This window comes from Candoia aspera, chromosome 4 (genome assembly GCF_035149785.1).
Source record: "Candoia aspera isolate rCanAsp1 chromosome 4, rCanAsp1.hap2, whole genome shotgun sequence".
Lineage (NCBI taxonomy): Eukaryota > Metazoa > Chordata > Lepidosauria > Squamata > Boidae > Candoia > Candoia aspera.
In genome coordinates this window covers 99,462,795-99,600,757 of record NC_086156.1, presented here as the reverse complement: position 1 = coordinate 99,600,757, position 137,963 = coordinate 99,462,795, and the positions used below count along the sequence as shown (strand labels likewise).

Genomic DNA, 137,963 nt, shown 5'->3' with positions numbered 1-137,963 from the left:
ACCTGTATTACCATCGTGAAGGGAAGGAAGTATTGGGCAGGTGCCTTGCCAGTCTCCCCAGGAGGGCATGATGAAACTAGGACAAAAGGGGGAAGGTGGCAAAGGCCCAGGACTTAAAATGCAGCCAAGAGGACTGAGTCCAAGATAGCAAAATGCAAAGGGAGAAACAGGAGACCAGGATGGGGACTTAAGAGCTTCACAAGACACAACAACAAAGATACAAGTAAGTGGTACTCTGAACCCTGGAGGTTTCTAGACCAAAGGACAGAATATGGGAAATAAACAGGAAGAACCAGAGGTCCGAATCCAGGAAGGCAAAGATAATATGACAGGCATCACTGAAACTTGGTGGGATGATACTCATATTTGGCACACAGCACTGGAATTTATTCAACAGGAACAAACCCAGTAGAAAGGGGAGGGGTGTTGCACTGCACGTAAATAAAAAATATACTTGCACAGAAAATCAGGAACTGGAAATCCTACTGACAGTAGTTGGTTAAAAAAAAAGGGAAGAGAAATAAAAGTGAGACCATTATGAGGGTTTATTTTAGACTACCTGGGCAGACGAATGATACAGATGAGGCCTTTCTGCATCAGATGGACAGTCTTTCAAATAGGCACAATGTGAGGTTTTAATTATCTGACGTCTGCTGGGAATCTAACTCTCCCAAGAGTCAGAGGTTCAACAAATTCTTGTTCTTTCTTGCTGACATCATTTGTCAATAGGTAGAAGAAAGAACAAGATGATCTACCCTGGACCTAATTCTCACTAACACTGAGAAATTGGTTGAAGAAATAAGAAACTGGTTGCTGGAAAATAATCTTGTTATCCTTGAATGTGCAATATCCAGAGGAGGAGGAAATGAGAAGAGTCTAACTTGGATTTGAGAAGTGTGGACTTTTGATGAACTCCAGGGAAAGGTAGGTTGGATTGAATGGCTTGAAATTCTGAAAGAGTAAAGTATCCAGGAAAGATTGGAAATTCTACAAAGCAGGATAGTAAAGACATAATCACATATAATCCCCAGAAGAAGACAAAATGGGAAGAATCTTAAAGGCCAAATGAGGGAACTGCAGCTTAAGATAGACAAGGAGAAGGTCAAGAAACAACTTAACTAGTTTAAATAAATTCAAGTCTCCAGGGCCAGGTAGATTACATCCCAGAAAGAACTAGTGGAGGTGATTGCAGGACCAATCTCAGTAACCTCTTAGAATTTCTAGTGAGGTCCCAGAAGACCAGTGAACAGCAAATGTCAGCTCTGTTTCACTGTAATTTTAATTAAAGGAAAATGAAATGAAACTTAGTTTGTAAATTGGCTGCTGCCCGTTACATTTGGGGGCACAGTCCCCAGCATGCCATTCAAAGGCCAGGTATGATCCTCAGCTGGAGAAAAGTTGGGCTTTCATGATTTAGAGCAGTGTTTCTCAACCTTGGCAACTTTAAGGTGTGTGGACTTCAACTCCCAGAATTCCCCAGCCAGCAAGAAGTTAGTAGTAGGAGGAGGCTTGGGAGTTCTGGGAGTTGAAGTCCACACACCCTAAAGTTGCCAAGGTCGAGAAACACTGATTTAGAGTGATGCGTGGACAATGATTGAGCCATTTACCTGGCTATAAGTCCCTTCAAACATGATGGGACTCAGTTCTGAACAGAGTAAGGATTGCTATAAATCTGACACTTTATAATTAAAGTTCATTAATCATGGTTTGTGGCTCCACTGTTGCTCCATTTATTTTAAGTTCTGTGGGGGCAGTGCTTACTGACCAGCAATATAAATTTCAGTACCCTCATATTTTTACATTGCCATGCCCCATTTCTGCACCCCAATTTAAGTGCAAGAGCCTATAGGAGAATCTACCTGCTATGTACACATGGATCTTCACTGTGGATATGCTCCTTGTCTTCATCTTTAAAATTCCTTTAATTGGAAATGAATTTTTAAAACAGCAGAGCAATGTGGGAGTGGGGGGACTCTCCTCCCACAAAAAAGCTAGGTAAAACCTTCCAAATCCTCTAAAATGGTACTAAGCTTGAATGAATCATGGAAATATTTTAGTCTGGGACCAAAGAGATTTCAGGAAGTCTAGCTGAGGAAAATATTCTGTAATTAAGACCGAAGACCGATCAGTCCTGGACATCAGACATCCAACTGTGCTCACTCAAATTCAGTCATGTTTTTATCAACAGGCCCAAACTTCGAGTGAATGCTCAAGCTTCTGACTCTGGACATTACTATTATCTCTGATTTGGGGGAGGAGATTGCAAAACTATTCTTCTGACAGATTAGGCCAACCTATCCTGATCTAGTACCCTTTCAAGGCATGATAGCTGAGAATGGTAACAGTTATAGTCCAACACTTATGGATAAAACTCCAGATTGGAGGCAGCTCCACTATCTTCTCTTCTACTCACTTCTTTCAAACTAATATCTACTTGATAAACGAGTAGATATAAAGCTGAAGAAGCTGTTTTCTGCTTTCAGCCTATGAGGTGCTACCCTTCCCAGTGATACTGAGGCCTGGTCTTTAATCAGGCTTTATACGGTTCATTCCAGAAATATGTGGTGAAGGAAAAGGGATGTTAACTTGACAACCTCATGATGGAGACAAGTTCAGAAACTCAAGTGTAATTGAGTCTGGTGGGGTAGAATTTGTCCCTTGGGGGAGCCAGCTTGTGTTGGGCATGTGGGGAGAGGGGTTAGATGAAAATAGGAGTCAGCTGGCTTTACAGTTGATACGGCATCTTCAACGTTCACAAGAAGCAATTCAGCAACATGCAGGATGGCGAAGGTTGTTTGCTGGGACATCCAGTTTAAAACCAGTACTCTTGTCTGAAGACCTGCCAGTGCCAAGAAACTATGATCAAGGTCCTGAAGATTTTCATCTTGTCCTTCCTTAAACAAACCCTTTAGAGCAGTTTTTCTAACTTGGTGCCCTTCAGATGGGATGGGACTCCAGCTCCCAGTGTTTATCACTTAGAAGGTCACCACCATGTTGGGGCAGGCCCCTTCTGAAGATGTGAAATGACGACATATTGCCAAATATATACAGAGAGCATGACCCACTGACTAGCAACAGAAGCCACCGTAGAAAAAAGCAGTTGCCAAAAAACTCCAAACGGGCTGGCTCAAAGCTCTCCTGTCCACAATATCATGCAAGATCTCATTTGCTCCTAGGCTTTGTTGAGGTTCATCATTCCCTGTGCCTGGTCCTACCTTGTTCCCGTTCCGTCTCAGAGGAGGAAACCCAGATGCCATTCTGAAGGAGCTCTGGAAAGTCACCATTTGGATGGAAGATCAGGGGAGAAGCAGAGGGCAGCATCAGATAACACTGAACTCAGCACCGCAGCACAAAGTGCTGAATAGCTTTCTTTCTGCTTCTCCTCTAATAGCTTTCTGTTTCCTTTTGCTCAGCTGTCGTTGTTCACGTCTCCTTCAAAGGCTCCACTTTGAGACACATTATTTATTGAGCAGACAATTTGGTGCTGATGGAAGGAATGGAGAGGGGGCAGGAGGCAGGCAGAGGGAGAGATGAGTATAGTCCCAGTTCGGCAGAAAACTCTCAGTCTTTGCACCCCATATGCAAAGGGTAGCTCTGGCCTTCCAGCACTTGCAAGCTGGACTGACAGCTTACCGAGATGCCCCTAATCCATGCTATGTTTGGGATTTTCAGTGTTTCTCCCATGCTTCATATTTGCCAGTGTAGGAACAAATAAAAGGCCTTTCTCCATGATCTCTAAATCGACAGGTAATGTACTGTACAAGGAAACCACGGTTATGAATCAGGGCACATATCAGAATATTCCTGAAGGGGGAAGGGACCAGTCAGCACTTTAAAAGACCTTACAGGGAACAAAGTGCTTTTGTATGTGCAAAAAATGAAAACTCTAACCAAAAGCGTAATTAAACCAATGAGACATGGGCAATGTGGTATGCAGGGTTATAAGATTTGTAACAGTTGAAATGCTGGTATCTGTTCCTAGGGGACTGATCCAACCATCATTGCAGAATAAGCTTTTCTTTTTTCCTCTCGGCTGCCTCTACTCGTTGGGTGCAGAATTCTTATCCCACAACATCAGGAATAATGTTCAGGGGATGCCAGTCTGCCCTTATTCTGCAGTGTGGACCAACCCCAATGCCAGGGCCAGTCCAGGATGTTTTGCTCCCTAAGGCAAAACTGCAAATACCACAAACTGGCCCCAAAATGCATTGTTTCTAAGAGCGGTCAATTTATTTTGGTACTCAAGGTTAAAAACCCATAAATACATCTTTCCTAGGACTAAAATAACCATGATGTTTATTTATGTTATTTGTCATATTTCTCTACTGCTCATCTTGCATACGACAACTCTGGGTGACTTACAGATAACAAAAATTACAAATTGCTAAAAAACAGTACTGTATAAATATAAAATATAAATACAGATAAATACAGATACAAATATAAAAATACAAAATATAAAATATATATTTTTTATATATTGTTGTTCCTAGTGTTTGCCCCACTCGCTTTGCACTGTGCTCACTTCAGTTCATGTAGTGAAGTTTTAACACAAGATGCAACAAGAACCTGGGATTGATAAGGGCTGGGAGGGACTGGCCCCAGGTCAGCCAGCTGGCATCCATGCCAAGGGGAGAACTACAACATCCATGTCCTAGTGTAGCACCTTAACCACTATACTGTGCTGGGTCTCGTTAAAAGGACAATGATAATACACAAAATAATTTCTTCTTATCCTGCTTCAGATGGCCACATCACTGCATCTAATGGTAAACCCTGATGTTGCCATCAGCTCTTCCTGTCTCTATTATCTAATGCCTATTCTTGAAAAATCACTGCCCTGACTTGGCATCTGTTGTTAGCTCTGGCAAATCCCTTGTTAAAAAGTTTGTTAGTCCAAGCAACCGGCTTGGAAAGTTCTTTGCTCTTTAGCAGTCTTGTTTCCCCATGGCAAATGGCTGTATCACGCCTTTTTGCAAACATGCACAGCTATGCCTGCATGTGAACATCAAGGCATCATGCTGTGGACAGCTTGCCATGTCATGAGGCTCATCAGGAATAGAGGGCAACAGATGGTAGGACAATTGGAATTTTTTAACACGACTTTTGCCTAAACAATGCCAGGACTTAGTAAACAGTGTTAGAGCAGTGCTCTCTAGGCATTTATCAGGAGAGCCTAAAACATTTCGCTGTTTAGTTTAGGGAGAAAAAGAAATGTGAATAAGAAAGGGACTGAGGTATGTCAACCAAATATGGCATGAAGAAAACAGATGGAGAGATGTTCACCATCTCAGAATGCTAATGGAGCTGAATGGTGGAAAATTCTCATCAGATGAACAGGCACAGAATTCAGATCCTCAAGAACTGACAGTAAAAGCCAGCAACGTAGATGAGAGTAATATTAGACAGAGTTGTCTAAAATTCCTCTTCCTAATATTATCTCTTTTCCCAGGATTTAAGGAATGCTTCTGCCCTTGTTGTTTCTGTAATAGATTCTGAATATTTCCCTCAAGGCCATCTCCATGGCTCTCTATGCTGCATTTTCTCTGTTTCTTGCAATCTTAAGCATTCCTTGCCCATTATGTCCTCATTCTTTGCAGCTATAGTTTTCTCTTTATGCACAGATGTTGTGATTGTAGTTCCTTTGCCAGTTCAGACATTCCCAATATATGACCTCTCAGACAGAATGCAGACTTGGAATCAACTCCTTCACAAGGAAGAGATGCTGTCTGTCACAGAGGGACAGAGATTCCCTCAACCCCTTCCTCTCTTAGGGATAGAAAAAAGTGTTTGTTTCTTTTAAAGGGGGATGGAGGCTGGCAATATGGTGCACCCTTTCCCAAACAGCCCTTGATGCATGGCTGGAAATTGCAGGAGAGGGCAAATTGAAATGCAAAGGGAATATTGTTTAAAAAGTTTTTACTTCTATGGAAACAGATAACAGGTCTAGAAAGGATTGTATATTAGGATTTTGATTTCTGTTCCTTTAGCTTGTGCTAAATCTAAGATTCTTTCGTTCTCTGTATAAATTAGAACGTGGGTTTTTAATGTAAGCCTTGAATCATACTTCAGGCATATACCAGAGGTATGAAAATATTTGTCTTCTCTTAAACACCTTGTGGTGATAGTGCTGGTGGTGCAGATGATGAGTCTTGTTTCTTTACTGGGACTTTGGAATGGTAAAATCCTAGGTGTAGCGCCACCTTGTGGCATGTCCAAAGCACTATGTTGTCTTTTCAGATTTTCTTTTTTTACACAGCAAAATGTATCTCCTTCAACCTGGAATGTTTACAGATTGGATATTTAAAGTTAAAAAAATGATTTTTTTTTTAAAAAATCTTTTTTTAAAATAAAGTTTTATTTTGTTTATCTCATGTGAGACTAGTTACATTCCAAGATACGGATGAACACTCTAGTCTTATAGCTACATGGGCAGGATATTGTATTATGGAAATTATTTCTTTTTTTAAAAAAGCCTTTTAATCACCAGAAAGGCAACATGAGTTGTGAGAACCCTATCTCTCTTACATACTGAAGTTAGGAGGAAGATGTCAGGTGAGGTGCCCCCTGGTATTGGGAATGACCACACCACTACAGGTTGTCCTCGCTTACTGACTGCATTGTTTAGCAACTGTTCAAAATTACGACTGTGTAAAAAAAACACAGCTTCATGACCAGTCCTAGCATTTATGACTGTCTCAGTGTCCCGTGGTCACATGATTGCCATTTGCATGCTTCCCAACCGGCTTCCAACAAGCAGAGTTAATAGAGATGGTGGAAGTAAAATTGTAAGTTGCAGTCATGTGATGTTTTGCTTAACAACTATGGTGACTCACTTAATGACCAAATGGGAAGTGATATCATAAGTCTGTCATGGTCACATGATTTTCCACATAGTGACTGAGGGTCTTAGTGATGGAGTTGCCGGTCCCAATTGTGGTTGCTAAGCGAGGACTACCTGTAATCCAAAACAGAAAGTAGGACCAGGGTGTGAAGATCCAGAGAGCTTCTGGAAGAGGATGCTGAGACTGCCATCATTCCACCCTAACATCTCAGCTAGTCTGCTGTAACAAGATGCAATAATCTTCTCTCAACCAAATTTTTTGCAGCTATCCTTCTCTTGCACACAATTTTTCCTCATCCACAGCCTCTTTTCCTTCCAAAGATCCTTTTTATGCTTTCCAACCCATCAGAATTTGGAAAGAAATTATGTAAAGTGGCTCAGGACTCTGCTTATCCACCTCTCTAGCAGTTTGCCTAGCCTTTTGTCAGTATCAGAATAATAGCTCTCCAAAATCCTAACAGAAGGGACCACATTTCATATGGTGGGAAAAGACGACAAAATAAATATGGTTTAAAAATGGCCTGCATCCATTTGGGGGGCTGTGGAGAAAACATTCCAGAAAAAAATTCCTCCATGCATCCCTCTGGGATGTGGAATGTTGTTAATTGTTCTATTCGAAGGCCCCCCCCCACTTCCTGGTCACATGACCCCCGAACTGGAGCATACACAGCCTATCCAGGGCCTCTCAGCACTCACAGACAAACACATACAGCTGCAACACCAGGGGAGAGCAGACTTATATGCACACGTGTGTACATACAATGATTAACACATACACATATAGAGGCAACATGCATGTACGCACAATTTGTCCCTGGGGGAAAAGTGCATGCATGTACACTAACAGACATTTTGTTACATAGAAAAAAAATAGAAATGCCTCCTCTGGCCTTTGCTGGTAAAGAGGTTGGAAAGAGTTCCAGTAGCCATGGTCTGCAGGCTTTCCCGCCTTTTTTACACTGCCCTTTACTGTAACTCCACATATTTCTATGCTACCCAAAAGCACAACCAACAATCACATTTTGGTTTAGCGCAGGCTCCATGCAGAGGAAAAGCTTCCTTCCTTCCTGCCTTCCTTCCTTCCTCATAATAGACTTGCAGTCTAGATTGGTCCCTTCACCTTGAATTAGGTTAGGGTTCCAGTAAACTGCTGGGGGCCTTTAGCAGAATCTCTCTCTTATACCCACACACATTGGTTGGGTTTGTACAACACACTGCACCTGGTGGTGGTGTCATGGTTAATTTTTGATTCCACGTATAATGCAAATCCAGGCAGTTGGATTAATTCATTGAACCACGTTCAGTTAATTGTGGTTGAGCATCTTGTGTGAACTTAGCCTCATGCAATAGCAAACTCTGCACAAGAGTCTGCCAGCAACTCTACTGTATATGATTATTCAAGAAAAAGGTAGAGAAAAAACAAACAAACAAAAAAAGAAAAACATAAAATGCCATATTGGAAAAAAAAAAAAGCACAGATCCAAGCTAGTGCCTTTTTTAAAAAAATAATCTTCATACTTCTTTGGAATATGACCTATTTATACACTTTAATTTTTCTTCATTGTCAGGCCTATAGAATTACATAAGGGCCTACTTGGATAATTTATTGCTGATTATTAAATCACCTTTTAATTATTCTCTCCTACTTGCAAAATGGGAAATGGACACTGGGAGTTTAGATTTTTTTCCCCCTCACCCAGTCTGTGATCAACTATGAGTAAAATGGGGTATTTTAGCGAACTTTCATAATTACCTAAAAAAATATCGTAATGCCTTGAAAACTAACAAAAATTATGATCCCATAAACTTTCATGGATCACAATCCACTTCATCAGATCTATATAACAGATGAGATGGACTATGATCCATCAAAGCATTTCTGATAATAAATGCATCAGTTGTTATGGTGCTATAAAATTCTATTGTTTTATATAATAGAGCACCCTTTCTCAACCTTTTGACCCTGGAGGAACCCCTGAAATATTTTTCTGGCCTCCGGGAACCCCTGCCCATTCAGGCTCAAATATAGGCCAGAAGTTAGCAAATTATTATATTCGTTTCATGGGTAGGCCTGTATAGATGCATTAACAGTGTTCTTAAACTAAAAATAAAGAAACTTACCTCTTTAATGTGAAGTTGCCTGAATTTGAAATAATTTTTACAATAAATCTCCCAGGGAACCCCTAGTGACCTCTCGCGGAACCCTAGGGCTCCACAGAACCCCAGTTGAGAAACCCTGTAATAGATCATCAGAAAAGTAGAAACAAATGAAATATCAGTTCGGTTTACTTTATGCCTTCATGACCCAAGTGCCTTCTGGACTAGAACTCCCAAAATTTTCAGCCAGCATGGCCAATGGAAGTTGTAGTCTCAAAAGATTTAAAAGCCACCAGGTTGGGGGAACTGTCCTCTGCTAAGTCAGCCAATTGTTCCATCCAGCATAGAGGAGCTGACTGTTCAGATTGGTGAAAACTGCGCCCTCTGCTGATGAAACGTTGGACGTTGAGGCTCTTTCCCACCACTCTGTACAAATTCTTTTCAAACTGGTGAGACTGAGAATTGAAACTTTCTGACATGCAGGGCAGAGGCTCAAAAACAATGGGAATGAAAAACACAGGACGGAGGAAGCTTCCCGATCACCGATCCAGCCTAGCTCAGAACTCTCCATGAGGCACAGCAAAGGCTCTTTAGGATCTGAGGCAAAGATCTATCCCTCAATGAACATTTCATCTGAACAATATTTATTCTTATTACTTCTATGGAAAATCCAGGAGCAGATGGCCACTGGAGCATTTTAGTGCTGGCTTCCAAGCCATGAGGACAGTCTTCCTTCGCCATCTGGTGGCTGTGTCCTACTGGCATTAGGATGGTATGCCTTTGTCTCCGTTTATTAGACACCCTGCCATGCTGTGATCATTTTGAAGGCCAGATGGGCTCATGGAAAACATTCAGTTCAAACAAGCCTATATACCCAGGCTTTTAGCTGCCTGTGCCCATGGGGAGTTTAACAACAACCAAGGTGCTCGTTTCCCTCTGCTGATGTCCTGATAGCTGGGAGGAATAGGTCTTTCTCTAGGGCAGTGTTTTTCAACATTGGGAACTTTAAGTTGTGTGGACTTCAAGCATTGCTGGCTGGGGAATGTTGGCAGATTGCTAGGAAAGCCTTTAGCCCAGGAGAGATCAGAAAAGTCACACACCAGGCATTTCTATAAAAATAATTTTATTTACAGAAAGCAAAACATCTTTAAAGGCTTCTGCATTCTTGCAGGCTCTCAGTGAGAGCTGCTAAAACTCTCTACATGCCTACACAGAAGGGAAACAGAAACTAAAACAAGACCAGGCAAGTTGTTCCCCCCAGGTGCAAAAAAATTAACATCCGAAAAGGGGAGAGTTGAATTCAACCTCTTCACCCGGCCAAAGTGATTAGTTACCATAGTAACTTTGATCTGTAGTAGAAAACATTAACAGGGAATTCTGGGAGCTGAAGTCCACACAGCTTAAAGTTCCCAAGGTTGAGAAACACTGCTCTAGGGATCCCTTTTGTCGTGTATTAATGTGCTCAGCTGAGACATAATTCAGAGAAGTGAGCTTGGAAACAACCTCAGTGTATTTGGTAATAGACTTTTCCCCTGCCAACTCCCCCAGTATTTCTAAAAATGTAAATGTGCAATAAAAGTCAGATACAGATGCAGCTGTCCTTACAAAACAGGAAGATATTGTCTTGGATTTTATATTTATTATTGTATTTTATAATAATTGTGATATCGTTTTTATGAGATTTTAATGTTTATATTTGGAGCCTGATTTTATTGTTAACCGCCCAGAGTCCCTCTTTTGGGGTAGATGGGCGGTAACTAAATTTGAATAATAAATAATAAATAAATAAGATAGGTGTCTACATGTGTTTTGCAACCAGTTGTATATCTATAACTATTTCTGTTTGAAGAAAATGAAGCAAAGGAAGAAAATGAAGAGATAAATGAGCAAAGGAAGAAGCCTCTTCCTCATATTTGTCATTGGCTTGCTGACTTGTATTCCTCGGTAAATAAAGAAAATACAATGAAGATACATACAGTATTTCCAGTGTGATCTGATCCATCAGAAACCGAAGCCTGAGTTTTGGGACCAACTTGGTACATTACCTACTTCAGTCTGCTGCCTCTCTTGACTAGGCCTCAGGGATTCAAGAGGAGAACCATGGAGGAGGCAACCAGCACACTCTTTCCTTCTTCAGATGCAGTGGTCTTCCCTCACTGATTTCCTTGGTACTGAGATGTCCTATCTCAGGGATCTGGATGTTGGGCGTTCCATTTTCCATCAGGATGGAAGGAGAACATGAAAGCAGCATTTGTTGGCCAAGAGGATGCAGCTGTTATTGTCAGCCTGACAAAGCAGACCAGACTAAGAAACCAATGCCGTATAGGTCAAGACAACTGTTATTGTTAACAGTTATAGCAACAAAATCTTGCAAATCTGAATGTGTTTTCCCCTCCATCACTTTTTTCTGTGTGTGAACTAGGTAGGGGCTTGTCTGAGATGTTTCCTTAAGTTATTTTCTTGGCCTGGGCTCAAGCCCCTCTTATCTGACTATTGCCTTGATAGCAGCTGTTCCTCCTGTCCTTCAAGGCCATTCCCTCTTCCCTCTATAGTTATGGATACCAGCATCAGCATGCATTTATAAACTCTTGTGATATAGATACTCCTACATTAGAAGGTATTGTACATCTTTTTACCTGGTATCTTTCTTGGACCTGACTAAATGACTTTAGGAAAGATTGTTCATGGCATGTTCTTGAAGGAAAGGGAACAATTCCTTATTTCCCGAAACGGACATAAATTGATATTGGGATATTAGATACGTTGCCATAGATCTCTCTCTCTCTCTCTCTCTCTCACACACACACACACACAAACACAAACTCACAAATGTATCAATTCATCAAGAATTGATTTTGGAGTACCAGCAGCCTATACAAATAGAGACCTGTTTTCCCTCTGGTTTAATTTAATTTTGTCCTCTAAAGAGGAAAACAACTTTCTGAGCGGTACTATACACAACAACATCAAAAATGATGAAATACTATCTCAGCTAACCCTATCTCTAAAAATGATTTCAGCATGTGTAAATAAACATTCCCCTTTTAAATCTTCCCTCGAATTTGGAATTTTAAATTTGGAAGATGGCTAATCTAGCCGCTACTCATGGAAGAGGGAACTGGATGGCATTGCAGCACCAAAAGCATTATCTTCTGCTTCAGAATGACATGAAATTTAAGACAGGTGACATCTAGAGGAAGGTAGGAAGTTTGTTCATCTCAAAACTGGAGCACCTAAGGGTTATGGGACACCTCCATAACTCAACTCAGCATTTCAGCAGGCCACCTATCCTTAAAATAACCTGTTGACCAACTGTCACCATTTACACTTTCCATAACGCATCTGCCATAGCTTCCTTCTAGCACATTATGGGAAATTAAGTTGGTAGCTTCAAGCCACTAATTGGAGCATGACTCCTTTGTAAAGTCACCCAGGTCCATTGTACCAAGTTCTCCTGATGGAGTTAATACAGACTTGACTGTAACCAAGTTGTCCTGATTTAAGAGATTAGAGAACCATAACTCCAAGCACAGACGACACATGTGGTGATCAATCAGAAGCACACATTGGAGCATATTCCTGACAGACTCAGGTTAGCTATTTGCTCTTTCCAACAGGAAATGCTCTAAAATGCTGACTGGTTCACCCACTGTGCTATGTTTGCTTAACCACCATTTATTGAGTAGACTGTAATTGGCTCAGTTCACATGCTAAATGCTGGAAATGGAATGAACTGGCTAGAGCTGGAGTTCAGCTGTGAGCAGCAGCAACAGCAATGCTGATCAGCTGTTAAGAAGTGATGCGGGATTACTTTGTATCATATGTGATGGGGGGAGGAGAGCAGTGGTGCTGACTTCATTGGACCTGAAGTTCCACTGAACGAGTGAGCAGAATTGCACCAAAGTTCTGGCAAGCAAGCTGGCTAGGCGGTGATTGGTTAAATCTGGATGTTGGATGGGGTCTTTGGATATGGGGGAGAGATGGCGGAGATCAGGGAGTTGGTTTGATGGGGGGGAAAGACGCAGGCAATAGCATCTCAGTGGTGATGGGCAGAGGGAGTTTTGGTGGGAGAAAACAGGCAGATTGCTCTCAAGGAAGGGGTACTTGGTATCTTGTATCAATTCCACCTTGCAGCCTGGTCATCAGATGCTCAGTGCCCCTGGGCCCAGGCTGCTACTGTCAGCCTGTAACAAGGCATTCCTTATCCAATATCCTACCATTAATGAGAGGCCCAACCTGGCATGTATTACTGAGACCTGGATGGCATGGGGAAGGGGGTCTCCCTCTCAGAAATGTGCCCACCTGGTTTCCACATGTGACACCAGCCATGACCCCAGGGCAGGGACAGGGCAATGGCTATTGTCACCAGTGGCCTTCCAGAGGTGGCTTGTGGCTCGTGTGGCTTTCAGAGGTGCTTCTCCACAGATAATTAGATATGAGACTTTCCTTGTGAAGCTGAGCTGTAAGGAATGATGCTATGATCCTGGCCTCCCTGCTGCATAGCTGCTTCCCTGCTGAATGCCATGGCTGGGGTGGAGGTGGAGTTCCCCACATCTGTGATACTGGGAGACTTCAAAGTGCCATCTCTGGATCTGGAGCTAAAATGGTTTTGGAGTTCATGGCAACCGTGGATCTGAGCCAAATCAAGGGCCCAAGACAAAGCACAGGTCATAAACTTAACCTGGTTTTTGCCTCAGGACAGTGGCCATGGGATTTGGAGTAGGGGGATGCTACTACAGGTAATTGTCATTTAGCGACAATTGTGACCGGCAACTTGGTCATTTAGCAGAGCAGTCACTAAGTGAAACCACAACTGTGCTTATGATTTTACTTCAGCTTTCCTTTGCTTTACAGTCCTGCAGAGGTCGTAAATGCGAGGATTGGTTGTAAAGTTACTTTTTCATCACCGTCGTAACTGCAAATGGTAGCTAAACAAGGCAGTCACTAAACAAAGACTACCTGTATTTGTCCCCTGTCATGGACAGATCACTTTTTCATTGCTTCTGATCTCTCCATACCTGCTTCCTGCTGCAGGGAGGTAGGTGTCAGCCCATCAACGTAGAAGAGGTCAGGAAACAGACTCCCCAAGAAATACTAGAGCTCTACATTCCTGATATAGCCTATAACAACAACAACAGAATATTGAAAGTCTGACAGCATTTCCCCTTCTTTTCCTCTTATGTCAAAGAAAATCAAGATGGAGCAATCTTGAGTTTCTTTCTCATACCTTCCCAGTTTCCCGGACTGAGTTCATGTTTTCCTAATGCTTGTGGTGTATCTTCTTCAAGGCCAACTCTGTACTCTTTTACAGTAGGACCCATTTTATTTATCTGCCTCGGGCACCAGATGGACCCTGTTGGGTTTTGGAGGACACCTGGGAAATTCTGGAGGATCTGGTTATAGTTCAACTGAGACCTTAATCGCCTTTTAGAATGAGAAGTTGGCAGTGGTTTTGGATCAGATTGCATCTGGGCTGCCTCCTTCTGCACACAGGTTCCAGAGGGTCCCCTGGTTCCTGGAGGAGAACCAAGAGGTAAAGCAGCAAAAGAGATGCACAGGGCACCAGTGGAAGAAGATGAAACCAGATCTGACTGAATACAGGTAACAGCCTTATTAAGGATTACACTGTCGCAATAAAAGCAACATAGCCTAGTTACTCTTTTACGGTTATTATGACCATAGATTGCCATCCAGTGGCCCTTTTAAGGTAAGCCAGTCTCTTTTAGGGAAGGATGTGTCAGAAGATCACTTGAAGAGACACAATGAGGATTGTTCATGGATGACATCACCCTGATTTGCTCCAAGCTGGATTCCAGCTGTACAGGTCCTGTTGAATTGGTTGAGGCAGAATCTGGTGTAGTTACCTGGGAAGAGTTTAAGCCTGTTGATTTTGAAGAAGTGAATTGGGTTTTCAGATCTGTGAGCTTGGCCAGGTGTTCATTTGAGCCATATCCTTCTTGGATGATTCAGGCAGGTGGGAGGTGACACATGGCTGGGTCCAAGCAGTGATGAATTCTTCCTTGAGGGAGGGGGTGGTTCTGCCTGCACTGAAGGAGGTAGTGTTGGACAATTTCTGACCCTTTGTCTGCAGCTTCAGAGGGCTCTGGAGGACATGGATTATTTAAATCCTTTCCTGCTGGGTTTCAAGCCTGGATACAGTACTGAGGCAACAGTGATCAGGCTTGTGGATGTCCTGTGGCATGACCACAATGGTGCATCCATCCTGCCCCTCCTTGGATTTCTTGGCAGCTTCAATACCAGCAATTATGATACCCTTCTGGACCAGCTCAGAGGGTTGGGAATGGGAGGCACAGTGCTGCAGTGGTTCTCCTCTTTCCTCCAGGGACAGTTCCAGCTGGTGTTGATGGAATGGGGAGGGAGAGATCTAGTCTTTGACTCCATGCTCAGGGTTTTTCTCTCTCTAGATTTAACATCTGCATGAGGCCTATCGGTGAGGTCATCTGTGGACCTAGGCTTAGCTAACATCAGCAGACTGAAATGAGAGAAAGACTGCCCCCACAGTGTTACCCTCTTAGACGTATAAAGATTGTCCTACAAGCCACCCACCAGCTTGAGGGCCTCCCTATGATTACATACTATATGATGTTGCCTAAAGACAATGGGAAGTGTGGCTTGGCACATCTGGATAAAAGCAAAGAATTCCATGTATTCTCTTTTGATATGGTGTTACACATTCCAGAATAAATCCATGAGGGTTCCCAAAAAGCTCCTGAGGCAACATCTCAAATCCATATTCAGTGTTAAAATAGGTGCAGATAGGAGAACTCTGCCTGGCTGTTTTGAGTTCTCAGCTTTACGTTTCCTACCCCCATGCACGCACACATGCACACAGTCCCTCTGCCATGCTTCTTCCAAAGCCCCAAGGATTGTGGCTACTTCTCCATGTGTCTATTGGCTGCCTAGCATTCCATCACGCACTCACTTCCCCCCAGTCACTGCTAGGAAACTGGTTCCTTTACCGGCAACTTCAGACCTGCCAGGAACAGCTTACAACCCTGACTGCACATGATTAGCTCATAAACACCACCCAAGCCAGGAAGAGAAAGACAGCAGAGTGCCAGGATGCCTGGCTAGGCAGGGGAAGAAGAAAGCCACGCTCTTGCAAGATACCAAGGCCCGTTGAAGATTTCTGATGCATCAGTAGCTTTCAGGGGTTGGGCATCTTGAATGAGTGAGCTGGGGCAGGACTGAGGATTAGTAAAATACAGAAACTCTATCCTCTTCCCACCCCATCTCTCCTCCTGTTTTCCTAATGGACACACTTACTCCCTCATTCTCTATTGCACATACAACTGCAGAGGTAAACACACTTAAACACACTTCAGAGAAATGACTGTAATTCTGCATTCAAAAGCAACACTCCATTGTATGCCCCTCATGTTTGTTTAACTGCACTAGAGACAAAACTACATTCATCCACTAAGCTTACCCTTCAGGTAAACATTTCAGACTGAAGCCAGATTCTTTAGTTATTAAAAATGCTTCACACATGGGAATCAAAAATGGTAATTTGAGACACACTGACCACAAACGTGCCAGTTCTCCACACATATTGTGCATTGTATGACATATAGACATATATATTTCCCTGCACCCATAACAATGCAGGCCATTACAAATATTTAGCTCACTAGAGAAAATGTTCACCGTACCATCGCTGTGGTACTCTTAAACATACTAACATAGGAGCCAGATGCATTATAATACCCCTGCATATTACTCACAGTTCAGATACGAAACGTCAAGTCTCCTCCGAGTGAGGTCAGGTCCAGCTTCTGCTGACTGCATGGATATGTTCATGTAATCTTCTGGTTGACAGTACAGAAGTGGTTCGCCATTAGCTTCTTCTAAGATGCTTTTTAAAACTTTCCAGTCCAGTGTACAGAGCTAGGATACCCTGGTGGTCTTCCATCCAAATGCCAACCTTTTCCAATCCTACTCAGTTTTACAATACACACACACACACACACACACACTGCATGGAAGTCCTTGTATGAATGGGTCTCTTTGATGTTCATACATAGACTGGATGATTTATTCAGAGTACACAAATGCATAAGGTATTGCTCTGAAGAAAACACGTATGAACCTGGCTTCTCCCAAGCACATCTTCATGACATATATTCTCTATACCAGGGTTCCTCAACCTTGGCAACTTTAAGATGGGTGGACTTCAATTCCCAGAATTCCCCAGCCAGAATTCTGGGAATTGAAGTCCACCCATCTTAAAGTTGCCAAGGTTGAGGAACCCTGCTCTTTACCCATACAAACCTTGTAGATACACACAAAGAAATATGCATAAGGGCAGGTATGCATTTTCTGGCATGCACCTACTCCAAACATACATACTGGCTTGATTTTACAAGGTGTGTTTTTTTAACATTTCAATACAGTTTTTACGACAGGTTTGACTGGACCCCAGACTGGGCTATTTGGAGTAAAAATAAAGTGTATTTGGGAGTGTTTGTGTGTGCACACCTTTGAGTCGGTCTTGACTCCCAGTGATTGCATAGAAACATTTCCTTAGCTATATTTCTGGAGGTGGTTTGACTTTGTTTTTTTCCCTCAGGCTGAGAGAATGGCTGATCAAAATTCACCTAGCCGACTTTCATGCCTAGGGCAAGGAAGAACTCAGGCCTCCCCACGCCTGGTCCAGCCCCTCAACCATTGGAATATACTGGCTATTCACAGCTAATACACAGACTCGTAATTATCAGAAAAAATGTTTACATTCTAGGTAGGCAGTTTCAATCCCAAACAGCCACTCTCCATAGGTCCCAAAGTGCAGAACGCCCCCCACTTTTTCCTGCAGGCAAGTTGATCAGCCATCTGTTGAGTGGTGGGCAAAGCTTTTAGTCCAGCAGCTGTTCCAAAATGATTTTCCCTTTTGTTTAATTTTGGTACTTTCAACTGCTCCTGGTCGAATATTGTCATCTTTATTTTGCTTCTGCTTTCAAGTGCACAGACATACTAATACACACAACTTTTCACATTCAAGTGCATCGATTTTAGCCTCTCTCTACTTTCCAAAGGCTCATTCGGTAGACTGAAATAGCCTAAAGCCATAAAAAAAAAGGCTGGTGCCCTATCGTGTGTGCGGTTGCAAATGGTTTATGATACTTTTCACACCTGTCTTTTAAGCAATTCAAGCTGGGCATATTTGGCCCTATCACCCTTTTCGCATGACATTGATGGACTGAGAAATCTCTGGGGGGTGGGGGGGGGTTGAACTCAGGTTACCAAGTGGTAGCCAAGCACTACACCATGTTGTGAAGATCATACATGTTCCTCTCTAGCTTCAGATATTTGAACACAAACTTCAGTCTAGCTCTCTAGCTACCATGCCACCTGTAAAGCAGTGTTTCTCAACCTTGGTGGCTTTAAGATGTGTGGACTTCAACTCCCAGAATTCCCCAGCCAGTCCACACATTTTGAAGCCACCAAGGTTGAGAAACACTGCTGTAAAGTAACAGTAATAATGGGAGTGATAGTAGTAATAATTCAGAACATTTGTATACACAAGTACTATTAAATATTCAAAGCACTTCATGTACAGCGTTATCCTAATCCTTACAGCATCTTCAGGGTAGAAAATCAATGTATCATCAAGATGGGGCAGACGGAGGCTAAGACGAAAATGGCTTGTCAAAAGCTACCTAATGATTAGTTTGCACAACACACTAGAGTAGTTCAAGGGGTGATCATCGGGTTATGAACCAGGCGATCCCATTAAGTTAAAACATGATTGATTTCTTTGGGCATGCTGTGGCACGTAAGCAATCCGGCTTCAGCCTGTTGTGTTAATCCGGCCGTTATGTCATGGAAGCGGCGGATCTCCGAATTGGGGACTTTCAGTTCTACAGCGCAGTCGCCTACCAACCGAAAAGCCGCTCCAATCAATGGAGCTCTCTCCACGGAGAAGCCACGCACGCAACGCGCTCCTTTTATTCACCGATCCAAGCTGCCCGCATTCACACCGTGCAAACGCGGCCTAGGGGGGCACGAGTTACACAAATGCACGCGCATACACATGCACACACGCACCCAATATAGACCTAGGCAACCCGCCCCCTTCGCTCTCATGTCTTTTCCAAGAGCGGGAGATTTAGGCGGAAAGAACGAATTGGGGCGGGGGGGCTAGAGAGGGCAGCTTGCAATTGGCCGCTTCCGCGACCTTTTTCACGCCCGCCCCCCCGCGCCTAGAGGGTTAAAAGGGAAGGTGCGCGGCTTCGGGCGAGTGGGGGATCTCCCTCTAAAGGCCCGATCACCTTACCCAACCCGTCTTCCACTGCAGAGATAGGCGGAGGCGGGAACCAACTCGCATTCCCCTCCTTCTTACCAACAGTCCTCACACTTCCAGGAATCACCCAGAGGAAAAAAAAAAAAGCAGCAGCAGCAAAAGGGGAGGGGGATGGGAGGGAGCGTGTTGGGGTTTATACAGCCACTTCCTGCCAATCAGAGCCCTGCCAGCTACCCCTCAGCGGCCAATGAAAGTTGCGACCATTCATAAAAATAAATACTCGGCCACGCTCCCCCCGCCCCAGCCACACACAGGCTCGAGGCAACCAGCCTCTCTCCGCGAAATGTACTTAGGAGCTTTTTTAAACACACACACACACACACACACACTATCCAATTCGAGCAGCCGAACTATTCTTGCAAACTCTTCTGCACTTTCCCCCTCCCCCCTTAAGGTTCCCCCCCCATGCCGACACACTGAGATTGTATTCGAAGTCGCCGGACTCCCCGCCCCCCCTCGCCTTCTCCGATTCCTCCGCTAACGGGAAAGGCGCTTCTCGCTTCAGAAACGCGCACGTACATTCACACGCATTTCCAGGAAGCCACAGAGGGGCCGCGATTCTTTGGCCAAAGGAAATAGATTGGCGCTGTTCTTCCATACTCCTCCTCCTCCACTTCACTCCCCCCACCCCACCCCGTAAACTTCCACCTCTTTCTGCTCTTCCTGCGTCCTGATCCGGGAGCGAAAAATTCACCCGTCCGAGCTCCCTCCGAGACTATCCCGGTGCGCGGTGCGCCTTCCCCGACCTCCATCCTGCTGCCGCCGCCGCCGCCGCCGCTTGAAAGATGGGGAAAAGGGGCGTTCGCGCCGGGCTCGGTTCCCGTAGCCCAGCCTGCAAAGCGGAGTCCGTGTTTTAAATCGATTTGCTTGCCCCCTTCTCCCGCGCTCTCCCTCTTCTCGGAGAAAGACAGGCACTTCTTTGCTTTCCTCGCCATCCAAGGTAAGTTTAGAAGCGGCGACGGCGAAACTCCGCGGGCTTTTCGAGCCAGTGCGAGGGACATTGTTTTCCAAGCCGGGGGAGGAGGGTGCGAAAGTTGGCAAGAAAAACCCGTCCCGGGCACCCTTAAGCAAGAGACGGTGCCTGGACACTTTGGGCCGCTCGCGGAGTATGGGAACTCTTTCGACGCTAGCTTATTTGTGGGTAGATCAGGGCGGGAAGCCCCACTCTGGTTTTGGCGCTTACTTTTTAGAGGGGGGGGGGGAGAATGGAAGACCATCTTTAGGCTGCATGATAATAATAATAATAATAATAATAATAATTCAAAAATCAGATACTGTATGAATTAGGCATCTGGCAAAATTCAGATTAACATTTTCGAATGCCCAAAATATCAAGCTCCGCCGAAGCTTAAGCTGTTTTCTAAGATTTCGAGGGTCACAATGCAAGCAACCAACTTTTCATATACCCTACTGTACTTGACATCCTCTCAACTTTTAAACCCAACAGCATGCATACCTAGCAATACTGGGATGTGTGTGTTTTGTGTATGTGTGTGTGTGTGAGAGAGAGAGAGAGAGAGAGAAATAAAAACCAGTGGGATTTTACAGAAAGAGGTGGAAGTTTACGGGGTGGGGTGGGGTGGGGGGAGTGAAGTGGAGGAGGAGTATGGAAGAACAGCGCCAATCTATTTCCTTTGGCCCAAGAATCGCGGCCCCTCTGTGGCTTCCTGGAAATGCCTGTGAATGTACATTTTACATTTCATGCAAATGTATTTTCTTCCAACACTAGATGAAAACTGTAATAAAGCTTTGTTTACCAGCCATGATTTCCCCATTTCTATGAACACGTAAATATATATTTTCATTACTCTATAACATATTCACTAGCAGCCTCCTCTTCCTTCGTGCCATTTCATGCTATTTCCCATCTGCGGTTATGAGAAAAGAATAGAAACCAACAGTAAAAATCATGAATTTGGTGGAACATCATTTGGCAGGGAGAAGTACTCAGTTTCTGTCCCAGGCAGCTGCAGGCTAAGTGAGAAAAATGGTCGAGAAAGCTGCTTTATTTATTTATTTATCTATAATATCAGAGAAGCACAATCTGAAGTGGAGGGTCACTTGTGCCTGCCTCAACCTTTCCCCAAATTATTATTTAACTGTCATTTTACATGTGCCTAAAAGGAGAAAATATTTCCTATGGAACTGGAGAATTAATCGTATCAACTCTATTTAAATAGAAAGGAAATGAAAGCAAATTCAGCTGGGTATGCTATTCTGTTTTTTGGAATATGTGCTCAAAGAGCACGTATGGCCCTTGGCCCAGAAAAAGTGTGCAATTTTTGTTTAGAGCCACAGTCCAGTCCAAGCTAGTACAGCAGGGTTTAAAATAATTAAGTGGAAACATAAAAGCATGACTCCTACTGTAGTCTCATTCTGCTGAAACGTAAGTGGGTTAAGAATTCTTTCTCAGTGGATGATGTTCTACTTTTCTTTGGGGGGCATTAAACCCTCTGTAACGACAAAACTGTTCCTCCCCCCATCATATAGAGACATACATCTAAATCAGGATGCTTTAAGGACACTAATAAATTTGTTGATTTGGTAGACTGAGCCGAGAAGATGGTTCTGTAGTTGTGTTGCTTTTTCTGCTTTCCCCAATGTGGTGCCCAATCAACTCCTGTAACCCTCCTCCATCACTCAGTCTCCTAACAGGTCCATGAATTGTGGCTTTGACCTCATCCCTGAGAATCAGCATTATAAAAGAAAGTGTGGGATGACCTAGAGTAAAGTTACTTGGAAGAGCTCAGGTGCCAGAAAGGTTCACAGAGGGATGTAGGGTTTGGGGAAGATGCTTAGCTACACAAAACTCATCTTGATTCAACAACAAGGAGGTATCTACTGTAGCTTCTCTGACTTAAGAATTACCCAGTTGCACCTAATGTAGAAATGAGGTGGATCTAAAGGTGATTGGGTGGGTGTTTAGCATGGATTCATACAAAAAGGGGACAAGACTACTCTGTTCAAGAGGAGTTAGTGATTCTATCTCAAACGGTGGAAATTTCCTCTTAACATCCAAAATGTAAGATAAAGTAGGATATATCTCCTGGAATTATTGGCAGGTAAGAACAGCGACTCATTTAGAGACATAAGAACAGTGTTTCTCAACCTTGGCAACTTTACGAGGTGTGGACTTCAATTCTCAGAATTCCCCAGCCAGCTTGCTTCAGTTGGGAGTTGAAGTCCACATCTTAAAGTTGCCAAGGTTGAGAACCGCTGCGAAAGAGTCTCTGTTTAGGGTGGGGTGCTCCAGGCTACAGGGACTGTCAGTAATTGCTTGTACATCAGTTCAAGCTATTGATTTATCTATCCCGTTAATGTCAGCTCTGGCTTCCTACTACTTGCTACTCAGTCCATTTCTAAATGGAGATGATAGGGACTGAAGCAGGACCACCTGTCTTTTATGTACTCAGCCCCCTTATTCTCTGTTGCACAACTGAACCATGCTGGAGGTACTTGACTTCTGTCCAGGATTTGTTCATCTGAGCAGAGGAAGGGTAATTGAGAGAATTTTGGAGCTGGGAGAGACAGTTGAGATGGATTGGAGTGGGTGGAGACTAGCAGAGAATCCATATCCCATGTGTTGTATCGACTGGACTGAGCTCCATTCTCTTTGCTCCTGCTGGAAGCTAAGCAGTTTCCTTCTAGGATGCAGATTGGGAATGACCTAAAGCTGACAAGTTTGAGTTCAGATGCTACTGCCCTTAAAACATGCCACATTTTCCTGTGAAGGCTACTTCAGGGGATGTTTTTGTTTTTTTAACCAAAAAAATAATTAAAAAAAAACCACATGGAAAGTATTTGCACAAAAGCTGTAACTCCCTTGGATTTTTCCGGAGGAATCTGTGAACAAGATATTAGAATCTTACTGCTCTGAGATTGTGAATTTTGAACTGTGCTAAATTCACTCTCTGCCCGGTAAAGTATTATTCACAGATTACTTAAAAATAGTTTTATGTTAAGTGCTTTACAGTTTTCAGTAACATCCTCTGCTCATTTTTTGGTGTAGTGGTTAAAACAGTGCTTCTCAACCTTGGCAACTTTAAGATGTGTGGACTTCAACTCCCAGAATTCCCCAGCCAGCATATGCTGGCTGGGGAATTCTGGAAGTTGAAGTCCACACATCTTGCTGTTGCCAAGGTTGAGAAACACTGGGTTAGAAATCGGAAGGCCGTGAGTTCTAGTCCTGCCTTAGGCACAAAGCCACCTGAAGAACTTTGGGGCACCTAGTCTCAGCCTAGGAAAGAAGCAATAGGAAAGACTTCGAAGAAATGTGGCCAAGAAAACTACAGGGTTTTGCCTAGGCAATTGCCAGGAATCTTGAAGGCACCTAAAAAGCAAAATCTCCCCATGCTTCCTCTGTACATAACTTTCTTCCTTAGTGGTCTTGCCTACAACATTTCATGGTTCTCTGGAGGCAACTAATGTATGCTGGAATTGATGTGGGCACCTCCCATGCGCATTGCAATGAAATTTTCTAGAACAATTATTTAGGGTAAATCTTTATGGCAGAGATTTTACAAGGCAGCCACAGGGAATTGTTTCCCACATGAAAAGGACTGTGTCCTCAAAACACCAATGTTAGGAGAAGAGACTCTAGATTTTTTTTTATAATATAATGCTATTAAAAGTTTTTAAAACAAGAGTAAAAATTAATGCAAACTAAAATAGAGTAAGAAGAAAAAAAGACAAAGGGAAGAAATAAAAGAGAAAGCTATAAGTGCAAAAAGAAAAAAAAAGGTAGAAGAAACATAGAAAAGAAAGAAAAAAGATATAAAGAAGTGGCTTCCGATCTTCTTCAAAGCCGTTGTAAGTACAACCGTAGATTTACCTTTTTCTAAAGTTGAAGAGACTCTAGATTTCTAAATGCAGGGAAAAATTGATGAAGTTGATGATTATGAGCTGTCAAATATGCCATCTTCAACCTACTGCTTTCTAGTGGTATAGTCCTCCAAAGATTTCCCCCCTTTATTCTTATGAATCTGAGATTAGTTTAAGAGCTGAAGTTGACCATACTCCTTTCTTTGTTGGTATCTTTGTTTGTAGGCAAATAGACAAAGAATTTTAATCTATCATACATTCTTCTTGCCAAAGATTTACTAAGGAAAATATGATAGCAACGGGATAAGCCTAATCCTTGTTTACTTGACTAGTTACGTGAGAATGTCTGGAGCGTGGTGCAGATAAAGCCTTCTATCCGGGTATGGAAGAAAGACTCAGGAGGAATAATTTAGGGTGGTATACTATTTATTATTAATTATAATCAATAATTTATTAATTATAGACTATTCCAGGATAAATAAAGAGCACTGATGATGTTGTTGGGTGAGGTAATGAAATGTCTACAAGGAGAATGCCAAGCTCAGTGATCACCCAGTAGCCCAACCCCGATTTATTAGATTCTCCATTATTGCAATGACTTTTATCAATATGTTTAGAGGAAATAAGTTCAATAACACACAACATGACAATATATTGCCCAAGGCCAGACATTTTCTCTAAGTCAAGCGCAGTTCCTGTTGATTTCATGGCCGTGGCCATTCAGTTTTCTTGGCAACGCTTAGTGGTGATTTTAGCCAGTTTCTTGGTGTTTTCACTTCCTGGTCTAGCTTTCAGCCACGATATTCCCTGGAAGACTGTCATCAAAATCCTGATCTCGACTGACCCTGCTTAGCTTTGAAGCCCAAATAAGGTTAGCCAGTTAGCTGCTACCCACTGAGACTCCCATGACCTTCAATAGGCAGCTTTTTAGAGGGTCTGGATGAAGACTTAGAGTAGGCTTCCTCAATCTGGTGGCCTCCACATTCATTGTACTACACCTCCCATTTTTCCCAGCTGGCCTGTAATGATGAGAAGTAACTCAATGCATCTGGAGGCCACCAGGTTGGGAATGCCAAGCGACTGAGTACTTACTTACAAATCAATAAGGGCAACAATTTGAAAGCAAGGTGACTTCAGTTAAACATACAATGTGTATTTTTTGCTCCCTGAAGATATTTGGCAGGAACTTCTATTGACTCTCCCTCAAAACTGCATTTCATTGTAGGTGACCACAGCTAGTAACCTCGGCTGATCTTGAAAAAAGTTAAGCAGGATTGAACCTGGTTAGTACTCGGATGGAAGACTGCTAGGAAACCAAGGGCTGGCTATAGGCTAGATGGGGAATTTGAGAAAACATTCCATCCTAGATGAAACTCATGGCAAACCATTTTGGTATTGTCAAGAAAGCAATGTGGATGTGTTGGCTAGGCAGTCATTAGACATGGAAGTCAACTGGAAAGGTCTTTGCCTTTGTTCCTGAAGCTGCATGCTAGTTATCTTTGCCATTCTTTGACTGGCTCCCTCCCCCAGTTCTGCCTTTCAGTGGTTGCTGAGTTAGACTTTTTCTCTTCAAGGACCAGTTAGCTCTTTCAACAAGCCCTCAGATTATGAAACAGAATCTTGCTTTCTCTGGCCTGAACATGTTCTGAGTTACGTAATGGTTTCAAAGCCATCTTGTATCTGAGATCGACGGTGAGATTAAACACTTTTTCAAGTTAAGTTTATCAGACAAGGAAGCTGTCATGGTTCGTTTCTTAGCAAGAGAAGCATCCAGCCTTGGTAGCAGAAAGAAGGAAAGGAGAAGCAAACGTTAGCAGTATTTCACACTGCAAGTGGAAGAGGCCACTTCTGAGAGTCTTCTTAAAAACTGCCATCAAATGAAAAACTAGCAACTCAAACCAGACGTTAGAATAACATTCACTTCCATGCTTTGCTTTCTGCTTCAGAGAAATGTTATTCTGGAAAATTTCAAACAGGATCCTCCGACTTCCATGCCTGATCTTCTGGTTAGAGAGATTGTCCACAAACGCTTTCTCTTGAATTGCTCCCTACAAGTAACCAGTTTTGGGGAAAAGGGAATTCCAGAACTAAAACAAAGCTGCAAGGCTGCATCAAGAATTCTTATATTTTCTTATATGATCTGTGGGGGGAACGATACTTAGCCACACTCACCCACCCCTCTGTTCTTCATAGCTTCCCTGAAGTACCATTCCAAAGGGAACCTATTGCTCCTCCAGTTTATCAATCAATTTAAGCCGCTAACAGTTTGGCTCATCTCTTCTATGGATTTTGCAGGGCTGTCTGGCTCTGTTGCAGGAATGAATCTGCATCTTGAGAAGGACAGCGTTGAGATATGACTGTAGGGGCAACAGTATAAAAATACATGGAATTAGCAAATCAAACCAGTCCTAGTCCTTATAGTCATAAAAGGTTAATGCCAAAGGCTCAACTGGCAGAAGCAGCTGGCATACAGGCCTTAAGCACCAAGATCAAGAATTTCTTATCCATCATGCTCCTCCTGGGAACCTTGGTCATGTATTTTACCTTCTATTTTTACTGGAAACACTGTAAATAATTTGTGGCAAAGAATATGGGAGAACATGGGCAATTCAGCTTTGTGCTGCTTCGTCTCATATTTACACTGAAAGGACATTTCAAAAATGACTAAGGAATCTATCTCTTGACTCTACTCTTTACCATCAGAAGTGGAAATTTATTTCTACCTACTTACAGTAATTCTTTTTCCTGAACACCAGGCTCAATAGAACCAGAATTCCTCATAAAATGTCGAACTCCATATTTTGGGACTATAACTCTTTAATCCCAGTCTTAAATTGGACAACTCAGTTCAGGCTCTTTGCAAAAAATAAAGTGCCTTGTAGTGTGACATGCGTAGGCAAGCTCCATGCAATGAAGTATCAATAAAGTGTTAAGAATGTGTGGAACTTGGCTACTTTAGGCAGTCCTGGCTATTTTCCCAATACATTTTGCTAAACCTGCTGAGCTGGATAAGGCTTATTAAGATTTTTTAAGTACACCTTGTCAGAAATACATGAACTGAGAAAGAAATACCGTGGGTGATCTAATCTCCATTTGAGAGTCAGTTTGGTGTAACAGTTAAAGACGCCAGGCTAGAAACCGGAGAACACCAGTTCTAGTCCCGCCTGAGGCACAAAGCCAGCTGGAGACCTTGGGCCAGTCCTCCTCTCTCAGCCCTAGGAAGGAGGCAGTGGCAAACCACTTTCAAAAATGCTAGCAAGAAAATTGCTGGTTCGTGTTCAGGCAGTGGCCTGGAGTCAACCCCCCCGCAACCCCCACAACCATTTGATGTAAATATTGAAGCTTAAGTGGCTTTCTAAGCTCAGCCAATGAAGCATTTGAGATCAAGAGAAAAGCCTTAAGTTTGAAATGTAAAAAAGAGTGGGTCAAGGGTGGGCCACCTTTAGCTTCCAAGCTGCATCCAGCTCTACACTGAGGTGCAGCCGTAGAATACCTCCAACTTCTAATCCCAAAAATGTTTCACTTTTTGTTCATTGCATTTATATCATTATCTTTAATTAGGAGCTTAAAGTAAGGTAAGCAGTACTCTCCTCTACCTTATCTTCATAAAAAGACTCTGTGGAGTAGGTTTGACGAGACATTGCTGGCCCAAGCTCAGCTAGTGGAGTTCCATGGCGGAGTTTGAGCTGGGACCTCCATTTCCTTGGTCCTTGTCCACTACACCACACTACTTCTCTCCGAAAGGGGAAAAATATCAAATGCATGAAGTGGACTCACTGCACTTTCTCCCTATCTTGGCCCGTTTTTTCACTGTACGCCCTCTTTCTGCCTACTATTCAAATACCAAATGTCTACCTCCAGCCAAAACCAGGTGAGCACTCTTGATACAAGTGTTCATGTGCTTCTCGTGAATTGACTTTACCTTCCTTTTCAGATGCAGCTCCGGTAAATGATCAAGCTGTCCTCTAGTCAATTGGTGGCGCGATGGTCCCCCTGTGCTGCTGCTGCCCGCCGGCATCTGCACCAGTCGTGGTGGCCATGACAGGCCCTGCTGTCCCTTCCTACCATTTCAAGAGTTTCTGTGGAGAGTTTGAGCGGGTGGAAAGTGCATTGGAACGACTGGAGGCCAGTGGCTTCTACTGGGGCAGCCTGTCAGGGGCTGAAGCCAAGCGACTCTTGACTTCCCAGCCTCCTGGTGTCTTCCTGGTGAGAGATTCCTCCGACCACCATCACCTCTTCACCTTGAGTGTCCGCACCAGGACAGGCATCACCAACTTACGTATTCAGCAGCAGGACTCAGCTTTCCACCTGGAGGCCTTGCCAGGGGCTGGCCATCCCCCAGCCTTCAGTTGTGTGGTCCAGTTAGTTGAATATTATCTCTGCCTTGGGGCTGTAGAAGGGGGTCCCTGCTACTTGGAGAGCGAGGGTCAGCCCCCAGTGCCTTTGGCCCTCTCACAGCCACTCCGCTGCAAGGTGCCCACCTTGCAGGAGCTGTGTCAGCGGGCTGTGCGAGCCAGCGTGCGGGGCAGAGGTGACACCAGGGCTCAGCTGCAGGGGCTGCCAGTCCCTCGGGCATTATTGAACTCAATCTGCAGCTAAAAGGAAGAACTGGGGCACCAGTTTCAAGACCTTATAATGAGTGCAGAGTTGGGGCCTTCCTTGTTAGAACTGATGGAACAGAGCTGGTTGTAGATAGTGTTTTGCTGATGCCCCACTATTTTCTTGGAATAAACCATCTGACAAATAAGCCAACTATTTTATTGCGGAGCTATTTAATTAGCCTCCCCAAAGCTGCTGAAAATCACCTGAAACAAGGATAGGGGAGAGTAGTTTAGTGAAGGATCTGGGGATGGGTATCCTATATGACTATCCCTACCCTTCCACATTTTCAAGCTAACCACTTCCCACGTCTCAAAAGCTTGTGTGCAGGTAGAAATACAGCAGAATTCCATCTACAGGCAGAGCTGCCCTAGCATCTTCCAATTCTATTTTCATCTTCATCTTCAGCTGAAAGTTGTTGAAAGGTACACAGGTTTGTGTGAAATGGTTCCATGACAAATGAAGGATCTCTGCTACCTGCACAAGGAGCATCTATGAGGTCTACAGCAACACTGCCCAGTAGTAACATCATCAATTACTGTACATCTCAAAAGTATTTCAACTTTTAAAAATGCTAGGGTTCGTATTTAGTTGCAACTATCGTGCATCCTTCTCTATAAACTCTCAGGTGGACAAGACTGTGGATATCAGTAACAAGGAGAATGTTTGAATCTACAATCAAGAGCGTTCTTTAGTTTCTTCCTATAGAATATAGATAATCCCAAGGCCAGACTGACAGATTTTCAGCAATAAGCCACATTGCATCAAATCCACAGCAGCCCTCCCCTCCTCCGTTTTCACTGACCACTGTATGATCCTGACCTCTCCCTCCTCCACTTCCAGTCACCGCCGTTAGTAAAGGTCATTACTGTAATTTGACAGCTTTCAAGAAATGAAATGCTGACTCAGAAACCAGTTACGAGAAAAAAAAAGTTCAGTGACTTGTTTTTATACACAGCCTAGGAAACACAGATAGGCCACCAAAAGGTGAAGCACACAGACACCAGTCTATGAGAAAACAGGGCTTCACAGCAAAGGGACAATTCCTAGGAGAAATTTTAAAAAAAACTTTGCAGCACCTTAAATAATAGTAAATGTGTTTTGTTGCAGATGCCAATTTTGTGCATTTTCTGCAAAAACTGTCATTAAGATAGCACAGTTCAACGATACTCCACCTCTAAGAGCAATCCATTTCTTAGTCCTAAATTTCAAGTTTCTAAGGAACTTAAACCTGCTCTCAAATAAACTTTGATCATCTGCAAACTGACTGATTCTTTTGTTTTTGGGTTGAAGATGTATGGTTTCTTCCTGGCAGTCCAGACCACTTCCTGGAGCCTACTGGGAAGCCCTGCCAATTCCTCTCCAACAACAGGTTAACAGTATGCATTATCAGAGGCCAGTTTGCTTTCCAGCTTCCTGAGTGAAAATAAGGAAGATGCTTAGGAGGGATAAAGTTAGTAGCGAAGTTTATCTGCCCCTAGACCCACCTTTGGGACAGAGCCTGATTAACTGTTCACTTTTGCACTATTTTTATCTGGAAGACCTTATCAATAACATCTTGAAGGAAAAGGACCAGTGTGTGCGTGCGCACCCATTCCAGAAATAATTCCATTTGGGACTGAACAGCAAAGTAAGGGGAAGTGGTATTGAGGGGGCACGGAACAATGACCAAAATCAGAATCAGAAATGGCCTCTCCCCAGTTCAGTTTAAATTTGGCAAGACAGAGACAAGAATGAGGTGAAAGGGAAGAACCCAACCCACTGAAACTGAACCTTGGGGTGTATCGTTGAGTTGGGGCTAGAGCACTATATGAAAGGAACTGTGCCCACCTAACATTCTCAAACAGCCAGGCCTGTTACCTCTTCTCCCAGCTCGTTTGCATCATCCACCTTCATCTCTGCTTCCTTCTCCTATTTCATTCCCTTTTGTGTAAGAAATAAACATCTCAATCTGGGAAGTGTGAAGCCAACACTCCATTCACAGAGCTCTCATTGCTTGGTGAGCACAGGCAGGAAAGCCCATGTTCAAGTTACCACCTACGTTCATAATTCCCTTGACGCCATGAACTACAGTATTTTATCCACAAATACTTTTTATTGGATAACGCTGCAGTAAGATAGGCTCAATGCCCCACCAGTCTGTGTGGCAGGAAAGCCGTCCTCCACACCTTAATCTTCCTCCTCATCATCTCCGCCACCAGCACCGCCCTGGCCCTTCTTGGCGTTCTTCCTCTTGACCCGGCCTGGTCGGCCACCACCGTAAGGCGAACGGAGGGAGAAGTCAATGTGCTTTTGGGAGTCTAGCCGAACAATGAAGGAAGGGATATTCACCACTTGCTTCCTTACACTAAAGGGGAGAGAGGAAATGATTAGACTAGTGAATAAATAATGCTCATGGGAAATATATGACAACACGTATAAGCATTACACTGCCCAAAGGTTTCCTGAACACACAGCCTACTCTCAACTTGCCGAAGTCAAAGCCCCAACTGCCACTAGCTTTAGGGTTACGTGCAGAGTGACTGCCAAAGAGGCTTCCTGATTCATTCAGAACCTAATTTCACTCTTTAAAGGAGCAATCATTACTACTAGCAATGAATTATACAGCAATCAGACCTGTGTTACTGCTGACTGGACGGGAACCCATTCGCCCAAGAAACCAGCTTTGCTATCACAAATTATCATGCTTTGTAATTTTAATCTCATTTTATCCCCCAACACCCAGCCCACCTCCAAACCTTTTAAAATTGCCTTGCCAATGCAAGCAAGGTAAGCATTCAGCGCTGGAAAGGAAGCAAAGGACCAGTTGCGACTTGCAAACATCAGAGCCTATCATGGCCTTGTTACCTCCCCACAAATATGCACTTCACTAGAATCCTATACTAATTCACTCAGAAACCAATGCTGCTATTCAATCAAGCTTACTCATTAATAAGTGCCTTTACTGAATGTGTTGTGATTTCGATCACACAAAACACATATGGAACAACATTCCAGAACTGTTCAACACACCGGCATACCATGGGAGAAATTTACATGTGAAATTTACTGTTGCTGCCTGTGTTACGTAAAACCTAACTAATGCCAGTAGTAAAATATATGTTTAATAAAGGGAATGGGCAACTTGTGGCCCACCTGAAACTGTCAAACTACAACCCCTGGCAACTTTGACTGGAGCTGCTTTCTGTAATTCAGCAACCGAAGGTGGCATAATTTTCCCCAACCCCCCGTTGCAAAAGCTGCCAATTTACGAGTCCAAAATGATCACACCAGGCTGCTGCTGCACTTGCTAAGTAGGAGCAGTACTAGGCGTTACCTCGGCCACCCACGTGGCAGACCTTCACAAGGTGTACGGCCAAGCCGCAGTGAACCTTGCCGAAATCTTTGAGAGTTGTTTTGACACTATTCTATCGAGCTATCCAAGGTTTCGATCCACAAAAGGATGGTGGGTTATAAAGGCCTGAGCCAGGGCCACAGTCATTGCTGCATAGGCTACACATAAAAGACATGGCAAATGTTACTTCAGAGGAGGTGTTCTGGTGCTGACACCCAATGCCAGTCCACAGTTATCTTAAACTTCACCCTCCCCCACACTCTGGCTCTCAGCAGCATACCGGATGTGTCTCTGGCGGATGAGCACTCGGGCGTGATGGATGGACTTGGCCAGGCCCAGTTTGAAGACCTGGGTCTGGAGACGCCGCTCCAGGAAATCCTCAATTTTCAGACCCAGGATGTAATCCAGTTTCATCTTGCCCTCATCCAGCACCCCGATTCTGACCAAACGGCGCAGCAAGGCATTGCCTGAGAGAGATTTGAGAGACATCAGCAAACTGATGGGGTCTTTCTATGTGATGTTAAAAGAGACAGTGTTCAGATTAATGTATTTATGGATGCAGAATTCAAAAAGATATAATTGCAGTAAAACTGGCTATGCAAACTAATACAGATTAAACAATCCCAGGATACAGAAATGGTGCTGGGACAGGAAAAGCAATGTGGTAGATTGTGGACAGTATAGTGAATAACTTTGCATGTTTCCAACCGAGACCTTGAGATTAAAGTTCAAATCACACCTCAACATCAATTGCGTTCCCAGAACATATTTAGTCCAATCAGTCATTAACAGGTGGTTCTGCCAATTCTCAATCACCTTAACTGGCCCAAAAACTGAGACTACAGAATCCCTACCCATTTATTTCAGAAATAGTACAGTATCCTATCAAGCCCTCGCACAAGGTGAGTACTAACAAGGTTTCATCACTAACCCCTTTCTCATTACTCAGGCTGGTACGCTGCTTTGGCCACGGTAGCCCATCTGTTTCTGGCTAGTATTTTCTCACCTTTCAGACATTGGCAGTGAATTCTTTAATAGACAGGCGCTCTCTTTATTTTTTAAAAGAAGGATGAGGTATGCAACCTGGACAGGATGGAGTTACTTTAACCCTGTACATAACCTAGGTCTGTTTACAACTAAATTGTACCACCAGTATCAGTGTTAACTGACTGGCTCAATTAATCTCTTTTTTGGTGTTTCCATAACACATGAACTCTCCTCCCCTGATCCCATTTAACATGTTGCAGAAACCAGGCCTTCATATAATCTTGTAACACAGACTACCTATCTTAAAATCAGATTAGCGATTTACAAAGCTGGTATGAGGAGAAAAAAAAAAAGTTAAGCACGTCAAGGTACTCAGCAGGCTTCTTCAAGTGAGCTGAAGTAAGTGATAGGCCCCGAAAGGAACAGTGCCACCAAAGCTGTTGTGCAGGACCTAGTTTTGGTGTGACATTACCTTCAAAAAGGCGCCGCTGATCTTTCTCATCCAGGGTGAGCAACTCACGGGCAGCTTTGCGGATCTTGGCCAAAGTGAACTTCACTCGCCATACCTCACGCTTGTTCCGCAGCCCATATTCACCTAGTAAAATAATTGTAAGGTTTTAAATGCAGTTACTTAAGGGCCATAGCTGTTCAGTCGAGAACAGATCCTTTCCCCAACTGGTACAGCTTTCTCAGGATTAGCCCCATCCCTCTGGAAAAACTTGCTCTTGAGGTTAGTGCATCTCTACCCTTGTGGCATTTTGGAAGTTGACAAAAAATGGAAAACAGCATTTGGACTTATTTGACAGCAGCTACGGACTGATTTATAGTTCTTAATAGTTTTGTTGTTCATTGGTTTTGCAGATAGACGTTTTACCTCACGTGGCTTAAGCTGCCCAGAATTGGAAGATAAAGAGACAAATAAATTCTGGCAAATAAACGAATAAATAAATCTTACCAATAAGTTTCAGCTCCTGATCAAGGCGTGATTTTTCAAAAGGCCGCCTGGGGGTGACATAAGTCTTCCGACATACCCAACTCCTGGCAACAGGCATTCTGGCCTAAAGAGACAGAGGCCAGGCCTGTAGACAAACAATACAACAATTTAAACAGATGCAAACAGTGTAACAGATTGAAATCGTTGGAGAGAACATTACTATTTATATGTCCACCCACATTTGTGACAGTCAACTGATAAACAACCTCAGTTCTAAATGGCAGTCTCATCCAGTATCAATTAACACTACCTAGTTATCTGCATGACTATTTCATAACCAAACTCATCCTTCAATTCATGCTAATTCTTGAATGAGAATATCATTCTAAACAACAGTGAACTGCACCAGCCTTTTATAAACCTGTCTTATCTCAGCAACTCATTCTCCCCGGCTTCAAGCCAGAAACATTAATCTCCCTCTTCCCCTTTATTTGACTAGCTAGACATCACTTCAGAGGAAGGTGGGAAAAATATTTCCACAAACACACCAAACCAAGGAAAAGAAAATTTCCCAAAACAGAGATGGCTTAGACTTGCATGTATGACAGTAATTGCTGCAACATCTGGATAAACATGGTGATGCCCTATTTCCAAATTAGGGCAGGATAGGATCTCAAAGGGATGGAAAAGACCCCCATACAGCAGGTGCAGAAAGTAAAAAAGACAATGAAAAGAGCTTTACTGATACAAGCATTTTTAAAGCATACTGGGGGGAGATGGGTGGTAATAGAAATTTGAATAAATAAATAATAATACTGTAAATCAGTAGGAGGTAAAACATCCTAGTTAATGGAAAGGAATGGGATACATGTAGATTTCACAAACAGGGGCAGCCTCCTCCCACCATTTTCATACCTAGGTTTATTTCACACCACTTCACCCCCATTTTTTAACTACATTCAGTATTCATTTAACCTGTGCTGTTTTCTTAAATGTCCTCAAGGGAGGAAAATTGTATTTTAATATATTAACAGTTCAAAATACCAGCAGCTTGTCCTGTATGGTTAAGGCCTTAGCTCTCTATACCAGTGTTTCTCAACTTCGGTAACTTTTAAGATGTGTCGACTTCAAGTCCCAGAATTCCCCATACAGCCATGCTGTCTGGGGAATTCTGGGACAACATCCACACATCTTAAAGTTGCTGAAATTGAGGAACACTGCTTTTACAGAATGCCAACCAGCATCCAGCCACTCGCCAAATGACGCTGGATACAGGAAGAATCATTAGGCTAACTCACATTGACAAGGATTTCAGTAAGCATTCTGATGCATTCCCTTTCACGATCTTGTTTTTGTTTAATTGTGTTTAAGTGGTCTTGTAGAAGGTTTTAATAGTTGGTTTTATTGTACTGCCCTGAGTTACTTTGTGTGAGAGGGCAGGCCATATACATTTGACACAGTACAAATAAATTATCTCCCACCTCCCCCAAACGTCAGAGATGTCTCAGAAATAGGGTTTTTTTTAACCCTGTTATCTTTAGCAAGATGGGGGACGGTAAATTCAAATCCTTTCCCAAAGTAGAGTTCCCCATTTAGAAACGAACAAGTTACATGGATCAAAAGAGAAGCCACTAATTCCAGAAATGGACAGCAATAAAGGCGCGTTAACTAATTAATTAACCTTCAGACCACCTAACGAAAAGACCAGGCCCGGGAAGGGGAACATGCTGCTAACTCCTATTATCTCTCATTCTCAGCTATGCTGGAGGCAGCGGCTGAAAGCTACCATCCAGCAACTGCAGATGGGCAGGACGGCCACGATCCCGGCGCGGGAAGTCCCTGCCGAGCTCGCAGGCAGAATGAACGGGCCCCGCTTCTGCGGCCGACGCACGTGCAGGACGCGGGGATGGGTAGAAAATGGAGGCTCGAGCGCCAAGCTTCTCAGGCGCATGCGCTCCACCACTTGCCGGCGCAGGCCCCGAGAGCCGTCTCTTATCGATCTCTTTTCGATCACAGGCCGCCGCCGCCCGCTTACCCGGTTCGATTCGCCAACGCCAGTCCCAGTCGGACCTCTAAGCAAATCTCCCTTACCTCCCACCACAAACGCCGGCAACAACCAGGAAAAAAAGGAAGAGAATAGCCCGAGGAGGCTGCTTTTATAGGGCTGTGAGCGGCTCCTCCTTCTCTCCCCACCAACCAATAGTAACAAGAAACTTTTCACGCCTGGCCTATTGGCGGCGGGGAGCTCCAAAGAATAACAGCCAATGAGCGTTGGATGTTTGTACGCTAGAGGAACTGGCGAAAGGGCCAATGACGAAAGTACCACGCGGCGTTACGTTTCCTTCGTCTTTAATGGCTGCGGAAGGAGAACTCGCGGTTAGCTCCTCCCGGCGAGGGAATGACGTCATCGCTGGGGATGCATGACATTCTAAGAGGATTCTGTCTTCTGTTGAAAGGGTTTTCTCGTTTTCTAGCCAACATCTCAAAATCGTCCCCCAGCGCTGGGTTCTCGAAATAGGCTGGACTTCAGCTCCCATAATTCTCAGTCGGCGCCATTCTGGTGGAGCAATTACGGAAAGTGTCGTTTTAACAAGGCTACCTGTGCAGGTTCATCTAATCCCCAGGAGTCAGTCACGACTCGCGAGTCTTTACTAGCGCAAAACATCTGGACCTGCGTGGAAAACTTCCCCCTTCCAACAACGTGCGGCGTGTAAAATGGGTGATATGCATAGTGTGTGTCTGTGTGTGTGTGTGTGTGTACACATACATACATAGAATTATGCATACCAAATCATTCACTTTAGGTTAAAATGATCAGGCTTGTCATGGATTTACAGTGATGAAAATGCCTAAACATTTCCTGTATTGATTCTTTTCACTCTTCCCCCATTCACTTCAATATTTCTTTTGAGGGTTTTTTTTCTGTAATAGTAAAGTTGTAGGACAGAATGTTTTGATACATCAGCATCTTAATAGTCACTGTATTATCACAAAAACACAAAACAATATATTTAATTAACATGCAAGTAATGTATTACGTTATTATTACACAATGAACATTATTTTCTGAGGGATCATCTTACATCTTTCATTGAACCAATATTAATGCAAAACATTAATAAGCCCAAACTGGACAAATTCATAGAGGATCCAGCTATCAATTAAAATGGTACCAAAAATCCACATCGCTCCCCTTGTTTATTTCTGTCATTCCTGGTCATCTGGATTTCTGCAGCCCAGATATTGTAGATGCTCTGTCTTTCTTTCTTCTTTTACAGTCAAGCCTTAAACCCTGGTATATTTCTCACTTGGCTCTGGTTCTTGGGAATAGTCTTCCACCAGGATAATGCTTGGAATCAGATCATTTAAAGTCCAAAACAGCATTAAAACACTTACTTTCCATGGGCAGCTGTAAAATTGCTTTAACATTCTCACCCATCACATTGAATGTATAGAGCAGGGGTTCCTAAAAACTTTTTTGCCATCATACTTCCCTTTAGTGCAGTGTTCCTCAACCTTGGCCACTTGAAGATGTGCGGACTTCAACTCCCAGAATTCCTCAGCCAACATTGAGTTGAAGTCCACCAATCTTCACATGGCCAAAGGTTGAGAAACACTGATATAGGTTGATGGTAGTTCCATGTTGCACTTCAGTGAATGGTGATAATGGAAAAAACAGATGAAAACTTGTGCAATGTTCTGAATGAATGCAATACAAGGGAAAAACATACTGTAGATATCATGAATGAATGGGTGAGAACAAGACAAGAGAATACAGAACAAGTAAGAAGACTATATACAAACCCAAGAATGAATGAGAATGGTGACTATTTGGTTAGTACATGCAAAGAAAAAGATCTGTTTGCTTTGAATACATGGTTTAATTTTTGCATACCTACACATGGCAAAGGAATGAATATACATTTAAAAGCATGAGAGATCTGACTGTTGAAAGGTTTGTGAAGGATGAAAGGGTGATGGGAGATTCTGAATATGGGACAAGGCATTATTTGGAAGTATTGCTGGTGGATTTTGGAAAAATATGGACATGGAGGAAAAGCAGGTAAAGTGAAAGTAAAATGACTGCAGGAAGAGAAAGTACAAATCCTATATGAAAAAGTCTTAGAAGATAGAATGATTAGAGAATGGACGTGAGGAAAGAGAATGCGGAAGCTGCTTAGGAGAAAATGAAAAGAATTACAGTGCCAGAGGAGTGTGTAGACATGCCCATGGTGTGCATAAAAACATACTGTATACTTGATGGAATGAGTTTATTGATGAGAAATGACAAGTTGCTATGGACGAATGAAAGGCTGTGAACAGAGAATGAATGGCGGCTGAGTGAATGTGGCTTGAGTACAGAAGTGAGCAATCCATCTGAAAGAAGTACATTGAGTCGTACGGAGAGAATGAATAAAATACTTAAAAGAAGAGTGAATAGGTCAAGAGGAAGGGGAAAACTAAGAAAATTGTTGTGAGATCCTTAAAAGGAAAGATGGCAAAAGGCAATGTATGGGCATGTTGGAAGCAAGGATGATTTGCATGAATAGAAAGGTATGGAGAGGTGTAGTGAATAGTGCTAGTGTAAAATAAATTTAATTATATTTCTTTTCCTTATCTGATGTCGTAAGGTATTTGGCTTATTATTTCCCACTCTGTTTCTGTGGCATGCACAATGTTGCTTACCCCCAAAGGGAATAGCATGATGGAAAGACATACTGTGTGCATATGAAGAGAACATGTACTTGATCTCCTTGGTGGAAAGACGGCATATTTAAGTAATGAGTAAAATAAATGGTATCTAAAATGCCCACAGCGGTTTCTGCATGGAACCCTGGAGAAGCTCACTGCTGCTGCTACAGCTGATCCATGAAATGCATACTGTACCAGCATGGTGTAGTTTGTTACAAATTAGGAACAAGCAACTTTTCTGTCACGAGAAGCTGCTTTTTTTTTAAAGTGAATTGCATGCCTCTTTTAGCCTGCAAGGGCATATACCCAGGGTGAGGGCTGTCAAAAAAGTCAAGATGGTGGCTATGGCACACCACTGTTACATGCATGTAAAAAGTGGCAGGGTTTCAATCTGGCAGCCATAGCGACCAGCCATGGCCACCAGCTTGTCTTTTTTGACCTCCCACACAGATGTCCCTGCTCTTAGGTGTCTTCAACCTATCCGAAGCCTTAACATGGAATTTGATTTACTTGAAAGGTCAGTCCTAATCATGCCTCTGCCAAGGAAATTTGCTGCCTGCTTTCAGTGGCATAATTTCCAGAAACTTTGGAGGACTATTGAAAAAAGGTCCAGAAGACATAGGTGGGATAGAAGGTGGGCTCTCCGTATTAAAAATCATTAAGCTTTTCTTTGAACATCCAAGAGGCTGATTTTAGGGAAGACTAGGCCTAACATACAGTACATAGGCTGCCAAAGTCCAGATGAGCACTAGGTGGCAGCAGAGAGTTGGACTTTTCTGTATCTCATTGCTGCCATCTAGTGGTCATCTGAATTTTTACAGCCCCATTCTTGTAGCTCTACAGAAGATGCCACTGGTGCAACTGGGAGCTGGTATAATTCAACTGTTTTTGGTATTCATGTTTGGGTTGCAGTTTTAAAAGAGATTTGCAAAAAGAATTGCACCACATGTATTTTTAGGGAAACGTCCATGCTGGTCATTGGCTGATTTGCTGTCCCCTGCCAGATCCTTTCTAAAAATAGCTGGAGACCTTTATGTGTGCAATTAAAAAAAGATGCAGCTGGCGACAATCTTAGATTCGGTCTCATGGCTGCCTTGGTTTGGAAAGAAATAATATTCTGAAAAGCACTCATTATAGTTAAGGAAAAAAAAACCCTTGTTTGGGTTATATCTGCAGAGTTCTTTACCCACTCTGGACTAGATTGAGGCTGTTGTGCATTTGAATTTATTTATACTCTGATTATCATCTTTTTCTTTAAAATGCTCTTAATTATATAAAGATCAGCAGCCATAATCAAAACCTAACTAGCAAAAGAGTATTCTAACGATGCAATGTGTGCTACTAAAAGGAATGATTTCTGGATAAATATTTTTACGCTATTGAACATATGTGAGCAATGCAGCTCTACAGACATGTACATCTTATTATCCAAAGTGGTTAAAAACAGAAAATTAATTTTAAAAGAAAGTCATCTCCTTGTATATTTTTACTTTCCAGTTCTTTCCTGCAGAAGCTACCAACCTCTCTTTCTTGGTCCCCAGAGGCCCTTGACCATTTCTGGAAGAAACCAACAGCACTGATACATATCTTGGGATGAGTTTTGGATTAACGCCCCATCCACCAAGCTCCAGGTCCCAGCTCTTCATTTCACAAGACCATACATCAGCTCAGTTTCTCAGTTTTCGAATAAAAGAGAACAAGCCCTTGTAGACCCCAATGTATAAGACAAAATATATGGGTCCTAGGCTGCCCAATCATTTGCTGAGAAGGGAGCCTGCTCCTCCCCCTTCCTGCCCATCAAGTCACAGTGGTGATAGGCACTACATGAAAGATGTTAGCCACAGAGGTTGGGTCAGAGGAAATGCCTGGTCCATTTTGATGTCAGCTTTTGCACCACCTTCTGGAAAAAGATTATTGCCCAGAGAAATCCAGAATTTGAGTGGCTTAAGTAGGAGCAGGAGTTTATGATCTTGTAAGCAGAGGTGTTATTTAACACAGATCTCCTGCCACCACTACCACTGAAGTGTCTGTGTAAAAATTCAACCTGCCAATGGTAAATTCAACCATTTCCCCATAGTGCAGAGAAAGGCTAGCATATGGGGATGCTATTTCATGGTGGGTCTGATGACTGTTGTAAAATAATGTATTCTGGTCACATTCGGTGTGTTCTTTATATAGAAAAACTGAAAAAATAGATTAGGAAATGCTATATTTACTAATATTTTCTTTTTAAATTATACATAAAATGGTAGGCATGTTCTATATTTGGAAAAACATCCAATCAAGAATAAATTAACATGTGAAAGCATGGAAAATCTGTCTCAGTACTTCAAAGAAGTAGAAACTGGTGATTATAATAGTTCTTCAAATTCAGAAAATGAGACTGAATAGAGAAATTTTATGGGGCAAAAATGAATATTTTTGAGTCTTGTTTCCCTCCTTTTCGCAGCTTTTTCCCCCCCTGAAAATGAGTGCTTTTTGCATTTGCCACAGTAGAAGCCATAGACCAGAATAAAAAATGACTTTTTTTGTTTTACTTACAAAATAGCCTTTTCACAATACATTTTCACCTGTCAGCTTCTTTTAAAGAGACAGAAATGATGTTACATGCCTTAGTGTTCAATAACTTATATCTCCATTGCAACAAAAATTAAAAATTAGATTCAATGACTAAATTTATAAATACTGTTGGAATAAGTATAGTTTTCAGTTTTATACAATCAACATGCTGTTATGCATAAATCATCTATAAGGTCACAACATTTCTTTACATGCCCTTAAAATAATTACATTTATTTCAATTATTCTTAAATTATGTCTTTTTAAAAAAAATCCTCAATGTCCAAATTTCTGGAAATTGTGTATCTCTAGTGGTGGTGGTGAGGAGATTTAGACAATGATGTACTCATTATCACCTGAGATGAAATTCCATGGAATGCAATGATGCGTTTGCATAGCTATCTCAGTCGGATTGCTGCATCCAGTATTTAAAAAAAAAAGACTCATGCAGTCAATGGAACAATACAGATGGAGCAAATAGAAAACAATGGATTTGAATGTAATGCATCTAACCAACCTTGGCTGATGCCAAGAAAAACTAAGCTGAGATGGATCAGCTTAGTATCTGGATAGAAGTCTCATGGCTGTTGCTAGACCAGGAAGCTGAACAACATCCTGGAAGAAAGCAGTGGGAGACCTCTTCCATACTGCTGCCAAGAATTGACAGTAGTTATATAGTTAGTAGAAGCTGAGTTCAACTAGAAAGTGTTTTTGTTCTTTTCTAGTCCCGGATCAGAGTGTTCCAAAAGACTGCGATGACTGGAATACTCAACTTCCCATTAAATCCGACTCGTAAGCATTTACTTAGAATTCTCTTTAATGGTGTGTAGCATCCAGCACAAAGAAAAAGCTGCAAATGAAAAAGCCCGCGCTTTTCCCACATTATCTTCAGTGAATTCAAATCCCCCCCCCTCCCCATCTCAGGTATGCACCCCCTCCCCCTCGTGCCAGTTAGTGTAAGAATCTGCAGCTGTCTTCAATGGCTCCTCGCAAACGACCTTGGCATTGCAAGGTAGTCCAAACAAGATGATTTCACACTCCAACTATGTTCCCCCTCCTGTGCCTTTGACTTGCAGGAGTAATACACATGTTAACTAAACCATGCATGTGAGTCCAATCAAATGTTCTCGGAATGTTTGATCTGGGAGCATGACAAAGACTTACGTTTGCTATTAGGCGCTCACAGATTTTGACTGGGTTCATACCTGGTGCTAACACATAAGGTATTTCTTTTGTTTATTTGTGTTAACTCAATTATTTTGGTGTGTAAACCTCGGTTCATGGCCTAGTGTGGTATTTCTTAAAAGACCCCTTCCCACTTTCAAAAATTAGAGAGGAACCCAAAAGAGCTTTTGTTTGTATGGGTTATACTTATCAATATCTACTGTATTAAAAATTAAATTTAATGCATTTGCTGTCACTACCGCTTCTCACGATTGTTGAATGGGATTTTAATATTGTATAATTTTTCGGCATAGGCTGGCAAATAATTTTGATTTTGCAGACTCCTGAGAGGGTCTTGGGAGACCCTGGTGGTCCTCAGATAACTCTTTGAGAAACACTGGCCTAGTGTGTTGTGTGAACCCTGCCATTTGTAGTATATTCAGTAGAGTGTGGTTAAACAAACCATCAATGCAATCTCCAAACTAACTCATTTTATACACATCCATTTATTGGTATTACAGTAGTATCAAGATTCCATTAGGAAATAAAAAAGGAAAAATGTTTGTGAGGGTGTGATGTGAACAGGGGGAGGGAAATTTGTCCTTTCCTAACCCACTATTCTTCTATTCCAAATCCTCCTTTTCCCCCAGCTTTCCCCTTCTCCTGAATCCTGACTGTAGTTGCAAGAGTTGTAGTACATAGTAAACCAATAGTAAAATATCTATTTACCTTTTGATTGGAATGGTCACTTCTGATACAGTACTGTAGTTTCCTATTGTGGCTAAGTATTCCATTGAGCAAGTTCTCAAGTTTGCAGAACTTAAATTCTTAAGGTTATGGAGGCAAGCTAAACCACAGGAATTTGGTTTCAAACTGGACAAACCATGACCCATCACTGGGGCCATGATGAATGTTTGTGTTCTCCACCACACCATTTCTGGATAAAGACCGAGAATGACATGCCTTGAAAAAATCACTTCTATGGTTTGGGGAGAAACCAGAAATGGTGAGATACTGGCTTTGGATGCAGAAAGCCCCTGAGTAGTTAAGTTGAGGTAAAAGTGTTAAGTAGCAGATGAGGGAGAAGCCTCTGTGTTAGGCCTTGAATGACCTGTCAGTCAACAGGGAGAATGATGTAGATGGGCAAAACATCAGAAGATGGGCTTGCTAAGGGTTCCCCCATCAAGGTAATACCATCTTCAGAAAATCCTGGACTTGACCCTTCTCAGTGATGACCCCACCGTAGGAAACAGCCTACCCCCAGATTTCTAGACCACTCACTCTTTACTACATTTTCGGAGTAAAAACACGACTCTTCAGAAGGGCATTTAGGAACAAGTAAGGTCTTGGCTACCCTGAACAGAACATTGATGGACTTATGGGTTATCATTGTATTAACTGATTTTTGTTTTCATATTCTGCTTTCCAACCGTAAGCAACTCAGAATTTCCAGAAGTAATAAGAAAGTCGTAAGTAGTAAGAAATAAATAAATAAAATCTGACTCTGGTAAAAGATCATTTCCTGTCTGTTTGTTGAAAGAACATTACTGTAGGCTGAGTTCATTAACCTAAGCCATAAAACAAACAACCCACATTATGACTAGCTTTAACACAATGTGTCAACCCAAGTTAGGTATAACAGTCTTTCTTTGTATGAAATTTCTGTGCATGAAAGAAGATCAAATTGTATAAACTCTTCTGGGCTTAGACCAGAAGCTCATTTCCTTAGCAGTGTTCCTCAACCTTGGCAACTTTAAGATGTGTGGACTTCAATTCCCAGAATTCCCCAGTGAACTGCTGGGGAATTCTGGGAGTTGAAGTCCACACATCTTAAAGTTGCCAAGATTGAAAAAAAAAAACCCCACTACCTTAGCAGAAAGCAAGCTAGTTTTTGAAGAACTCACAAAAGGATGAAGGCAGCAATTTTCCTCAGCATCTGGTATCCAGAAGCCCACATCCATGGCATGAACATCTTTCCCATGCATGTGTCTAACCCAACTGTGCTGGGTAACTATAGCCTCCATTTTGTGTGAGTAAAATCCCATGCAAGTTTGGGTTGGTATTTGATGTGATATGTTGCATTTTTATCAGTACTGTATGAAAGTGACTCCATAGTATATTTATATATTCTAAGGCTGTTTTCTGGATGGAGGTGTGAAAAACATCACCACTTTGCCATTTATTTATCACTTTTACATTCTTCCTTGCCTCTCCAGGAGTTTAGTGAAGTGCATGGGTTGTCATCCCATTTTATCTTGACAAAAATTGTGGATGTGTGGACTTCAACTGAGGAATTCTGGGAGTTGAAGTCCATACATCTTAAAGTTGCCAAGGTTGAGAAACACTGAGCTAAACCATGGTGACTGACCCAAAGCTGAGGATGGATTTAAACCCTGAGCCTGTTCTATTTCTTTCATGGTATGATCAGAAAGCTCTGCTTCATTTACACCTGGGATAGGATTAGAGTAGGACCACACAAAAATGGGGTGGTGCTTCAGTTGCATAGTCCTGGCCACCATCTTGGCTTTTTTTGACCCCTTCACTGCAGACACCCTAATTATTCAAGAAACATACAAATGGGGAAAAGGATTAAGTCTGAAATTACCCTGGTCCAGGTGATGATGTCTGAGTTTTTAAATATTGCTAGTTAGATATTTGGTGTTAATGTGAAAGGGTGCATCCCCTTTCACAGTTATCCCATAGGATGGGCTGCTAGGGGGAGCATGACCAGCAGGAGGCTGCCCGAGGGAGGTGTGGCATTGGAGGTGAATTGCCACTTCCAGTCCACAAATTTGAACACATAGGCACCCCTCTTTTTTCTTACCCAAAGCTAGCACTCTCTGGCATGTGTGAAGCCATTTGAGTGAGGAAATCACTGGGTTCACACATTGCACTGAGGGTAAAGATGATTTGTTTGTGTTCTACAAACCCAACCATTATTATCAGTGTCTGACATACATAGGCAGCATTGGCTGCATGCCACTGTAAGAGTCAAGTCCATGTTGCCTCTGGCCACGAGCAGGTCCTTTTCAGTGGTGGCCTCTCAGCTGCAGAGTTTTCCATTGCCTCTTCTGTCTCTCTCTTTCATCGTGAATAGCTTATTTCTTACACTGGGCCACTTCTGCAAAGTATTACCACATTATTTTGGAGCTGTGGCATTGTTCTATTAGCTGATTTCCTTTTCCATAGTGTTGGCTTTAAATTAATTGTTTTTAACTGTCACCTTAGCGTTAATTTAAAAAGTGATTGTCATGTGCTGTAAATAAACAAATCAGTGTGAGAGGCTATTTCTACAGGCATGAAATATTGTGCATGACCTATTCTAAATGGGTGCGTGAGTGCATGTGCATGAGAGGAAAGATTTGATTCATGCACTGATGTTTGTGGATTGGTGATGTGGAGGATGGAGCGCCGTCTATACAAAGCACCCACCCTCTTTCTGCTGATTGTTGTCCTGAGACCCGTTTTTCATCACTTTCTCACTCCTGCACTGCCCAGTGCTGCTGCTGCTACCCAGGAACAGGTCTCCATGGTGACAACACCCCCCTCCATCCATTCCTGCATCCTCCTCCCTTTAGTGTATAAGTGGCAGGCCCCTTGTCCAATCAACCACCCCAGCTGGATGGGAGGGCTTTTCTCTCCATCAATTTCTCTGCTAGTGCTACCCAGAGAGCTGGATCTGAGGGGAGGGGGGAGGAAAACACCCAGCTGTCTTCCCCCTCATTTCTCTCTTCCCCTTTTTTTTCTCTCTTTCCTCCCTTCATCCTTTCAGTTGTCTTTTTAGGTTTTCTTCTTTACCTCTTCCCCACCCCTCCCTCTTCCCCACACATTTGCTTCCCTCTCTTCCCTCCTCCTCCCCATGTGAGATCACCTATTGTTACAATCCCCCCCCCCCAAATCCTCTCATTTGTTTCACCTTTGATATCCTTTGCCACCCTCCTAATTTATTTTCCATCCCTCGTTTTCCTCTGCGGGCAACGAAGTCCATGAAAATGAGAGGCAGGTAGCAGCCAGCCAAGCGGTAGCACATCAACTTAGGGATGCGGGCAACACAGCCTCCTGGGTGCTGCGACCATTGTTCCCGGCGCCTCCTGCTCCATTCTGTCAGTTCTGATGTCTGAAGCCCACTGTGCCTCTCCTCTCCACTCCCTGCTTTGCTGGGGCAGCCGATTTCTCGCCCAGCACCCCTGCACCTGCATCTTGAGACCTCTCCCTGCCTCTCTTCCCCTCCTTCCTGATCCATGATTCCAGACTACCCCTAAGATGCTAAGGCAAGGCCCTTTCCTTCTCCTGGCTGCGTCCATGTCGTATTTCAACCCGGAGAAAGCTTTGGCAGCGCCTTCGGAAAATGGTGAGTTTGGGCAGGTGGCAAGGGTTTTTTGGGCATCGTTGCCAGTGGCCACCCCCTCACCCGACTTGCTCTCGCTTGCGGTTGCCTCTCACCCAGCCATCTGTGGCCACCTGTTTGTGCAACTAGGTATCTGCCTGATGGACCTGATCCCCACCCGCTCCAGGGTGCCAAGTGGGGACAGTGGGTTCTTTCCAGACCTGGTGGGGAGGGGGCACCCGGGTTATAAATTCCATTCTCCAGGGACAGCTGGGATTCCTATACAGAGCAAACACATTGATGCTGGGATTTTGTCAGATGCCTTAAAGCAGCAGTGTCGTTCCATATCCTCTTCCCCTTACCCTCCCCTGTTGTTAATGATAATTGGAATTGGAGAAAATCAAAGCCACTCCCTAAGGCAGTAGAGGCAGGGCAGAAGTTATTTGGAAAGAGAGGGATATTTTTGTACATGATCCCTGAAGAGGGGTCCAGAGTCATTCCATGGTAAGGGAGATCTAGGATAAATATTTGCTTACAAAGAAAACAAAGTGATGGGGGGGAGGAATGTCTGAGAGGTGGGTGTGAGATTTATGCCTGACAGGTCAGTGACACCCAGAGATGCCATCTGTGTTTGGTCTGACAGTCATCAATGGAAAGTGGGAGACTCAGTTGGGATGCACCCTTGGCATTGGTGAAGAGGTATTATGTGGGGCTCATTGAGGGTTTTGTGTAAGGATGGAGTATGTCTGAGATGGAGAAGATGATGAAAGGTTTCATGATTGAGATGAAGAAAAGATGAAGGAATGTGTAAAGAGTATGTTGAAGAAGGAGCAAATGGGAGATTAGGTACAGAAACAAATTGATAGCTATGTGCTGATGGGAGGTTTAGAGAAGGCATGGGTTTGCTGGGCATGGTGTTCAAGGAGGCTTTGGCAGACTTGGGTCCAACCCTCAGATTCACCATGAATTTGGTGGATACCTTGTGGGAACTATCACTCTCAGGCTGTATAACATAGGTGCAATGAAGATTGTCCTGATAGGGTTGGTATCTAGTGTACATGCAATAATTAGGACTAGGAAATACCTGTGGGAAACAACTGCCTAGCTAGTGTCCAGAAAAATATGGTCCACTTGATGGATTTTGGGTCTGACCCACTGGTCCCTTACCTTCTCTGATATAGGACTAAACTCAAATATTAATACCCAAGAATAATGAGCCTCAAAATTCAAGAATTTTGAGGCATGGTTGGATTATTAAAGGATTGTGAAATTGCCAGTTGCTTCATTCTAGGAGATTGTACCATGTTTATTATTGCAACAAGCTGGAAAGGTTTTTCCCCCCCTATAATTTATAATCAAAGCTATCTCCACTCCCCCTTCTTGACAATTCAGTCTGCTCTGATGCATTATCCTTCTACTTCCCTACCTCTATCTGTCTGTCTTTCTATACATCTGGTGTCATAATGCAGGCTGGAAGTCCAGAAATGCCACACTAGTTACTATTGGCTTACTTGCTCTGATGTCAGAAAGGGCAGGCAGTCCTGGGCCAAGCATTAAGGATGGCTTCGTAGATTGTGCCTCTGATGTTGTCTTCAGGAAACAAAGGTTAATGACTCCCTCGGGAAATGAAAAGTGTGCTTTTCAAATCTCTGCAAATTACAGTCACTTAGCTTGTTAGAAGAAGCTGCAGCTCTGTGAACCTTCCCCAATCTGATGCCCTCCTTCTCCCATCATTTCCAGCCAGCAGTGCCTTTGAAGGTTGGAGCCCAACACATTTGTCCCATGACTATATGACTTGGTGGGATAGATGACACCTCGGCTTTACTAGCAAATATTCCTTGTGACTAGCTACCAAGCCTTCACATAAGCAATAGCAGGAAACCTGTAGCCTGCTACATTGTCCTACAGGAACAAGGTGAATTCCCATTTCTGGCATAACTTTGTCCATGCATAATGGAAAATCTGGTGTAAGCAGCCAGAGGCCTCAGAATACCAATTTTAATGTAATCAATAAAAAATAAATATATGCCTAGGGACCAGATCATGACAGGGAGGCTGGTCTCTAGAAATGTGACTGTGTGCCTAATTTTAGTACCATCCGATTAAATTGTCGTTTCTGTTTCCAAAGACATCTAAGCTTTCTGGGAGAGAGAGGATAACATTTCCCAAGAAAAATACAATTCTATAGATTCTTTGAGGGAGAAGGCAGGATCATGAAACAGTTTCTAATGCAATGCTTCTAATGTAGGTATGTACTGTTTTCATAATGCTTTAGCAAAATCTGAAAATCACATGTACGCAACTTGAAGTTGGTGCTTTTTGTTTGCATCATTTGATAGAAGGACTGTGAATGGTTGGAATAGGATGGATAAAGCAAAGGATGAAGAGATAAAAGCATACAGAGTGAACACATGAAAGTTGTCTGTTGAAAAGCACCTGCATGATGGGGCACAGGTTGTAGTCTACTGGGCTAGACGATGTAACCTCCTTTTAAAAATAATTTTGAATCTTCAGAGAGTTTTTTCATTGCACTTTGATAAGAAATGTTTGTGTGGAGCAGGGACTACCATCTTTATTACTTCAGAATATCTCCAAGGTTGAATTTGAACCCAAAAGCCTTCTGGGAAAATAAAGATGGTGGTGCATCTTACAGCCACCAAGCTCAGAGCTTCTCTGCTTTGCTGAGCATCTCCCTCTGCTGTGTACCATGGGTTGGTACATATCCAGGAAGAAGTAGGGACAAAGGTGTGGCATTCAGCCTGCTCCCAGGAGCAGAGCAGTGAGTGAAAAAACTGCATCAGTCACCACCATCTTTAATTGGTGGGGTAGAGGAGAGTGTGTTCAAGGCCCCTAAAACGTAGTGTTCATCTTATATTGGCAGCTGGAAGAATATAAGGTGATATAGGCTTAGCCCAAGACATTTTGTCACCTGAAGTGAAGGATAAAATGGCACCCCGCATTCAATTATTTATTTATTTCTTTGGGGGTTTTTTTGGTTACTGACATTTCCATGCCACTCCACTCCAAGTGACTCTGAGAGGCACACAACAGAAACAGAGATTAAAAAGAACAAAAAACAATGTAAACCATAATGGTGTACTCCAGCGGGGGCAAACTTAACATCCCCCAAATGCTCTCTCCCAGAGCCAGGTTTCACCTCTCTGCAGAAGCTCATCAGGGAAGTAGCAGGCCATAGATATGGGGGCACGTTATTCCACAGGAGGGGTGCCACCATGGATAAGACCCTACTGGGGGTCCTGCTGATGGAACTGCTTAGGGGACGGGACCCACAGCACTGCCTCTCTCCCAGATTTTTTGGGACAGAAGGTGATCGTGGCAGTAGGTGATGTTTGCTTTAATAATGGCAATGAGCACCATCTTCTGTCATGCCTGCCAACAAGCAGAGCTGGGAGTCTAGTCCCTATAGCTCTGTCTTGAGACACTTCACAGCATGAAGTGAGACAGCCTCCTCATATTGTCTAACAACAGGGCCATCCTAGGGGTGGAAGAACTGTTTGGCCGAAACCAAAAATGGGAAGAGCATGTTGGTCAGAAGACAAATACTAGCAGTTTGAGAAGAGGAGGGAAAGAAGTATTTGTGGCAATTCATGGAAGTATGGAGTTAGATTGGATCATCATCATCATCATCATCATCATCATCATCATCATCATCAATTTCTATCTTGCTTTTCTGCCTTTCTACAAGATAATATGAACCTGGAACAATAATCACTGAAGGGTAGTTCATGGAAAGAAAAAACTACAGCTCTTCCTTAACATTTGTCCTCCATCCTTTCATTAATCCATATCTCACCTTCACCGAGCGATTCCGAAAAACATGAACGCTCACTCAGAATATTTTAGATGGTCCTCATATTTCCTACTGTTTCCTACCAGGCGAACACAGCTAGCTATAAATGTTGTTTTAAGGTATGTGTCCTACTTTACTCTTTGTATCTTCTCTTCAGATGGATTGTCTCAGGGCCGGGCTCCCCTGGCCCCTCCCTATGCTGTGGTACTGATCTCCTGCTCAGGCTTGTTGGCCTTTATCTTCCTCCTCCTCACCTGCCTGTGCTGCAAGAGGGGTGATGTGGGTTTCAAGGTGAGCTAGATGGTGGGGATGGGAGGTGGGCATGATGTGTTTTCAAAAGGCAGATCTTTCAAAAATGCTTTGCATTCTGTTAAATATAGACAGGTATTATAACCTCCTGACTCAGGACTTGGGTCATACTAAACTCAAGGATGGCACAATGTAATATTATATAAGTCGTGGAGATGCTGTCAGACATCCTTTAAGTACCCTTCTTTTCATCTTGACATTTGCCTTTGTCTATTTGACAGGAATTTGAGAACCCTGATGGAGAAGAATATTCTGGAGAGTATACACCACCTGCAGAGGAGACTTCGTCCTCCCAGTCCATCCCAGATGTCTACATTCTGCCTCTTTCTGAGGTTTCGCTCCCATCTTCCAATCAACAGATGCCCAAAACAGGTACAGGGAAGGAGGTTATATGATTGTCTTCCTCTTTATTTGTGATACCTTCCATATTGCCCTTGCTTTCCCACCATCTGAATCTTGAAATGATGGGGAAGGCTGCTTTAGACTGTGGCACCTTTAGAATGAAAATACTATATACTTTGCATAAAAGTTGGAAAAGAGTAGAAAACCAGGGTTTGTATTTTTTTCATAGAACGGAAATGTCTCTGGTGATTTATCAGTTGAGTATTTGCTATGTCCTAATCTAGGGTTCTAGCTGGCTAGATTTGACCTTGTCTTCCTATTTTGGCCATAGATTGTTGCCTTTGTACTTCTCTCCTCTTGTGACACCTGCTGTTTCTTCTGTGTAATGTCCCTTGTATTGTCAGCCTGTCTGTCTGTCGGTCGGTCTGTCTTCTCTCCTGTCTTCCTGCTCTAGTCTATATGTATGTACACTGTTGACTTTCATGAGCCACTGGTTTATGCAGTGATCCATCCAGGTCTCCAGATCTCCTTCAACTTCACCTCATTTTCATTTTTGGAAACCCCAGGAATTCTGTTCCCAATTTACTTTTGCTTTAACTGAGACCATCTCACCCTCTTTCATCTCATGAGCACTTTCCCACAACCACTTCCACATACTCTGACTGCAATGGCTTCTTATAGACACACTGTCTGGAAGGCATCATACTGTGGAAGGCTATTCTAGCTTATCTCGCAACACCATTTTATTTTTGGTCTAATAGCTTTGGGGCATGGGAAGAGTCAAAACGCTTAGCCTGTGACCTCTGCGCTGCATCCTTGACTTCCATTATTGGAACACTATATTCCTCTTTCAGATCTAGTGAAACACTTGGGACTCAGTAGACAACACCTCAGTTATCTGCAGGAGATTGGAAATGGCTGGTTTGGAAAAGTGAGTAAGAAAATTTCAGTGTTTTGTGGATGTGATTTAAGAATGGAATTCAGGGAATTGGTTCCACATTTCCAGCAAGAGTTGACTTGAGTCCTGTGAATGGAATAGCAATGGGCAAATCACAGAATATATGGTGCACCACCAAATCATTCATTTATTGTGATTACTTTAAAACAACTTTATAACAATACCCTTCAGAAAAACTTCCAGAGTAGTTTGCAACAAAAGAACAAGATGCAAGGGCATTTTACACATCTGTGCAGTAAAACTCTAATAAGTTAAAAAACAGCAACCAAATAAACAAAAAAGCTCAACAAGTAATTGCAAATGGCAAAATTTAATGCAGAAAGTAAAATTGCTAGGTTACAGAAAATAGCCTACAACAAGCAAGAACTTCTTTCGTGGTTAGAGGTAACCCATCTTTTTGACAGACAAGGAACCTTGATTGCAAAAACTCTGTGCCCGGCCTTTACTTAACCAAGCTTATCCCACAGCACCCAGTGACATATTGGGGAATATAAACTGAGGTTCTGGATGGGAGATCGGATCTTCCAAAGCTGATCACACAGTTTTTGGCAGCTATGAACAATCAAAGGAGAAGAGCAGGGAAATAAAAACTCCTGGTTCCTACATTATTAAACCTAACATTCACTGACTTCAATCTAGAGCCATTTGACTTTCTAAGAAGTAGAAAAAGTCTACTTTCTCAAATTGCTCATGAAGAAAGAATTATTACCTATTCAAGAATATGTTGGACCTGAATACTTTCCGGCACTATTGAGATATTTCTACTTTGCCTTCCTGTGTCTTCCTTTTTTGCTTCTCTTACGATAAAAGTAATTTTTCAGCTGCCCCAGAACCAACTGTTTAGGATTGTATGGATAATTAAATTGTACCTGGAAATCGGTTAGCAGTCAATGAGCTCATTAATTACTTTAATGACAAATGAGATATGATCTATATAACCAAGTTATTACCAGGCACCAATGTTTCATGGTGGTTTCCATTTTTTTTTCTTATATAGGTTATTCTGGGTGAAATATTCTCAGATTTCACCCCTGCACAGGTGGTGGTAAAGGAGCTGCGTGTGAGTGCCGGGCCACTGGAACAGAGGAAGTTCTTGTCAGAGGCCCAGCCTTATCGGTAAGAAGCAGAAGAAACTGACATGAGGGGGCAAAGGTGTGGGGTAAGGAATCTCCATGTGAAATATTTGTGTCTATGTCAGGGATGCTGCAACTGCGCCAGGGGAAGGGCCCCAGTGATAAACTGTTTTCATCTCTACCTTGTTTTCTCAATTGTTTTTCTCTTCACTGTATTACTATGGATATTAAGCCCTATAATACTTCTGGGCAAGGTATTCTCAGATGAGGAAAACCCAGCCCATGGATTCACTACTGAAGCAGTTTGCAATCCCCAGGCTGGGAAGCAAGGGGCCTAGGGAAACCAAGTTTGGGGATACACCCGTAAAGGTTTCTACATCTCTGTCATGGCTCAGAAATCTCCTTTCTGGCATAAAATTGTACCAAAATTCTTAGCCTATTTAATCATACAATCTTTAACATATTCATCTTCTTTGTCCCTATTAAACCTTTAAAAAAATCAAACCAACTTTGAATTGTTAGGGAAAAATAGAATCATACGGCCTTGAAATCAATCCACATACTTATTCTTAATTTCTTATCCCACCTCATAACAAACCAGAACATTTATTTGAACAATTAATAATAAAAAAAAGGAAAAAGAAAAAAGAAATCTCCTTTCTGGCAACTGCAGAGCTGTTGGGAGTTTGGGGCTGCTACCAAATTGTAGGTTACAGCAGAGAATGTGGGGTTGCTGTCCAAGAAAGAAGCAGGGATTTCCCTATGTATGTCAAGACTCACTGAGATCCTTGTCTGGTCATCCAGAAGTGCTTATCCCTTTCTCCTGCCCTTTCTGTGTCTTTCCCGATGTCTCCCCCTTGCCTTCAAGAAGCCTCCAGCACCCAAACATACTACAATGCCTCGGCCTATGCACAGAGACCATCCCCTTCCTACTGATCATGGAATTCTGCCAACTGGTAAGTCAACTGGAACCCAAGTGAAAATCAGATCAGAGAATCACTGAAGCTCAATCCTGTGGTCATGACTGTGGAATGCCCCATGCCTCAATGCTCTGAAGTCTGCAGTAACCACCAGATCAGTGCTCTAGAATAATCTCTATCCCCTTGCCAGTGTGGCTGTAATGACCTTACCTTCTCTACAGCCATTCATTCAGAATTGCTTTGATCTATTGCCTGAGTGGAACCATGCATCAATGAAGTAGGGAGCCGGCTTTCCTTGTAGGCAACAGTTGTGTAGAATATTAACCTCATATTTTTCTTTCATTACAACTTACTTTTAAGACAGTGATAGCAATAACTGTGAGAAGTCCATATCCGACACAGCAACCCTGCTACCTGATGGCCATCACTGTGACCTGAAAGTGGCAGGGCAAACTGTAAAACAGACACTTAAGTCCTTAAAAATACAAAATGAAGTCTGAGTTGGTGTGCACTCATCAAATAGGTTGTGTGGCTTTATTAATATAGTTGAATAATACAGGTCTGAGTGAGGCCAGTGCTTGCTCCCTAACTTCCAAATAGGCTTTGTGATGTTATAACAATCAAATCTACCTGACCTTTTCATTAAATCAGTTTAGAACAGTGTTTCTCAACTTTGGCAACTTGAAGATGTGTGGACTTCAACTCCCAGAATTCCCCAGCCAGCATGGCTGGAGAATTCTGGGAGTTGAAGTCCACACATCTTCAAGTTGCCAGGGTTGAGAAACACTGGTTTAGAATGAAGGCAGGATGTATGGACAAAGGGAGCTTTGAATGACAATAAGCATATCTTGGGTTCTTCAAAAATGTCTGTGTACTTTTCCTGGATCGCAGAAAACTTGGGGCTAGATTTGCAAACTCAGTCACCTTCTTCTTCTCTCTTGGTGTCCCCCCAGGGAGATCTGAAACGTTACCTGCGAGCTCAACGCAAAGCAGATGGAATGACTCCTGACTTACTGACACGTGATCTCAGCACATTGCAGCGTATGGCCTATGAAATCACACTGGGAGTGCTACACTTGCATAAAAACAACTACATTCACAGGTAGGGATGACAGCTGGAAGTCTAAACTTTTGCAGCTTCGGGAAAGGAAGTGTGGACCAGGGTGCAAAAGGAACTGAGGAGAGTGTGAGATTTGGAATTGCATGCTGGCTGGGGAATTCTGGGAGTTGAAGTCCACACATCTTAATGTTGTCAAAGTTGAGAAACACTGTTCTAGTGTATGATCAGCTATACAAATCAGGCTTTTTTGGTATATTGCTCAGATCCAGTATTCTGCCTTTTTGTTTTGCAAGCCAGAATTTGTATACCAAGAATAGGCCTTCATTTACAATCCTGTATGTAAAGAATGCAACAAGCAAAGATGCTGGGTTTGGATGACCCTTTAAACAAAACACGTCTGGTTTATTTAGTCCAGGGCTTGGGAACCTGAAGCCCTCCAGATGTTATTGAGAATGATATCTCCCAGCATCCTTCACTATTGATAATGCTGGCTGGAGTAACTGGGAGCTCTATTCTAACAATATAAGGAGGGCCAAGCTTCTGGTTAGAGAGCCAGTTTGGTGTAGTGGTTAAGGCACTAGGTTAGAAACTGGGAGACTGTGAGTTCTAGTCCTGCCTTGGACACAAAGCCAGCTGGGTGACTTTGGGCCAGTCCCTCTCTCTCAGCCCTAAGAAGGAGGCAATGGCAAACCACTTCTGAAATCTTGCCTAGAAAACTACAGGGACTAGTCCAGGCAGTCACCAGGGGTCAATACTGACTTAAAGGTGCACTTGCACACGCACACGGCATACACACCCACGCATACACACATAGAGAAGTTCTGGTTGATCAGCCAGTCCTAGGAGGAGTTAAGAAAGTGAACAGGTCACACAGCAAGATTCTGCAGAATCCCATCTTACCATTCTAGGGCATCCCAACCTTTTTATCCTTGTAAGTTATTGTGAGGATAAAAAGGTATCCTCTGAGTTCTTGAAGAAAACATGGGTTACCGCCTAAAAAAAACCATAATAAAAAACTTTTATCCTCACTATGTATATTGGGAATGTTTATTATAAGAAAGGGTGAAAAATGGGACAGTCTCCCTTCTCATTTGTCTCAAAGTCATGCTAACTTAACTCTTGTCCTCCACAGTGATCTGGCACTTCGGAACTGCTTGCTGACCTCGGATCTCACAGTGAGGGTTGGGGATTATGGCCTGTCACACAACAACTACAAGGTATGGGGTGAAGGCACCACAAAGAATCTAAGGTGGGTTTCAAAGGAGTCTTAGGCAATGGGTAGATGTGGCAATTTATTCTTTGAAGAACATTTCAAAGTCTTCTCCCAACAGTACTAATTCATTGTGAGATTAAACCTTCCTTTCTTTCTTCAGGGAAATCATTATGAGCAGTTTAATTTGGAGCAAACTAGTATATGATATTGCATGGGGCTTAGAGAGGTTAGTGTTAGTTGAAAACCTCACAGGATCTATGAAATGTTGGAGGCTTGCAACTCAATTTCTGCCCTGTGCCATTTTTCATTTCTGTTTCATAGGAAGATTATTACATCACTCCAGACCGGCTCTGGATCCCCTTGCGTTGGGTTGCCCCAGAGCTGTTGGATGAGATGCACGGAAATCTCATGGTTGTGGATCAAACCAAGGAAAGCAATGTCTGGTGAGTCCCAAGGATGCCTCTTGGACTGGGGAAATTCAATTTGTATTCTTAAGCGGGATATACTGTACATTCCACCTGGGCTAAAGCTGAAACAAACATTTCCAAGTCCACAAAGAAATGCTCCTCGGTGTTTGCACACCTTCATCCAGGGCAGGCATCCTCAGTAAACCACTGTGATGCCACAGTGGCAACACATGTGCAGTGATGTCTACTGGGAGTCCTTGGTAAATTCAGCAACATACAAATGGAATGAATGAATGAATGATAATGCAAATGCTGCACTACTGTATACTGATGCAAATATGTAAGTTGTGGCATTTGTACGATCACACAAGTTTCATCATTTATTCCCCTTTGCCCCCTATTTTGAGCCCCCCACCCCAATACTCTTAGTTATGAATGTTCTTTTATTCAAGGATGTGATTTTCACTTTCCTCTTTCTTTCCTGTTCAGCCATAAACTAAAACATAATAGAGTTTAGTAACGAAAACCTTGTAAGTGGTTTGACTGCCATGATCCTTTACTCTAGAGTAGACCACCACCCCCATGTTTCTGGCCAAATGGACATATTTGGAATTATATTATGGGTGCTCCCCAAAAATGGCTAGGAGAGAGGAGTTGCCTATTTACCAGATTTACCAGATGGCTGACCTACCTGCCAAACCTCTTAGTCTCAACCCCCAAGCTCTGGACTGTCCATAGTTACAACTGTCCCTTTTCTGGGGCAGTGGCATCCTTCCAAAACAAAGGACTGTGCTGCGGTGCTAATCAAGATTAGTGGGCCCACTGAGAGTCAAAAAAGTCAGAAATCTTGCCAAAAGATGCCTGTGGACATACTGATGCCTTGAGGTACCAGCTCTAAGGCCTGGTTCACATAAGATTTATTTTAGGGTTCTTCCTCTTTACACATTGCTGCTGTCCTTTAGTCACCAGAAAAGTACGTTGATGTCAATTATGCTAGTCCCACAGCTTAAATGTGCCTCGGCAACAAGGCTGGGGAGTAGTGCTGTTCTTATAGATGTAAGTGTCATGCTCCCAGATCAAACGTTCCCAGAACAATTGATTGGATTCGCATGCATGTTTCAGTCAACATGTGTATCATTCCTGTGAGTCGAAGGCACGGGAGGGGAACATCATTGGAGTGTGAAATCATTTTGTTTGGACTATCTTGCAATGCCAAGGTTGTTTGTGAGGAGCCATTGAAGATAGCTGCAGATTCTTACACTAACTGGCACGAGAGGGAGGGGTGCATACCTGAGATGGGGAGTGGGGGGGGAATTTGAATTCACTGAAGATGTTTAATGGGAGAAAAGCACGGGTTTTTCCATTCGCAATTTTTTTCTTTGTGCTGAATGCTACACACCATTAAAGAGAATTCTAAGTAAATGCTTATGAGTTGGATTTAATGGGAAGTTGAGTATTCCAGTCATCACAGTAAGGCAGACCAGTTTCAAGGCAGTGATGGGTGGATTCCCTTCCCTCCTCACCTGTCAGTGCAAAAATCAGCCACCAATTGAGTTCATAATATGTGGCTGAAAGTGGATGGGGCCTCTGGAAATGTAAGGCAATGGTGGCTTAGCTGGGTGTGGAAAAAGCTGGTTTTCCACAAGAATGCTAGATATTCCTGTATCAAAATATATTCAAGATGACAGGTTGGTGGAGAAGAGTGGGAGTGAGCTTGTAGACCTATCACACAGGAAATACAGTGTCTGTCTGTCTGTCTTTCTATATCTGTCTGTCTGTCTGTCTGTCTATCTTTTGACATGGGAATGGCAGTCTTCTAGAAGATCGATAGGCCCATGTTTAGGCTAAGCCAGGGGGGAAAGGGGAAGCCTCAGAAGTCTTGTCAATTTTACTCCGTACTCTTGTATATCCCAAACTGATAAATACTATGTGATGACTGCAGCACTGGCACCAACCGGCATGACCCACAGCACCCATAAATATTCTACGTAGTACACAAAATAGCTGCACCCTCCGAAATAATCAGAGCAGTAAAAAGTGTGGTCACACAAAACTACTTGACCATGAAAGAAACTGAACATCTGTCGCGCTCTCCTTTGAGACTAAAGCAACGAGAAACTGCTGGCAGAGTTTGACTCTCTTTCCCAGATTAAATTGATCAGATTGTTACTATATTTTTGAAAGGTCTACCTCGTTTTCACAAGACTGTTAAACATGTGTTTAAAAAAGAGATGTACCACTCTTCTGGAATATTGGTAGTCCATGATCACTTGAAATGCCTAATCAGCACTTTCCAAACCGCGTTTGAGGCATTCGGGAGACGCATACTTCTGTTTGGTTGTGCAGCCAAAACTAAAGTGGCCAGAGAGGGCAGTGCCCACAACAGCCTCAAGCAGCTAGTAGGAGCTGGGATGATAACAGCCCTTGACTGCATCATTGCCAGCATTATAATCAAGACATCATTGTTTGTTCACACAGCAAGGTTTGGGTCAGGAGCCAGGGAACATAATTTACCATCAGAGATGATTTTAGGCTGCCTCTGCAGCAGGCTGGGGATAAGACAGCGGTGATATCATGAGGACAGGTCCCTGAAAAATGGTTAGTGAAGTGTCTTTGTGCAGTATTAGAGGGATGTAAAGATGACTCATTAGAATACTGTGTAAACTTAGCCAGAGTTTTTAGTAAACCATGGTTTATGGGTTGTATGTAACCAGCCAAAGGTTGTTGAACCATGGTTTAATAATGGTTAAACCAGGGTTATTCAAAGTGGTCAATATCTACCCTCAAGGGTTGATGGGACTATCCATTATTGTTGTTGTTATTATTACTATTATTTGTAGTGTGGGGGTGCCTTTAAGTCAGTGCTGACTCCTGGTGACTGCCTGGACAAGTCCCTGCAGTTTTCTTGGCAAGATTTTCGGAAGTGGTTTGCCATTGGATCTTTCCTAGGGCTGAGAGAGACTGACTGGCCCAAGGTCACCCAGCTGGCTTTGTGCCTAAGGTGGAATTAGAACTCAGGATCTCTTGGTTTCTAGCCTGATGTCTTAACCACTATCCTAAACTGGCTCTCATTATTCATAGTACTATGGTTAAAGTAGTATTTATTAAATTGTTTTCATATAATGAATGTTTGGGGATCAATGAACAATCTGAAACGCCATGAAGGGGTCAATGAGCTGAAGAGTTTGGGGACCCCTGGGTTCAACAGACCATGGCTTGGTTTGATGTTGGAATGCAAGTGATGTGTATGTGTCTGGGAGAGGAGGGCTAGTCTGGAGTTGCTCAGTGGTGAGCAAAATATTCCAAAATATACATGGTAAATATTCCTCTTTAATCTGGGCTGAGTTTTTGTTTCACAGGCTGAAATGAGCCAGGGTGTCTATAGGGTATAGTAAAAAAAATCAAGATGGAGGTCATGATGGAGCTTCAATCATGCCTTTGCAGCCACTATTTTGACTTTTTGACCACCCTCTGCGGACAACCCGGAAGAAAGAAAAAATAGACAAATTAAGCTGGAGTGGGGGTGGGACAGAAGATGTAACCACTGGACCTGGACCTCAAGGGCCAGGACTTTTCCCCTCTGTCTTGATCTCCCTCTGTTCTTCTCAGGTCAATGGGGGTGACCATCTGGGAACTGTTTGAATTCGGCTCCCAGCCTTACCGGCATCTTTCTGATGAGGAGGTACTGACCTTTGTCGTCAAGGAGCAGCAGATGAAACTGGCCAAACCTCGCCTTAAGCTTCCTTACTCAGACTATTGGTGAGTCCTTCCTCCAACAAATCCATCACCTACCAGCTGGGATGCCATCAGCCCAGGCCCCCTCCAGAGATGTCCAGTAGAAGCCACAATGATATCACAAGTGCCATTACATCATTGTGCAAATGATGTGCGTATGCATGATTTGCATGATTTGCATAATGACACCCTGGCACCCATGGCTTCCTTTGCCCCCCATCCTCCCCCTGCAGATGCCACGGTCCTCTCCTTCCTTGACAGACATCTGCTGTGGTTTCATGGATAGTTGATGGCCTGGGAAGTTGTCCCTGAACTTTATGATGCTTGTCTCAGCATTCTTATTTCTCCTAATGTTCTTCCATTCTCCCCTCTCTGTATTCCTCTGACTGTTCCTCTGTCCACCCATTTCTCTCTCTGCACTGTCGATCTGGCAGGGCTTTCTTCAACTGTGACCTCCCTTTCCATTTTTTTCTTTCCCTGTTCTTCCTAGCTCACATCAGCTAATTGATTGTCTACGGCTTTCTATTTCTGTCAGCAATTGTCCAAGCTGCTAATCTGGGCTGAGGATTTCCTTTCAGATGTTTTAAATATTTTTCTAGGAGCAGTATTACTATTATTAACAACAACAACAACATATGATGCAAACTTGCCAAAAAATCAGGAAAGGAAGAATGCAGTGAAACAGTATAAAAACAATGAGGTTTTTTAAATAGGTGTTCTTTCTGTGCCAAATATTATTTTTACACAAAAGCAGATCAATCTTTATTTGTGACACAGAGACCTATCTTGATATGGATAATGTGCTGAAATACAGTGCCTTACTGAGGACCCCGTAACCAGAAATCTGGTACTTAAGTAATTTATTTACAGGGCTTATAGGCTGCTCTAGTCAACCATATCTGGGTCAACATATCTAGTCAACCATATCTACTCCCCAAATTTGAAATGTGGATTAAAATGAATACATAATAACAACAAATTAAAGCCATGATCATACACTGTAAAATCACCTTATGCACCGGGAGTCAAACATTCCAAAAACACTATTAAAAATCTTTATTAATCCAGAGGGATAGTCATAGCAGCCCTGCATGCTCCCAAGATTTAGTGAAAAAGCCTTTTAAGCCATGTCCTTCAATTTAAAATTAAACATTTTTTAAGGATGAAATGCAACAGGACAGGGGAACCAATGTGGTCTATGCGATTATATATTGGACAAGGAAGATTGCTGTGGAATATGCAGTGTGCTTACTGCTTTCTCTGCCACAAATGGGCAAAAGGGGACAGAGAATCTGTGCATGGTGACATCATTATGGATATGCCACCGCTTTATTTTCTGGCATCAAGTTTTGGGAGGCAAGCATGTAAGGGCAGCATTTGCCTGGTGATGTCAGAGTGCGCAAGTTGTCATATGGTGTCCTCAGACTTTGCTGTAGACACCACTGATGCTGCTACCTCAAAAGGAATCCCTCTGGATGAGTGATTGAGCATTTGCTTTCCATGCAGACGTTCAGGCCCTGCCATCTGTAGGGAGGACTTCTGTCAGAAACCCTGAAGAGATTCTGTCATGCTTCACAACATGCTTAACCAGGTCAATAAAAGACAGAACAGCAATGTTTGTGCAACCTGCTAAGCTTAATTACAGTTAGCCTTGTCTAGGTTTCTGCTCTTTAAGGGCTTACATGTTATATGAACGCAGCCCAGCTAGTTTATGATTCAATGCATTTTGTCAATCCAGAAAAATGGATTGATTCAGTTGACCAGAAATGCATTGTGTGAATGCAACTCCTGTGCAGCACCTAGATGTGTTGAATTACAATATCCATCTTCTTGTGGCTTAGGAAGATGGACATCATATCCAACACATCTGTAAGATGCCAGTTTGAATTCTAGAATCCTTGAGTGTTAAGGGGGAAAGGGAACTTGGAGATCTAGTCCAACCGCCTGCTTGGTGTAGGAATCCACTACAACAGCCAGTGGTGTCTGCAGGTGAAAGCTCCTTTGGGGTTGGCATGTGACATCACATGTCGAATGTGTTGGGATGCTGCAGTGATGCTTGCATCACTTTGTCCTTCCTTCCCCCCCTCACTGCCCCCCCGCCCCCATGGATGCTATTGACTTCAGCATCCCCAACAGATGGCTGTCTACTCTCTGTTTATTTAGGCTGGGGCATGCTTCTCTTAATAAGATTAGATGGGCCAATAGTTTAATGCCATATAAGGTAGCTCTCCTATATTATACCAATTCTCCAAGATCTGCATTTCCAACTGATCTACTCCTCATCCATTTTGTTCTCCTGATGTCACAGCCACCCTCCTTCCATTCTTGTGACTGATTTTTCACGTCCTCTTGAACTCCTGCATGTCTGTGCCGTGGCTTCAGAATGGTGTTTTGGTCTGCTCTGCTTGACTTTTTACTGGTTGACTGTTCTTCCATACCTCCTCTCGTAGTATTCAAGCGCTTTCTACTTGGCATACCTGTTTCTACCTTTGCTTTTCCTTTGGCTAGTCTGTAGTGTTTCTAACTCTTCCTCTTTTCCAACTGTCCTTTTGCAACACTTTTTGGTTTTGTTTTAAATGTTCCCAATCCCCACTGCCCACCCTTAGCTGTCCTTTCAGGCTATCTCCCCACAACTGTGTTTTTTTCCTCCTATTTCTGCCTGTTTTTCCGACTGTTCCTCTATCCTCCCCCCAACCCTGCCCCGCTGCAGGTATGAGGTGATGCAATCATGCTGGCTCCCAGCTTTCCATCGCCCAACCATGGAAGAGCTGCATTTGCAGGTGAGCTACCTGTTGAATGAGCGCTCCAATGCTCAGGCAGAGGAGAGTTTTGAGTGGCGCTGGAGTGCCCTGAAACCCATGCGCTCCTCTTCCCCACCGCCAGCCTCCTCTTCTTCAGCACGCCATCGCTGCCCATCAGAAGAGATCTCAGCCTACCCACTCCTGGATGGATTCCATGGTGGGGACATGGATGACATCCTGACTGTGACTGAAAGCAGTGGAGGGCTGAACTTTGAGTATATGTGGGAGAAGGCCCGGCTGGGGCGATGGAAGGGCCCTGCCTCAGCACCACCTGAATACCCCTCCAGCAATGGTGGGCTAGCTGTGCCTGGCAGCAACCCTTTCTATGAACAGGCAGGGCACCGTGGGCACAGCCTGGAGACGCCCAGTGTTGTGCCCGTAATCAGCGCCCGCAGCCCTTCCGTCAGCAGTGAATATTACATTCGCCTGGAGGACCACGGTAGTGGCGAGGGGCCGGTCTGTGCCCCCAGCCCCGGCTCAGCACCACAGCCCCTCTTTCCCTCAGATTGGGATTGCCACAGTGCCCCCCTCCGGCCACCAGAGCAGCCTAATACTAACCCCTTCTTGACGGGGGGCAGCGGTGAAAGCAATCCTTTCCGTGTAGATGGTGAGATCCAGGAGACGTCGCTGACAGAGACACCAGCCACAGAGGGTGAGGCCTTCCTTGCAGAATCACTCCTCACTGTGTATCGTGAGTTGGAGGATCAGCAGCGTAGCTGGGATGCTGAGATGATGGAAGAACGAGGGGCAGGGGAGACTCTTGCTGGGGATCCCTCAGAGTTCCAGGGGTCACCCTCATGGGAGCAGGAACCTTCGCTGATGGAAGATCACAGTTCCGGCAGTAGCACTGATGATGGTGGGAGCAGCATTGGAGGAGGCCGGCGCAACCTTCTGCCATGTCCACTGTGCACTCGGGTGCGTTGCACATGTGCCATTCCTCGAGGGGATGTGGTAAGCAGTTGGAGCAACCACGGCCCACCTCTGAGGCGTCCTCACCGGGATAGCTATGGCACTGAGGATGACTCCTCGCTCAAAGTGGAGCGGGGCTCCCTATCTGACTGTTCTGTAGTACCCCCTAGAGACTGTGATGGAGGTGCTGGGGAGCACAGTGAATTTTATGACCCACTCATGGGCACAGCGGTGAAGACCTACGAACTTCAAGATTACCCAAAGCAGAGAGGTGGGGGAAACATCCGTCCACCCGGATCGCCCTTTCCAACTATGTCATCTGGGTGCTGCAACGTCATTGTCCCAGTAGAGATACCACCACTGTCCACTCTGGCTGAGAGTAACGATGAGGAGACGATTGCAATTCTCCCGGAAGCTATTGATGGCTTTTCAGCTGGCCCTGCGGCCCTGAGCCTCTCCCCAGCAGCCGCCGATCGACAAAGGGGAACGCTAGACTCTGTGGATTCCTTGGACATTCCCTCTAATACGAGTTCCTCAGATGTCTGCAGCCCAGCCTCCCACTACTCCTCTCCAGGACAAAAATTTGGGGACAGTGGTTATGAAACAGAGAGCACCTTTTCACCTGAGTTCATATTTAAAGAGGAATCACCTCTATCACCTTCTGGAGAAGAGGAAGAAATAGAAGCAGAAGATGATACTGGCAAACTCCCAGCAACACCCATCTCTCAGTCCACCAGTGACCTTACACTCTCGGTGAGTGAAGAAGGGACTGAACTTGAAGAAGAGGTAGGGAGGAGCTTGGGGCTCACAACCCCTCACCGTGATTCTGCCTACTTCTCCGATGGGGAGGCAGAATCCTCTGAGGCACCCGCTGTAACCAGAACTGAGGAGGAAAAGCCTTCAGAGAAGACAATTGTAGATGGAGGCTTTGTGGTTCAGGTGTGCAAAGAACAGCTGCTGGTCACATTGCAAGAGAATGTCACACGGAATCTACTTTGCAGCCAGAGGGTACCAAAATTGGGCTTTTCGCCAATTGCCCCCTTGAAAGACCAGACTGTTCTCAAGCTGTGGAACCTGGAGCCAGAGGAGGCACAGCAGACTGAGGAGGAAGAGAAGGAAAAAGAAGGAGGAGGAGGAGGAGGAGGAGAAGAAGAGGAAGGAAGAAGAAGAGAAGAAAAAGAAAAGGAAGAAGAGAAGGAGGAAAAAAGCCACTTTGAGGAAATGGTGCATTCCCAATGGTCAGAAAGTGTGGCAGATAAAGCAGAAGAAGAGGAGGAGGAGGAGGAAAAACAGCAGCAGCAGCAAAAGAAGGAAGTAAGTAGAGAATCTGGAGAGAAGCAGCTTGAATGGAAGGAAGAAGAAAGGAAAGAGGGAGAAAAATCTATCCATATTGAGATCCAAAGTGAACCCATGGCCAATGTGGAACAATCACAAGATGCTCAGGAAGACACTTATGTAGCAACTGACCAGCTCAAAAAGGAGCAGGAGCCTGGGGTCCCTGTGAACCAAACCAGTGAAGATATCAAAGGTAAAGTCCTGGTCTACAGTTGGGGGTGGCAGTAACAGGAAGGCAGGTTGTCCACGTAGCAAACAGAATGGAAAAATGTCCACACAGCTTAAAGTTACAGAAGCTGAGAAACACTGCTTTAATGGGAAAGAGGCAGTGGCCAAGCTTGTAGGGTGTGTGTATGTGTGAGGAATTCAAAATGGTGGCTGAAACCACATTATTGAAACCCCAACCCTTTTCAATATGTAGTTCAGTTAATTTTCAGCTGCCATTATGAATGATTTTACCGCTCCCTGTGGATGTCCCTGGAAGTGGTTCTCTGGAGCAGGTCCAATGTCCCATGAGGTCCTCTCCTTGGCTTCAAAATAAAGTCCTAAATGGAGGAAGGAAAGGGTTAATAAAGCCTTTCCCCAACTTATGGATTTCCCAGGGACACCAGATGAGATCATTTGATCCAGTGGGCCTGTTTCGAATTTGACTTCTTTTTTGTTATAAAGCTTCCCCCCGCCCCCCATAGACTACATGAACATGGCCCAAAATCTTGGCAAAAACCTTTTTTGGGTGGGGTGGGGGGCTGTTCTACTAATAAAAATATGCTTTTTGCAATGAAAAAAAAACCCTCTAATTTTGGAGATGGCGGATTTATAGGCAGTGTCACAAACAGTAAAAATGACCAATTCTGGGCCTGGATTCTTTTCGTTGGTTTGTTAATCTAACCACGATCAACATAGTTCCCCTAGTGTTAGGGGAAAAAAGTAATTAGTTGCAGGAACGATTGCAGATCTGTTCTTCTGCTGTGAGCTTTTCCATGGATACTAGTCTTCTGCAGGCCAAGGTCAGTTTTGTAATCAAACTAGAGTAAGCTATTCGTTCATCTTGGACTGATCTATGTGGCAGACCCATATCAGATTATATTTGAGCAAAAATACAAGGGATGTAGTTTTAGTGAAATAACACATTCTCTCTCTCTCTCTCTTTCATCCCAACCCTTTCATCCTTGGCTTGCTTCCATATTATTTGTCCTTCTTGACCTCTGACCGTTGGCTCTTCCATCACTCTCCCTTCTCCTGGAAATCTTCACCTTTGACTCCCGATCTTTGCCTCCAGCCAAGCTATCCCGTTTGTCTCTGTCTCTGCCACCACTGGCTTTGCAGACGTTCCCACCGCCTAGCGGAGCAAGGAAGGGACCATTTTGGGAAGGAACAGCTTTGGGGGAGGGCCCAGCTCTGGGAGGTAGAGAGGCTTCCCTAGGAGCAGAAGAGGAAGAGGAAGAGGATGCTGAAGAAGATGAGGAAGGAGGCTTGGCTGGAAGCGGAGGGAGGGGTGTCCCCATTGTGGTGAGTGAAAGTGATGATGCCCGCAACCTGCGTGGCCTCCTCAAGTCACCCCGCTCAGCTGAGGAGGCAGCGGCTGAGTTTGACCGCAAGCGGAAGATGGTCTCCTTCTTTGATGATGTCACTGTCTACCTCTTTGATCAGGTGAGCCGTGAGGAGGAGGAGGAGGGTGGAGGGTATGAAAGTTGGTTCACGGTAGCATCAGGAGAGGCTTGTTGAAGTCCCTTTTCCAAGCAGCTGCCCACACTGTCTTCCTGGGTCTCATCTCTCTCTTACCTCCTCCATCTCCTGGATTATTTCTTCCCACCCAATTGTCCACACTTTGGGTTCTCTGCCAATGTACACAACACGTACCTCCTCTTGGGTCTGGCTTAATCCCAGTCATGCTGACCTTTCATGCCTCCTTACAGAAACTGTTTGCCAATGTTCTGTGGATGATAGCTTTTTCCCCCAGCAGTTGGACGTCTTTGATATATTTCAATAGCTGAAAGGATACATACATACTTGTATAATGATGACATGCAATACGAAGGCTCTTTTCTCCCTTGTAGAGAGAGAGAGACCCTGACAACCCCAGTGTTTCCTCCTGTTCACATCTTGCTAGTCTTATCTCACCTCCCATCCCACAATTTAAACAGTCAATTGCTGAACCTTTGCATTCTGATAATTTTTCTTTTTTCTTTATTTAATTGAACTGTGCCTCAGTCCAGAGGGACTTTAGGTGGATAATTCAAAGGGACTTTAATGCCTGTCCTTGTTTATATGTAGGAGACACCAACCAATGAACTGAGTTCACAGGGAGCTCCTGATGGTGATGCCCCTTCTCCTGGCTCAGCAGCAGAACCAGGACTTGATGCTTTCCCACCAGCTGATGGCTTCAGTGAGTACTGGGGCAAATCAGAAATATCTCTATCTCTAGTGCCCTTAAATGTCAAGTGGGGAGTGGGCCAATCCAGCTACAGAGCCAGAGAGGAAGCAGGCTGAACTATCCAGGTGCTTTTGATATGCAAGTGGTGTGTGACATAAGTTGGAGTAATAGCTCAGGCTTCAGGAAGGATCAGGCTTGGGATCAAACTAATTGTCAGGTGTAGGAAGAGTAGACAGGTGAAGACTGGATACAATCCAAAAGAGGTTAAGTTGATTTTGAAGGAAGACTGGCCAAAGGGACCAGAGACAGCTGCAAAGACTCAGCTTGGCATGAGGCCCATTTCAAGAAGAGGCAAAGGAAGTTCGGAACTAGACAAATGCAGATGGGAATGAAGACTAAGGCAGAAAACCATCCGTCCATCCATCCATCCATCCATCCATCTCCCACCACAATCTGTGTTGCATCCAGGCAGCTAGAAGCAGATGCAAAGTTAGTCTAGCAGGATCATGTTCTTGAGTATCAGTCAAAACTAGTGAGCAAGAATGTTAGTAAAGTCTTCACACTGATGACCATTTGCTTCAACAGAAGAGCAAACTCAAATGATTAAAAATTTTAGGACAGGAGTAGACAATGTATGAGGTGCATTCTAGAAGGATGGAGGAGACCGTTCAGTGATGCTATGGTTTTACTGAAAGGGCAAGACTGTTTTTTGTTTGTTCGTTTGTTCTGGAGATGGGTTATTGTGAGAACAAGAATGGGTGGCTTCTGGGGAACACACTGCTCCCGTCCCCATTTTTAAATGACTCAGATGCCTAACCAAACAATCTGAAATGCCATTGCTGAAATTTGTGCCTTTCGCTGCTGAATGTTGGCAGTGCAAACTGGGGGTCGTGAGTGCCCACAGAAGGAATACTGGGGATGGGGGCTGCAGCTTGCCCACTTTTAAACTTATGTATGAACAGTGTCTCTTAGTGATTACTGTCTGGGGATTTCAGAAAGCTTGTAACATAACTAAGATGATGCTTTCAGGGAACCTTTCTCAACTTGGCAACTTCCAATATGGTGGAAATACCACTCTCTGGATTCCAAGCCATTTCATCTGTACAGTGCCAGGGTGGCAGTGCAGCCTGAAAACATATACTCAGACTTCTGTGCATGTAGGGAAAAAAGTGCAGGGCCCTGATGACAGAGAATCCTAGTTTGAGACTCTCCTTGCCACTGGCTTACCTGTGGTTAGCAAAACTCTGAAGTTGTTGATTTGGGTATGCAGAATCTAGAATAACTGCTGTTACTACACCTCCCATCTTCATCTCTGGGTATACAGCTTTGTTCACTGATATAGTGCCACCATCTCTCTCTGTGTGTTTTAATGTTGCAAATCATTTTGATGTTTTATCTGAGGTGGAAAAATGGCATTGGTGAATTTATGCTTGAAAGTGGGACAAGATTTCCAGGTATAAAATGATGGCCAGGCAAGACATAGTTCCCACTATTTCCTTCTGGTCAGATCCTATCTCAATTGTTGTATTCAGTTCTGGGCACCACACTTTGAGAAAATGGTTTCATAGAAGGGCAGTGAGGAAGACTGAAGGACAAGAAACTATGTTCTCTGAAAAGAGACTGATGAAACTGGAAGCTTTTAGCTCTGAGAAAAGAAGACAGAAGGCAGATAGTTGCGGTGGTGGTGGTGATAAAGTAGTACACTTGATCTTAGCCAAAAGGCCGAGAAGCGGTGGTGATAAAGTAAGAGAACATGGGTCCAGTGTCTGAAAGCATATCACACACAGGAGAAGAGGAAGAACTAATCTCTATAATTTCAGAGTGCAGAATTGGGAATAATGGATTTAAGTTATGGAAAGGTAGAGACTGGATGAGTGTTGGAGGAAAAAATCCCTTCCTAACCATAAGAGCCTCGTGTGGCGCAGAGTGGTGGGCGGCAGTATTGCAACTGAAACTCTCCCCATGACCTGAGCTCAATCCCAGCGGAAGCTGGATTCTCTCTCGGGTAGCTGGCTCAGCTCGACTCAGCCTTCCATCCTTCCAAGGTCGGTAAAATGAGCACCCAGCTTGCTGGGGAAGGTGACGACTGGGGAAGGCAATGGCAAACCACCCTGCTTTAGTCTGCCAAGAAAACGTCGCGAAAGCGGTGTCCCCCCAAAGGGTCAGACATGACTCGGTGCTTGCACAGGGGACCTTTCACCTTCACCAACCATAAGAGTTGGTGAACAACCAACCATGGAACCAATGATCCAGAGAGATTATGGTCTCCTCTTTGCTGGATGTGATCAAATGGAGGTTGGACAGCCATCTCTGTCAGACAGTGGTTCTCATAATCAGCTTGTTGAGGCACTTCGTTTTGCTACTGTTAGGTAGTAGGAACTGAGGAGACAGATACACTAAGATCTGTTCATAATTATACTGATGTATTTTTGACACACCAGCAGTATTTTAATTAATATTTTTATAGAATATCAGAAATAAACTGTGATTTCAACACAGTTTAAAGCAGGGCTGGACAACCTGTGGGGCCTTAAGCTCCTTTTTTGCAGAAGGTCTCCCCTGCCTGCAGTTGCTGAAAACTGGGGCAGAGTTCCTCAACGTCTGTGGGAGGAAATATGTATGAAACTCTAGTGTAAACCCTCCAATATACTTAACAGATTTTTTTTAAAATAAGAAAAACCAGGAGAACATGCAGAAACTCCTGGTGTGGCCCCTGTATCACATCTAGAGTGGCTCAGAACCCTTATAAAATGTTAAGTCCAGCCACCAAGACTTTGTCCATTCCTGAATTTAAGTGCATTCATACAGATAATGTTTTCCTCCCAATTTTTGCTGGGATGGATGGGTAACGTTTCTCTGTATCTTTCCTGGGTATGTTGGTTGGGAATGCTTGGTCGTCTTCAATACAAAGACAGAGTAGAATTGCCAACCCTCAGATGAGCCTTCCCTTTTATTTCTGCCTTGGTTTGTCTTCTTCTATGAAGGCTCATGCAGAAAACATGGTGAGGGGACCTCTCTGAAGACAGACATTATACTTTTACATTCCTCAGTCTAAACCCATTTCATGTGTGAGGGTAAATAAAGCAAGCTTTCTATCTTCTTAAAATAAAAATGTGCTTCAGTTATCAGAAATTTAGGAGACATTGCATAATAATTATGCTGACATTGGCTGGTTGTTTTTTAAAAAAAAATCTCCACATAGTTTATTTTTAGAATATAATTTTTATTGCCTCCATGGAAGCTCAGAATCTAAAATTGTCATGATAAGGCAGATGGTGGCACAGATTCCTCCTTGTTATTAAAAAACCAATTCTGCTTTGTGCTGTGGCAAGGGCCTGATGATGGATGTACACCCAATTTATAAAATTCCTTCCTATTTTAGGAAGTGTAATCTCCCCTATAGGTCTCAAGATACAATAATCTAAAAAATGAAATAAAAACAACAATTAAAAGGACAATAGATCACTAAAACAGCAGCCAAGAAGAATGTAAAATAACAGTCTCTATTGGAAAAATAGTGTCACAAGAGCTGAAAGTTAGATAAATTAAAGTTACAGATTATATATAACACTCTGCTTTCCAAAAAAAGAGAGGTGGCTGGCCAAGCTTCTTTTGAGAAGACATTTCACTGCCTGGGGGTGGTACCTAGAAGGTTCGTTCTTCTGTTGTTGTCAAGCATATCACCAAAACTTGGTATTACATAAAGAAGGGAAGACTCTGAAATTGAGCACAGAGTTTTAGCTGGTTAGCATGGGAAGAAGTAGTTCTTCTGTCAATCTAGTCCCTGATGTTTAGGGACATATGATTGACTGATGGATTGATTGACTGATTGATATCAAGTCGGGATTGACTCTTAGTGATCATATAGATTTTCTCCATGACGATCTGTCCCTAGCCTGGTCTTTCAGGTCTTCCAATGGTGCACCCATCACCACTGTAACTAAGTCCATCCACCTTGCTGCTGGTTGTCCTCCTCATCTCATTCCTTCCGCCTTTCCCAGCATTACAGCCTTCTCCAGAGAGCTGGGTCTTTGCATAATGTGTCCGAAGTAGGATAATTGGAACCTGGTCATTTGTGCCTTGAGTTAGGGACATACAGGCAACAACTAATACTTTATCTGAAAACAAACTGGAGATCAGCATAAGTCTAATATGTACTGGACCACTCTGGATGATGATGTTACACCTGCTGGAATTTCCAAACGTATTTCAAAAGCAGTCCCATACAGGTAGTCCTTGCTTAATGACTATTTGTTTAATGATGGGCCGAAGTTACGACAGCCTCGGAAAAAGCACTTTATGACCTGTACTCACACAACCATCGCAAAACATTGCACCACCTCCGCAGTCATGTGATTGCAATTTGGGCACTTGGCAGCCAGCTTGCATTTATGATCAGTTGCAGTGTCCAGCAGTCACATTATCACAATTTGTGATCTTTTTTGCCAGTCTGGCCAAAAATGTCCATTGGGGAAGTTGAATTCACTTAACACCCTGCGATTCGCTCAACGACTGTTGTAAAAATGGCTGTAAAATCAGGTCTGGTCATACAGTGACTCACTTAATGACTGTAACGTTTAACCTATTTAGCGGTCCCTATTGTCATTAAATGAGGACTACCTGTATAAAACACAGTAAAGTGGTCCACGCTAAATGTAAGTAGATGTGAGTGATAATGAGCAGATCTGGCAGGAAAAGGTGCAAGTGATATACGAGCCAGTGTTGAGCAAAGACTCTCATGGCCACAACAGTCTTACAGGCTTCCATAACAACGCCTGACCACTCCTGCACTTGCTCAGGGCCATTTGTTTAATCCATAGAATGACTAAGACTTCAGCCTGAACGCCTGCCATAGAATCCTCTGAAGCCTTCTGGAATCTTTCACAATCTATTAACTTCTGGATGCTGAGCATCCTAATCAGACTGCTAGTCCTCAAAAACAGATCAACTGAGTTCACATAACATGCTTCAGGATGTAGTAGCTGCATGTGCATAACACACGGACCTCAGCTCATTTTAATCTTCTGTTGTTATTACTGTTATTGCTGTTTCTTGAGGATTTGCTAAACTAAGCTAGGCAGCCCTTCTGGTTAGTATATATTCAGTGCATTGTGCTAGCCTGGTAATTAATTTAAGCATGTAATCTAAGCTCAGTTATAATTACTGCAATCCTAAATCTAAGTTGAAAACAGCCTGGCCACAAGAGATGTCCTACCTGTCTGTCCATCTGCCTTTCTCTCTCCCTCCTTCCCTCCAGACCACCATCCATAGAGAATTCAAGGGGGGATGACCAGCTGCTTGCATTGGGCCAATAATAATCCATTGACACAGTCGCTTATGAGATCTTGAGCTTCTCTAGACTTCATAGCTAAATGCCATTCATCATCCTATCCCTGAATTTGTCTGCTGTCTTTTGAAAGTCACATGCACCGGTAGCCTGTGCCACAAATTGTGACAAACAGTGTCATAAATTGTTAAATTCCTTACATGGAGTCGACCCCATTCTGGTGCTCTCCATGACTTACTAGTGGCTTTCCCAGCACCCAGGAGTGTTTCCCAGAGATTTGTTCAATGACGGAAAGAGAGGCAAAGGATTTATGGAGCTTCCAATATTCAGAACACACTTTGGCATCTGTCTTTACTGTCTGATAAGTTGTCTTTAGGGGCAGCTTGGCATTAATCCTGATTAATTTAAGAAGTACTTTAGGAAGCCTAGATACCCTGAGGTGACCTCCTTTGGACTATAAGGTCAAATATGGGGATCTGGAACCCCCATTCATTTTGGCAGAGTCTGCACAGCAAATCATTCCAGTGTCAATGAACTAACTGGGAAGGAGCTGCCAGGATTTTCCACTTCAAGTCCCCAAATGTCTTCCTATTGTAACAAAAGAAGGAGAAGCCAGAACCTGGAGATGATAGGAAGGTTTTTTTTTAATGGGGTGTTTTACAAAGCATGGGTACACCAGTAAAATTTATTTGGAGAAAGAACTTCATCTTGATGAAATTACATGTTCTGTCAGTGTGTGTGTGACAGCATAGTTTATTATCCAGGTATTTGTGAAGTGCATGTATGTCTGTGAAAATGCTAATTGATCTGAAGAACTGAAAGCAGTGAAAAAGTGATTATGCTCCCCTATTGAAATTAACTTCTTAAATGGGAGCTGCAGAGCAGAGGAACATGAGACAGAGTTGAGCAAAACAGAGAAATTAGGGAATAATAACAGGGAAAATCTATTCATTGCTATTTTTTTTCCTACGGATGCATCTAAGCACTACAAAAAAAAATTTCTGCAGCTGTCTAGTTCTTGTTCTGTCTCCTACTCAACAGTGTTTCAAAGCCTGGGTTCACACAACATGTGGAACCTAAACCTGGCTGAACAAAACACAGTCGCTTTGCTCATAAAAAGCAACATGCTCTGCCCAAACGAATAAACCAGATAACGGTTGAATATAATGGCCTGATCATACAACGTACTATTTCAGTCTAGTTTAGCATGTTGTGTGAACCCAACCAGATTAAGGCTTACACATGACCTCATGTCAGAGCTATTGATTATATTTTTATCTTCTTCTTTACACTTGGATTGGCTCCTATCTAGCCTCCTTCCTACCTTCCCTCTTCTTCCTTCTCAAATCAGGTGGCAGTTTTGAGTGGGATGATGATTTCCCTCTCATGGCTCAGAACCCATCCTACGTCTCCATGGTGTCAGACCCCAGCACAGCCCAGCCACACCCAGTCCTGTCCTCGCCGGTGCCCATGACACCTGCCTTGCTGCCATCTGCCAAGCGGGCTGAGTCCAGCCTTGTGGACACCCTGAGATTCTCTCGCTTCACTGTCTCTCCTGCCCTAGAGCCGCATTGGCCTCCATCCTGTGATTCTGAATTGGGACCTGCAGCTGGTAAGGGGCAGAGAGGCGTGCTGTTCTTATCCATTATCCTACATAGGGGAGGTTTATTGTGGGAGGTAGTAAGGAAGGAAAATACAGGCAGTCCTTGCTTAACAACCATTCGTTTAGTGACAGTTTGGACTTACAACGGTGCTGGAAAAAACTACTTATGACCGGTTCTCACACTTACAACCATCGCAGCGTCCCTGCAGTCACATGATCACAATTTGGGCTTTTGGCAACTGGTTCGCATTTATGACCATTGCAGCGTCACGTGGCCATGTGATCACAATTTTCTACCTTCCTGGCTGGCTTCTGGCAAGCAAAATCAGTGGGGAATTGTGTGATTCGATTAACAACCACATGGTTTGCTAATGCCCGCAGTGATTCACTTAATGCCCACTGCAAATAAGGTCATAAAATTGGGTTGGATTTGCTTAAATACCGCTTTACTTAGCAACCGAAATTCCAGCCCCAATTGTGGTCATTAAGTGAGGACTACCTGTACCATTTGGGATTTGTAGATGCCTGGAGTTTTGGTTCTAGACCCAGCTATAGGCAGGAGTAGGTGGTGGAGGAATGCCCCTTTACCTCTAAAAGAACCTCCCCAAATTTCATCTTATGATGTTGAATTTTCACACCCATAATTCCCAGCCAGCATATCCATGATTGGGAAATATGGACACTGTTGCCCAGGACTTCAGAAGAGCCTCAACTGAAGAAAGTTGCTCTAAGCCAGGGTTTCTCAATCTTGGCAACTTTAAGACGTGTAGATTTCAACTCCCAGAATTCCTCAACCAGCATATACTGGCTGGGGAATTCTGGGAGTTGAAGTCCATACGTCTTAAAGTTGCCAAGGTTGAGAAACACTTCTCTAAGCTAATGAAACTTTGTCCCAGAGGTAGCAGATAGCATCCATACAATCAAAAGAATCTTCCATTGAGTAATGGAGCTTTAGAGTAACTCATACATAGAAGAATAACTTGAGTTTCCTGGGGCCATAAAATTATTGCAATTGGCAAAGCTAGCCAAAAAGATGATAGGCCTGTGTATTTTGTCACAGAATAGACAGTCTGGGAAGAGTACTGTATGTGTGCATCTTCAATTCCCTAGCACTACCAATAAAAAAAGGTACCAGACCGCTGTTCTGCCTTTCTCTCCTGAATGAATTGGGAGAGGAGGGGTTAAAACAAAGAAGATTGACTGGGGAAATAGAGTAAGGATACCTATGGAAAACTAAGATGAAGTCTAGGTTCCCCGCATCAATCCCCAGGTCTGTGACTGAGAAAACTTTTCCATCAGCTTCCCCTCTCTGATCTTGAAAAAAACCTGTCTTCCTTTGGTATTTAATTAAGATGGAGGAAGTCTGAGGAATTGTGGAGTTTTGGAGAGCTGCATTCACAATAAAAGACAGGACATTCCCAAAGGCTTCTTGGTCATTTAGTTACTAGAGGAAGTGCAGGAATGCCCTGATCCACCCAGGTGAATTTCACCCAGATGTTCTCCTCTGGGGGGCAGGAGGATAAAAAAGCAAAAAGCAGTTCCTTACCCAATTGGGATTAAGTACATTTGGCTAAAAAACAAGTAAGAATTGTTCCATTTAGCAGTCTTTTAAAATCATTGCTGCAGATCAGGAGAGCATAACCAGATGTGCCAGAGCTGCACCTGGTCCCCGAAAGCCTTAGAGGCAGTCCCCTGAGGCTCTGAAAAAGTATTATCAAGTTGAATTTGTAGGGGAACACATTTAAATACAAGTCTGGAGAGTAATAATGTTCATTAGCTCATGTGCTTAGATGTAAATGGAATGAAATTAGAATTCTTTGCCTGCTGCATTCTGGAATGCAACCTCCAAGATAACATTCAAAGGCCAAATGCACTGTCAGCCTGAAAGAGTTGTCCCCCTCCTCTTCCTCCTCCTCCTCCTCCTCCTCCTCCTCCATCATCATCATCATCATCATCATCATCATCATCATCATCATCATCATCATCAAAAAAGTAGTGCAAGCTGTGCTGTGACAAGAAGTTTCTCTTTTTCCCCACTTTCCAGATGCGATTGAGAACTGAGGAGTGATAGAAATTGGTCAGCCCTGCCACCTGTCATCTCAACATTCAGGGACAGCACCAGTCATCCAGTTGACCTGCTGATACCAAGCTACCACACATCCGTTTCCTGCGGAGGATAGACTGGCAGATGGGTGTGCGTGTGCACCTGTGTATCTGCGTGCACAGCATGGGGCCATTATTGCTAACTAGAACCTGACCTGTGTGGACTTTTGCTCTCCTCCTGCTCACTGACACATCCCTGCCTGGGGAGGGGAGGGAAGCAGAACCTTTTGTACAAACAAACCATTAGGCCTCCATGTGATGAGGAAGATACCTCCGCAAGGCTAGAGGCCCCTGCTCCACACTGGCTTTTGAATGTATTACCCCCGTCCCCTTCCAGCCTCCCTTCCGCTCTCTGATATGTTCCTTATAAGGACCCTCTGTGCCAAAATGAGAGGGTGGGGGGTGGGGTGGGAGGGACCAATCTTCAGGAAGTTGCCTGCAACTGCTCATGAGCCCTTGTGCATCTCATCACCGGCAATCTTGTAATATGGAACATGGCTACCAATTCAAAAGTCCTTTTGTGCCAAATGAAACTGAACAGGGCTGGTGACCGTCTCCGTTTAACCAGCATTATATACATAAAAAGGACCACTATGTTAAACCTCAGACAGAATTACACGGGCAAGATGGAGTAATCAAAGGCTGTGAAGTTACCAGAGACTTTGGGGCTCAACAACTTGGGTGGTGAGATTTGGTGGGATGATGGGCGTCCTTTGTCTGAACCCAGGGGACTGTTCACCAGTACCATTTTGTGTATCAGCCAGCATCCATTCATTGATTCCTGAAGTGATAAGGAAAAACAGTAAATTGGTCACATCACTCATTTGTAGTGACCAGATAATTGATAGCCATCGATTCATTATGGGAACTCCCTCCATATTGTCTTGGCAGGCCAGTGAGTGCGCTGGAGTGGGAAAACCATTCCTAATTCATGCTGCGCATTGGAGATGGTTGGCTTTTATTGAGATTGGCCTGTTCTGACTTTCCCAGTCCCCCACTGGTTTATATTAGAGGTTAATAAAGGCTTCTGGGACCTACTGGGATACAGTTGAAATGATGACGACTTTCAAAGTCATTGGTTGTGCCAAAAACCACAGTATGAGGAGGAAATGGGTTGGACTGGAAAAGGAGCTCAAGAAATTCTTGGAGATAGCTACTCTGTGGGCATTTTGAGGTGAAGGACCTCTGCTCTTTATCTGCTGAACACTATAGCCAGATGGGAGATCAGAAGCACCAGTGAAGAGTGCTTAACGCTCATGAAGGAAGAAGTGGATGGGGAGATTAGGCTTAAGCGCCCAATTCTACTGGCTGATTTAACTGGGTATCTTCCAGGTGTGCGTTCAATGTATCTGGAAGGCACCAGTTGGAAAAGTAATGCCTGTGTTGGCCAAGAATAATGGAGGTTGTAATCCTAACACATCTGGGGTGCTTCTTGGTGGGAAGGTGGTTTTGACAATTCTTCAGCCTGCAAATGGCATCTTACAGGTTGGTTATGAGCCTATGTTAGAAGCAGCCAGGATTGCCCAAGCTGAATGAGTCCTTAGTGATTCTAAACCTTAATAACTAATTAAGGCAATAGGTTCACCTTTGGTTTAGCTTGTGGCAGAAAAATGTGGGCTTTCATAACTGCTCTCCTTAGCTTTAGCCATGATTAGCTGGGAAAACGGTGATGAAAGGGGAGTTGGCAATTTCCCAGGGGAATTTGCAACAGGAGCCAAGATGTTGGAGAGACATTTATCTGCAGTCTGGCGGTGGCTTGATTTATTAGCAGTGTTTCTCAACCTCAGCAACTTGAAGCTGGGTGGACTTCAACTCCCAGAATTCCCCAGCCAGCATGCTGGCTGGAGAATTCCGGGAGTTGAAGTCCACCCAGCTCAAAGTTGCTGAGATTGAGAAACACTGATTTATAGGGGTAAGCAGATTGCTGTTGTCCAATCTGGCCTGTGTTGAAATAATAGCTGCAGTACTGTCCTCTAGTTCTACGTAGTCGCTAAGCTTAGCAGGAAAACCACCAGTGGCTGGTTCCTCTGGCAAGCTGATGTGTTGACAAGAAGTTCTTTTAGTCTGGTCCCCAAAGTCTCCAGCCCTGGACTCTTGGTATTTTACATCAGTTGTATCTTTCTTGAAGACGTTTTACCATACTGTATGGTGTTCAATGAATTATACATTTTGCTAAGGAGGTCCAGGACAACTAAATAGATAGGCTGCCTGGGAGCAAATTGTTTACAACACCCATCTCCCAAATGGCGATTTCCAGCACTGGCAACACTAAACAAACTGCAAGTCTTTGAAGTCCTGTTTACTGTTTACTAGTCTTCAAAAGTTTTGTGGCAGCTCTCTATGCCTCCATCAGACTTGATATCCTTTGTGAGAGGTTTAAGGCAGCTTTCCCTGACTTAATGCTTTCCAGATGGGTTAGAACAGCATCTCTTAGCCAGCACAGCCTGGAAATTCTGGGAATTGCAGCCCCATTACATCCGGTAGCAGTGCCAATCAAGGGATCACATCAAGGCAGGCTTCCTTTCAGAGGCATTTCTCCTTCCCTAAATGAGAAGCTACCCATGTTCAATTGCTTTTGGAATTTTTAGAAGCAGTGGGCATAAAATAGGAAGGGTGTTGCAGGGTTACACACCAGCTTACAATGTCCTATTCAGATGCTAGCTCCACTTAACTTGCAAATTGGAAGGACGTCTGAAGGAAGAGTTGGCTTACTGGAGTTGGTTGTATTTGACTGCCATGCCCTTTTTCAAAAGTGCTGAGTTCTTCAATAACAAATTCATTACAAAATTAGAATTCTGAACATGCTCAAGGTATGGCAGGGGTGGAACCAGCAGGTGGCAAGATCCTTCCACACTTTGCCCACAAGTGTTCTTTAAGTGCCTGTCAAGTGCTTGGGAAGCATCTGTGTCTCAAGAACACAGACTGGAAACTGACTGGTTTTGCATGGTATCAGGTCTCCACATTCTGCCTCTTGTTGGTAGGCAGTGTGAACATTTCGGTTTTGTCTAGCTTACATTCTTGCCATGACAGAAACATTCTCTGTTATAATGGCTTCCACATTGGTACCAAAATCCCATGTTTGTAAATTCCGAGGGAAGCAAAGTTTGGGTACTATATCAATAACCCCCATTCCTGTTGCCATTTGTAGCACAGAATAAAGAAGGAAAAAGAGGCTCATCCTTTTCAAATGTTCTGTCAAAATGGAAGAGGGTTTTTTTTGGGGGGGGGGTTGTTTAAACGAAGTGGTATTCTTTAAAAAGACCGGTGAGAGGAATGGAAAAATTGATACAACTGTGACCCATTTGTTTACTATACCCATGGTTTCATAGGGGATTGAAACTGAATTACGATGGGTCGATAAGTGAAATAATAATGTGAATATTTAAGGAATAGATGGCTTAATGGGGTACAAAGGGATGGACTGTGGAGAATCTGTGTTGGGGAAATGGATGGATGGGCAGAAGTTTTACAGAGATCTGATGTTCCATCAGAGGGAACACTCTGGGAAAGAATATGTGAGGATGGAGAAATACTAAATATTTAAATACCAGAACATCATATTCTGTACACATAAAAGTCAGGGTTTTCCCCAGACTGTGTAAATGGCAATGCAAGGGGAGACAGAGTCTAGTTGGTAGAAGGCAAAGGGACCTTTTCAAATTTGAAAACATCAGAGAAGGAGTTGGTAAAGCTATAATTTGTAAGGACAACTTCACGGAGGCAGGTAAACTGGTGAAATCTTTAAAAGTTTCTTTAACAAAGAGCAGTTTCATTCCAGAACTGCTATCATTTTGCTTCAAGATAATGAGAAAACCTAGAACGACACACATTTATATTAAACTTTATTAATTTTAAAATTAGGACATATCCACAAGAAGTTATATACATAGCTAATGAGACCTCAACATCTGCACAGCTGATAATATATGTCCCAATGCAACAATGCATCTCTACCCCCCTCTCTCTCATATATGCCCATGCAGAGGCTGATATCAAATGGAACCTCATTGTTCCTTATATATTATGTCCAAGCTGCACCAAATACCCAAAGTGTAGAGTTGCACACAGTTTTTTGTTGTTGTTGTTGTTTTTAGTAAAACAGAAAAATCATTTACCAATGGGTAAGAAACCATGGCATACACTTGATAAACCAGTTATCTTCCATGGTCCAATCTAGAAAATAAAAATACTGTTATTCCAGTGTTTCCCTAATTTCTAATGTGATGCAGGATGATAAAATTCCTTTTCTTTATCAATCAGTTTACAGTGCTGTTAAAAGCCTAGTATGGCAACTTCACATTTGATAACTGCTATCCTGCATTCATTCTTTTTGTTCTTTTGTCTATACAAAAAAGGAGAAGGAATCACATACAAGCTGCCTCTTTTTAGGAAAAACGTGAAGGCCATTTTGATTTTGTTTTGGCATGTTCATCACCTCCTCTGTACTCTCAAAGCAGGGTGTCTCAATGTCAAAAATTTCCATCATTCCGATTTTCATATATCAATTGCAGAATCTGTAAACGTTGATCTTAGGCATGAACATTCTATAACCTGAATTCATTCTTCAGGCTTTCAAGTGAAGGAGATTCAAAAATTTCCACAGGCATTCCAGCTGAAACACACATACACACACCCACACAAACACACCCAGGGCAACAATCATGAGGTGACTGGAGTTATTTTTGACAAAGGGCAGGAAATGCAAAGATAGTCTGCATACCTTTTAGCCCTATGTAAGATAAAATTAGACAACTGCTGTTAATAAGGCACAAGTTCCCAGCTTCAGAGATCCAAGATGTGTGTGTGTGTATCTGTATACAGAAGCACACACACATTTGGCAACCACATTGTTATGCAGAGAATTCTGTGCTACCGTGCTTAATTGGAAAACATATTTCTAAACTGACCTTCCATTTTCAACATTCCCCTCTTGACATTTCAGATTTGGCTCTCCAGAATTCAATAATGAACTATTTCAGAAAATAGTCTGATTTGATGGGTAATAAATGTAGACAGGGATGGAAAAAGTACATCCATATTTCATGCTTCTGAAGCAACGTGCCAGATGGGAACCAGTGCATATACCCTGCCCCATAAATTCTGCCTTTACCTGCATCTTGAACACATACAACTTGAGCAGAGGAAATAAGCAATTTCCAGTTATAGACATTATACTATAAACATAAAAGGAGGCTGTAAATCTGTTTACCTTTCCTTTTTAAACCCCCTTTTCTTTGTAGCCACCTTGTATTGAAATGTGAACGAATACCTGCAATGTCTACACCTCTTTCAACTTACAGTAAATATTGGGTTCTGGAAATACAGAACAGGGATTCAGGTCACCAACCATTTCCTTGTATGGGCCCTAACTTATGCCGCTGATCTTCTTCTTTTAATATACCTCTCATTTCTGTTATAACTAGGTTCGAACACTGTCAAGTACTTCCACCTGGAAAAGGAGGAACATCAGCTTTGATGTGAAAGAGGCCTTAATACCATGAAGGAAAGCAAATGTTTGCAAACTGGGGCTCAGGAGGGAACCTAGTGGTTCCATTCTGAACTCATGTGGGGACAGCTACTAGCATGAGCAATCCAAAACATGCTATCTAGCTGGTCTGTCTTGTCTTCTCTGATTTATTTTTCCCAAATTAGAAGAAATAATGAAACACGGGTGAGCTTTGTGTGGGAGGTGACTTTGTAAAACTCCTTGCACCTTCAAAACCTGAAACTATTCTCTCACTGATAAGATATTGATCTTGTTATCTTTCCACATAACTAAGGTGTTCTGATATTTTTCAGTCCCATGTTCGTCTTAACTATTGAAAGCTGCTCCAAGGCCACAGTTTCATCTTGTGTATTTATTTAGCTTCTCCCAAGAGGGAAGCTGTTGCTTATTTATGCAACTGCATTCAAAATTAAATCAAGATCAGGAAGCGTGCAACTCAAGTCTGTAAAGGATTCTGTAATGGCAGAGCTAAGCCTGCAAGGGGGCATACTCTGACTCTTAAATGACTGGGTTCTTTCTCAGAAGGAGAGGAGTGTAACAGCGAAGGAAAGTGGGATGGCATTTCCTTTCCTCGCTGGGAAGAATATTTCTTTCTTTAGACAATATAGCTGAATTAGTCTGTTTTGGCTTTGACCAAAATGCCTGCAGTTTAGTCTGCCAGGACAAGAATATTACTAGATAACTGTCTTTATTATACATTCTGGCAACTGAAATTAAATAAACACAATTTTTTAAAAAATTGGCAACTGCCTTGCTTTAATCTACTACCTCCTTCCACACACAGAAGTCCTGACTCCTGGCGTTTCTCTTTCTATCCCATGTTACCTGGGGAGCAGGGGAAAATCTCTACATTTTTTTTTTAGACTATCACATATCATAGTGTGATAAACCTCTGGTTAAATTCACTAAGAAACACATATAAATTACAAAATGTGCAGCCTATGTTTAATGGTAATGTTTTTGTAAAATGTATATTCTTTTCCATGAAAATATCTCAACAACTGGTTGAAGGGGAATCAAAACACACTAGCAGCATGGATCACTTCATGGACTACTCAGCAGACCACAGACCCACTTCAGATTCAGAGAACCCAGTAATCATAAATCCTGACTCCTTTTCAACCCACAATCCACACTTGTTAAGAAAATTAAGATATGCTTATAATCGTGCAATGAATTCAGCGACAGCACATCAATTATCAACAGAGTTTTTGTATAACTTACAAACTTCTATTTGTTCAGTGAAGCTGTTCACACACCCAGCTCTCCAGAGCTGTTTCACATTTGTATGTTTATCACTTGATGACTGTTAATACAAACAGATGATTTCCATGCCTTAAGAGGCCAGTACAAAACCAACACCACAGTAAGACCTTTCATAGCTATTCAAATCTGATGCTTTTCAATACAGCCAATTCATAATCACTTCCAAGTGATGCAATTTTCTGAGTAAGCTGGACCTGTAGTTGAATAACTCAATGATGAAATAATCAGATACTGTATATTACATGTGTGAATCAAATCTGAATTCGGTTTCCCTAGATTTACCAGTTCCTCTTATGCTTCTCTCTTACTCTTCCCAAACCAGTTTTGTTTATCCTTTCTATCCACAAGCCAACAGCTCTTACTGTATATCAGCTGAAAAGATTAGTGTGGACTTTCTATTAGAAGCCCATATGCAATGTGTTTATCTATGACTTTTGTGACGATTAGTGTAAAAGCTTACTGCAGAACCAAAATTTTACATGACCCAGGTGATATATGATAACTGCAGTCACTGAATTACTCAGCTGGCTAGCAGAACCGAATCTAAAGAGATACATTTAAGACCTGCTGAATTAAAAGCAAACAAAATCAAACTTTAAAATCATCAACTTAAGCACACCTTCATTCTGGTTTCAAAATACCTTCTTTCTGAGCACATACCACTTAATCAGTGATGTTTTAGTCAAAGTATGGGTAGTTTGACTAAAACATCAAATGATCTGATCAGTGGAAGCTTTGTCTCTGAATTGTATGGAATAGGAATCACATTCAACTGCCCAAATTCACTGAATTTCCCTTCGTTTGAATGTTCTGTAACATGAAATGCATAGTTTTAATCTCTTTTTCCTTTCATCTGACCTCCTTCCACCTGTCCCACATCCTTCACCCTTTTCCTGCCTCTGTTTATCCAACTGTTCCACCTCTGCCTCCATCCCATGCACCCAAACTCTGTCTCCCCTGCAGCTGTTCCTGTCCTCCTGCTGTTGGCTTGCATTCCCATCCTGGAACTGCTACCACCAAGTGAAACCCCACAGCCTCCTCGCTGTGAGTCAAGTCTGTGGACCTGTAGTGCTTTCAATGTGCCATTGGGAAGGGTGGGGAAGAGGTGGCAAGCCTGGTCCAGCCTGGCCTGCGGAAACTGCTCTCAGCCAGAAGCAGCTTATTAGGTGGGAAAGGCCACATGGTGGGGGAAAGAGGGAAAAGCAGGGCAGTGGTCTATCTCCACTCAACATTGCACCTTTCACTGGATGAGTGGGGCTGAGCGGTCGTTGGTCACTGTACGTTTCAGCTTAACATGAGCAAATGGATTGGTCCTGTAAGGGGAAAGGAGAAAGGAAGTGTGAGATGTGGCAGGCCCAGGTTTCAGGGACGCTTTCTGAAGCTGTGAAGAGGAAACAGTTATTCCTGAGATCAGGTCAGGTCAGCCTTCCCAGGTAGACCCGACAGGGAACATGACCAGATGAACTAATTCTACTTTATTGTAAGGCTACGCTAACAGAATCTTGCAAGTCAGAAAGTACAAATTTCCCACCGTCTCCTTTACAGCCTGAGAAGTTAGGTAGGGTCCCTTCTGAGCCTCTTTCTCCACCCATTATGCAGTTGCGGGCTATGCCCTCTCTTACCTGATCATTCCCTAGGCAGCATCTTTGCCCGGTTTCTCATGGTCTTTCATACATACCATTACAGGTCAACCTTCCCCAACCTACTGGCTTCCAGATATATTAAATTTCAACCCCCATCATTCCTAACCAGTAGGTGATGGGAGCTGACAGTGCATCCAGGAAAGACTGCTGCAGACAGAGATTAAAGTAACAAAGGGCAGTCGATGGAGCAGAATAGCCTGTATCACATTAGACGATGCCCTGGATTTCTGTAAAGCTTCCCACATTTTATTTGTTCATTTATTTGGTTTTAGATCCTTTCTCTTCAATTCACGAGCAGTCCTACTGTTGCATAGCATAGATTTAAAAATGAATGTAACAATATTGTTTTAAATAAAACACAAAACTTCCTGGTGGTAAAAAGACAAGCAAAATTGGTTTAAAATGGCTTAGAGCAGTGTTTCTCAACCTTGGCAACTTTAAGACGTGCGGACTTCAACTCCCAGAATTCCCCAGCCAAGTCTCTGCTTAATGTCTAAACAATAAAAAAAAGATGCCAGGAGAACCTCCATCAGCAAGCAGTTCTACTGCTGGACTCCCTTTCCTGAAAAACCCTTAGTTTTATAGGCTACAATGAGCATTCTGAACTGGCCCCAAAAGCAAAGCCAATATTAGAAAAAAATGGGTTATCCTATGTATTCTGGGTACTTTTGCATAAGCCTAATTTTCTCCTACAAAAAGGCAGCTCAGTGCAGAATTGATTCTAGTTAACTGATTATAGTAAAAACTACTAAAACCAACCTGTAGCTATAAAATCAGCATATTAAAAACAAAAGGTTTTAACCCAGCCATAGATTTGTAATGCTGGTTTATTATCTAGAACTTTCACAGCATTCATTTTTCTGGCTATGAAATGCCTTTTTACTCTTCAACAGTGATCAAGGAAGCCAGGGTCACAGAGCTGGAACACAACCAGATAGTGTAAATTCTGCGTTCTAAAGCACAGATGCACAGGATAATGCCCGAACACGGCATACAAGAGATTTCCCAGAATGAAAATGAGAGATTACAGGAGGTTTCTTACCTTGAAGGAGAGGCAGTTGGACTTCCAAATTCATTTGCCAACTGAAAAGAAAAACAAAAGAAAAACGCATTCAGAAGTTAAGAAATCCTTTCTGTTCATGCACAAGATCCAGGGCCTTGCACAGTGGACTTTACCCACAGGTGGCAATGAAGAAACACAGGATCAATATTTGCCTGCCTGCCTGCCTGCCTCCCTCCCTCCCTTCCTTCTCATCCATGAAACTCACCTGTGACAGGTCAGGATTTAGCATGCTGTAAGGTCGTTGACGAGATGCACTGATATGAGGTGATAGACCGTACCGTAAATCATCCCCATCGGGTCCAGCAGGTGGAGATCCAGCTCGATCCAAATTTCCTGTGCTGCTACTGTTCATCTTGCTAAGAGGGAAGCCACTAGTAAAAGAGAAAGGTGAACACTGGTGGGAATCCAAACCTTCCAAATATATCCCATTAACCCCACTCTTCTTTTTCAGGGGAACCTGAATGTCAAGCCATGTATCTCCTCTAACTTTGGGAAAGGAAGCTTTTGCATCTCCTGGATCAACTCATAAAGCAGGTTCTGAATTGATCCCACAGCTAATGGGAGGGTCATGTGGACTGTGGCAGAAAAGAGATAGGGGTAACCTGTTCCCAGGTGATGTATTGCCCCTGAAGAGCACTTTGAATCTTCATCTGGTCCAGAGTGTGGCAACACAAGGAATTTTGGGCATGCTGAGATATGGCCATGTATCAGCCCTGCTTTGCAAGCTACATTGGTTAGCAGTAGGTTTCTGGGTGTAATTCAAGGTGCAGGTTATCACCTACAAAGCCCTGTGTGGTGGCCTAGAGCCTAGTTAGTTGAGGGACCATCTCTGTTCTGGTGTTTCTGCCCATCTTGCATGATTTGGCTTAGTCGGCATGCTCTGGATTCCATCTATTTAAAAAGTATCATTTGATGGGATCCAGAAGTCATGACTTCTCTGTCACAGCACTTGCACTCTGGAACATCCCCCAGAGATTTGAATGGCCCAACTCTGCCTGTTCTTTAAATGAGCCTTGAAGATCTGGCTCTTTCCCCAGACTTTGGGCTACGGTGGGAGGAGGGTTCCCTCTGTGAGAGGTTTTAAAGTCTGTTCTACCAGGATGACTATCTCCTTTTTTGGTTCCCCACTGTTACTCTATACCTGAATGAGTGAATGAATGAATAAATAAATAAATAGAGGGTGTCTTCCCCCAAACTTGGCAACTTCAGAGGTACTGGACTACCAGTTCCCCTTGGCTTACCAAAGGGGTGTGATTCAATATATCAGGAACACAACTATTTGGGAAAGTGCTTTACCTTCAGAAGCTATCAGAATACTTGAGATAATTCCAGAAGTGTAAACAGCCATCTCTCTCCTCCACAATCAGCTTTCTTTCTAAATTGCAAGACTCAGGGGCCATGACTTACCTGCTCAGTAGTTTGTTAGCTCCCTCAGCCGAGGGAAAGGGCCGAGTGTAGGAAAAAGGAAACCAGCCTTTCCTGAAAGAGTGTGGGAAACAGATCTTTAAGACAGGATGAAGAACAGCACAGAACCTCTTTTTGTTCCCTCTCCTCATCTTCAGAGGGGAGGTGCCAAATTGGACCCAGTGTTAAGATAAAAAATGGCTAGATGTAATAAAGGTGGAAACCTAGAATTCAGGAGTTATTTGTAAACACAGACCTCCTATTACCATCCTGTCTGAATATTTGCGGAGGGGAGCCAAGTATGATATAGTGGTTAGAACCTTGGACTAGGAGCAAAGAAAACTAGATTCAAATCCCTGCTCCATCATGGACTTTGCAAAGGAATTGGGGCCAGTTGCTATCCTTCAGCCTGAACTATCTCAGAAGGGGTTATCCTAAATAAACAGGATAGGTTAATGCCAAGCCATAATCCATGATCTAGAAACCACAACAGCAGGGTTGCCACAGCTTGCTCAGCCAAAACCAAAGCACATTTTGGCTCAGAGCAATGTATGAACTCAGTCGGTGTGCAGTCACTTTGGCCTTTTGATTTGTTTTAGCCAGGACTGCCCACTGTGTTTGGTGGCCTTTCCTGTCCCCAGTTGCTACCTGGAATCTTTTAGCTATACCTCTTCTCCAACCTGATGGGACCCTCTCTCTTAGCAGGGAACCCTTTTACCCTAATGTCATGAATCACATAGTTGAGTTGCCCATTGCATCCCTGTTAAGTAGAGATATATTGCCCAGAGGGACCCATCCTATGAATGGGAATGAGAAGTAATCTATCTTTTCTAGGGCGAAAGGAGTAGAGAGGTTTTCACTCACATCCTGGTTGCCTCATTTTCCCCATAATGCCAGCCATCCCTCGCCTCAGTCACCAATAAAAGGATGATGTCTCCCTCTTGGAAGTTGAGAAGGGTGCTGTTCTCTCCTGCCGCATGTGAGAAGACTGCCTGGACTCTCCGGCGCTCGGAACGTGGAGGCAGGACTGAAAGAGGATTAATGCGGGGCAAGGTCTTGTTCTCCACTACGAGAGAGGGTGGGGAGAGCAGGGGGAAATTAATGGAATTCCTGGGAGATTGGTCATGTTTCTCTCTTGCTGTTTTCTGCTTAGGCAAAGTAAACTCTAGAGCAGTGTTTCTCAACCTGAGCCATTTTAAGATGTGTGGACTTCAACTCCCAGCAATGCTGGCTGGGGAATTCTGGGAGTTGAAGTCCACACATCTTAAAATGGCTCAGGTTGAGAAACTGCCATAGAGCAATGTTTCCAATCTAGTTTTACAAATGCCCAGGGATTATGGGATTAAACTCCTAGAATGCCCAGCCAGAATTCTGGAAGTTGCAATCTCAGGGTATCAGTAAAGTACCACATTGCTGACGAATGCTTTAAAATAAATGGGTGATTCTATAGAGATCCGGTATGTGCAATATTGATCTCTTAAACCACTCTGCTTACAGAATTTGCTTCAGCAAGCCTCAGCCTTATATTTTGTAATATTTGTCTCTCCGCTTCCAGGTCAAAATTTGGCTGGATAGAATCTGCTTGAGACTTGGGGGTTTGGGAAGAATATTTGGGGGGTTAATTAACTGTTAATGATTGTATCTTATTTTTGTTTTATTTTATTGGGGAAACGACACAAGGTTGCATCTCCATGTAAGAGTAACCCCATATGGGCTCTTGCATTTCCCTTGCAGAAAGTGCCGGACTTCTCTTTACATTTTGCATCTTTTCAATGCAGTTCCAGAAATGGCACAATAACAAAAAAGTGGTTTGATTGTTCTTCTTGCAAAGAATGGCATTTGCATTTTTCCAACTTTCCAGATCAGAATTTAGCTAGAACGGGATGGATCAGATACCAAAATCCTGGAACCATCCCTGAAGGGTATACTGGTTAAAAGAGGGTGGGCTCAGAATGGGTTGCAGAGTAGAATGAATGCAGAGTACCCACCCAGTGTTGCCAAGCGAGTTTCCATTGACATCTTGCGGGGCATTGGCAGAGTGCAAGAATAGCTGTCAGCAATCTTGGTCTGTGGAGGCTTCTGGGTGGGCTGGGTGGGGGGCAGACCTGAGGCGATGGTGATGGGCTCGCTGACCGGCAGGTGACTGAAGTCCCGGGATCCCCGCCCACGGTGCAAATCACCATTTAGCAGTGGTGTTCCTTCCTGGACTGAAGCCCGCTGCAGGAGATAGGTTAGGAAGAAATAAAAGCCAGGTGCCAATGAGACATCCTACAGATCCTCAGAAGCATCACTTGCTCCTTCTTCTTCTCCACAGAAGAAATGCATCCTCTGTGACATGAATTAAAGGCCAGGATATCCCTCCCCATTCCTGCTACATGCTGTATCAGAAGCTGCCATTCAGAGACATCATCAGGTTTTGGAAACTTGAACCCAAAAGGTGAAGGCAAAGGGAAAAGGGGTTTACATCCTGTGCACCAGCCCTGACCCACAAACACTCACATGATTTTGTCCCAATTCTGAAGGCTCTTCCAGGGTCTTGTTGTTGGGGAGGGGATCTGTGGCTGGAACAGGAATTCCACCCGTGGTGTTATTGGCTGTGAGCTTGACCAGAGCCAATGCCCGCTCTGGTAAACGGGTAGGTTGGGTGCATGATGTTTGCCAGATGGGCAGTCTGGCTGCCAACAGCTCCCGCACCTGTTGCAAATAAGATCACAGTGGTTTGGTTTCTTTTCGCTAGCCAGATTATACCCTTTCTCTCTTAAACTTGCCACCATTAGAAAATCCATTGAGCTTTGTGAATTAGCGACTGCATCCTCGTTTGAGGAAACAGGATGTTGCTCTGGTCCCTGCTTGCCTTGGATTCCAAGTGTTCAGATGAAACTTAGCTGCACAGTCACAAGGGCTGGAAACTTAGAACAAGGAGTGGCGATGCTAATGTGTCCCTGCATTTAACATTCAGCTAACATAGATGCTTGTGTGTGTATCTGCAAACACACACATGGAGATGGTAGATTCTGAGACACATCAAGCATGAAAAGGGAATTTTAGTTCATTGATTAAATGGATTTGCTGGACTCTAAGGAAAACTCTCCTCTGAAGCTGGTGTGTGTTTTGGGAAGGTATCCTTCATTTGTGTTAATGGATAATTTCCTTCCAAGGAACAAGAGCTCCAGGGGAGGATTTTTCTTCAAAATTTCAGAAAGCAGGAAAAATTAAGCTGGATGCTTGTCTCAGTAACTATCAACACCCCTAGCAGAATGTATCTGTATTTTAAAAAGCCATTCATGTTGAATGAGCAGATGTCCCTTCAAACCACATCTAATTTCTTCTTCTGTACTTTAAAGAAAGTCTACATTTATTTCCTACCTTTCCCCCTAGAAGTTCAAGCAGAATATGTGTTTTCTGTTCTGGAGGTCAAGAAGACATCCAGGAAGTCTCATGTTGCCTTTCCCATCACTTTACTCTATTTCAGTGTTTCTCAACCTTGGCCACTTTAAGCTGTGTGGACTTCAACTCCCAGAGTTCCCCAGCCAACCTTGCTGGCTGGGGAACTCTGGGAGTTGAAGTCCACACAGCTTAAAGTGGCCAAGGTTGAGAAACACTGCTCTATTTAAACATGTGGAATGCTATACTTCCACCCTGCAATCAGAGGTGTCCACAGGGACAGTATCAAAAAAGTCAAGAGAGTGGTTACAACTGTGTGATCGAAGCTTTTCTGAGACCTCTGTTACAAATGCAGAATCACAAAACACACAGGACCCCTTGTTTCCATCTTTTACCAGAAGTTGTTTCAGGGGAAATTTCAATCCAAAGCACCTACTGGTTGGTGGGTGGGTGGGGGAGACGAAGAAAGACGGAAAGCTCACCTTCGTGTGATAACTGCTGAAGTGCTTGGAGACGGCACACTGGCGGTCCACCAGAAATGAGTACCGCCGCCGCTCCTCCGTCAGGGCTGCCCTGTAGCCTTCTGCCACAAACAGATCCAGCTCACTCTGCTTGGTGCTCATGACCTCCACATACTAAGGTCGGAGAGAGCACAAACATTCCAAACGATCAGGAGACATGACAATGGCCATCTTGTTTTAACCTGCAGCCTGGCTGCGGTGCAGCCAGAATAACCACGCAATGCTACATAGCAGGTGTATCCTCAGAGTGTGGTCAAGAAAGTCTAGATCAGTGTTTCTCAACCTTGGCAACTTTAAGATCAACTCTGGATCAACTCCCAGAATTCCCCAGGCAGCATAGATGGTTGGGGAATTCTGGGAGTTGAAGTCCACCATCTTAAAGTTACCAGGGTTGAGAAACACTGGTCTAGATGTTGGTCACAATGGTGCAATCAAAGCTCCACCTGTTTTTTTAAGTGTGGTGGACCTTCGATTGCATCATTTTGGCCCAACATCCTGACTTTATTGACCAAACATGAAGAGATCCCCACTGTACAGTATCTGTACATCAGCTTTCTCCAACTGGGAGCCTTCCACCTGTGTGGAGACTACAGCTCCCAGGATTCCCAGCCAGCATGGTCCATGTATTTGGAGGGCAGCAAGCTCCATAATGCCTACCTATCAGAGACAAAATCATAAAAATATATACTGTGCCAGCCTTGCCTAACGAGCCACTCTTCAGATACATTGGGCCAAAATTCCCATTATCTGCAGCAGAATGAAATGGTTTGGGCTGAACCAACCCCATTCTGTACAGGTTTACCAAGAAGCCCTCCCTACTAGTGTGCAAATACAAGCTTGTGGCTCTAAATAACTTCAACAAAGGGAAGCCCTTTAGGGATTCGATCTGGGGTTGGAAACTAAGCAGGACTGATAAATTTCCAAATTGTTCTCAAAAAATTCTGCATGATTTTAAGAAGCCACCAAGAGCTGAGCCTGATTCAAAGGCATTTTTATGTCAGTATATCTAAATAATTTATATATTTTACTCAGTACTCTTAATAAGAGTTTTTGCTATTATTATTCTTAGTGCCCCTGAAAAATGCAACAAGCTAAAATGTGCTTTGGGATAAGGAGAATGTACCTAATTATTAGTGTTGTTGCTGTTATGTTATCATTATTATTCCAAACACAATTCTGAAGCTTTAGTGCAGCCTTTCCCCCCCACTTATCTGCAATATTTTGTTTGTCGGTTAGTTATTTCTTACTCAACTCCGGCAATTTGCCCCAAAGAACAGAAACGAAATATCCTATTTTATATTCAGGTTTTGACATTTACCAGACATAATTTCTCCCTGTTTTACTGAAGTGTCTATTGGATCCTTAGCGTATTGCATGATTCATACATATTATTATCACAAGCATATGGTTTAGCAAAAAAATGGTATTCACATTCCCCGACACTCAGGGTCAAAATGGCCGACTAGCCAGTTTTATTTACAAAAGCACACTCCCTTCCTTGGCCAAGAGGTTCTAAAAAACCCCAGAGCCCCAGGCAGGATTTTCTACAACTTTTGGATGCAATATTCTGGATTAACTATTGTAGAGCAGCTATCACTGCTCAGGAATGGGTAATCTTTCATCTTCCAGATGCATTGAAATTTCCCACAATCTACGGCTCCTTCGTGCACGGACGAGGCATGGAAGCTGTGGCCCAAAGCACTAGAAGGGTGCCAGGCTCCCTGGTTCCTGACGGCATCCTTAAAGCCATCAAGGATTCTTAGAAGACATGCCCTAAATGGCTTTAATGAGCCTCAATCCCTTTGTCCCCCATGTATCATTGCAATGACAAAACAAGAGGGAAAATGCTCTGATTTGTGTTAAGTGCTGAAGGCTGGATCTTCCACTATCCTCACCTCAGGCTGGCATGCAGGGGTAGGGGCCAATCTCAGAGGATATGGGCAATAAAGGGTTACTCTTGTGCCCCTTCCTCACTGCCGCCCCCCCCCCACTCCAAGCAGGCCTTGATCCTGAAGTAATGGTTACTGTGGCAACAAGGTTGACAAAAGCAAAGCAAAGCTTGCTGTGGGGATTCCCAGGATGGGGAGGGGAGGAGGGGGGAGGGAAGGTAAAGAGGGAATGCAGGGCACTAGCCCAGAGTGAGTCAGGGAGCTGTGAGGAAGCAGTGTGAATGCAGGATGAGTTGTGTCAGCTTGCTTGCCTGGGCACACCCTGCAGCACAAGTGTGCTGCATTCAGATGCTAGTGAGTGGCCTACTTCCTGGGGTGCAGCATTCGCCATACAGTATACCAGATTTCTGGCCCGCTTTTTTTGAGTGGGGGGCTGCGTCCATCGCTTTTAAGGCTGGAGGGGCAACCATTGGGGAGTAATTCTGCATGAAAAAACGGCGGTGCAAAAGTAACACTAGGGACACATACAGGGCTCCAGCAGGCAAATACGTGTACAAACAGGGCTCCGTAAATGCTTTGCACAAGAACATGGCATGCTTGTGGACATCACATGCAAAACTGTACGTCTGCATTTGTGTGCAGGGCTGTCAAACGAAGTCTCTGAATCAGGGTGATTTTTTTCTTTTTCGCAGGTAGCCCCTCTGTAGAGCTTACCTTTTTAAGCACCACATGGCCACAGAATATTAAACCCTTTCAGGCCTCAGCTTCTTAGCGACCCCAATCCCACCAACCAGACGGCAACCCGCAGAGAAGGCAGCAACCCCAGACGAACGTGGGAAGAGGAGGGAGCAACAGCTGCAGCGTGTCATTTTTACACTGCAGAAGACAGGAATTCTTAACGCACGGCAGAGAGCAATAGGCTTCGCTGAAAGACTGCAGGAACCCAATCTTTCAAGCATTTTTCCCTAGACCTTTTTTGCATCCAGATTGCACCGATTTGCATTTTTAGTGCCACATCAACCAAGGCCTCAAATTCTGTCAGAATTTCAAAATGCAGCATATTCTTTTAAGATGACTTAACTAGATACAGGATATAGCGAACAGATACTCTTTCTACATGCCAAATTATTATAGCGCATTTTAATGGAAGAAATGCTTATGTGCTGTCTGTGTTTTAGCATTGAATGCACTGTCTGTGGTTATTCAACTTACCCTGCTAATTTATCTTCAGGGAGTGACAATCATGTTGTGTATGCTGAAGCTACTCACACAGGTAGAACTACAATGACTGTTGTAAACCATGGTCTTCTATACATGCCATTTGTAGAACTGCTTAGCATATCCTAATCTGGCGCTCTGCAGATGTGCTGGACCAGTCCTGTAGTTGTTAAGCAGCACAGCCTTGTTGGCTGATGGTTATGAGGGCTGATAGCAGCAAAAGTGACAGGTTGAAGGAGGTAAACATAAAGGGACCGCCTTTTCCCAGTTACATCTACCTGCCCCACCAGATAGGGGAGGCAGGGTATGTTATGGGTCCCCCCCGCCCCCATTAAGGAGGTCCATCTAGTAGGACCGAGAAGAAGGGCCTTCTCTGTGGTGGCTGCCTCCCTGTGGAACATCATCCCCACAGAGATACGATGGGCCCCCACCTTAATACTCTTCCAAAAGGCCCTGGAGACATGCTTTTGCCAGCAGGCCTGGGGATCTCAGGTTGACGCAGAGCCCATTAGGTTTGCGTGAATGTCTGATCGCCACCAGGGGGGTGGGGGTGCAGTGGTTTTGTATTTGGGTTTTATTTTTGTAAGCCTCCCGGAGTCACCGTGAGTTGGGCAGCCACATAAGTCTCATAAATAAATACATACATACATACTATTATGTTAGATGTCATGCATTTCCCCATCAGAAATCTGTATTAGCGGCTGCTCTTGTTTCATGCAGGGAAATGTATGGTATGATCATGATGCATAAGGCAAATGAGCCTACCTATTACAGGAAAACGGTATGGAATAAATAAAACTAGGAAAAACTCTTCTGCTTGCTTGCAGCGCTGGGGGATGCTCGCCAACCATTATGAACCAACAACGGTGCCTTAAGTTGGCCTGATTCACACAAAGCTCACTGAACCATAATGTGTTTGGTGTGGGTTTGGTTCAGTGCATTCTATGAATGCAGCCATGGTGACTAAATCATAGTTTATGAACTGGCATAGCACCAGGTTAGAAAAAAATTGGCCTACACTGATTTGGTGTTTTACACAGGACTCCTTCCACCCTTGTCTTGGAGTTGCCAAGGACTGAATTAACCTCTCAGCTGATGAACACGTAGACTTTTTTCTTGCCACGGCAAGGAATGGTGTAAGGAAGAGCTATACTGCTCACAGCTAGAATCGTTTCATGTGCAAAAAGTCAGTATCTTCAGCAGCAAGGCACAGGAAGACACTGCTTGATGTGATGCTCGGTTCACATTTGCAGGGCACGGCTTCTGATTCTCAATTTGATGGGAAAGAAAGTGTAGTAATTTGTTTCCCCAAAGAAGGAGGAGGAAAACAACCTATGAAATTCTTACAGGTTTCATCTTTTATGTTCATCTGTGCAAAAGGCCCACCATGTTACAACTATCAACAAACAAAACTCCTTACCATATGCCAGTATTAGTCACCTAGCAACTTGAGCAGTTGTTATCCCCTCTCTAGGCCCTGTGTGTGTGTGTGTATGTGTGTGTGTGTGATTTTGACACCTGCTTTACTTTGGAGATGGCCTAGAACTGTGTGGGAGTATCCTGCCTTATATTTACAATCATCTATCTCTCCAGAGGTCTGTATCCTCCCTGGGTACTTATACTTCCATTATATTTCAAGCCAAGACATTGTGGGCAAACTCCTCCCATGGAACTTTTCCAGAAGCCTAAACCACCAGGGAAGCTGCAGAAAGATGAACAGATGTGCAACCAAAAATAATGGTATCTCTAGCATCCAACATCACTTACCAAAAAAAAAACTGCCCAAAGAAATTAGAAAGCACAATTCAAGTGAAGTTTTAGAGCAGAAGCTTCTTTTGTGGAGAGAAAATCTCCATGAAATTAGTTTGAAGAGACAGGTCTGTGCAAAGTGGATAAATCTAATTGGCTGGATAGATCATTTGATGAACTTAGCATAAGGGAGCTTGGCCTGTTATCTTTTATTTACATCTTATAAATAAATCTGTTCACCGAATTGGTGGAGTCTGGCTGATCCATCCAGGGCCTGAAATTCCACATGTCCGTTTCTGACAGGAAATGACACTGTTCCTCCAGAAGTTCAGAATGTTCTTATTGTTTTCTTAAGATTTCCTCCTGCAGCGTCATTCTCCCTTCCCTTCCCCATTAAACCTACCTGCACCTCACGATCCCCATATTTCTGAGGGTTTTTGCTGTTCTGGCATTTCTTGCGCAGTTTCTTCAGCTCTGCCTGACACTTTTCAATTGATTCAGCTTTGGCACGGTGCTCCCCTTGATATTTCTTCAGGGTAGCCTAGAAGTTGGGGAAAGGGGGGATGAGGCATGATGGCCAGATCAACTTTGAAGATACAGGGTGCACCACAGTTTTTACATCAAAGCACAGATGTTTCCCAAACTGCTGTTGAGTTTTGAATCCTTTTCAACAAACAAGCACACACAGATAGTCCTCGCTTACTGACCACCTCATTTAGCGACCATTCAAAGTTATGATGGTGAAAAAAAAAAGCTTTGTGACCAATCCTCTCATTTACAACCGTTGCAGCATCCCATGGTCACTGCTATTTGTAAGCTTTGCAACCAGCTTGCAACAAGGAGAGTTAATAAAGAAGGAGGAAGTAAAATCCTAAGTCGCAGTCACATGTTGTTTTGCGAGTCCCAATTGTGGTCGCTAAGTGAGAACTACCTGTATATTAATTCTGACAAGAAGGAAAGTTGGATCCCACATGATGGGCAATCAGACCCATGCCAAATCAAGATGCTGCATTTCCCAACTTGGTATCCTCCAGATGTATCAGACTTTATAGTCCAATGATTTTTAGTTGACAAGGAGATTATGGAAATTGAAATCCAATACATGTGCTGGTCATTAGATTGGGAAAAGTGGGTTCTCTGAGGAATGCTGGCTGACCTAACTAAGAAACCCCAAACTTAAAGTTGGGCTCACTTTAAGCCATAATATTATTTGTTTAGTTTTGGCTTAACACATTGCGTCACCATGGTTTATGACAGCATGTTATGTGAATCCAGCCAATAAGGACTGGATTAAAAAGAAAAAAATGAGGAGGAGGTGATGGATAAACAGACATGCACAGCAACAGAGAGACCAGTTTGAAATTGCAGAGTGGAGAGATGCAGATGAATCTTTTCACTTACCACCAGATACTTGATATCCAGTTCCAGTTTGTGTTCCAGCTGCGACAGCATCTCAGATTGGAAAAACTTCAGCTAAGGACAAGTGATGGAAAAGCAGAAAAGGACAGCGTGACAATCAGACAAAGGGAGATCAGTGCTTCCCTCTCCCTCCCATCTCTTCTAGGTCCCAGGAATGGCTGTGAGTCATTGACAAGGTACCCAGAGAAACGGGCCTGCCAGTCTAATCTAGGACAGGAGAGGAAGATGATGCCAGAATAAGCAGGCTGTTAATCTAACACGGGCAGGCCTGATACTGGGCTAGTATCACATAATGATACTCACCGTCTCCTCCAGCTGTACTTGGATCTGCCTGTGGACTTCAGCCATCTGGAACAAGGTATCACCTGAAGGCCAAGATAACTGAAGGGTTAATGCACCCAAGGTATTCCCTCAACATTTAAATATCTTTTTTCACCCTGCTGACTTCCTCTGTCCCAGGGTAATCTCCTTTTGAGTCAATTCCATTCCCTGACCTTATCCAAAGAAGCGGCTTTCAATTGGAACCAGCAGCACATGTACCCAGGAGGTCTAGAGAGCTTTGGAAACAACTGAGTATCTTCTGCCTTGGGTGTGCAACCTGTGATCCACATATTTTAGTTATTCTACATCAGTGTTTCTCAACCTTGGCCACTTGAAGATGCGTGGACTTCAACTCCCAGAATTGCTGGGGAATTCTGGGAGTTGAAGTCCACGCATCTTCAAGTGGCCAAGGTTGAGAAACACTGGTCTACGTAGAGATTAGATTTATGTGATATACTGTACATCATGCATATAGATAGGCAAGTCACCACATAAGAAACTACAAATAGTTAACAATAACTTAAGAGATACGCAAACATCTATTGATTTAGAACAGCCTTCCCCAACCTGGTGCCCTCCAAACGTGCTTAATGTCTACAAGTCCCATCATCCACAGCCAGAGCACCAGGCCTAATGTTGTGCTTGCTATTTACTGGCCTAGGTCCACAAGTGTGCCCACAGGTAATTTTATTTTTAAAATGTGTTTTAATTAAACCAATAAATGGTAATTTACTCTGCTTTATAACAAAACATGCTGCAAACATAATCTGCATGCCAACAATGAAAATGCTGAGGCATTTTTAGAAAATGCTAAAAATCCAAACCCCCCCCAAATAACTTAAAGTAGCTTAAGGATAGCTATACAATTAACAGCATCAGTGATAAGCCTCTTCTTGGGCTATACCATACATACTTAGATACCTTATGTGTGTGTGGGGGGCTCCATGGTGGTGCGGGTGTGGCAGCAATAATTAAATATGAAAGAAAAATCCCTATTTTTCTCTCAGGTGCAGATGGCATGTTTGAAAACTCTTCCCTCACCATAACCTGAAACTGTACCGTCCAAGCAAAATTTCCCACCTGATTCTGATGAACATATAACAAAGTTTTGCATTTCAGTTCATCTTTAATGTGTGGAGTTGCTATACTCTGGAGGTGGATTCTATGATGCCATCAGTATAATTTGATTGCCGAGTTATAAAGGGTCATTAGATCACATGATATACATATGCAAACCAGAAAGGGGGAGGATGAACAAGTCACAGGGCCAATCCTTATAATGTAAACCAGTGTTTCTCAAACTTGGCAACTTTAAGACATGTGGACTTCAACTCCCAGAATTCCCCAGCTGCATGACTCAGGAATTCTGGGAATTGAAATCAATGCAGCTGGGGAATTCTGGGAGTTGAAGTCCACATGTCTTAAAGTTGCCAAGTTTGAGAAATACTGATATAAACAATACTCAGGCTACTATATCTGGGCTTCCAAAACCCAGGCAGAGGCTAGATGGCAGCACAGACATACAGAAAACGTTATTTCTTCCCATTTAGTGCCTGCTTGGATTTTTGCAGCCTGGATACGATAGCCCGATTGACCAATTCCATGTGGTTCCCGCCAGATTCTGTCCAAAGCTTTGTTCCTACCTTCCCCAACCCACCCCGATACACTGCCAGTGCAATTTCCTTTGTCAATACTGGCTAAGAATTCTGTGAGTTGAAGTCCCAACACCTGTGGAAGAGGTGGGGGAAGGGTATTTACGTTATGCTTTATGATGCTCTATAGAAAACCTAGATTACTAGAACATTGGAGAAGCCATACAAGAGTTCTCCACAAGCAGTGTGCAACAAGAGGGCATGTGGTTTGTTGTTTTGGAAAGGACAAAACATGTTCAACCCAGAAACCTACCCAGCTCCTTGGATCCTTGACTGTCACTGGCCAACTCACCAAGCTTCACCAAGGCATCAAAGTAGCCTTTGGCAGCAACAGTGACTCCTGTAAAGGTGAACAGGGAGTGGGAGAGAACAGAACATCGAATCATAAACTCTGAATACAGATATTGCAGAGATTTTCTCTCCTTTAAGGATCATCAATGCGGGGAAAGGTGAAAGGTGAAAGGTTCCCTGCGCAAGCACGGAGTCATGTCTGACCCTTTGGGGGGATGCCACTTTCGCGACGTTTTCTTGACAGACTATAGCAGGGTGGTTTGCCATTGCCTTCCCCAGTCGTCACCTTCCCCAGCAAGCTGGGTGCTCATTTTACCGACCTTGGAAGGATGGAAGGCTGAGTCGACCTGAGCCAGCTACCTGAGACTCCAGCTTCCGCTGGGATCAAGCTCGGGTTGTGGGGAGAGTTTCAGTTGCAATATTGCCGCCTACCACTCTGCGCCACACAAGGCTCTTATCATCATCATCATCATCATCATCATCATCATCATCATCATCGCTAACCTGGTTCAAAGTCAGGGAGTTGGACTGGGGTATTTGATTACCTGAGAGGGCTTTCTGATAATTCTTTCCCATCGTAACAAAATTCCTTAAACTTGGGTTGAACTGGTCCAGAATCACCTGGTCAGAATAGGGAAGAAAATAAATAAGCAGCATAATTTTTATTCTGGCCTGATCCAGATGAATTTAAGCACCTCCACATTCTCCTGAGAAGGCCCAAAATGTGTTTTCAGCTTCCCAGTAGAAACTAGTAGGAATTTAAAAGAACATAAACTTTGGCACATGTCTGAACTTGAATGTGGATGGAGCTGTTTAGAAAAAAAGATCCAATACATGTACGGTGACCATATTTTCTTGGAAAAATAAAGGACAAACCTGGAAAAGGGGCAAATCTTAAAGAGGTTCATAAGGATTAAAAAAAATAATTGTTCATGTTTATAACTTTGCTTTGCAACCGAGAATACAAGAGCAAAACCAAGAAAAACTTGACAAAAATGCATATTCTGATAAAAATATCTAAAATCAAACTATTATTTTAAAAGGGCAATTCAATTTCCATATCTTTCACATGAATGTGAAAGGCTGTACATTAACTGGTACCATTTTTATGGTAAAAGTTAAAGGACCAAAACAAAGGAGAAAAGTAAATTTTCAAAAACTAAATCTAAAGGACAGCTTTTTGAAATAAAGGACTATCCTTCTTAATAAAGGGCGTGGGCTCACTGTAAACACATGGGAGAAAGCAGAACAGACAGGTCATGTGGGGATAGATACGTTGATCAGAAATATGGAGAAGATGCAGAGCTGTTGTGGGGAGAATATGTGCGTGTGTACCCAAGTTAACCCAGAAAACTTCAAAAACAGACAAGGGTTTAGATAAGCGGTTACAACAGTTCTCATCTGGCACAGTTGACCCATATACTACCGTGGGTTTCCAAGAATACTCAGACCCAGCACCTTGTGTTTCAGCTTTCTAACTGGGTGCTAAGCAGAACTATACCAGAGCTAGGGATGGGAAGTGTAGTCCTAGAAAACTCCAGTATTCACGAACTGTAATTCAGGATGAAAGTCATATATAAATCCTCCCAACTCCTCTTTTTATGCTACTTCAGAAGTGGACCAACTGATTGAAAACAAAGCCTAAATATTTGCCCTAGGGGGAGGGCCACCAAGGGGTAAAATGGGCCCTTCAAGCCCCATAAAAGGAGGAAAACACTGGCATTTGAAAAAGGGGAAAGAGTGCCTAACAGTTGCAAAAATTGTGTTGGGGGCCACATGTAGGCCATAGATTGTCCACCTCTCTCACATCAACTCAGATCATGCAAGTGGTGGATTGTTGCTTAGCAGGAGCATCCGTGGGGAATTGTCAAAAAGTTAAGATGGTGGCCACAATTGTGCGATCAAAGTTCTGCCCCTTTTAATGTGTGTTTGACCCCCTCCCTGCAGACACCCATGACTCCTAGAAAGAAAAGGGAGCATTATAGTGAAGTTCATGTGGATAGATGAAGAATAGCAGTCGGGTGGGAACAAGAGTAGATGGAGGGCAGATCACTGGAATAGGCAGAAATGCAGGGGGGGAGGAAGCATCATCGAAAAATGACAAAGGGAAGGGTTGGTATTATGAGTTGTCTGCCCATCAGGCAGAAAAGAACTGGGTGAACAATACTTCTGGCTGAGTCTGGTCAGGTCTTCTGCTTTAGTGCCGCAAAATGATCTCCCATCTATGGAGGGCCACAGGGAGGGTGAAAAAGTCCAGCTGTTGGCTGTGGTCATGTGATCTAAGCCCTGCCCCCTTTTACACCCACCAATCACGAGGTTACAGCCCTGCCTCTTTTTATACCTGTCCATCACAAGGACCCAGCTGTTATCTTGACTTTTCCAAACTCCCTCCCCTCTTCAACAGAGAACTCTGCCCATCTATAAATGCGAAATTGGATCAATGGTTGGCCGGTGAGTCATGTTGGGGGCCTGCTACATGAGAGTCTTTATGAGATAACAGCACATTTGTTCAAACCCCTGGCATGTGTGCCTGGATGCCACTGGAATGCTCTTCAGGTAAAACATTTCCTGCGTGCCAAAATCTAGCCCAGCAGAGACACTGTAGGTTCTTCTAGATGCTAGTCTGTACTTGCAGATACTTTTTAAAATTAATGCAGAGAAATGACGTCCCCTCTTGAACTTGGAAACAATACAGGTCCTCTTGCCACCACAAAAACTGGCCACTTCATTCCTGCCACATGTGGCTGCATGTATAATCCAGCCTGTTTCATCACCTGAAGGGTGTGTTCCTGCCTGGCGCTAAAAACAGGCATCAGGTCAAAGACAAGCCTCTGTCGGCTTTCTTTCAAGGCATGTCCTTCTTCTTGTCAAGGTCAGCAAAATCAACACCAAACCATAAATAGCAATTATTTTTATTATTTTTAGCAGCTTGTATCCAAGGGGTTCTAACAGCTCATTGGGAAACATGGTTGGAGGGCAGACTTGGTTCAGGAAAACCAGGATGAAACATCCATTTTATTCAGCCAATGCGTCTAATAAAATCTCTCTCTCATTGTGTTCTACCCTATAGGATTGCTGTAGATCCCACACCCAGTGTAGACCTTACTGCAGAGCCTGGCATAAAATATCACCAAAATTAAGAAATACTGTGGGTATCAACATAATCCCACTTTCCATAGGCATTACTACCCTCATGATGCCAATTTTGCAGACCTTAAAGGAGCTTTTCTCCACTCCCCCCCAAGGATGGCTGCTCCGAATCTGTTTTAGCAGCTGTCATGCCAGATGTGGCTTTCCTGAGTTATGACAGCCAAGAGCAGAGAGCACAGGAACCCCAAGTGATGTGTGTTTCCTTTACGGATAAGAAAATAACCCATTCAGTTGCAATCAAGATAGGGAAGGGGAACCACACATTTCAACTGAGTGTGAGCAACAAATGGGTTAAGTTTCCTTCTTCATCTCCAGCCAAGTACATTTGCAGGGGTGGGGGGCGTGATTTGGCATGAAATTTGCACCATTTCCATTGGGGGGATGGGAGGGGAACATCACCATCAAACTCTTTCATCTTCATCAGAACCTGCCAAGTTCCCTGCCTTCTTTTATATATTACTTGATTATTGAATTTATATCCTGCTTTTTCCTGGGAGATCTCAGGGAAGCTTCCTAGAGATTCTGTCGGTAGTTTCAAGGAAGGAACTGACTCAAGAAATCTTTGACAAACTTTCCCCACATTGTTCCAGCCACACACCCAAACTCATGGTTTGGTGTCAAATAATACAGCAGAAGTAGAGAGGGAATGCTTCCGAGAGCCATTGGTCACTGCAATGTGCCTCCTAAATTCTGCGATCCATTAAATGTGTCAGCTAATAGCAGAATCAAACTTTTTTTCCCTCCCATCTCTGCAATTTCTCTGTTTGGATTTAGCCATTAGGCCGTGGATTTTTAACAGAAAGAAAGGGAAAACTTACTAGCTCCTGGTACTAATTTTGCCTTGAAGTCTGGCATTTTCTCTCCATCCAAAAGATGGAGGGGGCAGCGGGGGGGGGGGCGCTTCCTGGAACATTCTGTCCCACTCCCAACTTCTCTCTTTCCCCGCACCTCCTGTTGCTACCTCCAGCCCCCAATTCCCCGCTCCGGTTTTTAGGAGGTGAACAAAAGGCTGGTGAGACCGACCAGAAAGCAAAAATGTACGATCCAGCGCAGAACCGAGGCGGAAGAAGGGAAGAATGGAAATTGGGGCTGGGGAAGCAGAAAGAGGGCATACGGTCTGAGAAGGGGCAGAGAAGGGAAACGGGAAGGGTGGGAAGGAGGGGTTGATCGATGGACCGGCCAATTTGCTGCGCTGGAATAAACAGGAGACGGCCAAGACGGAGGGAGTCATGGAAGGAAATCCGGGAAAATGGGGAAGAAGAAGAAGGAACGGGAGGAAAGGGAAGAGAGAAGGAAGTTTCGGAGAAGAACCCGGGGCAGAAACGTACGAAGCGCTGCTCACCCGATAGACGTTTTCGGTCAGCCGGTTCACCTCCTCCGAGCGGGACATGGTGCCTGGGCGGTCAGGCAGCGCCGGGGGCCTGGACGGGCGGGTTGGAAAGCGGGTGGGGCGGGGGGAGAGCGAGGGGGAGGGTCCTAAAGTGGGGGACGCAAAGGAGGGGAGAGGGAGCCGGATCCACGCGGGAGCGAAAGGCCAAAAGCGGCGCCGGTCTCAGCTGGACGCTCAGCGGACCGACCACGCGGAGCTTCAGGGATGGCAGGCTTGGCCCGCAAAAGTACGGATGACCGCTAGGGAAGCTCCAGATTTCTGCAGCCCAGATCTTTTTTTAATTTTCATATATATATAGGTGTATATAATTTCTATTGAAACTTAAAACTAGTTTTTATCTTCTGGTTTAAAACTAACACAAACTAATATAAAGTAGGGAAAGAAAGAAAAAGAAAGAAATCAAAGAAAAAGCAAAAAGGGGAAGAAAAGAAAAAAAGTTGAAGAAAAGTTGAAGAAAGGAAAAAAGATATAAAGAAAAAAGATATAAAAACAAATGTTTTTAACCTCTTTCTCTCTCTCAAGTTACATCATGATACTCTTCTTTCTATATCTATCCCAGTCTTTCTCAACTTTGGCAACTTTAAGATGTCTGGACTTCAACTCCCAGAATTCCCCAGCCAGCCGGCCAAGTTGCCAAGGTTGAGAAACACTGAGTTATCCTATCTGACCATCAAAACCATAAATCACAAGTTCATTTTTTTCATTTTTACGCAAAAAGTCCATAAGAGGTTTCTAGTCATCAATAAATGTGGAGAATGTCTTTTCTCTAACCAAGGAAGTCAATTTAACAATTTCGACAAAATCTGTCAACTTCACCAACCATTCCTCCACAGTGGATAGCGTTGAATCTTTCCATCTCTGTGCATATTGATTGATTGATTGATTGATCAAATTTATCACTACCCATCTCCCAAAAGGGACTCTGGGCGGTTTACAATAAAAGATAGATAAAAATATAAAACCATAAAACCCTATAATACAAATACAATAAATATAATAAAAACCTCGCTGGTTAAAAGTTCTTTATGATTTGCAGGCAGAGCTGGGTCCTTCTAAGAAACTAACCATCTCCAGGAATGGCTACTCTCCCTCCTGCCCCAGGCATAATTACAGAACCAGGTCTTTAGCTGTTTCCTAAAGTCCAGCAGGGAGGGAGCTAATCTCACTTCCGGGGGAAGGATATTCCAAAGGGCAGGTGATATTGCAGAGAAGGCCTGCCTCCTGGACCCCGCCAGATGGAATTCTCTTGCAGACGGGGTCTGTAGCATGCCCTCTGTACACGACCGGGTGGGACGGACTGATGTGATGGGGAGGAGACGGTCCCTTAGGTAACCTGGACCCGTGCCATGTAGGGCTTTAAAGGTGATAACCAACACCTTGAATTGGACCCGGAAGCATACTGGCAACCAATGCAGCTCACGGAGCAAAGGAGTGACGTGTGCTGATCTTGGGAAACCCAAGATCGCCCGCGCAGCTGCATTTTGCACCAGCTGTAGCTTCTGGATACTCTTCAAGGGTAGCCCCATGTAGAGCGCATTGCAGTAGTCTATATGGGAGGTAACCAGGGCATGAGTGACCGTTCAAAGGGTCTCTCGCTCCAGGAAGGGGCGTAACTGGCGCACAACACAAAGTTGCACAAAGGCCCTCCTAGCCACAGCTGCCACCTGCTCTTTGAGCAGGAGCCATGAGTCCAGGAGGACCCCCAAGTTACACACCGGGTCTGTCTGGGGCAGTGCAACCCCATCCAGAGCTAAAGATGACAATTTCCCAGAAATTGAGGAGCCATTAATCCACAGCCACTCTGTCTTCCCCGGGTTCATCCGCAATCTGTTGTCCCCCATCCAGGCCCCCACAGACCCCAGGCACTCGGAAAGGTGGCCACAGCAACACTTACTTCACCCGGGATGGAGATGTATAATTGGGTATCATCTGCATATTGATGATACCTCATGCAGTAGTGACGGATGATTTTGCCCAGTGGTTTCATGTAGATGTTAAAAAGGAGCGGAGAGAGTACCGAACCCTGAGGCACCCCACAAAGGAGGGGCCGTGGGCTGGATTTCTCGTTCCCTGCTGTGCATATAGTAATCTCGCCACAGTAATCATATATTGAAATAATCTTCCATGTTTTTTTCCGGTTTATCCATTAGTCCTAAAAGGAAAAGTTCTGCCTTCAATTGAATATTGATCTTTAAAATCCTCTGTATCAAAACATGTATTTGAATTCAAAATTTTTAGCTTTTTTTACATCTCCACCAAGCATGATAAAATGTCCCTGCATGGTGTTCACATTTCCAGCTTACAAATGAAGTGCCTTTATACATTCTAGCTAATTTCTCTGGTGTCATGTCAATATTTTCCCATTGATTCATCTGTATATTATAACTAAAATTCTTAGCCCACTTTATCATACATTCTTTAACCTGTTCTTCCTCTGTTTCAATTTCAACAAATGTTTATACATTTTAGCAATTACATGTTCATCATCAGTACACAACTCTGATAACTGTACATGGGAAAACCATTGACAACTATAACCTTCTGCTATTAATTGCTCTCTTGATTTGATTTTAAATTCCCCGTGATAGTTTTCTAATAAATCCTGGTACATCAACCATTTGTCTGCTGTTTCTCTTCTATTGATCCATAAAGGTGTTTTCAGCCACAACCTGGATTTATTCCATACTCTCAATATGGCACGTCTGATAAAAGGATTTTTAAAGTCCACATTAATTTTAACTTTATTGTACCATAAATATCCATGCCATCCAAACCTCAGGTCGTGACTTTCTAACTGTAAATAGTCTCTTGTTTCTCAGCATCATCCATTCTTTTATCCAGACCAAACAAGAAACAAAGCTGGCTGGGGAATTCTGGGAGTTGAAGTCCACACAACTTAAAGTGGCCAAGGTTGAGAAACACTGCTTCAGCATCTGAAAGGGTCAGCATCTCCTCTGGTAGGGCCAGGCACAATGAGGCATCTTAGTGTAATTCGGTGTGGCCTTTGAGTAAGGACTTAGGGCTACAATGCTAGGGGCCCATTTGCCAGAACGACCTGGAGTGGAATTCTCCATGCAGCAAGATCAGATTACCAGGTTAAAAAAATAAAATGCATACAGGGACAATTATTATAAAGGACAGACCTTTATTTTAGAAAGCTGTCCTTTAGATTTATTTATTTTTTCAAAAACTCACTTTGGTCCTTTATTTTGGTCCTTTACTTTTATCGTACAAATGGTACCCATTAATGCACAGTCTTTCACATTCATGTGAAAAATATGGACACTGCATTGTCTGTTTAAATTTACATACAGTATACTGTTTGATTTTAGATATTATTATTATTATAATAGGCATTTTTATAAAGTTTTTCTTGGTTTTGCTTTTGAATTCTCCTTGGTAAAGCAAAATTATAAACATTTTTTTAATCATTACGAATCTTTTTCAGGTTTGCCCTTTATTTTTTCCAAGAAAATAGAGTCACCGTAAATATATATGACCATTGGAAAGTACCAATGAGTATAAGTCACTGAATTTAGTGCCTAAAACACACAAGGGAAACTGACCAGCTGCGTTCCCTTGCCCAGCTGGATAGCCTTCAGAAAGCGGACTTTACGAGCTGTTACTTATCACCTACAGCATTTTCTGTGCTGGCAGATGGCCTTGGGGAGAGGCCCACAAAATCCTGAACTCCTACAGTTTGCCACTGTCCCCCCTCCCAGGTGGTGGCTGCATTTGCTGGAGAGAGAAATGAAGGAGACGGATTCCCTACTTTCGTCACCAACCCCACCCCAGCCCACCTATTGATACCCACTGCTGCATGAGACCCTTGGAGCACAAAGCTAGAGGACCTCTGTCTCCAGTTACCTAGGTACCCCACTGGGAAGAGACCCCAATTGCGGTGGGGCTGTAGAACTGTTGGGGCTGGTCCCACCATTAGAAAGAATGTTGGGGTACCATTAAGAAGGGGTTAGTCATTAATTTTCAATTTTGACCACCAGGCAGAAATACTTATGAGACTTTCAGCCTCAGCTTTAGGTACCAAAGAAACTTGGTTTTTGCCTATTCACAATGACTTTGATGGGTCATTATTTTTCATTTTGTCTCAGATAGAAGACAACTTGGGCTGGTCCAAAGAATGGTGTTGCTAAGGATGGAGCACATGTGTAATCTTTGTAAATACTCATCCTCTGTATTTCCCCTGCAAGGGAAGTGGGGCAATGGTGTGGATCAAATACCCCCAATTCCCAACCTGTTTCTCCAGTCAAATAACTCTATAGTTGCAAATTTCCACCACAAAGTTACATTAAGTTAAATGCAGTTGAGAGAACTTACCTGAATTTTCAGCAGTAATGTGTAGTTTGGCCTCTGGGACAAACCCTTGGTTTTGTTATGGTACCATAAAGGCCTGAGTAGATGGAATTAGACTTGGTTCCCCTAAAGAGTGTCACCCATATAATCCAATTTACTTAAAGGAAGAACTATGGAAAAACAGACTGGGCCTTTATAACTCCAGTAACAGTTGTTAGGAAGGTGGGTTTAACTGCTAGATATTTTCTGATTTTCTTGACGGAGCAAAGCAATAGTCATCTTTGGGTTCTGTTACACTTTCTACAAAATACAGAATAAATGCTCAGAGGCTACCACACAACAAGGCAAGAAGGAACAAGAAGGGCCTACTTATAAACTTAAAAGCACAAGGTCTGAAAGGTTTCTCTCCAGCCATCTTCTCTGAGTGTGCATGTGCCTAAATCCAAGCTCTTAATCAAGGCAGTAATAACTAACTAGTTTAGCAGGGCTGACTCTATTGATTTTACTTGGAATTCTTGGTGTGCAAATGTTGTTTTTCCTATATTTTCATTTCCTTCAGATTTGGCTTCCTTGGCTTAATAGGGAATTTCTCATATCCCACTGTGCAAAATGGCATGGCTACCCAGCTACACCTTGTGATTCTGGATTGGCACAAGGTCTGTAAAGGTCTGCATTTCTGGACTTGGGCAGGAAGATCCTAAGCATTTTTCTTCCTCTTTTCCTAGAATTGGGCTGAAGGAGAAGCTCTGGTTTTCCAAGGGCAGAGACCTCCCTAATGTGGATAGGCAAAGGGGTGCCAGACTGGTTACAGTGGGCTGATGGCAGCCTATCATAATGTCGTAGTGGGGAATCTTTGGAGCAGGTTTTCTCGACCGGGGTTCCTTGGAGCCCTAGGGTTCCTCGAGACGTCACCAGGGGTTCCCTGGGAGATCACGATTTAAAAAATTATTTCAAATACGGCCAACTTCACATTAAAGAGGTAAGTTTCATTCTTTATTTTTAGTTTAAGAACACTGTTAGTGCATACCCATGAAACGATTATAGTAATTTTGTAACTTCTGGCCTATATTTGAGCCTGAATGGGCAGGGGTTCCCCGAGGCCTGGAAAATATTTCAAGGATTCCTCCAGGGTCAAGAGGTTGAGAAAGGCTGCCTTGGAGGAAGGGGCCTGCTAAGAAGGTTTAAAATTATCCCCCCTCCCTGTTTGTTACAGTCTCTTCAAAGGCGGTTCAGCTCAGCTTTTCCTTGAGCTCCGAGTTCCTCCAGTGGTTGTAGATAAGCCTCAAAGTCACAACTTCCCCTCCCACTCGCCATGCCCAGATAATAATGTCACAGGGTGGTTGGTTGTAAGGAATACTGCAAAGTTTGAAATTAGCTCGATAAATCAGGGTGGGGGATTAATGGCTGGCATTTGGGGGTACCTGTCCGCAGGGGGCTCCCCGAATCCTCCAGCTTTGCATCCCGTTTCCAAGCGAATGAGGAATGACAAGACAGCAGAGAGAAAAGCTGTTTGCCTGGCCTGCCCACTTGATAGGTACTGCAGCAATAAATAATAAATAACAATTATCAACCAAGGCTTTTTGCCCTCTGCTGACTTACAGTGACTTCTAGAGCAGTTTCAAACTGTGATCTGCAAAACCTGAGAATTTGATGGGGTTGTATGGAAGGTTCAGGGCAACATTTTTTATACATACACACACACACAGTGTGTGTGTATGTATGTGTGTGTATACATATACATATACATATACATATACATATACATATACATATACATATACATATACATATACATATACATATACATATACATTAGAGCTTTGCCTCTTGAACAGGTATTCTGAGGTTTGGTTTGGTTTTTAACTAGCAGGTCCCACAGTCTGAAAATGTCCAAGCCCCTGTTCTAAAGCCATCCAACCATCATTGTACCAAAAGGACAGTACAGGTAATCCTCTGTACTGCGGCTGCCTTGTTTAGCGACCGCCTTGTTTAGCAACCATTCGAAGTTTTGAGGGTAATGAAAAAGTAACTTTATGACCAATCCTTGCATTTATGACCTTTGCAGGTCTGTGAAGCAAAGGAAAGCTGAAGTAAGATCATAAGCACCCTTCCAGTTTCACTTAGTGACCACTTCCCTTAACAACATAGTTGTTTGTCCCAATAGTGCTCGCTAAACAAGGACTACCTGTAATGAGAATCGACTTTATATCACTTCAGTGACAGCTGGGGGATGCTGTTATGAAGATCCTGTACAATAAGTCCCTAATGAGAAAATGGCCTTGGTCAGTACTTTTCATTCATTATTTACTGTTTTGATGATACAACCCACCTTTCCTGCAGGCAGACACAGAACTTCCTCCTTTAATGTTTTACCTCCTCAACAACAGCCTTGTGAGGTAGGCAGCTTAAGAGATAGCAACTGGCCAAGTCACTGGGTGAGCAGTTGAAGTCCACACATCTTAAAGTTGCCAAGGTTGAAAAACTCTGGGCTACGCTGTTTTTGTTATTGTTGTAAACCACTTTAAGATTTGTACAATGAGAAGTGGCATATACATCCTTAAATAAACAAATGCATAAGTAATCCCTCCCTGCCAAATATCAAGAGTTATGGCTGCATAAATCCTACTTTATTCCAGATGCAGATTTCCTTTTCCTGCAGATTTCCTTCTCTGTAGTGAATATCCACTTCCAGAATTGGTACCCTGAGCATCCACAGGGGGTGTCCAAAAATGTGGATGGCAGTGACCTCATAATCAAAGCCCCTGACCCTTTTAATGAATTGATGTAGAAAGGGGGGGGCTTTCAATGTGTGATCGCAACTGCGGTCTTGATTTTGTCGACACAGTCAGATACCTGGGCATTATTATTATTCAAATTTAGTTACCGCCCATCTCCCCCAAAAGAGGGACTCTGGGCGGTTTACAGTAAAATCAGGCTCTAAATATAAACATTAAAATCTCATAAAAACAATTATTATAAAATACAGTAAATAAATATAAAATCTAAGAAAGATGTAAAATCCAGGCTGGTGGGAGGGACTCTAGGGTGCGAGCCACCCCCAAGAATGGTTGTTCTCGCCCCAGGCGAGATGGCAGAACCAAGTCTTCAGGGCCTTCCGGAAGGTCAGGAGTGAAGGGGCCTGCCTCACCTCCGGGGGCAAGATATTCCAGAGAGCGGGGGCCACCACAGAGAAGGCCCGTTTCCTGGACCCCACCAGATGAAATTCTCTTATGGATGGGATCCGCAACATGCCCTCTCTGAATGATCGGGTGGGGCGGGCCAATGTAATGAGGATGAGACGGTCCCTCAGGTAACCTGGCCCCATGCCATGTAGGGCTTTAAAGGTGATAACCAACACCTTGAATTGGACCCGGAAGCAAACTGGCACCCAGTGCAGCTCACGCAGCAACGGGGTTATATGTGCTGACCTAGGGGCACCAAAATTGGCCCGCGTGGCTGCATTCTGGACCAGCTGAAGCTTCCGGATACTCTTCAAGGGTAGCCCCATGTAGAGCGCATTGCAGTAGTCTATATGGGAGATGACCAGGGTGTGAGTGACTGTTTGGAGGGCTTCTCGTTCCAGGAACAGGTGTAACTGGCGCACAACCCGAAGTTGCGCAAAGGCCCTCCTGGCCATGACTGCCACCTGCTCTTTGAGCAGGAGTCGTGAGTCCAGGAGAACCCCCAGATTACGTACTGAGTCTGTCTGGGGCAGTGCAACCCCATCCAGAACTAAGGATGACAATTTCCCGGAAGATGAAGCACCATCAATCCACAGTCACTCAGTCTTACCAGGGTTCAGTTGAAGCCTGTTGTTCCCCATCCAGACCCCCACAGCCCCAAGGCATTGAGAAAGGGCAGTCACTGCATCACTTACCTCACCCGGGATGGAGATGTATAACTGAGTATCATCGGCATACTGATGGTACCTCATCCCATGGTGACGGAGGATATCACCCAGTGGTTTCATGTAGATGTTAAATAAGAGAGGAGAGAGAACCGAACCCTGCAGCACCCCACAATGGAGGAGTTGAGGGTCGGATCTCTCCTCTCCTATCACCACCGACTGGGACCAGCCCTGGAGGAAGGAGGTGAACCAGCGCAGAACTATGCCACCCACCCCCAACTCCCTGAGCTGTCCCAGAAGGATATCATGGACGATGGTATCGAAAGCCGCTGAGAGGTCAAGGAGAGCAAGGATGGATGCACTGCCTCCATCCCGCTCCCGCCAGAGATCATCCATAAGTGCGACCAATGCAGTTTCTGTCCCATATCCTGGCCTGAAACCTGACTGAAAGGGGTCCAGATAATCCGTTTCATCCAGGACCCTCTGGAGTTGCAACGCCACCACCTTCTCAACCACCTTCCCCAAAAAGGGGATGTGGGAGACTGGACGAAAATTGTCCAGCACAGTTGGGTCCAACGATGGCTTCTTGAGGGGGCGGTGAGCCAGTGCCTCTTTAAAGGCAACCGGGAACACCCCCTCACTCAAGGATGTATTTACCATTGCTTGGACCCAACCACACGTCACCTCCCGAGCTGCCTTCACCAGCCAGGAGGGGCATGGATCTAAATGACAGGTGGTGGCATTCACAGTCTGGAGGATCCTGTCCACTTCCTCGGGTCCAACAGGATCAAACTGCTCCCAGGTAACAAGGCTAAAACGTTCCCTCGGCATCTCCTCAGACCCTGTTTCACGCATGGAGTCCAACTTGGACCGGATCCGAGTGATTTTATCCTGCAGATGCTCAGAAAACTCTTCCGCACGGCCCTGTAGGTGGGTCACTGGGCCCACCTTCCCCAAAAGGGTACGTGTGATCTTAAACAGGGCTGTTGGACGGCAATCTGCGGATGCAATAAGAATGGAGAAATACTGCCATTTCGCCACTCTTACCGCCAGAAGTTAGGCCTTAACAGCGGCTCTAGCCTGTGTTCAGTCAGATTCGGTTCTTGTCTTCCTCCAGCGGCACTCTAGGCGTCTCTTAAGCCTCTTCAAAACCCTCAGCTCCTCCGTGAACCACGGGGAGCATCGAGTATGATGAGGCAGGAGAGGCTGCACAGGCGCGATCCTGTCCAAGGCCCCGGCCACCTCCCTATTCCAGGGCCTCCACTGGCTGGGGAATTCTGGGAGTTGAAGTCCACACATCCCAAAGTTGCTGAGGTTGGAAAACACTGACCTAAGGAATGGATGCTGTTGGCCAGCAGAGCTAAATTGGGGATGAGCTTAATATGGAGACGGATTCCCAAAGTGGTTTGCTACAGCAGCAGCAGTTCTGGATGCTGGGCACTAACAACATTGGCTCTGCTTGGCAGGGGGTTTGGCTGGGCTGTGTCGCCCTTTGTTGCTTTGTGGGGCTGGCATGATTCCCAGCCATGCAGTGCCAGCTCTGGGCTACTCGTTTTTTCCCACGGGATTCAGGCCAGGCCCCCCGTAGCGTGCAAGTCCAGGGCCTCAGACTTTTCAACTGCTGATCCTCCATCTGCAATACTAGAGCAGTGTGTGTTGAGAGGCCATTGTGCAGCTTGGGTTTGCCCTGCCACCTGCTGGCTACAACAAGAAATTGCAGTTGCAGGGTAGGGAAGGAGAAATAACCCCTGTTGAAGAGGTGAGAAATATTTCTTAATCTCACAACACATGGACAGACTCAACCACAGTTTCAACTGGGAAACTGTGAGCATCTTAGACCAAGCCAAATCCAAAAATGCCAGGGAATTCCTGGAAGCTTGGTGTTCAGACAAATCAGCTCTCAAAAGAAACACAAACCACATTTACACACCATTCAAAAGAGGTAATAAAAAACCTAGAAAGGAAACAAAAAGACTACAGGTGACTTACTTGACTTACAACCACAATAGGGACTGGAAAATTCATTGTTAAGCAGTGCGGTCATTAAGCGAGGCATTACATGACCGTACCCGATTTTACAACCTTTTTTTGCCATGGTTATTAAGTGAATTGCATTGCTGATGAAGATCAAAGATTGTAGTCAGCAATATGGACTACACCTGTGAAGAAGACGAAGATTCTCACAAATGGACCAATAAACAATATCACAATAAATGGAGAAGAAATTGAAGTCGTCAATGATTTCATTCTACTCGGATCAACAATAGATGCCAGGGGAAGTAGTAACCAAGAAATCATATTGCGCTGAGAAAATCTGCCATCAAAGACCTATCTAAAGTTTTCAGAAGTAAAGACGTCAGTTTAAAAAAAAGGTGTGCCTGACTCACGCCATGGTCTTCTCAATTGCCACATATGCCTGTGAAAGCTGGACATTAAAAAAGGAGGATAGAAGAAGAATTCATGCATTCCAATTGTTGTATTGGCAAAGTTTATTGAAAATACCATGGACTGCCGGAAGAACAAACAAATCAGTTTTAGAAGAAATACAACCAGTATGTTCCCTAGAGGCGAAGATAACTAGGCTTAGACTCTCATACTTAGGGTACATCATCAGGAAAGACCGATCACTTGAAAAGGGCATCATGTTTGGTAAAGTCGAGGGCCAGCGGAAAAGAGGAAGGCCTTCAATGCGATGGATTGATACAATTACCTCAACAATGGATGCAAACATTGGAACAGCCAGGCATATGGCGCAAGACCAAACTGCATTTCGTTCTGTTATACACAGGGTCGCCATGAGTCATAAACGACTTGACGGCAACTAACAACAACAACATGGTTACCCATTGTTTTTGCTTGTTGGAAGCTGGCTGGGAAGGTCCCAAATGGCAATCACATGGCCCTGGGACACTGCAACTGTAGTAAATTTTATTGTAAACTGTCCAGAGTCACTCTTTGAGTGAGATGGGTGGTGATTAAATTTGAAATTTAAATACATACATGCATACATACATCCTCGTTGCCAAGCGCCTGAAATTTGATCACGTGACCGTGGGAATGTTGCAATGTGTAATGGTTGTCTAGTCCAAATACTCAGACTCACAAGAAGTGGCTAAATGAAATCTGATTTATTAGGATACTTGAGACAAATACAGAGAAAGCTGAGAATGACAGAAAGCGCGCCAAATACAAACTAAAAACCCTCGCTGCAAACGTAACCCCGCCTCCCTACCAGTCGCATCACCACCATCCATCCCAGGTGCTGGTAACCGTCATCCCTTCTAGCCTGGGAAAGCAACCTTGAACACATGAGATAACCCAAATACATTCCGAGCCGCAGCCAAGAGATAAGCATTCTCCCAGCAGGAACTGTCCTCCCTTCAAAGATGAAACACGCATCAGGTTAATGACATGCGAAACGTTACGATGTACTAAGCACATTGAAACGGTGAACATGACACAATGGTTGTAAGTGCAACAAGTGGTGACGGGTCACTTTTTCCAGCACTGCCATAACTTCAAACAGTCGCTAAATGAATGGTCGTAAGTTGAGGACTACCTGTAGAACTCATCCCCTCCAGCAGCCCACCTTTAGATAAGCAGGGGTTAACAACAAACAAAAACCAGGCAGAAAACAATACAGTACTCTAATCAAGGAGCCATAACTCCTCCAAAACCAGCAGAAGGAAACCATACCTCCACCAGAACTGGCAGGGCAAGCTACTATGTATAAACAGTCAGCAAACGCCACATGCCCTTGCACTGATGAGATTACTGAGTTGGGTAATGAAACTTCTGCAAGCAAACAACCAAGCTCAGAGATCACCAAGAACACCACAAATTCCTGCTGAGTTGGAAGAACAGACAGAGAGAGAGAGGCCAACATGGTGGCTGGCATCTCATGATATTGCTAACTCCTAAACCCAGGTCAAGAAAACACAATGGTTATGTTCCCACAACATGCTACGTTCAAACAACCACTATTATGTCTGAATGTGCTGGCCTGAGTTCAAACCATATGCTGAATCCCAAATGCCCAGTTCTGTTTTAACCTAGTTGAATATGTTATGTGAATGGAACACCCCAGTTTCACCAAACCTTGCTGATGGGGATAGCCTTCCGGTTCTATGGGCTACCTGTTGCATTCCCACAGGGTCCCTTCCCTGCCTCCAGCACTGATTTAAAAGCCAAACAAAGGCGTTTGTGTTCCTCATTCAAGCTGAATTTGAGAAATAGCCTTGTCTGACACCCTGAGGCCTATTTCCAAACTTAGTTTCCTACAGCAGGAAGTCCATCTGGACACCATCGCCTTTCCTCTCTAAAGAGGAACTGAGGAGATTGTTCACATTTTTGCAAAGCCTCACCCTCTATGATCCAAAGTCCAGTGGCCTTGCAACCACTTCTGAGATGTTTGGATGGCCAGAAGCTAGGCTATCATCACCTAAAGTGTGATTTTTGGTCGTGCTCATCAACCAATGGGCTGTTTGTCCTGTCTGTATCTTATTTTTTAAAAGCACACTTTAAACATATTTTAAGAAGCCAGATAAATTGGGAAAATTGGAGCATTTGACATGCAAAGAAATAATTTGTAATAGATCCATTCAGAGAGTTTGAGGGACAATGTTGATAGAAATCTCATGCTTAACAGGACTTGTAAAAAAGCCAGAAAATTTGGGGTTCAAATACATACAATGATACAAAAATTTTTAAAGACTAATATTCAGCTGAAAGCAGAACTCTTCTTGTTGGGATTAATGGACAAACAATCAGAAAAGAGTCATGGAAGACTATTTTTATATATGATGTCTGCTATGAGACTACCATATGCACAAAAATAGAAAGATTCTGAAATACCTACAATGGAGGAATGGTTGGTGAAGATGATGGAACTAGCAGAGATGGCTAAATTAACTTGTTTGCTTAGAGAAAGATCAACTGCTACATTTATTAGTGACTGGAAATCCCCTATGGACTTTTTTTTTTAAAAAGAAAAAAATGAACTTGTGATTTATGGATTTGATGATTAGAAAGGGTAGATTATGGAAGGAAAGAAGTTATGATGTAACTTTAGAGAGAGAGGATAAAATACAAATGCATTCATAGCTGCTGTTAAGAAGATTGGAAGCCACTTCTTTACAACTTTTTCATTTCTCTCTCTTTCGTTTTTCTTTCTTCTCCACTTACTATTTTTCTTTATTTGTTTTACGTTCAACTTCAGATTTGTACTGTTTTTATTCTGTTGAAAACCTTTTAATAAAAAAATTATAAATATAAAAAAGAAATCCCATGCTTAACAGCCTGCCTTTCCCCCCATGAATATTTCTTGTGTCTTTAACACCACAAGCATCTTTCTCCCCACAGGGCTAACATACATGTGGGTGCATTTGCAATATCAGTTTTTTTATTTGGCCATTCTAATAAGAGGTGACGCAGTTTGGTGTAGTGGTTAAGGCACCAGACTAGAAACCGGGAGGCTCTGAGTTCTAGTTCTGCCTTGGGTACAAAGTCAGCTGGGTGACCTTGGCCAGTCACTCTCTCTCAGGCCTAGGAAGGGGGCAATGGCAAACCACTTCTGAAACCTTGCCAAGAAAACTGCAGGGACTTGTCCAGGCAGCCTCTGAGAATTGGACACAATTGAATGGATTAAAAAAAAAAGAGGAGGCACAGCTTTACTGCAAGTCACCAATTAACCAGTAACAGGGTATAATGATTGCCTACTCTAATAGACTCAGACTCACAAGCAGGAACTTAATGATATCTGATTTATTAAAGAATAGTATGCAAATACAGAGAAAGCTGAGAATGAGCAAAAGCGCGCCAAATACAAACTAAAAACCCTCGGCTCAAACGTAATCACTCCCCTCGCCCTGCCGTTGCAAACTCCCCCCCCCCCCCAGGTGCTGGTAACCGTTTCTGCTGATGTCCTGGGAAAGGAACCTTGAACACACGAGATAACCCAAACACATTCCAATCCAGCTGCTAACATATAACAATCCCACGAGATGGAATCCTCCTCCCCTCTCAGACGAAACACGTATCAGCCAAATGACATGCTAAACGTTACGATGTACCGGCAACATTGGAACGGTGAACATGACACAGGGAGAATCTGAGAGGAAGAGGAGGGGGAGAGAAAAATAAACAGCCCAGGCTTATTCCTGACAATCAGAAAAAAGCCTGTGCCATTTCCTTCTCCTCCAGCCAACAGAGATTTTTGTGTGTGTGCGTGTGGTTTCACTTTCCAAGGGGCACAGAAACAATACCATTTCTACAGTGGAAAGAACTGGACTCTGAATGAGAGGGTGGATACAGAAGAAGACGGTCAGAGAGTGTCTCACCGCTATGAAAAAGATCCAGGAAGACCCCGGGCTAAGGATAGATTGGTCCAGCTTGCCAATCATTCTGCAGAGCCTGCTTTAGATCTGAGGTGTGGTATTATACAGGCCTGCTAGCAAGGAGGAAGTGGGGAGGCTAAAAGGAAGTACGTTTGCTAACACTGCCTTGCAGTTTGTACAGACTGCTGAAAAGGCACAACAGAGGCAGGGCTTCTTTGTCTTGGGACAGTTGCTGGCAGAGAATCCCCATCAGCCTTTGGCCTGTGGAATCTATGGGGTGAAACAACAACCCACAGACTGTTCGGGGCTGGCTGCGGACATCAACCACAGGGCTTGTGCCTGTCACTGGTATGCGACTCTTCTGAATTCACTCAACCACGCTGCCTTGAAGTTCCCTTCTGGTCATGCTCATCAGGCCATTTGTCCTGCCAGTGACAGGTGAGGTCCTACATCAGGTGAGGTCCTACATTATCCAAAGCAATGCCTTGTTTAGCAGGGAAGCGTTGCTAAAATTGATTGTTATTTGGGGCTGGCACATCTTGTTACAGTGCTTCCATCTTTCATGAGTTGAAAGAAATGGGAGTGTCTGTGTGTGTAGGAACCATAGCAGCGCTGCTGTCTCCAGAGGGACTTGCCTGCCATCTACATTACTGTATGGTCCTTTCAGCACCAGTTGCAGCCCTTTTTATGCATTCAGCTATTTTGAAAACCATTTTAGAACTTCAGGGTTTTTTTGCAATTTTATACTACACTTCTTGCCATTGCTGTTCCTGCCTTTACTTTGGTTGATGTTGTGTTTTTTTTCTGGTGGTGGTGGTGGTGGTGGTTGTTGTTGTTGTTGTTATTATTATTATTATTATTATTATATACAACAATGTGAAATCAAAGCTGCCAGTTTAGCTGGTGTTGGCCTTCATTTGCATCGAGTTCTTCCCAAGAATCTAGGATGTCGTAATGTATCGGCATAGTGTATGTGTGGATCCAAGCAGTGTGGCCTTTTGTAATTGACAGATGGATATTATTAGAGTCAGAGTCCCTCTTGAGGGGGGGAGATGGGCAGTAGCAAAAATTTGAGAAATAAATAAATAAATAAAATTATTATTATTATTACTTTAACTTTAAAACATATAACTTTAAAACATCTCCTTTGGGGGGAGATGGGCGGTGATAAATGTGATAAAATAAAATAAAAAATAAATTAAAAAATATATTTTCACTGATTTGTATACTGCCCTGATAGCTGTGATGTTCAGGTGGTTGTATAATTAAAGATAATAGAAAAAATACATCACTTTGCTTAAGTGCAAGAATGCAACTGCAATTTAAGCTCATTTCAGTTAGAATTTCTTCACTTCCTTATTAGTTCTGTCTCTTTCCAAACCCAGGGTGTGGGGGGAGAAATAAAGCCACAAAGTTATTTTCTTTCAAATTAGGCAAGGTTCAGTGACATAAATCTGCTTCCCCAAGAAACTACATGGCCTGGAAGAGTGCACCAAAATATTCCCCACTGTTTCCTAAGTAGGCTAACCATACGTCCCGTTTTGAATGGGACAGTCCTGTTTTTTTAACATTTCCAGACTGTCCCATTGTTTTAATATAAATGTCCATTTTGTCCTGTTTTCTTAAAAACCTTACTTAAAATTTTGAAAGTTCCCGTGAACCTGTCAGAATGCAGTCTGGCTTTGAGTGGAAGGAGGGGGAGAAATGGCGTGAAAAAAGCCACATTGCTCAACCCGGCAGGAAACCTAAAAAGGAAAAAACAGGATCAGCTGATAGGCAGTGATAAAAGGGCAAGCCGATTGGCTCCTACCTTGAAATGGCGGGAAGAAAAGAATGTAAAAGCACAGCCAGAGGAGGAACGGCTTGTCGGGGACAATTGTTCACTAGACTCTCCAGCCCAGCCTTGCCTCTTGCAAATGAAGGAATCCGAAGATTCCCAGTCCGAGAAAACCAGAGAAGTTCCTGCCTGCCGATCCAGCCCGTCGCCCAGCCCTGCCCTGTTTTGCCATCCCAATGTCCCATGTTTAACCCCATCCTGTTCTGCCATCCCAATGTCCCATTTTTGTCTCAAGGAAATACGGTCAGCCTATTCCTAAGCCATATGTGTTTGTGTGTGCGATTATTATTCTGATTCCATTTAATTTTCATCCCATAACCAAGTCAAAGTCTGTTCTTCAGCAGGGAAGTTTCTGAAGAAGACTCAGCAACTTGTGCCACGCTGGTAAGAAGTATCTGGGGTGACATTTCCCAGGCTTAGGTAAAAGACCATTGGAGATGTGCGTGTTGTTGTTTTTTTCAATATCAGTGTCATTTAGAAATATACAACACAGAGTTAGAACTCTAAGAAGCTATCAATTCTGCTATCCCGTATCAGACACCTAGGCAGAAGCCATCTCTTGCATAATGAATATAGTATCTGCTACATCTTTATCTCTTTTTCATTTCCAATATGCAATCTGGTATTTTCCACAATGCATGTTTCCATCAGAACACCTTCTTTAGTTGGTGTGCATGCATTCTGTTAAAGCTCTGATCCCTACACTCCCTAATCATGAGACATCAGCCAATTATTGGGAGCTATTAACCTAATTAAGTAATAGTTGGCCAGAAACCGGTGTATTTTGGAGATGCTGCAAAAATCTAAATTCCTTCCCAGGTAACTGTGACATCTGTAAGAGTGGTACATGGCCACCACTTCATGGCACTTCCTTTCCATGGCTTGCACCCAGATTCAGTCATACTTAGTGTGGCCATTGAAATCGATGAGACTTACATTAGCCTTGACTTACTTTTAAGTCCCATTGACTTCAGTGGGACTAAATGTGGATCTAGCTCAATGTACAGGTGTACAGGTGTAACACAGTCATCTGTGTTAATAAGAAATACAGCAGCTCTGAACTGGAGGGAAGTGGGAGTTGAACTCCTGTATCTAATAAAAGTTATATATAAAGTGGTTGAATTCAGGTCACTGCTTAAGCACCAGCATATCTATTCTCCACTTGCTCTTTAACTAACCTGAAGTATTTTATATTCTTATTTCAGGACCTATGAAGTGCTTCATGATCAGTGACGAACCCCACAATAGACCTAGAGCAAGTACATAATCCAAACTCTTTTACCATTATGCCTGTTTTGAACCAGATTTCCTTGAAACTTTGCAAGCTGCTACTCCTCTTCACATGGACACATTGGGGTGTTGATGCTTTTGGTTTCAGGAACTGTATCCTTTCCCATAACAGGCCTGGCCTTGCTATTTGTGCTGGCCATGCCATCTTTAACCTGAGTTCTGCCATTGCTTCTCTGCCAAATGTAACTTATTGGCTCAATGCCTCCCACAACTCTGTGGAAAATCTGGCTTCTACCACCTTTTCCCACCTTCCTGATTTACTGGAACTTTATCTGGACCATAACTGCATATCAAGCATTGAGCCTAATGCTTTTCAAATCCTGGGAGGCCTTGAAGTTCTAGATCTGAGCTGGAACCAACTGACTGCTCTGGGTCCCCCTTTATTGGCCAACTTGACACATCTCCGTGTATTGCACTTGGATCATAACAAAATTGCCATTGTGCACCCCAGTTCTTTCAAGTTCCAGTTGGCTCTTCAGGAACTTTATCTTCCCTCCAATAGACTCTCTAGTTTCCAAGAGATGGCAACAGCTATAAAAAACTTGTCCAAACTCACCATCCTGGATCTAAATTTTAATCAGATCTCTACCCCCTGTGTTGGTCCTTCCCGGGTCAGTTTGCCCATCCTGAGGAATCTCAGTTTGAATGGCAATGGCATTTGCAGACTGGACTTGTCCAACTGTTCCTTTCCTAACTTGCGACAACTGAACCTAACTTTTGATAACATGTCAAAAGTGGAAGCTGGATCCTTTCAAGTTACTCCTGTTTTGGTGGAGCTGTCTTTAGACATGAACCCTCTAAAGGTCTCTGAGCTTATCAACATATCGCTTCCTAACCTGACTATGTTGCATTTATCCAGTATGAAACCATCATTAAACAAGAATTTATCAGCAGCTTGCTCTGTCTTCCAAAGTCTTCCATCCTTAACTTCTTTGGACATCAGAGGTTCCAAGTTTAATAATACTCAGTTGAGACAGTTGGGTTCTTGCACTAACCTCACCTGGTTGACCCTCTCTCTCACGGAATATAGATACCTGGGAAATAAGACATTTGACACATTTCAGAACTTAAAGTATCTTTCTCTGGATAGGTGCAAGATACTGCAACTCCATTCTAATACTTGGGGGAAGGGGTTACCATTGCAAACCCTGATCCTGAGTAGAAATGCTATCGCTGAATTATATGATGCTGTTTTCTCTGATTTGAAGAATTTAAGCTATTTGGACTTATCAAAGAACCGCCTGACCAATCTACGAAAGACATCCTTTTTTGGCATGGCAGCATTGCGGACACTTATTCTACAGAGCTGCCAGATCACAGCTGTAACCCGTGACACTTTCTACTATGCTCATAAGATCGAGTTTTTGGATCTGAGTTTTAACAGCATTACCTTAGTCAAGGATTATGCCTTTTCACGCCTGCATGTGAAGACTCTCCTGCTTTCAGCCAATAGAATTTTGACGGTTCAGAGATTTGCCTTTAAGCATCTCAGTTCCCTGAAATATCTTGCCTTGGATCAAAATTTCTTATACAAGTTTTCTAGTTCAGTCTTTGCACCCCTGAATAAGCTGGAAACATTAGATCTCAGTCACAACAATCTGTTTGCCTACAACAAATACAGTTATCCAAGCCCTTTTATAGGTCTCCACTCCCTTGTGAACCTGGATGTTAGTTTTCAGACACCTAGATTACCAGTCTGCCCTCCAGACCAACTCTTCCAAGGGCTGGAGAATCTAAAGTTCCTGTCTTTGAAAGGCAATCCTAGCGATTTGTTTCTCAACCTTTCATTTATCAATTTGACTACTCTAGAATCCTTAGACATCTCTGAAATCAAGCCAGGGAAACACAACTCTTGGAAAATCTATTCCCATTTCTTTCAAGGACTAAGTAACCTACATAATCTCTGGTTAGAAGACAGTGCCATCAAGGACCTGCCTGAAGAAGTCTTTTCTGGTTTGGCATCTTTGGAACAGCTGGTCCTGAACAACAACAATTTGAGGAACTTCAGTAAAGAATTGTTTAGTGGACTTTCCTCCCTGAAGTATTTGGATGTTTCTGGAAATTCACTGTCATGCTCTTGTGAGAATGCATGGTTCCAAAACTGGTCAGTATCTGTGCCAAATGTTCAAGTGGCCTTGCTGGATTCCTATTACTGTTTCGGTCCTGGAGTGACGGATCGTCTTTTTGCTTACGAAGACATGTCCTTGTGCTTTGAGAACTGGGGAATGTTCTTTTTTATTGCCACCACAGGTGCCACTCTTTTGCTTCTGCTTCCATCATTGGTCTATGCCAAGTTTGGCTGGACTCTCCGGCATGCTTGCTATCTGCTCAGAGGCTGGGGCTACAGGCAACTGCACCATAAAGGACAGGACTACCAATATGATGCTTACATTTCCAGCTGCAGTCATGACTATGAATGGGTGGTCAATAATATTCTGGAAAAGCTGGAAGAACAACATGAACTCCACTTCCGGTTTTGTTTTGGGCCTAGAGATTTTGCCCCTGGAATGTACTATATAGATAATGTGCAGAATGGAATAAGCAGAAGCCGTAAAACCTTGTGTCTGGTGAGCAGAAGTTACTTGGAGAGTGAATGGTGTTCCCTAGAAATTCAACTTGCTTGTTCCAAGATCTACTATCATGGACATGACCCTTTGGTGGTGGTCTTTATGGAAGAAATCCCTAACTACAGGTGAGTAGGGACAGTGGATCCTCAAGAAAGAAGTCTAAAAAGGAAAGCAGGAGTTTCATCTATTTTTATTTTAGTGGGAAGAAGAGAATTATGACATGAGGAATGCAATTAGGATGCAGAAGATTGGAGCAAGGGAGAATGAGCAGGAGATATCTTAGCTAAGAGATCCACACGATATAGCTTTCCCCAACCAGCTGTCCTGCAGAGCCATCTGGAGGGTATCTGGTGTAGTCCACATTGTTCTGACTAAAGATGGAAGGTAACAGAGAAACTAGATAGAAAAGATTTCCTCTCACTCCATACTAGGACAGATTCTCTACCTGGCACTCTCCAGAAATGTAGCTAAGAATTCTGGGAGTTACAGCCCAAGTGCATCTGGAAGGTGTTTGCTTGAGAAACTATGCTAGAACTTGGGTGGTCACCCAGTGATTGGAAGTATGCAGGGAAGTATAACAAAATAACAAAAATCTTTACCTAGGTCGTGTTTCTCAACCTTGGCAACTTTAAGACGTGTGGACTTCAGCTCCCAGAATTCCCCAGCCAGCATGGCTGGCTGGGGAATTCTGGGAGCTGAAGTCCACACGTCTTAAAGTTGCCAAGGTTGAGAAACACTGACCTAGGTGGTGACTAATTCATAGAACTTTTTGTGCCACATGATGTAGGGATGATAATAACCAGTTTAGAGAGACAGATGTGTCTATTTCTGGTGGAAGAAAAGTCTACAGCAAGTATTAGGATGGAGCTGAAGTCCACATGTCTTAAAGTTGCCAAGTTTGAGAAACACTGGTCTACAATATCTATTCAAGATGGCATCCCACTCAGTACCAGTTGCTGAAGAACAACAGAAGAGGGCAGTTGCTTTCCTACTAAGTTTAGAGGCTTCCGCAACAGTTTGCTTGGGTGTGACCCAGGGTGTCTTTTCCTTACATAGTACTGTGTGTCTGTTCTTGTATCTGAGATAGGGAAAGAAAAACATCTCAATTCTTTTGTTGTTTCCTAGGTTGTCCCCTTATCATCGCCTAAGGAAACTAATTAAGCAAGAGAGCTATCTCACTTGGCCCGAGGATCCTGAGGCTGAGGATATGTTCTGGACCAAACTGTGTGAGGCCTTAAGCTTTGAGAGAGAAGAACAGTTGATCACATCATTCACTTTAATTGAGTAGCCAAAACCAAGAGGAATGTGGCTCTGATTCACCTACTAGCATTATTTTCTGACCTAGAATAATTTGAAGATGATGGGATGACAGGTACTGCTAGCACTACCACTGAGTTTGGATGCTGCCTTTTCCAAGTCTGGATGCCTAGATTTTTAAAAAACAGGTTGTGGAGTGATTTGTGAGATATATATTAATGGTCTCAAGTGGAGGCAAAAATACATTAAGGGAACAAAATAGAAAAGATTATAATTTTCATGAATAAGAATTAAGCTTTTTTGAAAAAAAATCCCTCAAAACTAACTCTGTATTAACAATAATACAATAAAGTCATTACTTGTCAAAGATTTGAAATTCTAAACAAATGTTGGATTTTACTAGAAGATTCAAATTTAAATGGCATGGTTGTATGGGATTTAAAAGAGAAATAGCTCTGCACTTCAGGACTCCTGTTTCTTGTCTATATCTAATCTTAGATGTTAAATTGACCCCAAGAAGGTACTTACATGTTAAATCTGGATTATGATTAAATCCATGTTGAACTAATGACAATTGAATCACATTGCATTCAATGAAAACAAGTTACTATGATTTATCTTACACTGCTCTGTTGTAGACAGAGCATACAGTAAGTCCCAGAACGAATGCAATGGGACTTCTAGATACACCTTCATATGATTACACTCTTCAGCCCTTTCTTTTCAGTAGAAACAATAAAGATTAAACTAGACAAACACACATTATGTGCTGTCCTACTCCAATTTGTGTTTTTCATTTACCTTATTATAGATGCACAGTGGCCTAATCTAGATTGGGAGTCTTTTTGTTGTAAATGGACTGGGTCTTCCATTGCCCATGGGTAAGCATCGCAATCCATATTGGGCTATCTTGACCTACAATCAAATAAATAACATTGCAAACGAGCCAGGACACTACACAGTTGGCCTATGGTTTAACTTACCTCTAAGTTTAGAATGGATGAAGCTCAATGGGCTAATAGTCCCTCTTGCATAAAATACAGTAACTCTAGGGTTCAATTGTGTATGCTACTGAAATTATGAATTGTAGAGGGGAAAACACAAGCTGTCAATATTGGTGAATGAATTGTCTCATATAGGAGGAATCAAAACTTGGCAGAAGAACTTCTAAGACCTACAGCTTCCAGGCCTCCATTGCAATGGTCATCAGGACTATTTTTACTGCCCCACCCCCACAGGATGCCCTGGCCTTTGGCAAGCACAGACTGACCTGTGGAGGTGCCCTGAATTTCCCAAGCCTTGGGGCAGTGGAATACATAGTGATAAAAGATACTGTACTGAGAATCTTGTATTAAGAATGTAATGTTGATTTTTTGGTTCAGATTTCTTCATGTTTTTCGTGAAGTAAAAATGATCTGATTAGGTCCTTCAGTGGAAATTCAGGATCCGTCTGTAGATCATCTAGCTTTGCATTTATTTTACATAGGTGTGTGTGTGTGTGTGACCTCCTTGGCACAACTGTCTTTCCTGCTATTCTTGGAGCTCCATGTACTCTAAATCCACCTGTGAGTAATATACTCTGGGCAAGTAATTGTCATTAGATGAGAAAATGAGGAATAATTTCAGACCTCGGATTTAGCCTATTTCTTTCTGGCTGCTACCTTAATTCTTCTGAGGGAAGCTTTAGCTTCTCAGGAGGGGTTATATATAGACTGCCAGGCTAGAAGCCTTAGCAACAGAGAGGAGACGATAGGCAGCGGTGAAGGCAAAAGCTTTGCTGTAACACTTTAAGCCCATTAATTTCTCAGTTTCCAAGGGAAACGATGCTTTGCTGCACATCACCAGTGGATTTGGCAAATTAGACAGGATGGAAAGGCAGGAAAAGTACAAAGCTCACCTGCCTGTAGTGCCTGGAGGTCGGCTAGCAGTTTGGTTCTGCTGGGAAGCAAGAAATTGATATCTGGGAAGGAGGAAAAGCTTCAATTTCTGAAACAACGGAACCAGACATTGTGGGTATTGAAGGTTTGGTGAAGCAAACATGGCTTGAATAGCTCCATCTAGAGTGTCTTCTCCTCTGTCAAAGACATCTGTATTTCCTTCCTAATAGAGGCTGAGTTTCTTCTGGTGGAATTTTGTTGTCATCTAAGAGGATCTGGGTGATGGATGCTGGACTGAAATCTATTGTACAATAGGATTCTTTAAGCTCTAAAGACTTGGCCTTTCTGGAAGTTATCCTCTGTTTCTGTGGCTATCCTGAACTGCCCAATCCATTTCCATCCCCACTTCTACCCTTTTCCCATCTGCCAAACATCCCACCTGTGGTGATGGCAATGCACTGGGCGTTGCTCTGCCTTATCTTTTCCCCACCAGTGATAGCTTCTGAATATGGCTTACCCAAATTTATCTGCAGTCCTATGCCACTGGACATGGATAATGGGTGCCAGTCAACTGGCCAGCAACGACATGGAGTGGCAGCTAACAGTGGAGGCAATGGCCGTTGGGTGGGGACTCTAGAAGAAGCTAAGGAAACAATCCTGCATCTGCGAGAGACAGTGGTGCATCAAAAGGAAATGATCCTTGACCAGAGGGAGACAGTGAGGGAACTGACGGCCAAGCTGAGCCGCTGTGAAACCCATCCCCGGAAGCATGGTGAGCACCATGGAAATCATCAGGAAGAGAATCATAGCCATAACCACGGTCATCGTGAAGGTGGGCATCGTACCCATCATGATAATGGTCAAAGGGGACATTATGAGGATGTCCACCAGTCTCACCATGAAGGTGGCCATAGGGGACACAGTGAGACTGGCAATCGAGATCTCCGCAAAGGCCTCCATGCCCAAGAGAACGAGTATCATCAGACTGGACAATTGGAGAACCATGAAACACAAGTTGGGCACAACACTCATGATTCTTTTCACAAAGGACCTGCATCCACTCATGCTAATGCTATGGAAGATCCACCCAATGAGGCGTCTGCTGCAACACATCAGATGGAGAGAATGTTGAAATCACTTAAGGAGAGACTGGAGCATTTACAGGTATTAGCTGCTACTTTTTGAAAACACTTATTCCTTGTCCATCTCAATGCACTTACTCTGTCTTTTCAAACCTATCTATTCCTTAACTACTCACTTGTTCACTATCCATCAGTCCTGGTACTCATCCTCACATGTACAACCCATACCCCCTCCTTATTTCTTAATCTGTCCAAAATGCTGATCAGCCAGCAATTACTGTAAACCTTTTTACTCTCATTCTGTTTAACAGTTTCCATGTATGATCCTTCATGTAATCCTCTCTTCCTCCTTGTTCTGCTGTATAAGATCAGCTCAAACAATTCTAATGAATGCTATTACCTTCCCTGATAAAAGCTGAATGTGCCTCCGCTCAGACGTCTCCCAGAGCAGAACTTCCTGCTGCTTCTTCTAATCTTTCTAATGTACCTACTTACCTACCTACCATAGAGTTCGTTTGGATAATGTATGGAATGTAGGGGATATTTTAAATGTAATTATTTAAGCTGCCTTCCACTAACAACATTTGGATGGGAAAATCACAAACCAAAGAACAAAAGGCAGCGATGGAGAAAATACAGATGGGGTGGAAACAGGGATGGCTTGGAAGAAGAAAGGTATGGGGAGGTATAGTGAATGGTGTTTGTATAAATCAGATTTTGCTATATTTCCTTTCTTTTCCTTATGCCATGCTTTTAATTTCTTTAGCTTACTATTTCTTACTCCTTGCTTTGCAATTGGCATAACTCTGCTTACCTAGAAATGGAAGCGCATGATGAATGCACATAGATGCACATGCACGAATCTAGATACAAAGCCTGAGGAGTTAAGACATTCAGGTTCAGTTCTGATTCTGCTGAAGTTCCAGATGGAGCAAAGTTATTCAGAATGATCTTCCTGTGCATGGAGTGGCTTTTGCAAAACTAGCTGAAGTTCCTCCTTTCAGCTGTTCTTCCTCCTGGAGCTACAGGAGGTCCTTTGTTGTATGACAGGGTTAGTGCAAGAAGTAATACATCAGGTCACCATGAGTCGCAAACGACTCGGTGGCAACCAACAACAACAACAAAAACCATCCTCTACACACTTGCTATGGAAGGAAGACCCATCAAGAAGAATAAACAGCCATGCATAAGACTGCATTGCAAATGGGTTGATGGGAGTAATCACAAGGCACAGAACATGAGTAGATGATGCGTTTAGCACCATTAATGGGAATGTCATTACAGACTAGAAGAAAGCACATCACTGTTTGCAGGTACAATCTAAAATTCAGCGTGGGCAACACATAGGAACTCAGGAATTGTACAAAATGTTTAATAATGGCTTTTGGATGGAATTTTAAGGCAGAGAGAGGCAGCACATTAGGGGTGGTCTAAAAGGAAGGTCCTGAGAAATGGTGGAATATATGAAATTAATGTGAGCACTTGCCCTGACTTCTCCAGCACAACTGGAATAGCTCAGCCTTCTCCATGTCCCTGTGGGATGCTCTTCAGGAAAAGATAAGCATTTTGGAGCGTCAGATCCATGAGAAACTGAACACTTCAGAATATCACACACATGGTGTACCGAGAGCAATGGAGATGAGACAGAGGCCTGTTTCTCATGGACACACTGTGGAGAAAGGTGAGTGAGTAAACCTGAGCTTCCAGTTGGGTAGTGTTGTAACCCTCCCACAAGTAAAAACAATTGGGTCTGTAATAATAAAATTAATTTTTAAGGTATCAAAATTTTTTTATTGTGTTGGCAGAGTCAGGGTGAGAAAGGAGACTTGGGTCTACCTTCATGGGGTAAAAATGGATGGATAGATGGAAGGAAGGTAAACTAAATAAACAGCTAAGTAGAAAGAATTAATGATAAAAGGTCGGTTTAATGACAAGTAGGTGGACAGTTAAGAATCCAGAGGTTTTAGGTGCTTGTTGGCAAGTTTGTAGAGGGGTGGAGAAATGGATATAGAGAAGTCTTTCCCAGTGATGCCCTCCAGTTATGAGAGACTATAATTCATTAATTCCCAAACATCAGGTTCAGACTGCCTGAGTAGTAGGATGGGACACTGGGTTGGAGAAGGCTGACATAAGGATATAATTAGATCTGAGACAAATAGAGAACTACAATGATTTAATGTTTGCGTACTGCTTTTCTACCTCACTTTCTCTCAAAAAGCTCTCATTGTCTTCACAAGTGGTTCTATGAGATAGCTAAAGCTGAGAGACAGTGGCTGGCTCAAAGTATTTTCCTAGTCAGGTGGAAATTTGAATCTCAGTAGTCCCACTCTAACCCAGTTTAGATTTTGATTCTCCTCAGACCCAATCAACATAGCCAGTGACAAAGGACTATGAGAAATGTTAAGTCCAGAACTTCAAAAAGTATGTAGGTTGCTTCCATTTAACTCTGATTTTTAAACAAACTATTAAATAAGTGGTTTAGGTAAATATGTTGATGAACATTTCAGTGGATCAGTAAGTAGATTTAAGTATTTGGTGGATTACTTATTTATTTGCTGTGCTTATATGCTTCTCCACTCCTGAAGAATCTGAGTAGTGTATAATTACATAACCATTAGGAAAAGAGATGGGGACAAAGATGGGTAGACGAGAATGATAGTTTGAGGAATATTTCAAATATCTCATTATCCTGTTGGAGAGACAGACCAACGGTTAGAATGAAAGAAATGGGAATGAATGTTGACTGAAAATATAGCTTATTCTCAAAACCAGCCACATGTGATTTATGTGGAGCAGAGATGATCTTGATGAACAGTGATAGAAACCATATGACAGTGTTTTGACAGCTAAGTGATGTGAGATGGATGGATGTTAGCATTTTTTTTAATGTAGTGCCATTTGTGTTTTATAAAGAATAAGAGAAGAGACCTCTGCCGTAAGATCCATCACCAAATCTAAGTCAAGAAAGGCATCAGAGAGAATGACGTTGTGAGAAAAGGGGATAACACTGTTGTTTTTGCAGTAGTTATTTCTACAATAGAAAAGAACCTGCTTTTTCAGTAAATTGCCAAATGAAGCTTGCTTTCTAGTAAATCGCAAAACTAGGCTTGCTTGTCAGTATATTGAGGATGTGGGATAGGTGGTTAGGGGAACAGGAGACCGTGCCTCCATATTAGCAGGTGTAAAGGAAAGAAGCTGCCTAACCAATGCTGAAAATACGCTCAAAACCAGTTCTAGCAAACTTTGTGGTCAGACAAGACCCTGACCTGTTTGCTCCAAGGGGGCTAGCTGCCTTATAAGGAAAAAAATAAATAGGGAACTGGGGGAGGTAAAAAGTGAGGAATGGGAGATATAAACAAAGGCGGGACTTCCTGCAAAATCTAAGGCGTCTCGGATAGGCTGTGAACTCCCAAGTACCTATCCAATGGGGAACAGGAGGAGGGATTTCACCGGCCGGGGTAGGGAATAAAACTGCATGCTTTGTGTGAAGGGGTGTGCCTATCTTGGCTGGGCACCCGTCCTTGCAAGAACGTTAATAAAACCTTTTTGCTGCTTCTTAAGACTTTGTCAAATTTATTCAGTGAGGGGCTTTTTTCACAAAGTGGAGGCAAGGTAACAAAGGAAAGAAAACTTGGTAAACTACATGAACTTTGGCCTAGTTGACAGTGGTCACGTAACGGATAGAGAGTAGCACGTCTGGAGAATCAATTCTTGATAAGTCAGCAGATCAGTTGGCGGCATATGGATAATCCATTTCCCCTCCATTTGTCTGTGTTGCAGCTCAGTGCCACTTTTCTGCTTTCTTCTGTCCTCCAGGGAACAAGCTAGAGAAGCATTCTGAACGTTTTCATGTGGGTTTCCCTCTTCGCACCAACTACATGCATGTCAAGATCAAGCGCACTCTGCATCGTGAAATCTTTGCCTTCTCCATCTGTCTCTGGCTCAAGTCAAGTTCAGCCCCAGGGATAGGCACACCTTTCTCCTACTCAGTGCCCGGCCAAGCCAATGAAGTGGTACTTATTCAATGGGGAAATAACCCCATGGAGTTGCTCATCAACGATAAGGTATGGGAGCAAATCTGGGACTGGGGATAACTCTGACCTAATCCAGTTGTTTGTTAATTGGTGTAGCAGATATATTTGAAGAAGGTTTTATGCCCAGTACCTTGCCATGTTTTAGTTTATAACTCGCAGGTTTGCTCATCCCCACTTTTATCTGAACCCTTCTGTCCTTGCTTTGCAGGCTGTCACATTGCCATTGGCCATTAATGATGCCAAATGGCACCACATCTGTGTGACATGGTCAACTCGGAATGGCATCTGGGAAACTTACAAGGATGGTGTCCAAAGAGGGAGTGGGGAGAACTTGGCTCCTTGGCATCCAGTGAAACCTGGGGGAGTTTTCATACTAGGCCAGGAGCAGGTAAATGGCCCTCTCACTTTAAGTTCTGTCACTATCTGCAAGTCACGCATGGTTCCTCTGAATACACTATTCATTGTACTCTTCTTCCACAGGATACTCTTGGGGGCCGCTTTGATGCTACTCAAGCTTTCATTGGGGAAATCTCAGATTTCAACATGTGGAGCTATATTGTGACACCTGGTGAAATTTACAAGATGGCAACCTGCAGTAGCTCCATTGGTGGTGATCTTATCAGCTGGACTGAAAACTCTATGGAACTTCATAGAGAAGTGATCAAACTACCATATAATGCCTGCCACTAAGAATCAATAAAAGAATCATGGATGTAACATTCTCTGGAAGAAAAGGATACCTAATAGTTAAAGGCAAAGCATGGGATGGATTTCAGATTTATTTAATACAGCAGTTGGAAAGAGGTTGGGAAACCAAAATTTCTGGGTTCCTTGGGAAAAGAATGGGACCCTTATATTTGGGGTGTGAGCAACAGAAATAGAGAAGATATGTATGCAGCACGTTATGGCAGGAAAATCTTAAGATCCAGATCTACAGTGAAGCTGAGCAATTTGGAATATAGGTTGTTTTGTGAAGCTGAGCAATTTCCAAAACCAGAAACATTCCCACATATGATAACCTATTGGGATTTTCTTAATGTAGGAGCAGGAGCACCAAAAAAAAAAGTTCTTCATGATGACCATATGACCAACAGGTCACTTCATTCTCAAGGCCTTGATGTGTAGCACTGGTCCACTAGGAAGGTACATATGATAGGTCAAAGTCCCAATTTCAACTAGTTGCTTTCTACAGTAACCTTTTTGGATATACAAGTCAGGAATGGGAAAAGAATTTGCTATCATTTTTTTAGAATCTTTTTCCTGAGTGAGGTCTCTTTAGAGAAATAGATGAACACCTTACCAGGTAAACTGGTTGGATGATAACCAGCTCCTATGTGTTTTAATTTTTTATATTGTATATTTTATTTATTTTATTGTAAGCTGTGTAGAGTCACATTTGTGAGATGGACAGCTATATAAATCTAACTAACTAATGTGAACATTCCCAAAGATTCATTCATTCAGTCTTCTAGCATGTAAGCTCTATACAAAAATGGGTCATGAGGACAATAAAACCGACAAATCTCAACATTCTGTTCAGACATTTTCTGCCAACTTAGTGGACTCATACCTTAACCTTCGTCTTTTCAGGAAATCACTGCCAAGACCCAGTCATATCTAGGGGAGGAGCTGCAGGTTGTATGAAACACATACCTCTATATTAATCTCTCAGTACCTAAGTTCACTTTTTCTGATTTCACAATTTTTCTGTCCCTCCCTTCCCCCCACCCTTCCATCAATTCAAATAGTGTTTAATTTATGTATACATCTTCTAAACAGTCCAACCTGAATAAAGCCATATTTGAAAAAAACATTCCACCTGTGAATCAACCATTGTAACCTGGATGTAGATCTAGATCTGGACTGAACCAAAATTTAGAGGCCATGTTACCCAGCCCTAGAAGCACTGTGTCAGACTCTGCAAAGTTCATAAACTGATATTATGCATCACTGTAAACACCCTGTTTTGGCCAGCATTCTTCTACAGCATGGCAAAAACAATTGCATGCAGGTAGTCCTCACTTAAAGACCATTTGTTTAGTGGCGGTTCAGACTTATGACAGTGCAGAAAAAACCCTTACAACTGGTGCTCACACTTATGACCATTGCAGCATCCCTGTGGTCGCTGATCATGATTTGGGTGCTTGGCAACCGGTTCGCATTTATGCCTGTTGCAGTATCCTGTGGTCACATGATCACCATTTTTGACCTTACCAGCCAGCTTCTGGCAAGCAAAATCAGTGGGGAACTGCGTGGTTTGCTTAACAACTGCGGTGATTTGCCTAATGACCGCCACAAAAAAGGTCGTAAAATTGGGTTGGATTTGCTTAATGACCGCTTTGCTTAGCAACTGAAATTCTGGCCTCACTTGTGGCTATTAAATGAGGACTACCTGTATTATTGTGTTAAATTTTCAGTCCAACCTATATTAAAGGTAAGTGTGGAAGCACTGGAGGCCTGTGAAAAAGGAAAGATTGTGGCCACATATAACATCATTCATGCGAACTGATGGCAAAGCTCAAAATGGTTTGGAAAAATCATCACCTAATAGAAATCTGTGCAGAATACATAGAGCTACTGGATTGCCTGAAATTTGGGGAAATGTGGTGTTCTGTTTTCACAATTACATATAGAGAGAACCAATATTTTAAGGTTCATTGAGGAGTATCTGAACCCTCAAAAGAAAAAAAATAAAATCTATCCAGCATTCTGTGTGGATAGTCCTAGAAGCCTGATGCCTGAATTCTCCCGGTACTGCTATTTTGATCAGCACTGCTGTGCCCGAAGCTGTTTAGAAAACTTATGCTGTAAAAAATATAAGCATCCTACAATTATCTACTTTAGTTTTGCAGCATCAGCAGTGCAGATACCAGGGTGCAACTTTAATAAAAAGATTAAGGGCAATAAAGTCTCCAGTTGCTGCAGGGCTGGCTTACCAACGTTGAGGTAGATATGTTAATAAAGATGGGTGAACTTCAGCTCCTAGAATTCCTCAGCCAGATTCTGGGAGTTGAAGTCCACCAATCTTAAAGTTGCTAAGGTTGAGAAACACCACATTAAATCCAAAGTTTAAATTAATTGCACTACTGAGCAACTGATCATAGCAATCCTCCATATTACATCTGCTTTGGCTAGAAAGGGAGGAGTCTTAAAAAAGGTAGGTATCCTCAGTTTTTTGGGAGGAGGAGACAAAAACTAGAGAATGCTTTCTGAATACACCACCAAATGTCTTCTATTGCGTGTGTGCACACATGCACAGAAGCATACACACCATCTTTTTTAGCCTACTATTTCCTATCCTAGTTTTTGTTTGCAAATAACAGGTCCCCTGCCTCACTTTGAATGTATTTTACTCAAGGAAGGGGATGTGTCATTTTAGTTGTCTTGAATTTTCTCAAAGCAGTGGGATGCAATAAACTTGCCAAAGAAACTTTTCCACATGCTTTTCTTCTTGCTATTTTTAAGACAACTATTTCTTCAGTAGCACATCCCAGCCTGTTTCTAGGACAGTAAGCTCATCATCTAGCTCAGCCTTTCTCAACCTTTTGACTCTGGAGGAACCCTTGAAATATTTTTTAGTCCTCGGGGAACCCCTGCACAGTCAGGCTCAAATATAGGCCATAAGTTACAAAATTGTTATATTCGTTTCATGTGTAGGCCTGGATATATGCATTAACAGTGTTAATAAACTAAAAATAAAGACTGAAACTTACCTCTTTAGTGTGAAGTTGCCCAAATTCAAAATAATTTTTTAAATAAATTGTGATCTTCCAGGGAACCCCTAGTGACCTCTCATGGAACCCTAGGGCTCCATGGAACCCTGGCTGAGAAACCCTGGTCTAGCTAGAGATGATACAGACTTTCGGTTAATATAACTTTGTCAGCATGTCAGGTCCAAATAGGAGGAAGATGGGTAGGAGAGTCCACATTAACACTTCCTCTTTAGCAAGGATGGCTGTTTCTTTAACCCTTAAAATGACCCATCCCAAAATGATTTTCTCAGGTGAGAGTGGCAGATGGACAGAAGATATTGGCACCTTAAATCTTTTGCTACTTGCAGGGGGGAAATTGCTGGATGTGTAGATTATCCTTAAGACAACCAGCAAGAAAAGGGGGAAACAATCAAGTACATTATTTTTTCTCTATTCTTCTACGTTGACTTGCACATGCTCTCTAAAGTGTATGTGTGTATGAGACAGAGAATCAATTATGGTAGCCCATCTCAGTTCTCTTTTCCCCAGATGTCTTATGATTGTTATCCCCAGAATTCCCAGTCAGTTTTGTATTGCTTGCTTGGAATTTTGGGAGCTGTAGTTCCATTCCCAACTTGTCTGGAGGGTGCCAGACTGGGGAAAGTTGGATAGTGAGAAACCAAAGCCACCAGCCTTTCTTGATGATCCATTGTGGGTTTAGAACGGAAGCACTAATGTAAGTGTAACCTTTTACTTCAGCATTTGAAAACCATATGCGTTTTTAATCTTGAGCAGGAGACCATTTTTTTTAGATTTGGGAGGTGAAGTCTGATTTAGTCAATGGCTGGATTCTGAAAACTTTTATATGTAATTTCATGCTATTGGCTGGTAACAAATAAACCAATTAAACACGTTTAATTTACATTCGACAAACTAAGAGGTGATCCAAGTAGGATATACTTTTAAGTTTTTAAATCCTTAAAAAAACAACAACCCTCCAAGTGTCATTTTAAAAGGGACTTATTTTCTAACATGCAGAGATAAGAGTA

General features: G+C 43.3%; 6 protein-coding genes across 8 annotated transcripts; 4 read left to right on the top strand and 2 right to left on the bottom strand.

Annotated features, from left to right (window-relative positions):
* The first annotated feature begins 19,738 nt into the window (after window positions 1–19,738).
* On the top strand, window positions 19,739–28,836 carry LOC134495637 (suppressor of cytokine signaling 3-like). Its single transcript, XM_063301203.1, has 2 exons — window positions 19,739–20,202; window positions 28,018–28,836. Exon 2 carries the CDS (start codon window positions 28,068–28,070, stop codon window positions 28,680–28,682), a length of 615 nt encoding a protein of 204 aa, XP_063157273.1. The 5' UTR covers window positions 19,739–20,202; window positions 28,018–28,067; the 3' UTR covers window positions 28,683–28,836.
* Window positions 28,837–30,757: 1,921 nt separating this feature from the next.
* On the bottom strand, window positions 30,758–36,073 carry RPS9 (ribosomal protein S9). 2 transcript variants are annotated; one of them, XR_010067835.1, is made up of 6 exons: window positions 35,973–36,073; window positions 33,959–34,082; window positions 33,476–33,598; window positions 32,297–32,483; window positions 31,999–32,174; window positions 30,828–31,029 (listed from the first exon to the last, which is right to left on the bottom strand). XR_010067835.1 is itself a non-coding variant. In XM_063301205.1 (5 exons), the coding sequence occupies exons 2-5, from the start codon at window positions 34,053–34,055 to the stop codon at window positions 30,852–30,854; spliced, it is 585 nt and encodes a 194-aa protein (XP_063157275.1). In that variant the 5' UTR covers window positions 34,056–34,082; window positions 35,973–36,066; the 3' UTR covers window positions 30,758–30,851. The 2 variants fall into 2 exon arrangements, 1 of the variants encoding a protein (XP_063157275.1); XM_063301205.1 differs by lacking the exon at window positions 31,999–32,174 and having other exon boundaries at window positions 30,758–31,029; window positions 35,973–36,066.
* A 10,542-nt stretch (window positions 36,074–46,615) lies between these two features.
* On the top strand, window positions 46,616–76,877 carry LMTK3 (lemur tyrosine kinase 3). The gene is made up of 16 exons (XM_063301859.1): window positions 46,616–46,703; window positions 50,648–50,781; window positions 51,021–51,171; window positions 51,996–52,072; window positions 53,097–53,215; window positions 54,041–54,128; window positions 55,046–55,194; window positions 56,285–56,369; window positions 56,687–56,808; window positions 60,382–60,531; window positions 63,218–65,311; window positions 65,387–65,745; window positions 66,832–67,202; window positions 67,827–67,938; window positions 74,565–74,825; window positions 76,861–76,877. Exons 1-16 carry the CDS (start codon window positions 46,616–46,618, stop codon window positions 76,875–76,877), a joined length of 4,377 nt encoding a protein of 1,458 aa, XP_063157929.1.
* Window positions 76,878–81,333: 4,456 nt separating this feature from the next.
* On the bottom strand, window positions 81,334–104,817 carry LOC134495636 (brain-specific angiogenesis inhibitor 1-associated protein 2-like). The gene is made up of 14 exons (XM_063301202.1): window positions 104,738–104,817; window positions 100,791–100,866; window positions 100,208–100,294; window positions 98,285–98,346; window positions 97,964–98,035; window positions 96,966–97,103; window positions 91,668–91,820; window positions 90,301–90,495; window positions 89,790–90,018; window positions 88,666–88,867; window positions 87,805–87,876; window positions 86,603–86,768; window positions 86,377–86,417; window positions 81,334–85,004 (listed from the first exon to the last, which is right to left on the bottom strand). The coding sequence occupies exons 1-14, from the start codon at window positions 104,783–104,785 to the stop codon at window positions 84,932–84,934; spliced, it is 1,614 nt and encodes a 537-aa protein (XP_063157272.1). The 5' UTR covers window positions 104,786–104,817; the 3' UTR covers window positions 81,334–84,931.
* Window positions 104,818–119,466: 14,649 nt separating this feature from the next.
* LOC134495634 (toll-like receptor 13) lies at window positions 119,467–126,474 on the top strand. 2 transcript variants are annotated; one of them, XM_063301199.1, is made up of 3 exons: window positions 119,467–119,733; window positions 122,321–125,097; window positions 126,098–126,474. In XM_063301199.1, exons 2-3 carry the CDS (start codon window positions 122,402–122,404, stop codon window positions 126,258–126,260), a joined length of 2,859 nt encoding a protein of 952 aa, XP_063157269.1. In that variant the 5' UTR covers window positions 119,467–119,733; window positions 122,321–122,401; the 3' UTR covers window positions 126,261–126,474. The 2 variants fall into 2 exon arrangements, with proteins under 2 accessions (XP_063157269.1, XP_063157270.1); XM_063301200.1 differs by lacking the exon at window positions 119,467–119,733 and having other exon boundaries at window positions 122,431–122,498; window positions 123,622–125,097; window positions 126,098–126,471.
* A 1,657-nt stretch (window positions 126,475–128,131) lies between these two features.
* On the top strand, window positions 128,132–134,063 carry LOC134497387 (neuronal pentraxin-1-like). The gene is made up of 5 exons (XM_063303042.1): window positions 128,132–129,270; window positions 130,689–130,869; window positions 132,969–133,252; window positions 133,431–133,610; window positions 133,703–134,063. The coding sequence occupies exons 1-5, from the start codon at window positions 128,554–128,556 to the stop codon at window positions 133,910–133,912; spliced, it is 1,572 nt and encodes a 523-aa protein (XP_063159112.1). The 5' UTR covers window positions 128,132–128,553; the 3' UTR covers window positions 133,913–134,063.
* Window positions 134,064–137,963: the final 3,900 nt, after the last annotated feature.

What these genes read in the sequence shown, in the direction of transcription:
- RPS9 (XM_063301205.1), bottom strand. Translation starts at nt 34,055, where the DNA reads ATGCCTGTTGCCAGGAGTTGGGTATGTCGGAAGACTTATGTCACCCCC. An exon ending in TCAGGAGCTGAAACTTATTG is followed by an intron (nt 33,599 to 33,958) that starts GTAAGATTTATT and finishes TTATTTTACTAG; the next exon opens with GTGAATATGGGCTGCGGAAC. An exon ending in TCAGCGGCGCCTTTTTGAAG is followed by an intron (nt 32,484 to 33,475) that starts GTAATGTCACAC and finishes AATCTCTCTCAG; the next exon opens with GCAATGCCTTGCTGCGCCGT.
- LOC134495637 (XM_063301203.1), top strand. Translation starts at nt 28,068, where the DNA reads ATGGTCCCCCTGTGCTGCTGCTGCCCGCCGGCATCTGCACCAGTCGTG.
- LMTK3 (XM_063301859.1), top strand. Translation starts at nt 46,616, where the DNA reads ATGCTAAGGCAAGGCCCTTTCCTTCTCCTGGCTGCGTCCATGTCGTAT. An exon ending in GGCAGCGCCTTCGGAAAATG is followed by an intron (nt 46,704 to 50,647) that starts GTGAGTTTGGGC and finishes TCTTCTCTTCAG; the next exon opens with ATGGATTGTCTCAGGGCCGG. An exon ending in TCAGAGGCCCAGCCTTATCG is followed by an intron (nt 53,216 to 54,040) that starts GTAAGAAGCAGA and finishes CTTGCCTTCAAG; the next exon opens with AAGCCTCCAGCACCCAAACA.
- LOC134495636 (XM_063301202.1), bottom strand. Translation starts at nt 104,785, where the DNA reads ATGTCCCGCTCGGAGGAGGTGAACCGGCTGACCGAAAACGTCTATCGG. An exon ending in CAGAATTGGGACAAAATCAT is followed by an intron (nt 90,019 to 90,300) that starts GTGAGTGTTTGT and finishes TATCTCCTGCAG; the next exon opens with CGGGCTTCAGTCCAGGAAGG. An exon ending in CCAACTGCCTCTCCTTCAAG is followed by an intron (nt 85,005 to 86,376) that starts GTAAGAAACCTC and finishes TTCCCCTTACAG; the next exon opens with GACCAATCCATTTGCTCATG.
- LOC134495634 (XM_063301199.1), top strand. Translation starts at nt 122,402, where the DNA reads ATGCCTGTTTTGAACCAGATTTCCTTGAAACTTTGCAAGCTGCTACTC. An exon ending in GAAGAAATCCCTAACTACAG is followed by an intron (nt 125,098 to 126,097) that starts GTGAGTAGGGAC and finishes GTTGTTTCCTAG; the next exon opens with GTTGTCCCCTTATCATCGCC.
- LOC134497387 (XM_063303042.1), top strand. Translation starts at nt 128,554, where the DNA reads ATGGCAATGCACTGGGCGTTGCTCTGCCTTATCTTTTCCCCACCAGTG. An exon ending in AGAGACTGGAGCATTTACAG is followed by an intron (nt 129,271 to 130,688) that starts GTATTAGCTGCT and finishes TGACTTCTCCAG; the next exon opens with CACAACTGGAATAGCTCAGC. An exon ending in TGGACACACTGTGGAGAAAG is followed by an intron (nt 130,870 to 132,968) that starts GTGAGTGAGTAA and finishes TCTGTGTTGCAG; the next exon opens with CTCAGTGCCACTTTTCTGCT.